This window comes from Chelonoidis abingdonii, chromosome 1 (genome assembly GCF_003597395.2).
Source record: "Chelonoidis abingdonii isolate Lonesome George chromosome 1, CheloAbing_2.0, whole genome shotgun sequence".
NCBI lineage: Eukaryota > Metazoa > Chordata > Testudines > Testudinidae > Chelonoidis > Chelonoidis abingdonii.
The window spans coordinates 350,363,265-350,501,115 of NC_133769.1; the positions used below are offsets into that span (position 1 = coordinate 350,363,265).

The 137,851-nt window shown below is 42.4% G+C and overlaps 1 protein-coding gene across 1 annotated transcript; it reads right to left on the reverse strand.

Annotated features, from left to right (window-relative positions):
• Positions 1-41,115: 41,115 nt before the first annotated feature.
• TYR (tyrosinase) lies at positions 41,116-111,480 on the reverse strand. Its single transcript, XM_032768735.1, has 6 exons — positions 110,662-111,480; positions 93,636-93,852; positions 77,693-77,840; positions 54,313-54,494; positions 52,047-52,049; positions 41,116-41,339 (listed from the first exon to the last, which is right to left on the reverse strand). The coding sequence occupies exons 1-6, from the start codon at positions 111,478-111,480 to the stop codon at positions 41,116-41,118; spliced, it is 1,593 nt and encodes a 530-aa protein (XP_032624626.1).
• Positions 111,481-137,851: the final 26,371 nt, after the last annotated feature.

Genomic DNA, 137,851 nt, shown 5'->3' on the forward strand with positions numbered 1-137,851 from the left:
ATTTCCACTACCTGCGTCTGACGAAGTGGGTATTCACCCACGAAAGCTCACGCTCCAAAACGTCTGTTAGTCTATAAGGTGCCACAGGATTCTCTGCTGCTATATTGTGTAGTTTGACACAGCTCAAATATAAGTGATGCTTTATAATTAAAAGAATAATGAGCTATCCTCTTAATGATAGGAGGAGCTGGTACTGTCCTTATGAAATTTTGAAAATTAGTATGTAGCTTGGGAGGGTTGTCAGAACTGGGGATAAATAGTGAGAACCTTTGGGTTCAGCTTCTATCTAAGGCATTGGCTTTTCTGATTCTGGGGGGCATCATTTTGCCTTCCTGTATCTCAGTTTGCCCATCTATAAAATGGGATTAATACCATCTACCTCAAAGGGGGTTTGTGAGGCTTACTTGATGTTTTTTAAGCACTTTGGCAGTGCTACAACAAAAGGTGCTTTTGTCTTTATTTGCATTATTATTTATTGTGGTGCTCTGAATCCTGGATCTTTCAGCATTGCTCAGGCCTGAGTACTCTCTCCACAATGTGAATTGAAGAAGAGGCTCAATGCCTGAATGTCTTTGCTTTCCTTGAGGCATGCTTTTTACAGCAGCAAAAAGATTAAGGGGTGGGAATTGAGACACTCAAATCTTACCTTGTTGACTTCAGTAGCAGCAAATGTTATTGACAAATAGACCTTTCTGGAGGCTGCACTAGGCACCATGCTTTTGAGTGTACAGACTGGCAAAAAACAGTGCTGTGCCTTTCTACTACACAGCATTTTCACCCCTAGGCCAAGAAGATATAGAAAAAATAATAATAATAAATACCAGGAAAGTAAGTAGATGCTGGCAGTTCTTCATTCCACGTTTACAGATCAACTGGATTTACATAACTGAATGTCTCTTCGTACTTTGAAACATGCCATATAAGTCAAGCTGTCAGGAGCTCCCTACTGTTAGGGAGAATCCCTCTGGGTATTGTACCATTTTTTGCTTGATACTTAACAAAGCTGCAGCCCCACCAGCATTTTCACAGCAGGAGCCTTTCTCTGTCTGCCTTGTGTGTCACCAACCTTTCAGTGCTTTTATTTTTGTGCATTGAAAATGGCATGAACTCCTCTCATCCCCTGATTGAAGCCACCCCCACTGTCTTGTGCGACATTCTGCTCCCTCTTGCAACCCCTGAAGAGCTGGGCTTGGTGCAGGAGACTAGCGCAGCATTTACATTGGCGGGTGCTGACTCTCTCAAGCAGTCACAGTAAAGTCACTGGGGCTACTCATGTGAATAAGTGCTCACCATTGTGACTAAGGGTTGCATAATTGAGCCTGAATGGGGACAACGGGGGACCGAGTAGGGTTGGCAAAGGTTGCACTGCCACACCTCTGGGACCATTATTTCAGTCCCCGTATGCTGGTAGTAAATGCTGCTTCTCCTACAGGGGAATTAGGGTCGCGGGATCTGGATTGTCAATGTCCTACGGCCTCTTTCTTGTTCTATCCATAAATCTCCCTTTGCAGCAGCCTATATGGGGCCAGTGTGGAGACCTCTTCCATAGGACACAGGGTGTGCAGTCACATACGCAGTCTCCACCACAGTACCACTACATACGTTTTGTAGAGATCCTTGTGTGTGGTCTGCCTGCAGCATGGCTGAGTTTCAGCGCTCAAGCTCAGTGGGGTAAACATCAGGAAGGGAGAAGCACTAAAAGTCAACATTGGCATAAGAACAAAGTGCTGTCAACTCGCCATGAGTACATTCAGGCTGGAAATTAGAAGAAGGCTTCTAACCATCAAAGGAATGAGGTTCTGGAATGACCTCTCAATAGGAGGAGTTGGGGCAAGAAGCCTAACTGGCTTTAAGATGGAAGTTGCTAAATTTATGAATGTGATTATAGGATGGGGTTTTCTGCTGTAGCAGGGGACTGGACTGGATGACCTGGGAGGTCCCTTCCAGTCCTGTGGTGTTAGGTTGATGATTTTCATGTCTCATGTTAATAGATATGCCATACCATGGACCAATTCTGATCTCATCCTGACATAACCCATACCTCTAGATTCACATCCATCACAAGCAAGAACAGATTTCATCCCAGGGCTTTAAATCCTGCTAGCATATGAATGGGGTGAGAATGGCTGAGTAGGAGTTGGCTGGGAAGGTGTAAATAGTGAGGATGACAGGCTGACTGCTTCAAAGGCTGTAATTCTAGTCCCGCTTTAAATAAAAAAAATCACAGGAGTAACGGTTTAGCAAGAGGTTTGTTCTCCGAGCTGCAGCACAAGCGAAAACCCTAAATTCAGAGAGAGCCAGCCCGCCAGGTTATTGTTTTAAACAGTAAGACTTTACTTGAAGAATCCTGCAGGAGGCTAACAAGTTGTTGCTAGTAGCAGCCAAGGAGCAAGAAGACACAGTTATTAAAAAGCAAGGTTTACGTGTAACAAAATAACTGGTAGGAGGATTAATTTCTACTTCAGCTGAGCAGTTATTTCGTATGCATGTCAGCATGATTTAAGAAAAAGCTGGATCTGCTCCTCTGTAGATTATACATCCCATTTTACTACCATTTTTTTTCACAAAGGCAATATTTTTAAAAGAGTTCAACACTAAAGTCTGGAAGCTAATAAAAATATCTCTGACTGCAAGTTGAACTGACCTTTACTGTAATGGACATGCCTCTTGCATGGGTATGTATATTCCAAAGAGAGAGTTTCCACCATGCTCTGAATTTTAATGTCAAGCATGAGTCTCCTCTTCTGCTGGTGGAAATCAAGAGTAATAACGTGCATTGAGGCTACTGTGAAGTTGCACTGGTGTAAGAGCATGTCACTAAGATGATACTCTTTGGTCCCCAATATGAGCCTGATTTGTCAAGGAGCTGAGCTGAGCAAATCCTGGAGGTTTTAAGGATTCTCCAGTAAAGCTGAGGGTGCTCAGTGCCATGAGTTGGTCAGAGTCAGGCCCCGTGACACCTTTCACTGGCTCAGCATGTGCAATGCATTGTCATACCCAAAGGATTCAAGCAACAAATGCCATTTCTTCAAGTGCTTATATTAATGTATGTTGATTAATAATGAATCACTACTAATCATATTACCTATCTTGTAGCACTGAGGGGAGCAGTTACAGTATCACGAAAATCCATCACATAATGTGCCAAGTACATTATGGGCCCACTTCTAAACCTCCTCAGGGCTGGCTTATACTTGCTGGGGCCTGGGGCCAAAGTCCAGTGGCATCAGCCCTGGACAGCAGGGCTTAGGTTACAGGCCCACTGCCTGGGTGGATCCCTTGAGCTTTGACCCCTGGGGCTTTGGGGCTCAGTGGTCTCAGGCTTCCATCCCCCCCTCCTAGGGTCTTGTAGTAATTTTTATTGTCAGAAAGGAGTCTCGGTACAATGAAGTTTGAGAACCCTGCTCTAGATACATACCACTATAATGGGGGAAGTGCGGAAAGCAACAAATCAAATGACAGCCTGGCTTTTAGCAGAGACCTTGAAAGTCTGACCACAAATGAACCGCACACATCATAAGTGCATTCCTCTATGCCGCCTGTCAAAATCTCCATCCCCCAACCCTAGATGTACACCTGTTGCCTGGTGATTTGTAATATTCTTACCCGGAGGGGAAGGGGGAAGCCATGTGAAGATCCTGAAGCTGCAGGTTAATGATCTCATAATATATTTATCAAATGATCCTTCAAGAAAAAGCTCTGTAGCTAGAGAGGAGGGAGAACAATATTTTCCTCAGATGGGGTAGATAGGAAATATTTAGAGCCAGGGAGCAGCCATGATGGAAAAGGGATTTTCCCTTGTTTACCAGACCCCATAGGAATCATTCCCATTGTCAAATAAGGTGCAGATATATTATCCCAAGGATTGTGAACTAATGCTTGCAAAGAAAACCCTTCCTATGCAAAAATCAAAGTTAAAATACCAGCACTCAGAGGAAATCTGGAATAATTTGGTAAATGCCTTAGAAGTATGTAGTGCCTTTTGAAATACAAATACCACTGGCTATTTCTAATTTACCATTTTTAAACGGCTGTATCAGCTTCTGTCTTTACTGCATTTTATTTTTCTGAGTGCTATGCCTTTTTAACTCCTTCACTGCCACTCTGTTTGCAAGCACAGTCCTTCAGCCCAAGCGGCACTGACAGTTCGATAAATACATCTTGGGTTAGTTGCTGTTGACCTTAGGTAAGGACAAACTTGAAAATGAGAAGCAGAGTTACATAAATGTCTACTGTACATAGCAACACTGAGGGGAGAGAAGCTGCTGCATTACTTCTAGTGCACCAGTAGCACATTAAAATTCTGTCATTGCAAGGTCACATTGTTAGTCTGATATTCCTTCACCCCTGGGGAAGAGTGAGAACCTTCTTTTCACACTGTAGTAATGTAGCCAAGAATATATTCATCTAGATCAGAGCATTTATTTCAGTTTTGAAATACCGCATCATTTCTTTCAGTGATGAAGAATCCTCTCCTGGTTCAGAGTAGAGTTGTTGGCATGTTAGAAATGTAACACTTGCTTTGGACAGAATAAATAAAGCATCCAGCATTGCCTTCTCCCATTAATAATCCCAGAGAAAGGCAAAAGACCAGATAGCACATGCAGTGAATGGAATGTGTCCTGAGTTGCACTCAATGCAGTGTGATTAGGAATGCTGCACAGCATTCTCTGTAAACTCCCAGGAAGAGGCAAGCTATAGACAGTGGAAAACAGCAGTTTGGAAGAGGAATACAGCACCTCTGTGAGTAAAGCTGGTCGGGAATTTCTCCAAAAAAATGTTTTTCTTTGGAAAATGTTGATTTATCAAAACTAAAACTGTGAACGGAAGTATTTGGGTTTTGACAACACTTTCCTCAGGACCAGGCTGGAAATTGACATAAGGTGGAGAGAGAGACCACCCTAGAATAGCCAAGAGCCCATTGGTTAGTCACTACCTCTTCCCTGTAACAACACAGGGTTCCATTATTTCTCCCCCTCTTAAAGTACATTTTATTCAAACTGACCCATGGCAACACCATTTCATCTCCAAGTTTACATACATTCCCAGCCGAAACACTGGGTTAAAAAAGTAGGCATTTCCAAAGGAGTGTAAGGAGCCTATAGTGGGATTATCGAAAGCACCTAGGCACCTAACTGCCATTGAAAGCCAGTAGGAGTTGGATGCTTAACTCCCTCTAGTCTTCTTCGAAAATCCCAGGCTTCAGGGCCATGGTTCTTAACCTATTTATCATTGTGGACCATATATACAGCTCTCTATGTATTACGTGGGCCGCATCCACACAATATGTATACTACCTGTATGGCCCTGAGGATGTCACATGGGCCACAGCTGTGTGCTGATTGGGCCACAGGTTGAGAACCACTGTTTAGGGTGTGTTTCAGTGTCCCATGAGCAACCGAAAATATGCATCTTTAACAACAGCTAAAAAGGGTCACTCCCATCTGGCAGGGATTCCCCTGCTCTCTGCTTCCATTGGTGCAGGGAAATTCTGCTTCCCAGGATATGGAGATGCTCAGCTTCAACCATACCCATGCCTCCATGTAGCTCTCTCCCCTGCCAGGCCTGCCCCTTCTTTATATGCCCGATCCCGGGCACATCGAAATCAGTGGGAGTTTTCCCATTCACTTTAGTAGGCATTGGCTCGGTCCGTGTGTACAGGTCCCTGAAGAGTGCCTTCTGTGTGGCTCAGTGACAGGAGGGGCAGTACCAGAGGTAGCTGTGCAGAGAGGGGGAGATCCATGGGCACAGGCTGTCTGTGTGTGCCAGCTGGGGGGAGGGGATCCAATCCTGTTAAGCCCTCTCCCTTCCTTGGTCAGTGCCAAAATTCAGCATGATTAAAGGGCTGTGCTTTCACCCCAGGCATCAGGCCCTGCACAACACTTGGTACTGAATGACAAGCTTGCTTGTTTCCATTATGCACCCTGTTTCCATATAGCTCCTGTTTATCTGCTAATACTTCCCTCCTTTTACCATTTAAACACTTCCTCTAGCTTCACTTCAGGAAACCTGGGGACATGTAGTCTACAAAGAGAAAAAAAGAGGGTTGTGCTGTCGAAGAGCCCTACTCTCAGCCTGTATGCTCTGCTCTGTGTTCTTGAGAAGAAGCACTAGAAAAAGGCAGTGTTTTCACTGATGCGGCTGCTTCAGCCAGGAGGCTTTTCCAGGCAAATGGATGAATGTATTGATGGAACTCTAGAATCAATTACTTTTTTCTTTGGCAAGAAACACTGGTCTCTCTGGGCCAGCTTGTGAGACCCTTAATCTCACTGCATTGTACAAGCAGCCTCATTGGTTTTAAAGGCCTTGACTTGTGGTGTAAAGTACTATTTGAAGTGAACAAAGTGGTCACAATCTGGCCTTCTGATCACGAACAGCTTCCTTTTAAAATGAAGGAACTATCAGATATCCTCTAATGGTTTCTGCAGGTGCTGTGGGATTAGAATGGGACCCACCTGAAAAGAAGGAAGGGAGGGGACCTGATTCTTCCCTATTTTACACCAGTGTAACTGCATTGTTTTGGGCAGAGTTATTCCTGATTTACAGGTGATGGGAGAATCAGAGTAAGTTCTGCTACCCAGCATGAAACGAGGAGATGAGGAACGATATCACACATTGTTATCGACACCAAAGCAATGTAAGGGCCTATGTTTCCTCTGGAGAAGGAGCCTTCTGTAGCCAGTGCTGCTGCTGACTTGTGCTTCTCTAAGGACAAAAATAATGCATCAGAATGATTAAGGGGGATAAGTCCCAGGCAAACCTATCACTACAACTAATGCTGAGATAAGGGGGTTGGATTTGGCTCATCTTCCTCTATGCAATTAGTCTCCCATTGTATGAATAATGCACGCCGTGGAAAAACAAAGACTACATGTTGAGACTTCCAAGGAACACATATGAGGTAGGAGGTATCAGAAGCATGGATGAATGCCTGTCTTTCCTGTATATTTTGATCTTGATTGTTATTCTAAAGGCTGAATTCTCTTGTTATTGTTTGGGGAGGGAGGGATTGTTTTGTTTTGTTTTTTGTACTCTCTTATTCCTAGGTCAGATGTAGGATTCTCTTTCCATGTCAGCTCTTTCTAAATTGTTTGGCGCTCATGGGAGGCAATGTAGCTTATTGATGTGGTTAGAGAAGGAAACAGTGGGTCAGGAATCTGCCACAGATTCACTATGTGGCCTGTTCTGCCACAGATTCACTATGTATCCGACAAAGTGGGTATTCACCCACAAACGCTTATGCTCCAATACATCTGTTAGTCTTTAAGGTGCCACAGGATTCTTTGTTGCTTTTTACAGATCCAGACTAACACAGCTACCCCCTCTGATACTTGACAGACTCACTATGTGACATTGGTCAAACTGTACAACCTAGGCTTTTGAGCAGGAGTGTAAGGAAATTCAGGAATTTCAATGAGAATTTAACATATAATTGCATTAGATTCCACTTTTAAAATCACAGGCTACATATCTCAGTCCCTGAGCCTGCGCATCTGTAAAATGGGGGGGGATAGTAATGTATACTCCACAGGGCTGTTGTGACAATCAGTTATTGTAAAGCACTTTAAGTTCCTCAGATGAGAAGTGCTATGGATTTGCCAAGGATTATTATATCTATTGTTATATCATAGGGCCATGAGTCACTGAATCTTCCCACATTACTAATTTATATAGATAAATTGCAAGATTCTTTTTCACTAGAGCAAGAATGCCCTTTTTCTAACATTACTGAATTACCGTTTTATCTCGATGACCATCTTGACAAGCAAACCGTTCATCTGGGTTCTTTTGCTGTTCTCGTGTCATTGAGCAACATTGTGTTCCATTACATTACCAGGAGGTACTAACTTGGGTTCTTGCCTTATATTGTATTTGACAAAGCACTGTAAATTTACTCGTAATTACTGCACTGTATTCTCAAGGTATCCACTTTACCGAAAACATCATGACTTTGGAGTAAATAACGCATTCCACCACTATCAAAACATGGTAGAGCAGCTGAGTTAAGAACTGTTTTTAATTCATGACATACTGCTTTAATTAACATAGAAGCACTGTGTATATATATTTGTTAATACTGTAAGTAAACTTGAAGCATTTTGCATGACATATTTTGGAAACACACTCATTTCATTTGCCACCTATTGGGATCTCAAACAAATAAACAGTGGAAACAGGAAACTGGGCCAAAAATGTTCCTGTTGTAACACCAATAATGAGATCAAATCAAACACAGGATGGATTTGTCCCATTTGAACATAGGAACACCATTTCACAAACACTAGCTTCAGAAACAATGCCAGTCATCTAAGCTCTGAACATCTCTTGTAGAATGTAAGGACAGAAGAAAACTATAGGCAGGGTTGACATAGGCTGATTCTGCACCTACTGAAGTCAATGGCAATCTTCTGCTGATTCCAAGTGTGACCTTAAAAAAACTTCTTCTGATATTAGCAATGGTAAGGATATCAGAAAGATCCCATATCCTTACAGTTGGGAATACTATTAGTGGTCCCTGTTGAGCAAGGCATTTAAGCTCATACTTAACTCCTGGCATTGCTTAAAGTCCATCCTTGTTCGATTAAAGTATTACAGGATGTGCTTCCCTTTAAGCATGTACTTAAGTCCCACTGAAGTCGTTGGGGTTTAATGATGTGTTTAAGGTTATGTATGACTTTTTCTGAGTCAGGACCAGAACCAGTAATCTCTGTCTCAAAAAAAAAAAAAAGTGCTCGATCCAGCCTCCACTAACTTTGGTGAGGCTTTCCATTGACTTCAGTGAGAGCTAGGTCGAGGCTCCAGTACACCCACTGTCTTGTAAAGTCTAAATCCTGCAAAGAGCTGAGAGCTACCGAGAGGTGCCTGGTGTCCCTAATTCTGACCAACCTCCACCCTTCAACACATTGCAGTATCAGGGCCTGACGTGAAAATGATATGATGAAAATTCGTTTTGCCATAAAAAAAAAATGGAAAGCAATTTGTGTGCAAACTACTTTGACGATTTCAGAATTGTTGTCAAAAACAATACTTTTTTGTGAGAAACCAAAAAGAAATAATTTAAAATATATAAGTATAAATAGAAATGGTGCCGTGTTACTTTTTGACACCAGTGTGTGGTGGTGGCTAGGTTGGTTATTTTAACAATAACAAGATGAAACAAAAGATGTTAAATTGTAACAATTAGGCAGGCCAAGAAAAAGTTTTAAGAGCAACTAGCAAAAGACTCAAAAACTAGCAGCAATAACATTTTTAAGAACATGAGAATCAGGAAGCCTGCTGAACAATCAGTGGGGCCACTGCACAATTGAGGTGCTAAAGGAGCACTCAAGGAAGATAAGGTCATTACAGATAAGCTAAATGAAATCTTTGCATTGGTCTTCACTGCAGAGAATGTGAGGGAGATTCCCACGCCTGAGCCATTTTGTTTTTTCAGATGACAAATCTGAGGAACAATCCCAGCTTGAGGTTTTTGGAGCAAATTGATAAACATTAATAAATCACCAGGACCAAATGATATTCCTCCAAAAGTTCAGAAGGAACTCAAATATGAAATTGCAAAACTACTAACTGTGGTATGTAACCTGTCACTTAAATCAGTTTCTGTACCAGATTACTGGAGGATAGCTAAATTGACACTCATTTTTTAAAAAGGCTCCAGAGGCAATCCAGACAATTACAGCCCGCTAAGCCTGACTTCAGTACCAGGCAAATTGGTTGAAACTATAATAAAGAACTGAATTATCAAATACATATGTAACACTGACAGATTCCAGTCGTTGCTGGGCAGGATTGAACTGGGGACCAACTGACTGTTAGCTAAGGCTGTAGAGCAAACTCATTAATCTCTCTCTCTCTAAGTAGTCTCGGTGTCACCAGACGGGACAGAACACCACACTCAGGAGGGGAGTAGGGTACACCTAGATGAACCCAACTTGTTAGAAATGAGTCAAAATGATTTTTGTAGAGGGAAATCATGTCTTGCCAATCTATTAGAATTCTTTGAGGGGGGTCAATAAACATGTGGACAAAAGGGATCCAGCGGATATAATGTACTGTACTTGAACTTTCAGAAAACTTTTGACAAGGTCCCTCACCAAAGGCTCTTAAACAAAGTAAGCAGTCATGGGATAAGAGGGAAGGTCCTCTCATGGATCAGTAACTGACTAAAGATAAGAAACAAAAGGTAGAAATAAATGGTTTTCAGAATGGAGAGGGTAAATAGCAGGTTCCCCCATGGGTTTGTAGTTGGACCAATCCTTTTCAACATATTCATAAATGATCTGGAAAAAAGGGTAAACAGTGAGGTGTCAAAATTTGCAGATGATACAAAACTACTCAAGATAGTTGACTCCAAAGCAGACTGCAAAGAGTTACAAAGGAATCTCACAAAACTGGGTGACTAGGCAACAAAATGGCAGATGAAATTCAATGTTGGTAAGTACAAAGTAATGCACGTTGGAAAACTACGCATACAAAATGATGGAGTCTAAATTAGCTGTTACTGGTCAAAAAAAATCTTGGAGTCTTTGCGGATAGTTCTCTGAAAACATCTGCTCAATGAGCAGCAGAAGCAATCAAAAAAGCTAACAATGTTAGTCACCATTAGGAAAGGGATTGATAACAAGACAGAAAGTATCATAATGCCACTACATAAATCCATGGTGCACCCACACCTTGAATACCACATGAAGTTCTAGTTGCCCCATTTCGAAAAAGACATATTCGAATTAGAAAAGGTACAGAGAAGGGCAACCAAAATTATTAGAGATATGGAATAGCTTCCGTATCAGGAGAGATTTAAAAGACTGGGATATTTGTCAGTTTAAAAAAGAGACGACTAAGGAGAGATATGGTAGAGATCTATAAAATCAAGAAAGGTGTAGAGAAAGAGAATAAGGAAGTATTATTTACTCCTTCTCATAACACAAGAATCAAGTGTCACCCAATGAAATTAATAGCCAATTTAAAACAAACAAAAGGAAGTACTTCATCATACAGCGCACAGTCTGTGGAACTTGTGGCCAGGGAATGTTGTGAAAACCAAAATTATAACTGGGTTCAAACAAGATTTAGAAATGTTCATGGAGATTAGGTCCGTCAATGGCTGTTAGCCAAGATGATCAGGGATATACCTTCATGCTCTGGATGTCCTGAACCGCTGACTGCCAGAAGCTGGGAGTGGATGACAGGATATAGATAGCTTGATATTGCCCTGTTCTGTTCATTCCCTCTGGGGCACCTGGCTTTGGCTACTGTTGGAAGACAGGATATTGGGCTAGATGGGCCTTTGGGCTGACTCAGTATGGCCACTCTTATGTTCTAAATTCCTTTTCAGGGATTTTTTTATTGTTGGAGAAGAAACACATGGAAAGAGCAAATATCCCAGCTTGTACAGCAGAGGTGGGCAAACTATGGAGCTCAAAAGCAGCCCCCAGGTGGGGGGGCAGAGGGCTCCGTGTGCTTTGCCTTTAGCTCCAGGCACCATCCCCTGCAGCTCCCATTGGCCGGGAATGGGGAACCGCGGCCAATGGGAGCTTTGGGGGAGGTACTGGAGGCGTGGCAAGGGCAGCGCATGCAGAACCCTCCTACCCCTTTCCCACAGGGGCTGCAGCACTTCCTGGAGCAGCTTATGGCGGGGGACAGGGAAGGTAGGCAGGGAGCTGCCACCCCAGAGGCGCTTTAGGTAAACGGTGCCAGGCCGGAGCTCGAACCTGTCCTGTACCCTACCCCGCAACTCCCTAAGCCCCCTCCTGTATGCTGCACCCCTCCTGCACTCCAACCCCCTTCCCAGAGCCCCCTCATATACCCCACACCTCTCCTCTGCCCCAATCCCTTGTCCTGAGCCCTTTGCTGTACACCGCAACCCCTCCCACATTCCCTCCCACCTTCCAACCCTCGCCCCAGCCCTGCATACAATTTCCCCACCCAGATGTTGCCCTCGGCCCAAAAAGTTTGCCCACACCTGTTCTACAGTATGCGTTCTTTAGAAATAAAAGTTGATCGGTCAAGACTTGTTCTTGCCCGACAGTGATGAAATGATTAAAACTAAAGTGGGTCAGAAAATGAGGGTGGGGCGTGGAGGGAGTTTTTTGATTTTGTCAAAATACTATTTTATTTTTTGTTTTACAGCTGAAAAATTTTGCCACAAAAATGGTAGTGGTTTTTCAAACAAAGTTTACTATGGGAAGGGGTTCAGTTTTCTGACCAAAAAAGCTACATTTTTTTCGAGAACACTGCTCCTGTTTGCAAAAATATTTATTTTAAGTGAAAACCCCAATTTTTCCTTAGGGGAGCGGGGGGGATTTTAGATGGAAATTTTTTGACCAGCTCTAGTTAAAACAAACTGAAACAGCAGGGGGAGCTCCTACTGCAACAGCCAGTGAGTCTGGGGGAGCTTGGTCTCTTTTTAGCACAGGGGTCAGAGCTGTGTTCTTCCATTGGCTCCTTAATTTAATCTCTGCATACGAGCACAGTGTGGCATATAAATACTAGGTAAAATGTGATGAGCTCTGTACCTCAGGGGAATACCCTGCACTCCCATGTTCATCTTTATAATATGATTGTGTGGTATCCAATGCAAAGTTTGTCATGTTGGATGTCTTTGGAAGGCTCACGATGCACTGAGCATTGTTATAGTAATGTTATAGGTTGTAATTTCATGTATATAGTTATGAGGCTGAAAATGTGTCCACATGGCTTAAAACAAGCCCAGGCAAAAACTTTCCAGGAGCAGAGGCCCATGCAAAACGCTCCAGGAGCAGAGAGGCAGTTCATATCTTATCAGGGCATGTATGGGACAAACCCAGCCTAACTTCACAGGAACAAAGGACACTGGCCTAGGCAGCAACAGAGGATCTGTTGGACTCTTGAGTGAGTCACCCTTCCTTGGTCAGTTTGGGACTATGATGAGGTAATGCCCACCTGACTCTGAAGGGGTGGAGCAAAGCCAAGAGGGAAGAAAGAACATGATAACAGGGAGAGACATTTGCCATGCTCTCTCTCTCTCCCACCTCCATCTACAGACACCACCACCAAGCGACTGAAGGGCTAATCAAAGGGGAGACCTTGGCTGAAGGGCAACCAGCCAGCCTGTGGTGAGAAGCATCTAAGTTTGTAAGGGCACTGAAAGTGTTAAGATCAGCTTATAATGTGTTTTGCTTTATTTCATTTGACCAAATCTGACTTCTTGGGCTTTGATTTGTCTTTTGTAGTTAATAAATGTGTTTGTTTATTCTACCTGAAGCAATGTGTTTGGTTTGAACTGTGTCAGAGACTCCCCTTGGGATAACAGGCCTGGTACATATCAATTTCTTTGTTAAATTGACGAGCTCATATAAGCTTGCAGTGTCCAGCAGGCATAACTGGACACTGCAAGATGGAGGTTCCTAGCGTTGTGTCTGGGACCGGAGATATTGGCTAGTGTCATTCAGTTGCACAATCCAAGCAGTTTACATGCTAGAGGCTGTGTGTAAACAGCCCGGGAGTGGGGGTCCTCACAGAGGAGCAGGGTAGGGATGGCTCCCAGAGTCAAGGATTGGAGTGACCTAGCAGATCGCTGGTCCAGATAACACTGGGGAACATCACAGCAAGATAATGGCAAGCAGGCTGATCCTGCATAACAAGAGCACTGTGCCACAAGCCACACTTATGCCTGTGTCTCCTCACACACAGCCCTAGACATCCCATGCTCAGAGATCAGATGTGCAAGAGGGTTAATACTTATTCCTGCTCAGTCTGGAAAATGGCACTGAATGCTTAACCACAAGTGCATCCATCCATAACCTGCCTTCATACTTGCCTTAGAACACGGCAACCTTCCACTGCCTGTTGTGCATATTGCACTGAGTTGCAGGATCAGGGTACTGGAATAATTTGCGTAATCAACACATCTGTGATTGTGTCTCCAGAATTTCTGCCATCTCTCTGTTTTGTTTTCATAAGCAAAAAGTAATTAAATGTCATGTCTGTGGTTTGTGTTCTTTTCACCTCCCCCAAATTTTGTTCTGATGACTTTCATAGTCATATGATTTACACACAGTCTTATTAATATCATGGCTAACATATGAGTGTACTTAATTACTGTATCTAGTAATGCTGAAGTGGATATTCTAGTGCTGTGAGGCAGTAGCCAAGGGCTTGTTCCAGCTCCAAAAAACAGACTTTAGTTTTCCTGAACATTTAGAGATTTTAGATCCAGGCATCTGACCTTTTTAAGAGTTAATGTTCCAAAGGAAGCTTTCTCTGCCTCCTACTCAGAGCATGGCATTTCCATCAGGGACACTGTTCTGACTCCCATATCAACCGTCTTCAAGAAAACACCACAACTCCCCCAAACACAATTCTGAACATGACAGCTCCCAATGATATCAGTGAACAATCCTCTATAGGACCATGAGTTGGTAAAGCACAGGCTGAAGTTTTCAAACCTGGGCATCTAAATTTAGGCTACCAAATACATGTTTAGACACTCAGGCCAGGATTGTCAGAAGTACCAAAGGCCCAGATCATCAAAGGTATTTAGATGCCTAATTCCCATTGAAATCAATGGGAGTTAGTCACCTAACAGTACCTTTGAGAATCTGGTCCATGAGTGATTTAAGAGTACAAGTCCCATGGAAAGTAAAATTTTGCACCTAAATTGAAATGACCCAATTCTGAGAAGCACCAAAGACTTCCTGCTTCCAGTGCAGTCAGTGGGAGCTGCAAATGTTCACCATTGTTAAAATCAGACCATTTCCATTTGGGTGCCCAAATGTGGATTTAGGAGTCTAAATTCAGGCACTTATGGGGTGATTTTCAAAGGTACAAATGGCAGTTAAGTGTCCCTCTTAACTACCCCTAGGTTTGAAAATTTTGTGGCGCAGACGATAAAATTAGACAAGTGCAACAGATACAACATAGTATCTGAATTCCCTGATGGGTCTAAAATAAGAGCTGATTTTCCACTGCCCTGCACCCTGTGTGGTCATTCACAGCAGTGCTGAGTGAATTCAAATTGGATGTAGATCATCATCATTCTGTTTTGATTATCTCTCTTCCCCACACTTTGCACTGACTACATAAGGCTCAGCACAATGACAAGCCAGGTCTGTTAGGCTTTGTCTGCACACGCAAGTTGTACTGCTTTAACTGTACCAGTAGAGTTTGAGCCGCACAACCCCCGCTATTGTGGTTGTAGTTATACTGGTATAAAGGTGCATTTACTACTATTTGTATACTCATAGCACCGAGGCATCCTAGTTCATGGACTATGGCTCCATTGTGCAAGGTGCTCTGCAAACACGGGACAGAAAGACTGTCCCTGCCCAAAGAATTTATAATCTAAATACAAACATAGCTTACACACAGGAAGGGGACTAAACAGATCAGAAGTGACTACAGGGCTCTGGAAGTAAGAGTGAAGGAGTTTAGTGCACAAGTGGTGTTCTCTTCGATTCTTCTGGTCAAGGGTAGGGGCCCAGGCAGAGACAGATGCATCCTGGAGGTGAATGCCTGGCTGAGAAGATGGTGTTACCAGGAGGGCTTTGATTTCCTTGCCCATAGGATGCTGTTCCAGGAAGAAAGACTGCTAAGCAGAGATGGGGTCTACCTGTCTAGGAAGGGAAGAGCATATTTGTATACTGACTGTATAACTGACTGAGGAGGGCTTTAAACTAAGTTCGAAGGGGGCAGGTGACCAAAGCCCACAGGTAAGTCAAAAACATGGAGACCTGGGAGAAGGGTCAGATTTTGGGGGGAGCATGGCCTGTTATAGCAGGGATAAAGGAAAGACAAGACAGAACTGGGAAGGGAGGGGGTCAAATCAGTATATTAGACGTCTGTATACTAATGCAAGAAGTATGGGGAATAAGCAGGAAGAACTTAAAATGCTAGTAAATAAACACAATTATGACATAGTTGCCATCACAGAGACTTGGTGGGATAATATGCATAACTAGTATATTGGTATGGAAGGGTACAGCTTGCTCAGGAAGGACAGGCAGGGAAAAAAGGGATGAGGTGTTGCCTTATATATTAAAAATGTATACACTCGAACTGAGGTTGAGATGGAAATAGGAGGCAGGTTTGTTGAAAGTCTCTGGGTAAGGATAAAAAGGGTGAAAAACAAAGGTGATGTCATGGTAGAGGTCTGCTATAGGCCACCTAACCAAGAAGATGTGTATGAGGCTTTTTTTAAACAACTAGCAAAATCATCCAAAGCACAGGACTTGGTGGTGATGGGGGACTTCAGTGACTCAGACATCAGTTGGGAAAATAACATAGCATTGTACAGATTATCCAACAAGTTCTTGGAATGTATTGGAGACCATTTTTTATTTCAGAAGATGGAGAAGGCTATTAGGGGAGAGGCTAGTTTAGATTTGATTTTGACAAATAGGGAAGAACTGGTTGAGAATTTGAAAGTGGAAGGCAGCTTGGGTGAAAGTGATCACAAAAAGATAGTGTTCATAATTCTAAGGAATGGTAGGAGGGAGAACAGCAAAATAAAGAAAATGGATTTACAGAAGGCAGACTTTAGCAAACTCAAGGAGTTGGTAGGTAAGATCCCATAGGAAACAAGTGTAAGGGGAAAACAATTGAAGACAGTTGGCAATTTTTCTAAGAGACGTTATTAAGAGCACAAGAGCAAACTATCCCACTGCATAGGAAAGATAGGAAATATGGCAAGAGACCACCCTGGCTTAACCAAGAGATTTTAAATGATTTAAAAATAAAAAAAGAGTCCTACAAAAAGTGGAAACTAGGTCAACTTACAAAGGATGAATATAAAATAACAAGTATGTAGGGACAAAATTAGAAAAGCCAAGACACAAAATGAGCTCAAACTAGCTAGAGACATAAAGGGTAACAAGAAAACATTCTACAAATACATTAGAATCAAGAGGAAGACCAAGGACAGGGTAGTCCCATTACTCAATGAGGGGGGGAAAACAATAAAAAATTGGAGAGATCTATGAGAAGGCGTTCGACAGCGTAGAGACTAATGCCATTCTTGAAGCTCTTTCAGAACAGGGCATCAGCGCAAAATATATCACATTACTAAAGGAAGAGAACTGTGGCTGCAGCACGGACATATCGCTGTTTGATACTCCCCTCCAAATCCCCATTGAGAAAGGTGTAAAAGAAGCAGATACAGTTTCACCAAAATTTTTCACAGCCTGTCTTAATTGGTCTTTCAACAAGCAGACTTGAAAGGTGGGATTAATATCAATGGTGAGCAGTTAAACCATTTCAGGTTCACAGATGATATAGTGCTGATAGCCGAAAATACAGCCCAGCCTGAGAGAATGCTTAAAGAACTGAACGCAAAAGTAGTCAAGTCGGATTAAAAATGAATCAGTCAAAAACTAAATACATGAGATCAGATGTTCTGCCAAGAACCCAAATAACTCTTGGAGGAGAGCAGATCCAAGAGGTTGCTAAATATGTTTATTTGGGCCAGGAAATCAACATGCGTCATGATCAGAAAAGCTGGAGATGCGCATTCAGTGACATCAAGGATATCTTCCAATGAAAGATCAGCAAAACAACTCATGCAAATCTTTTCAACTTGACCATGCTTCCAGCGATGTTATATGGCAGGGAAACATGGTCACTGACAAAGATTGAAGAACATCAACTGTCTGTCACACAGAGGGCAATGGAACAAACATTTTTGGGCATCTCGCTCCTTGATCACATCCCCAATGAAATAATTAGGCAGCAGTCTGGAGTGCAAGACGTTGTTGAAAGCAGGCTCAGCAAAATGCAGTGGATGGGACATGTGGCCCAATTCAGCGACAACAGATGGACTGCAGCTGTATCTGAGTGATATCCACAAGAACAGAAATGGCCACACAGTCAACCTCCAAAGAGGTGAGATGATTTCCTTAAAAGGAGATAGGGACCAGCATAGCGTAGGATGGCCAGAGCAAGAGAAAATTGGAAGATGTGTTGTGATTGGCTCAGTCTCAACTGATGAAGGACTGACAGTCTACACAGAAAATGTGGAAATGGCAGATGTGCTTAATGACTTCTTTGTTTTGGTTTTCACCAAAAAGGTTGGTGGTGATTGGACATTTAACATAGTGAATGCCAGTGAAAATCAGGTAGGATTAGAGGCTAAAATAGGAAAAGAGCAAGTTAAAAATTACTTAGACAAATTAGATATCTTCAAGTCACCAGGGCTTGATGAAATACATCCTAGAATACTCTAGGAGCTGACTGAGGAGATATCTGAGCCATTAGTGATTATCTCTGAAAAGTCATGGAAGATGGGAGAGATTTCAGCAGACTGGAAAAGGGCAAATATAGTGCCCATCTATAAAAAGTGAAATAAGGACAACCTGGGGAATACAGACCAGTCAGTTAACTTCTCTACCCAGAAAGATAATAGAACAAATATAAAGCAATCAGTTTGCAGACATCTAAAACATAATACAGTGATAAGTAAGTTAGCATGGATTTGTCAGGAAGAAATCATGTCAGACCAACCTGATAGCTTTATTTGACAGGGTAACAAGCCTTATGGATAGGGGAGAAGCAGCAGACATGGTGTATCTTGACTCAAGTAAAGCTTTTGATACTGTCTTGCATGACCTTCCCATAAACAAACTAGGGAAATGTAACCTAGATGGAGCTACTATAAGGTGGGTGCATAACTGGTTGGAAAACCATTCCTAGAATGTAGTTATCAGTGGTTCACAGTCATGCTGGAAGGGCATAATGAGTGGGGTCCCACAGGGATCAATTCTGGGTCTGGTTCTGTTCAATATCTGCAGAAATGACTTAGATAATGTCATACAGAGTACGCTTATAAAGTTTGCGGACAATATTAAGCTGGGAGGGGTTGCAAGTGCTTTGGAGAATAGGATTATAATTCAAAATGATCTGGACAAACGGTCTGAAGTAAATAGGATGAAATTTGATAAGGACAAATTCAAAGTATTCCACTTAGGAAGAAACAATCAGTTGCACACATACAAAATGGGAAATGACCGCCTAGGAAGAAGTACTGCTGAAAGGGATTTGGGGGTCATAGTGGACCACAAGCTAAATATGAGTCAACAGTGTAACACCGTTGCACAAAAAGCGAACATCATTCTGGGATGCATTAGCAGGCGTGTTGTAAGGAAGACACGAGAAGTAATTCTTCTGCTCTACTCCACGTTGATTAGGCCTCAACTGGAGTATTGTGTCCAGTTCTAGGAGCCACATTTAGGGAAGATTTGGACAAATTGGAGACAATCCAGAGAACAGCAACAAAAATGATTAAAGATCTAGAAAACATGACCCCCAAGGGAAGATTGAAAAAAATGGGTTTATTTAGAGAAGACTGACAGGGGACATAACAGTTTTCAAATACATAAAAGGTTGTTACAAGGAGGAGGAAGAAAAATTGTTCTTCTTAACCTCTGAGGAGAGGACAAGAAGCAATGGGCTTAAATTGCAGCAAGGTAGGTTTAGGTTGGACATTAGGAAAAACTTCCTAACTTGAGTATGGTTAAGCATTGGAATAAATTATTTAGGGATGTTGTGGAATCTCCGTGATTGGAGATTTTTAAGAGCAGATTAGACCAACACCTGTCAGGAATGTTCTAGATAAGACTGGACTAGATGGCCTCGCAAGGTCCTTTCGAGTTCTATGATTCTGATTCTATAAATTCTCTTTAAAGCAGTATAGCTGTTTCTACACTAGGAGTTATATAGCTATTTTGGTAAAGATCACATTCTGAACTGAAATGATACCAGTACAAAAACTGTGTCTACACCAGGCCTGTAAGGGTGGGAACCATGTCAATAATATTAAAAGATATAGGGTGCTATCATAGTCTAGGTATTTAAGTAACTGTATAAAAAAATACTGTATTTGAGTTAATTATGGACAGTGGAGGTCATCTGAAAGTCAAATCATCTCACACTAAATGTAATGCAGTCGCACTAATGGAGTAGCTTTTTCCACCTTGCAATCCCAGAGTAGATTTACCACAGGAAAGTTAGATTTTCAAGTCAAACCCTTCCACTGTCCTTATTAGCAGATATTTCTGAATCTTTCTACTGGATGAAAAAATAGTACAGTAGAGTTTGCATCTTGTAAGAAAGAGTCCCATACAAAGAGGTCTTTTAATAGCTAGGTTTGCAGAAGGTTATATTCTTAAATTCTGCATATCTGTTATTTATCTGAAATGGCTTGACGTTGGAGACCATCTGATTGAGTCTCTGGACTCCGCCAGGCTCACTCAGTGGAAGGAGAAGCTTAACTTCAGTTATTCCAACCAGAATTGCTGGAACCTGATCTGCTGGCTGGGAGCTGCCCAAAATCTCCCTCTGGTTAAGCCCAGTGAGATTGCAAGCCATTTGTTGCTGGTAGCAAAGGTTCAGCTGGAGAAGTGATTTAAATGCAAAATATATGACAAATGGTGTCAACATCAACATTAGAATTGGGCAGTAGTCAACCAAAGCCATTCACGGCTGACAAGCTAGATAAGGCACTTAACTCCATCAAGCCAAGCACAGTGGCAGGATATAATATCTTGCCAGAAGTCCTTACGCACCTGGGACCAAAGACATCATAGTGGCTCACTAATTTCTATATATGGGTCATTAATGAGAAGAAGCTGCCATGCACTTGGCATCAAGCAAAAATTATCACCATTCTCAAGCTGGACAACGACCCCCACAAGTTATCACCCAATATTCTTGCTGTCAGTGTGTTTTAAGGTGTTTGAGCACTTGATCCTCCAACAAATCACTCTGGAGTTGGACGATGTCTTGAAGGTTGAGCAGGCAGGGTTCAGGACAGGACCCTGTGATCAAGTCTTGGCCTTGACTACCTTTATCAAAAATGCTTTTCAACAAAATTTAAAGACAGGAGCTGCCTTCCTGTATTTGGTCGCCGCTTATGACATAGTTTGGCACAGAGGCCTTTTGTGTAAACTCTCTCAAGTTGCCCCATGTTGTGGGGTTGAAGTAGTAGAACTCTCCAAAATAATTGGTGCAGAGTACACGTGGGTGATTGTTGCAGTTCCTGGAAATGACAGATTAACGGTCTTCATCAAGTTTCAGTTCTTTCACCAGTGCTGTTCAATGTGTACATCAATGACTTTCCAGCAATACTCTCACACAAGTTTATCTATGCTGATAACATCTGCTGCAGCTATCAAGCTCACTCCTCAGAAGTGAGGAGCCAGGGAATGACTCTAGGAAGGCACCTCCACATCTCCCCCACACCAGCGGTGTTGGCAGATTTTACCAGCCACCAAATGGGAGGTGGCCACTCAACACTAGATCCTCCTCAATAACACCTTGGGAGCATTAGACATTCCGATGCCCCTGACACGTTTTCAGGTCCCATCCTTCCTTCCCAATTGTGCCAGGGGGGCCACCCTCCAACTTTTCCTCCTTGCACAGACATTGTCCTTGTCCACTCTGAAAAAGGTGGAACTTAGTAAGCTCCTTGTGGGATGGGACCAATTCGGCAGCTAGTATTTGGAATATTCAGCAAGGGACCATGAGAGACAAACAGTTGGGACAAGTGGAAAAGGTCATGGGGCTGATCACAAGTGCGGATCTCACCCCCATTGCAGTGGCCACCTCCTCCCTCAAACACACTAATGAATTGGCCCTCCACACATGGGATATCTTGTGGGGACTGATTGAGACCATAATTGAGGCCAGGTACCAATTAGCGTGGGATTCAGGGAGCTCTCAGCTCCAACAATATTTGTACCAACAAGTCTGTAGCATCCAGAAAGATATGCTCCAATGAGCCTGGCCTGGGGAAATCTATTCCCACTCAGGGATTCCCTGGGAGCAATGGCCATTTTGCTATGCTTGGAGGCTCACAAATTGGAAGTGCACAGGCATAGCCTGCTTGTTCATGGCCTTTGGCCCCATGAAAGAAATGTGGGCCACTGCTATAAAGCTCCAACCAAGCCTTTGGGAAGGCTGCCTCTGGGACAGAGTGGGTCATTGTGATGTGTAGGAGGTGGCTCCCCCAAACGACAAGGTTAAGTGGTATGTGCTGACTGCCTCATCTGACTATCAGCACATATGGGAAGAAGGGCTAGCTCAGTGGTTTGAGCATTGGTCTGCTTAAACCCAGAGTTGTGAGTTCAATCCTTGAAGGAGCCATTTAGGGATCTGGGGCAAAAATCTGTTTGGGGATTGGTCCTGCTTTGAGCATGGGGTTGGATTAGACCTCCTGAGGTCCCTTCCAACTATGACATTCCATAATATGGATTGCAGAGGGCAACACCTTGCAACTATGGCCTGTGGAACCCCCAGAAATGCTGTGTAAAGAAAGGGCAATGCCAGGCTGCTTTTACAAGGTGGGTCAACACATATGCTGGGAAGGGGAGGCATCAAGATATGCCCCAACTAAGGCACATCTGTTTACCAATACCTCAGCATGTGTTTGGAGAACCACTGACCCCAGAATGCCTCTCAACTTGTTGTTATGATCTAAAACACAAAATTTTTCAATGCATTGGCTTGCTGTTATTCAAAGTATTGTTAATGTTTCTAACTATGTAGTGCTTAATTTTTCATGGATCACACCCAATGTTTCACCCTGGAACAACTGACCATATTCCAAACAGATGCCTCCTCCTTTCAAGTGTTGCAGTACACATTTAATCTGGAAAAAGCTGCCTTTGCCACAGCCATCCAGATGAGGCATCTATGCCAACAGAGGGATGTGTTATGCTAAGTTACTAATGAAGCCAGAAGCCGCTACTAGCTAGTGTATGCAATTGTTGCTGCCCTAATAATTTTATTTGTGCTATCTATATTGCTGTTTATGTAGGAGGCCAGTGGTGACCCTAGACACTGTGTCAGAGGGACGGTGGAAACCTAAGTGGTGACCCCTCATGACAAAATATTGATTCGGGTTCAAGGGCTGGAATGTCACAACCCAATGGCTCCCTCCCTCAGAGGGTCCCCTGGGGAGGCAAATCAGCACTGTATGTTGCTAACGCTGTTGCAGGCATTGCAAGGTATTTCAGGAAGGGTTAAAAGTGTGAGTGTGGAGTGAAAGGTTCCTTTTCACATTGCAAGAGGCCAAAGACCGAGGGAAGGAGAAGAGAACAGGTTAACTTGACGTCTCAGTTCAGTCCGAAGATAAGATGCTGGCTCCAGTCAAAGGTCGCTGTTCTCAAAGTCTGCAGCCGTATCTGTATCTTACCCAACCCCAGCCAACTGTGAGAAAAGAGAAGTAAGCTGAACAAGACTGCAGGGGATTGCAAAAACTAGTGAAATGGTGAAGGCCAGTGAGAGGGAAAACAAGTTTTGCATCCCTGAAGCCAGTATGTTGTGGGAAAGCTGAGGAAGCCACAGAAAGCCGGTTTGGACTGGTACAAAGAGCACGGGGGACAGAGGTCCCTGAATGAAATGCCCTCATAAGACCCCAGGACTTAAAACCCTCCTGAGAGCTGAAGCAAATCGAAGATTAACAGTGGAACCTGGATGGCCTGTGCACAGGACAGAACTCTCGTCTACCCTTCCCTCTCTTCTTCTTACTTTACACTCAGGCTTGGCCAGCCTTGGATTGTGCATTTATGAGTATGAAAGTGGATTAGTGCTCAGACACTAACGCTTTTTTCCTTCCTCTGAGTGACAAGGGGGCAGACCCATCACTCATCACTGTAATTTTATTAATAAACCTTTAAAATTTAGTCACTTGATGTGCTCCTTCATCTCCTCCCCTAACAATCCTGTGGCCTGAGTCTGATCATCTGATGCCTCAAGCAGATTGGTAACATAAATCTGTCACAGCTCACCACTGCTGTTATGAGCATTGTAAACACCTCACGCATTATACTGCAGCATGTGCAGAACCTGGCTAAGAGACAACAGCACGAGGATGATTGTGTGGACACAGATATTCCTGAAAGCATGGGATGTGGCAATTGGGACATCATGGTGGCAGTGGGGCTGGTTGATACTGGTTGATACTGAGGAATGCCGATTCTGGGCCCGGCAGACTGGTGGGACTGCATAGTGTTGCAGGTATGGGATGATTCCCAGTGGCTGCGAAACTTTTGCATGTGTAAGCCACTTTCCTGGAACTCTGTGAGTTGCTTTCCCCCACCCTGAAGCACAGGACTACCAAGTTGAGCGCTGCCCTGACAGTTGAGAAGCAAGTGGCGATAGCCCTGTGGAAACTTGCAATGCCTGACTGCTACCGGTGAGTCAGGAGTCAATTTGGAGTGGGCAAATCTACTGTGGGGACTGCTGTGATTCAAGTAGCCAGTACAATCACTGACATTCTGCTATCAAGGGCAGTGACTCGGGAAATGTACAGGTCATAGTGGATGGCTTTGCTTCAATGGGGTTCCCTAACTGTGGTGCGGCAATAGATGGAATGCACATCCCTATCTGGCACTGGACCACCTTGCCAACCAATACGTAAACAACAAGGGGTACTTCTCAATGGTGCTGCTAGCACTGGCAGATCACAAGGGACGTTTCACCGACATCAACATGGGTTGGCCAGGAAAGGTGCATGGCACTCCTATCCTTAGGAACTCTGGGCTGTTTGAACAGCTGCAAGAAGGGACTTACTTCCCAGACCAGAAAATTACTGTGGGGGATGTTGAAATGCCAATAGTTATCCTGGGAGACCCAGCCTACCCCTTGCTCCCATGGCTCATGAAGCCATACACAGACAGTCTGGACAGTAGTAAGGAGCAGTTCAACTATAGGCTGAGCACGTGCAGAATGGTGGAAAAATGTGCCTTTGGAGGATTAAAAGCTCACTGGTGCTGTTTGCTGACTAGGTTAGACCTCAGTGCAACCAATATCCCCATTGTTATTGCTGCTTGCTGTGTCCTCCATAATATCTGTGAGAGTAAGGGGGAGACATTTATGGTGGGGTGGGAGGTCGAGGCAAATTGCATGGTGGCCAATTCTGAGCAGCCAGACACCAGGGCGATTAGGCCAGACTCTATGCATCAGAGAGGCTTTGAAAACCAGTTTCATGACTGGTCAGGCTACTGTGTGAGAGTTGTGTGTGTTTCTCCTTGATGCAAACACACCCCCTTTTTTTATTTTAATTCCCTGTAAGTCAATCCCCCCTCTCCCCTTCTATCACAGCTGGCAACGGAAGTAAAGTCACTATTGTTTTGAAACCATGCAATCTTTCTTCATTAATTAAAAAAAAAGTGAGATAACTGACAAGGTAGCCTGGGTGGGGTGGGGTGGGGGAGGAGGGGAGGACAAGGCCACATTGCTTATTGTAGCCACACTACAAATCAGAACTTTTTGAATGACAGTCTTTTGTTGCTTGGGCCATCCTCTGGAGTGGAGTGGCTGGGTGCCCGGAGCCTCCCTCCCACGTTGTTGGGCGTCTGGGTGAGGAGGATATGGAACTTGGGGAGGACGGCAAGAGGTTATACAGTGGATGTAGTGGTAGTTTGTGCTCTTGTTACTTTCCTGCAGCTCCACCAGACACTTGAGCATGTCCGTTTGCTCCCCCATTAGCCTCAGCATCGCATCCTGCCTCTTCTCATTGCACTCACTTAATGCTTTCCTGGCCTCTGCCACTGAATGCCTCCATGCATTAAGCTGGGAAAACATGTCATCGTGAGTGCGTTTTTTTTTTTTTTTGCCTTCTAATCTGCAAGCAATGCTGGTCGGGTTTGCCATTTAAAAGGAGGGGCTGCAGTTTTCGGGTGGATTTGCAGCGCACACTTCCCCCCACCCCACCGCGTTGCTATTCTCGGGGATGATCCATTCACCCCTTCCCCCGCTGCATGGCTATTCTCAGGGATGTTCCCTTTTAGCCAAGCGCAAACAGCCCAGCATGACCAGGGTCCTTTTACTGTTCCCTTACAAAAATTCCCCTATTTCAACCAGGTGAGCATGAATGATATCACTCTTCTGAGGCTAACACAGAAAGATATAGACCAAATGTTGCTTGAATGCGACCAAAATCCAGGACCATTCACTGCTAGGATTTGAGCTGCAATGATTCCAGACCACTTGCTACTGGCTTGGCATGGTAACGTGTCCTACCGTGGAGGATGAAATAAGGCAGCCCTCCCCAGAAACCTTCTGCAAAGGCTTTCAGAGTACCTCCAGGAGAGCTTCATGGAGATGTCCCTGGAGGATTCCTGTGCCATCCCCAGACACGTTAACAGACTTTTCCAGTAGCTGCACTGGCCACGTATGCATCCCACTTCTTCAGGGTAAATCAAACATTAAACACTATTGCTTTTAAAACCTGTAGTGTAGTTACAAATGTGCACTCACGAGAGGTGCCTTCTCTGGCTTCAGGGTTGGGGATCCCGCGTTGGGAGGGTATTGGCTCCAGGGTGATGAAAAGGTCCTGGCTGCTGGGGAGAACGGATTCACCATTTGCCTGTTACACATTCTCCTCCCCCTTCTCCTCCTCTTCCTCATCCTCAAAATCCTCCTCCCTGTTGAGTGAGAATCCCCCCTTGCTGGTGTCGATGGACAGTGGTCAGGTAGTGGTAGCTCACCCCCAGAATGTCATGCAGCTTATCATAGAAGCAGCATGTATGGGGCTCTGACCTGGAATAACCGTTTGTCTCCTTTGCCTTTTGGTAGGCTTGCCTGAGCACCTTAACTTTCATGTCAAGTATCAAAGGGGTAGCCGTGTTAGTCTGGATCTGTAAAAGCAACACGTATCTGACGAAGTGGGTATTCACCCACGGAAGCTCATGGTCCAAAATGTCTGTTAGTCTATAAGGTGCCACAGGACTCTTTGCTGCTTTAACTTTCACGTGGCACTGCTGTGTGTCCCTATTGTAGCCTCTGTCCATCATGCCTTGTGTGATTTTGGCATATATATTAGCATTTCTTCTTTTTAATCAGAGTTCTGCCTGCACAGATTCTTCTCCCCATACAGCAATCAGATCCAGTGTCTCCCGTTCACTCCTGCTGGAGCTCGTTTGCGATTCTGGGGGGGCTGCATGGTCACCTGTGCTGCTGAGCTCACCATGCTGACCAAACAGGAAATGAAATTCAAAATTTCCTGGGGCTTTTCCTGTGTATCTGGCTAGTGCATTGGAGTTGAAAGTGCTGCCCGGAGTGGTCACATTGGAGCACTCTGGGATAGCTCCCAGAGGCCAATAACGTCGAATTGCATCTGCACTACCCAAAATTCGACCCAGCAAGGTCAATTTTAGCACTACTCCCCTCACCAGGGAGGAGCACAGAAGTCAATTTTAAGAACTCTTTAGGTCAGCAGAATTGGACTGGTTGTGTAGACGTATTCGTTACAAAATTGACCTAATGCGGCTAAATTTGACCTAACCCTGTAGGTCCTAGTTGCAGTATTTACTCCCTTGCCCCCCACGAGAAAAAAGGGAATGTACAGCCACAAAGGGGACATCCTATTTATAAACCAGGCACAAAAAAACCCCTCAAGAATGAGTGAGCAAGGATAAATTTGTTTTCAGTAATTACAAAAGCAACTGAATCTGTAAATCCAAAGAAAGAAAGAATGAAAGAGAAATTTTTAACAACCCAGCATTGTTAGTTTTCAGCTCGCTGTGGAGACCGGTTCAAAGTGACTTGCACTCCACTCATACTTGTACACACAGATGGTGAATTGCTTGTTTGCCTTTTTGGTGAGGGCAGGCGCTAAAAATATGAGTTTCAGCAAAATACAGGCAGAGGAACAACAAGAGTGACAGCTGTTCATTTTCCTTCCCTTTCAAACAAGGTTCATAACGATGCTGCTAGAAAGCACTCAGCTTCGAAAATTAAAGAATTTCACAGAGACAACACTTTTCAACAAAAACCAGAGCCATATAATGCTGATTACATTATAATCAAGCTGCCAGGTATCCTGACTTCTGAATGACAGTTATTTCTTTTTGCTTTAATAATGCCTGGGTGAATTCTGTGCCACTGCACAAGTGCAGAACTAATGTCCCCTGCAGATTATCCCTCCCGCAGATTCTGATAGGGAGGCAAAGAGAAACTGAATTTACACCTTTTGCCCACAAGGGGCTGAAATAGCAGCAGAAAATAGGGCAGCTGGCTCTCCAGCCAGAGCAGCTAGCTGCAGACAAGGAGGGGCAGAGGCTGCCTTCCTGACAGTTCCCTGCTGGTGGGGCCAGGTGAGGAGGCATGGGATATGAGGAGGACAGACAGAGTGGGGGCAGGAGGCTGCTGGGGGGGTCACACAGACTGGGGTTCAGAAAGGCTAGTGGAGGGACAGACTGGGATGGAGGCACAGGAGCTAGTGGGGTGATCACATTGAACCAGGGGCTGAATGGGAGTTGGGATGAAGGGCCACATGGGGATGAGGGGAGTCGAAGTGGCTGAGTGGGGCTGCAGGGGCATACTGGGATAAGGTCAGCTATGCCTGGCTGAATAGGGCATGGGGGTGCAGGGACACATGGGAATGGGACAGGAGGGTGCAGGAACACATGGGGACATGTGGAGATATGTCTGGCTGAGCTAGGATTCAGAGAGACATAGGGATGGCGGGAGTGGAGGTGCAGAGGCACATGGGGACAGGGGCAGATATGCCTGACTGTATGAGAGAGGCAAGGGCCAGCCAGGGGATGCATGGGGGAGGCTCCCCAACTCCCTAACAATCCTTCCACTCCCAAAAAACCCCTATTCCCTACTTTTCCCCCCTACACCCAACAGCCATCCAGGGTCACTCCCAGGCTTTTTTCCTAGCAATTCCTTACCTTTTAGCTCCTCTGTTACCCCTGACTCCCCCAAGCCTTTGCACTGCTTCTGAGGGTGTGGGAAATATGTTTCTGTATTGTAGTTTAAATGAATTATTACTCAAAGGTTAAGGTCCACTATTATTAGAATGACTGTTCAGTTGGAAACTCTGACCTGCATGGCTGCAACACTCACATCTAGGAAAATGCTTCTACATTTGTAATAGTTTTATTAACACAGTTAACAAAGTTACAAACAATTGAACCCAGCAAACTAGAGATACTACAGAATGAGCATCTGAGCATTTATATAGTCACACTATCCCTTGCAGAACAACCTGAAGTGTTACTCACTATCGTCCTCCTCCTCATCTTCCTCATCACCATCACCTGTTGCTGTCATCCTGGCATCTCCCAAGAGCTACATCTCTCAAGGCACATAGGCTGGGATACAACTTTTGTAATGTGTTACGCTGATGCCTATGCATAATGCATATTCAGCATGGGTTCATCTCCTTTTCCGTATTTGTTTTCTCACTTTATACTGACTAATATATGTAGGGTAGTGCATAAATATATATCATAACAACATGTATTATCCACACCATGTATATATTTGTATCCATTAATCACCAATGTCATTAAGCACAAATATTGTAATAGTGATATAGCCTAAACTGGCCTATATTATAATCCTGTTCACTTATGCTAAGTATCCCGTAACTCCTTGTATTTGCTGAAGTAAGCATTTGGCATAAGCAGATAGGCCACTTGTCAAATCAAGACACTTCTGTTCCATGTCTTAGTGTAAGCTAGGGAAGTATCTTGATGGATCAATGCCTGGAAAGCTGGTATTAAAACAAAAATAAGGAAGGAACAGAACAAGAAGTTAGGGAACTGGGACAAACTGGTGGGTTGAATTTCAGTGCTGTGTAAAGAAATGTGTAACTTGTAAAATCATATAAATAATACTAGCTGAAATGTGCAACTTTGGGAGCATACCTGCAGTGTAAGGTGAATGCAACAGGATTGGCTGCTCTTCGGAGACTGGTATTGTATAGAACCTTTTTCCTATATCATATTAATAAACCTGACTGATATTGGTTATTTGGGCTCTTGAATGTATTTCATAACAAACCAAAGTGTAGTCAAGCAATTGACTATACGATTTATCAACACACTACTAACGTTGGGGTGCCCTTCTCCCATTGGTTACTAATTCTTTTACCTCAAATTTATTAGCATAGCAATCCATTAGTTACTATGGAATCCATATGGATGGACATCTGCTGATATTCCTAACATTAAAATATTGAAAACTGGTATAAACTAACATCTTGTGGTTTTCTGTCAGCCGTTTAGTCATACTTGTGTATTGCAGCATTCTATCTTGTGATACCTTATGATCTAGGGTTACTCTTGGTTAGCTGCTTATGCTAAGGTTTTTGGGAGCCATATGCCTTGATTAGTTTAGCTAAACTATTGTCTTACAGGCCTTGAGGCTTGTAAACTCACTGCATTACTACCTTAACTTATACTAAAGCCTTACCTATAAGCTACAATATAACCCTTGCAAGGATTTTTCCAGCACAATGATTATCTACAGATAAAGCTACAGTGATTATCACAGTTTGTCCTATCACTCTTATGTTTACGAAGATGAACAATTTTGGCATCCTTTAAGTCCTGCGGCACTGACGACTCCTCCCAGATAATGTGGAAGACCCTAGTAAGATGTAGTCTCCAGTTCATCAGTATGAGGGAATCTGGGAGGGAATGAGAGCCATTCTGTGGTCTCCCTGCTAAGAGAGCACGTGGAGGTGTAGGTTGTCAGTCATTCTGTTGAGTGGAAAAGGGTCAGGAGCTCTGGGTCTCTTTGCTATGAAGGCCAAAGAAAAAACCAACATGGGTTTTGGAAGAAGCTGTGAAAGGACCTGGATAGAGGCAGCTGGCAGAATGGGAACCCTGGGGGGGGGGGGGAACTTGATATGGACTTTCAGGATAGAACAGGAGGGTTGGCAATAAAGAGTTTTCCTGAATTACCATGTGCAGAGGGGTTCTGAGGTTAGAGAGCCTAACATAGTCAAGTCCTGTAAAGGAAGTCAATGGACTGTAGCAGAATGGAATAAGAGATCTTTGGTAAGGGAGCAGAGGTTTGGAATGTGAAATGGTCACTAGCTTCCTGTTTTAGGACCAAAAGCTGGGACTTCTGAGGCAGAGTGGTCAGAAATTCCAATTCTGTCTTCCCACCCAGCAAAGAAGATCACACAAATGTAGAAAACTTGTGAACAAGGATGGATTGGTTCAGACCCTTTCTGGAGAGCCAGTGACATTACCTAGGGTGAGTTTTGGTTTAGCTGCAGAGCTAAACTACCTTATTAGTGAAGGAGGCTGATGCAGTAGTCACTTGGGAAATAAGAGACCTTACCACATTCTCCTATTAGGCTTACCATAGATAATGGTGCAAATTATGAGGTAACCTTCCTTAGTTACCTATGACAATTGGTAAGTTTTTAAGGGTGATCATCGAAGCCCTAGTTTGTTAGAGATACACATGGCAGGATTCAGGGGCAGGGAGAGGAATTATCATCTGTTTTAATTATTTGAAATGACAGATTAATTAAAAGTCACAACTTGTACATTTTGAGTAGGGCCTTGCAGAAGCTGGAGCTAACTCTACTCAGAGATCCTGTGTGTCCTGTAATATGGATAAACCAGGTAAGGAATCAACGAATGCTGTGGTCTTCTGGCTAAAAAATAAATCTTGAAATTTTGGATAAACAAAATCAAAGAAACAATCTCTCTTCTGTTAAGAGCTGAAGTTAAAAGTTAAAAATTCTTTCCAAAGCCTTTTAGAGTAGGCAGTCTAACCCCCACCACATCTGCTGTAACACAACATAACTAAAGCTTAGAGCTGGTTGAATTTTTTTTGGAAATTACATCAATTTGTTTTCCATTGAATTAGAAAAAAAAAAAGAGAAAGAAAAAATCCCCTCAAAATTCATCACTTTTTTCAATCAGCTTTGCTAGAGATAGAACATTTAGCCTAGATACATTCACATACACAATTTGAGAAGCATTTGGAATTATAAAAACTGTTTAGATGGAATGTTTAGTCTACTTGCAAAATCAGTTTAGACCAGAGACTGCAAATTTCACATGGAGCCCACACTAAACATTGTGTTCATCTGATTTTAATACAAACCCATAAATGTATAAAATTCAAATGTATTTCTTTTCCACAGTCACCTAAGAGAAGTCAAGTGTTTTGGATTGTATGAACTGTTGGGGTACCATTAAAATCAACTAAATATGAAGGCCCTGAAATTGAGACACCCCTCAAAATGCATTCACAGGAAAATTTCTAATGAAGTTTCTCTGTCATGATTCACCACTGGGTCGGCGGGGGTCCTTCTGCAACACACTGACCAAATAGATTCACTGTACTGTGCAGTTCTGTCCCTGGGCTCCTTTCTACCTGGTCCCTTGAGCGAGCCCCTCCAGTCCTTCCAGCTCATCTGGATATTCGGCTGCTGGCAGCTCCAGCTCCCCCTCCATTTCCTCCAGCTCCTCCAGGTACTCGGCTGCTGGCAGCTCCAGCTCTCCCTCCGCCTCAGGCTCCTCCAGGTACTCAGCAGCAGGCAGCCCTGGCAGCCCCTGTTCTTCCTCCAGGTCAGGTTTCTCCTGGTCCAGGGCCTCCCCTGGACCAGCAGCAGGGTCTGAAGGGAGCAGTCAGCGTTCTGCATCTGCCTCCCTCCCTGGTGCTGCTCTGACTGGGCTAAGGGCCCCGCCCTTTATACTTCTTGTTCCACACCTCCCCTTCTGGCTGAGAGAGTGGCTTTTTACCCACAGGTTCGGAAAGAAGCCACCCTGGCTACCTACAGAAGATAAAACACAGTAATATGTCCAAGAATATGAAATACAATCAACCTATAGAGAATTTAAGGAAATGTAAGGGTACTGGCACTATTGTGGACTTGCCCCATCCATACCTTTAGGGAAAGGATAATAGCTAGCCTGATTTTGTACTCCCTTCCATAAACTCTCTTGCTCAAATGCTGGTCGCTGATAATTTTAATGATTATAGATTTCTTGAATTGTTTGTTAAAAGGGAAGTATTAAGACATAAAAGGTCCTGGAGGCCACTCATGACCTGGATCCGTGAAATTATGTTTGTTAATTTTTTTTTTAGCTAAAAAAAAAGAGAAAAAGATTGAGTAAAACTGCAGTTTGGCAATGTGAACAGTTTAAATGTGTCATTGGCTCACAATCTGAAAAATAGAGAGGAAAAATTCCAGGAGTGTCAAACTCCAATTAAAGAGGAAGGTATGTGTAAAAAAAATGAATTGACTTTTAAAAGATTTTCACTAAAAATCCATTTACCTTAATATTTAAATCTTTGATGATTTTAAATATGTAATTACAAAGGTAAAGTAAAGGTCTAAATTAGCTATAACCACTCAAGAAAGAGATCTTAGAGTCGTGGATAGTTCTCTGAAAACATCCACTCAATGTGCAGTGGCAGTCAAAAAAGCAAACTGAATGTTGGGAATAATTAGGAAAGGGATAGATAATATGACAGAAAATACCATATTGCCTCTATATAAATCCATAGTATGCCCACATCTTGAATACTGTGTGCAGATGTGGTTGTCCCATCCCAAATAAGATATACTGGAATTGGATAAAGTTCATAAAAAGGCAACCAAATTAATTATGGGTATGGAATGGTTTCCGTATGAGGAGAGATTAATAAGACTGGGACTTTTCATCTTGGAAAAGAGATGACCAAGGTGGGATATGATTGAGCTTTATAAAATCATGACTGACGTGGAGAAAGTAAATAAGGATGTGTTATTTACTCCTTCTCATAACACAAGAACTAGGGGCCACCAAAGGCAATCAATAGGCAGCAGCTTTAAAACAAACAAAAGGAAGTATTTTTTCACACAATGCATAGTCAGTCTGTGCCAGATGATGTTGTGAAGGCCAAGACTATAACAAGGTTCAAAAAAGAGGTAGATAATTTCATGGAGGATAGGTCCCTCAATGGCTGTTAGCCAGGATGGGCAGGGGTACAAAACCATGTTGGCTAGATTGGTATAGGAATCAGGGCTGGCCATACCATGAGGCGAACTGAGGCAGCTGCCTCAGGTGCAAGACTGTGTAGGGGGGCACCACTAGGACCCAGAGTGTAGAAAATTGGGTCGGCTGCTGGTGCATATGTATTCTCTCTGCTCTAGCTGCACAGAGATGGTGGGGTGCTGTGCTGGAGGAAGGAGGGCACAAGAGACATAACAGGCAGGCAGAAGAAAAGGTGAGAGGGAAAAACAGAAAACAGCAGAGCTGCAGGGAGAAAGAGGCGGAGGGGCCTCTCATGTACCTCTCTAGCATCCCGAGGAGCCTGGACTGATTAACACGAACTTCTCAGGGAGCTTCCTTTTTCCTGCTGCTTCCCTGAACCCACTTGAGGAGAACAGTCAGTCAACTGAAGTAATAGGAGCCAGTTAGGCCTTAAGATGTTGATATCTTCCCTCACTCAGGCCCTGCTACCAGCCTGCTTATTTTTCCCCTTCAACTCAGTGTTGAGAGCCACTACAGCTGGCACAGAACAGCAGTCATGAGTGAAAGAAGAAAACATCCCTCTGGGGCAGTATACAGAAAAAGAAAGAAAGCAAAAGAAGTTTTTCTAGCTAAGCAGGAAGGAGCTCTCCTGAGATACATAGAAACAAATGTTCATGGTGAGCCTTTCTCGGTGAGCCTTGTGGGACTAGTGAGGATGTGAGTGGTGAAGAGATGCCTGATCTTCAGTTAGTCAGAGTGAAGGTGACCTGACAGCTACTGCAGCATCCATATCTCCATCTCAAATGGATGTAACCATGCACATTTCTGAAGAAAAGTATAGATCAGAGAAGAGTGTGATGGAGGCGCAAGAAACAGCTGCTGCTGAGTTTAGTTCCTTAAGTCTAGATGGTCCAGGACTGTGGGCTCACCTGAGCAGTAGCCTGAGGGACTTCCTTGTGCTGCATTGGCCACAGCAAATGAAAAACTTCATGTTCCCCAAAGACAATGAAAATAGAAGTTTCCATCCAACACATTACTGGTGTGAAATCCCCAATGGTGACTAAGTGGAGAGGCCATGGCTTATGTACTCAGAAACCCAGGATGCTGCTTACTGTTTCTGTTGCAAACTCTTCTAGTCTAATGTTCCAGCCACATTGGGTTCTACAGGAACAAAGGACTGGAAAAATCTGGCTAGAAACCTGGCATGCCATGAAAAGGCAGCAAATCACCAGAGAGCATTCCATAGGTGGAAGGAGCTTGAGATGAGACTAAGATTAAAGGCCACCATAGATGATCAGCATCAAGAGAAGATTGCATCAGAGTCAGAGGTGAAAGTAAGCCTGTATGGTCTGGTACGGTATACCGGCAAGAGCTGGTACACCGTGCTAGACTGGATCGGCTTCCCTGGCGGTGATTGAAAGGGCTCCAGCCGCTGCGGGGAGCCAGCCCTGAGCCCTTTAAATCACTGCCGGAGTCCGGCAGCCAGGCTTGGGTGGGGATTTAAAGGGACCGGAGCTCCAGCTGCTGTGGGAAGCCCCAGGCCTTTTAAAGCGCCACTGCTGGAGCTCAGGCAGCGAGACTTGGGCAGCGCTTTAAAGGGCCTAGGGCTCTCCACAGCAGCCGCAGCCTCTGGCCCTTTAAATCCCCACTGGAGCCCAGCAGCCGGGCTCGGGCAGGGATTTAAAAGCCCCAGGGCTCCTGCCGCTGCAGGGAGCCCCAGACCCTTTAAATCACTGCTGGAGCTCCAGCAGCAGGGCTTGAGCGGGCATTTAAAGGACCTAGGGCTCCACTGCAGCCAGAGTCCCAGGCCCTCTATTTTCCCCCATAACCCCAGAGATCCTAGCCACCTCTGCAGCTGGTAGTTCCGGGGTGATTTAAAGGCCCATGGACTCCCAGCCACAGCCGGAGCCCCAGGGCCTTTAAATCTTTAAAGACCCCGCCTCTTCTGGTTGAGGCCATGCCTCTTCCAGTTGAGGTCATGCCCCCACTCAGGATTCCGGCGTACGGGTATGTCCTTTCAGTTACTTTCACCCCTGATCAGCGTCTCTTTACTGGCAAAATGTTCTGAAAAGGCTCATTTTGCCATAGTGAAAATGCTTGCTACCCAAAACCTGGCACTGCATGGCACTTCAAATCAGCTGTATGTGCCAAACTATGGAATCGTCCTTAAAATTGTGGAGTTGATGGCTGAGTTTGAGGCTGTATTCCAGGAGCATTTATGAAGAGTCACCACCCAAGAAATGTACACAAACCACTACCTTGGAAAAACAATTCAAAATGAGATCATACAGTTACTGGCAACAAAACTCAAACAGAAGATTGTGGCAGATCTGAAGTCAGCAAAATATTACTCTGTTATTCTGGACTGCACAGCTGACATCAACCATACGGAACAAATGACTTGAGTGGTGCATTTTGTAACAACAACAGAATCTAGTGAAAATGTCCCTGCAATGGTGACTGTCAGAGAGCATTTTCTAGAAATTATTGACATTGATGATACTACAGAAGCTGGTATGACAAATGTGCTTCTTAAAAAGCTGGAAGATACGGGAATTGCAATAGCTGACATGAGAGGTCACGGCTACGATAATGGTGCCAACATGAGAGGAAAGAACAGAAGAGTGCAGACATGGATCCGAGAGTTAAACCCTCAAGCTTTTTTTGTTCCATGCAGTTCTCATTCATTGAACTTGATGGTCAGTGATGCAGCATCAGCTTCTAGTGAGTCTGCTGAATTTTTTACTGTAATTCAAAGCATCTATGTATTTTTCTCTGCATCAACTCATCGATGGAAAATTTTGAAGCAACATCTGGGAACATCCTCTCTGACAATGAAACCACTGAGTGCCACACAATAGGAAAGTCAAGTGGAGGTGATAAAGCCTATCAAGCACCACATTGGGAAGATAGATGATACCATAGTTGCCATTATGAAGGAACTGTTCATGGGAGAACAGTGGCAGAGGGAAATGGAATCACCAGAAACATACATAACTTCAAATTTCTGTGTGGCTTAGTATTGTGACATGACATACTGTTTGAAATAAATGCTGTAAGCAAAAGACAAGGTGTTGACCTTGATATATCTGGAGCAATGGAACAGCTGGACAAAGCAAAGTCATACGTACAGTCTTACTGGTCTGATGAGGGATTTCAAAATGTTCTGAGGAGTGCACAGAAGTTGGCAGGGGAACTTCACACTGAAGCTATTTTCCCACCCATTCAAGAATATAAGAGTCACTGAAGAAGAAGACATTTTGATAACAAGGCATGGGATAATCCCATAAGAGATCCCAAACAACAATTCAAAGTTGAATTCTTTAACCAAGTGCTAGATTGTACAATACAGTCAGCTGAAGAATGTTTCATGCAGCTCAGGAAACACAGCAGTATATTTGGGATGTTGTATGATATTCCAGAACTCCTCACTATACCTGAAGAACACCTACACCAGAAATACAGGGCACTAGAGTCAGTGTTGAGACATGATGACATGCTTGATATTGATACGAGTGTTTTAGGTGATGAACTGAAAGCCCTTTCAAGATGCATTTCAGCAGGATCAACTCCAAAGGCTGTTCTGGAATATATGTGCACAAATAAGATGACCACCCTCTTTCCAAATGCTTTTGTTGCTCTGTGCATACTTCTAACACTTCCTGTAACAGTTGCCAGTGGAGAACGCAGCTTCTCCAAGCTGAAGTTAATAAAAACACATCTACGCTCCACAATGACACAGGAGAGGCTGGTTGGCCTTGCAACCATCTCAACAGAGCAAGAGCTGGACCAGACTATGGACCTTCAGGAAGCAGTTCAAATCTTTGCAACCAAGAAGGCACGGAAAGCACCACTTTGATTATTCAAACAGATAAAAATGCCAGTGTTTATCATGCAGATAAGACAAGTTACATTTGCTGTTCAGGCATTTGAAAGTTAAGTGTTACTTAAAATTTTTGAACAAGGCATTTTAAGTTATTAGTTCTCCTTCATCGGGATAGGTAGCAGAGGAGTATGATGAGAGGAGTAGAACAGGAAGAAGGCAGAATTGAGATCTTTCAAAGTTCTGGCCCAAGCGAAGGGGTATGGGGCATCATTTGAGCTCTCCGCCTCAGGTGTCAAAATGTTGTGGGCCAGCCCTGATAGGAATGAAACACAGCTAGTCACAGAGGCTGATATCCTCTGAAATCTAGCTGGGTAACAGTGTCACCTCTTGATTACAGTTGCTATTACAGAAAACTTACAAATTTATTTCTCACTTTCCCTGCCACAAATTAAAAAAAGAATGTGTATAAGACAATAGTACATACGTAGACGTTCTCAAAGACTCCATTTCCAAGGAATATGTACAGGGTACCTCAGATACTGGTGAGACATTTGCATGAATGGTGACTGGCACCTCTTCTGGACTGCTGCACAGAAGTGCAAGACAAATAGATCTGCCGATGTGATGCCCTAAGAGCTATGCAACCCATCTGTGGTATAAATCATAGTAATGAGATGGAAACCCAAGAAAGAAATCATCTTGACTGCACAGTACAGCTGAATACCTGGAATGGACATCAAATATGTGCCACGTATATGGGAAATGGAGAACACTGTGTGGTCACACAATTGTTAAAATACAATTATGAAGGGAAATGATGGCTAATCAATCAGTTCAATTGGGGTTTTATTCCTAAATTTGGAATTATCGTTGGTCAGTCAAAATCAGACTTGTGCCCACATTTGTTGAATGAGTAGTGATAAAAAGTCAACCAAGTTTTCATTCAAGGCTATGGAATTATGCCCTAATTTTACAATACTTACTGCTCTATTGAATCTACATTTAAAATTTTTGCTAAAACAAAATACAAAATATTTAATTCACATGCAAGAAAATAAAATATAGTATAATCAAATAGAACAAATGTTGAAACCCATTAACTAGTGAAATCAAATAATTACAATTAGGAAACATCCAGCTAAGTCATTTAGTTTTAAGACAGTGTTATTGATACAAGTCTTGATAATTGTAGTAATGTTTCTAATGTACTGTAAAATAAAGTGTATGTTAAAGAATTGGCTAAAAAAAAAGGAAAGAAGCGTTGGAGTATACCATTTTACACCATCATGTAAATTGAGCGACACACTTGAAAAACATTATATTTCAAAATGTGTTGAGGGAGGAGACTATTGGGACACCATTAAAAGGAGTTGAATATCAAGGGCCTAAAATTGAGAAATCCCGCAAAATGCATTTACAGAGAAATTTCTAATTAAGTTTCTTTGTAACGATTCACAAATAAAACTGGACTCTGAATGAAAAAAAAATGAATTTAAAGAAGATAAGAAATAACATATAGTGATTTAGAACATTGAAATCTAAAATTAAGAACCGTTAATGGTAAGATTAAGAGCTTTGATAGTTGCATTTTTAATAATTTGTAATTATGAATAGTGAATGGGTAAAGATGAGGTAACACTTAGGTCTAAATGTGGTTTTGCCAATTCTTCTTTTACGCAGAATTATAAAAGATACACAAACATGTAATGATAAATACTTCCTCCACCCCTTTTTCTGGGCAGACCCAGGCCAGAGTGGCACAAAACAACGTAACCCAGAAACTGAAAACCCAGCAGGAAAAATACAGTAGTTGGGTAATTGAAGCTTGAGCATACGTAATATATGGGTTACCTAAAACTCAAAGGGCAGATGTACAAAAAAACAATTGGATAAAATTTAAGTAATTGGTAATGTAGAAACATATAAAAATCCTAAGTGAACATGGCCCAAACTGGAGAAACATGGGACCAGAAACTGAAGAACAGGACTGAGAGACAAGAACAAAGGATCAGTGAACATGATGACTGTCATGGAAGGGCTAAGGCTTTCCCAGTGCTACAGAATGTGGTAACTTGGCCCACTTATCATTTCTGTCTTGTCTGTTCTTATTTGTCCGGCATAAATGTATGTCTAGACACTCTAAGTGACAAGAATTCTATCTGAAATTGTATAAATAATGGTATCTGTAACAAAACATGTCTGCATAAATACTACGCATAGTTATCAGTGGAGCTCAAACCTGGGACCACCACCTATGCATCCCTTCTCTACGAGAGAGACAGGAAAACTGTTAACTTCTAAGACCATGTCTATACTACCCCATATGTCAGAAAAACTCATGTCGCTCAGGCCAGGGGTATGAGCAACATAAGTTTTGCTGGCATAAGCACTTGTGTTCACAGAGCTATGTTAGCAGGAGACTCTCACTGACATAGTTATCGCTGCTCATTTAGGTGGCTTTATTATGGTGACAGGAGAGCTCTCTCCCACCTGCACAGGGTGGCTAGATGAGCAATCTTACAGCAGTGCAGCTGTATTGCTACAGCTGTTCCACTCTAAGCTTGCTAGTGTAGACATAGCCTGAAGTAGCAGACTTTCTTAGTCACTGGAGCCAGCCACAATGTGATGCTATTCTCTAAAACCAATGTATGATAATAGGATGAATGAGCAGAGATATGTGAGTTGATGCTGCTGGGGAGAGATGTGAAATGGGATTACTAACAGCCATTTAGAAGTCTTCACTCCTGAGGGTGAGGCATTTCTGTTGAGGTTATTCAGGTAAATACATCTCATTCTGTGATGCACTGGTCATTTGTAAAGAGCATGAACCCGTCTTTCTTTACAAGCAATTGCAAGCTAAAAACTGTCCACAGCTGGCAAACAGCTAGAATGAGGCTTCCACCCTAGCTTTAGAACAAAAGCAACTCTAAGAAAAGACTAATTGAAACTTTTTAAACAAATGAGGAGCACTTTTTGAGAGGCTACAGCTTGATGCTGATGGCACTTAATCAAGGACAAAACTGGAGGTGGAAGGGAAATAATTCTCCCTTAAAAGAAAAAATCTGTCTCCAGATTACTCACTCTAATCAGAAGCACAAGTATTATTCTTCCCTTAAATTAAAAGCAACTGAACAACAGAGTATAATATCCTCCGTCTCGCAATCAGATACAGACATGTGACAGCAGTCCCTGTCTGAAACCTGCTCATATGGCTCTGGGTGCAGGATTGGGGCCTAAATTCAGAACAATGTTGGAAAGTGCAAATAAAATAGCAGATGGCCAAAAGCAGGAGCCATCAACCTGGGAAACGGCTTGGTTCCATGAGAGTTCTGTTTAATTGAGAATAGGCAATACCTAGTATAGTCACAGGAAGCAAAGTAACATACATTAGTTTTTATTAGGAAATGTTCTGTGGGGAGATTTTGATAATACACTACAGTACAGTATTGCATGTTACATGAGCAATGATATTCAGGACATTCCACACCCCTTGTGCAGTGCATCGCAGCAAGATATTCTGTAAGCATGCACCAAACAATGCATGCTTGATTTAGTGTTAGCACCTTAACATCATTGCTGGATTACAGGTGGCTTTTATAAATTTGACTGATAAGACACATTGTGATCATCTTCACTTTCCATGAGTAAGGGCTGTGTTTCTGCAGTGCTTCCCCTTCTCTTCTTCCTACACCCCAGAACAATAAGTCCTGTGATCAGAGCAGTAATTATGCCACCAACCACAGCTGCTCCGACCAACCACTGCCAGATCTGACGGGCTTGCTCCAGGTAGGGCATCAAAAAGTTCTGGGATGAGTCAACTGCAAAACAAATGACAGAATTCATTTTATGTTATGTAATGCACTGTCAGTTTGTGGAAGCTAGCAGTTATATGATAGCTCATGCTGGAAGACTTTGAATAATGATAATAATGCTTTGTATTGCTGTAGTGCCTTTTATCTCAGGGTCACACCGTATTTAAAAATCTTTAATAAATCAAGTCTCTTCTCATTCAATGAGGTAGATATGTATTATCCATAACTTACAAATGGGAAAACTGAGGCACAAAGCCTACCAGCCTTTAAGTGACTTCACCAATGTCACACAGGAAATGCTAGATGAAATTACGAATAAAAGTAGTGAAGAAAGTAAATAAGGATGTGTTATTTACTCCTTCTTATAACACAAGAACTAGGGGCCACTGAAGGAAATCAATAGGCAGCAGGTTTAAAACAAATAAAAAGAAGTTTTTCTTCACACAATGCACAGTCAACCTGTGGAACTCCCTGCCAGAGGCTGCTGTGAAGGCCAAGACTATAACAAGGTTCAAAAAAGAGGTAGATAACTTCATGGAGGATAGGTCCATCAATGGCTGTTAGCCAGGATGGGGATGGATACAAAACCCTGCTTCTACTTTGCAGTAAAGCTGTGGTTCTCAAATGCAAACAGGCTTATTCTGTCCTAGTTAGGAATCAACTCAGTCTGATTTCTCTTCAGTGATTATTTCAGTCCATTATCCCAAGGGTGCCACGAGAGTCAAAGCTCTCAGTTTAGTTCTTCATTATGTAGCACTATAAATATACACAAGACTCTGGAGTAGGAGACCAAACGTGATACTGCTCACCCAGTGGGGTTTATATTCCATGGGGTTGATTTTCCATTACCCTGGCTGTTTTGCAGGCTTTTACATCTGAGGAAAGTGAGTGCACAGGACTACCAAACTGGTTTTGTAATGTTTTCCACCTATTTTATACTCCATTTGCACAGGTGTAAATGTTTACTCAGGGTGCCAGGTAGTGGAAAATGCATCCCTCAAGGTAAAGAATGGGGTGGAGTCTCTAAAGTCTGAGTTAGTTGCATTATCAGAGTGGACAAAGAGGCATTCTTTCTGAAACACGATGAACCTGAGTCTGGTCTTGGTTATACTGGTAAAAATCTAGAGTAACTCATTGACTTCACTGATGTTGCACTCTGGATTTACACTGGTTTAATTGATGTCAGAATCTGGTCACCCAAAGAGCTAAACTGAGAGCTTTGACTCTCGTGGCACCCTGGGATCCATTTAAAGTAGACCAAAGATGGTTTGTGGTCTGGGAAAGCATGAATTTCTGCAGTCTCGACTGACTTGTTTTGATGAAACCAAAATGTCAAAACCAAACTCTGTGGGAAAGGGCAGAAAAAGCCACATGAATCAATACTGGCATTAATGCTGGTGTGACTCCTTAGTGAAGCACAACTGGTAATTTACTCACAGAACCAGTTATAACCACTTATAAGTTATGGATGAGGAAAACATAAACTGCTGGATGACTATGAACCCGTGCAGTCAGAAATTTGCTCAGATGTTTAGAAGTAAGGGTGTTGATAGTAAAAAGGCAAGGGAGTTAGTGCTGTTGGATATTAAATATGGAATACCCTAAGGATTCCATTTTAAGTCCAAATTGGACCTCACCCCAGCCCTTAGCTATTTTCATTTTAAGCTTTGCATGTGTAGAATATGGCCATCAGATTTTTAAAGATAATATCTGAGGTGACTTAGACAAGCTGTTCTGGAGAAATGGGGCTCAAAAAGTATAAATGTTAATTATGCTTTGAATGTCTTTGTAACATTCTTGCTGCTTTTGTCCCAAAATCACTTGTCCTAGAAACTTCAGCTGAGGTTCACTCAAAGCACCCTTCTTTAGAAGGGAAAAGCAGTGCTGGGAAGCTGTATACTGATGTATTCCAAATGGTCTGTTGGTCTCTAGAGGAATTTCAAACAGCACTCAATGATTAGTGGGGACCAACACATTCATATGAGAAAAAAATAACAAGTCTCTCTAGCCCTTTTCTTATGAAGACAGCCTCCAAATGAAAACCAAATCAATCTCTAACATATCTATCCTCAAACCACCCCTGTGATATAGTTCCCATTTTACAGATGGGGAAACTCAAGCAGTGAAAGAGTAAGTGACTTGTCCAAAGCCATGTAAGAAGTCAGTGGTAGAACAAGGAGTTAAACCCAGGTTTCTTGGATCTCCAGAGAGCACCTTAACCACTAGACCACATTCTATTGCAAGAAAGAGTTTTCCCTGTGATGATCACATCAAAATTAACCCTCTCCCCTACCACTGTTCTCTCTCTAGTGCAGGGTTGCCCTTTTGTAGGAACATTTTCTCCCAGCTTGCCTTTCTGGGACTGGCCCTTACACTCAACAGAGCCAAGCAGCTACAACTCTAAAGGAGCCATTTTGGAGCTGGTTGTATTTTCTTCTCTTTTAGCTGGCAAGTACATGTTTTATTTTCCCTTTCTTATTGTTGAGTCACAGCTATTTTCCATAAAATACAGGGTTTGTTGCCTTTTTTTTTTTTTTTAAACTATCCTATCCATTCTATATCTGCCAATGTATGGGTTTATTTTAGTTCTAACTCTAATTCTGAATTTCCTGGCTTCCCAATGGCTGTTTTCTGTCTGTTTGTTTGTTTGTTAACTTTGGAATAACAGCATTTTCTTTTTACTCTTAAGTTTCTAACAATGGCTATCAGAGAGGTAAGATGGGTGAGGTAATATCTTTTATTGGGGCAGCTTCTGTTGGTGAGAGAGACAAGCTTTTGAGCTACACAGAGAACATCAGGTCTGGCAGAGGTACTCAGAGTGTCACAGCTAAATACAAGGTGGAACAGATTGTTTAGCATAAATAGTTAATACATATTATAAGAGACTTTTCGAGGCGAAGCAGCCAGTTAACACCTCGACAGTCATAGGACAAAAAAGGGAGGTTAGTGGGTTACAAATTGTTGTAATAAACCATAAATCCAGTACCTTTATTAAGTGAATGATTTTTAGTGTCTAGCAAAGTTATAAACTTAAGCTCCCAGGCAATGGATGTGCTCTTTATTGTTCCAATTGCTTCTCTATGACCTTGTCTTGCTCACGTTTTTTTCCACCTGTTGGCCACAGCATATCTGCACTGAAAATTTCTGGCCCATTGTCTCTCATATGTTTAGACAGCTAGCTATGTAGAGCAGAGGCTGACTTGTTGTTATACCACAATGGGGCCCTTATCCCAGTTTGGTGCATCTAAGAGTTACAGCAGTGCAGACAATAACTGGTATCAATACATTCTCTGGTCCTTGACTCTAGTTCAATGATTTTTGTCGGGGAATAGGGAGAGAAGAAAACTCTAAAAGGGGTGATAAAATAGATGCTTTGTGGAAGGGTAACAGGAAGGAGCATAGTTCTTGAGCATTTTAACATACCTAAGAACTTATTTAAGTATAAGAAGCTACTTATGTCATTGTCCTTATGAGTCTGGCTGATATGTAGAAAGAGTGTGAGTGGCTTGCTAGGAAGTATAAAAATATGAACCTAATTTTTGAGAAAAAATGTGAGATATTGAGGTCTTAGTTGCAACTTATTCTAGGATGAATCCCTGCTTCTCTCATTTTTTATTGGACTCTTTCAATCCCTTTCCCATTTGTGTTAGGCCTTTTGCTATAAGATTGTGAGTATAAAGAGAACTGTGTTGTGTACATATATTGTCTTGGGTTTTTAGGTCTGTGTGCACTTGTGTGTTTGCACACACATCGCAGAATCAGGAAATATTTTAGCTCCTTAAGTAAAGCGGAGCCGGAAACTTACCATGGAAATCTTGATACTGCCAAAATGATACTGAAAATGAGCCTTGTTGTGTAGTCCTCCTTCCTGCAGAGTTTGGCTGGAACAAAATATGTTCCTCTGTGGCTTCTTAAAACCTTACACTGTTCTGCAGCCATCTTTTGACTCCATCATTATTAATCTGGAGGACAAGGGCTCCTCATTTGTCAGCCTTATCCTTGGTAAAATGTAATGTGGCACGGGGCCAGATGGGGCTGCTGCATGATCTAACAGAGGGGAACTACTACTGTCTTCCATTTTACCACTGACTTAAATGCAGTTAAGCATGTCTTTGCCCTGTTTTAACCTCAACCTGCACACGATTTCTCTAACAAGCTAGAGGCCAGCAGCCACCTCCAGGCATCTACTGCCTGTTTTCAGTTTCCTTTGCCACAGAAAAGATCCATGCAATCACTACCTTGAAAGTTACCATGGCAACTCGGATGCCAGAGCACGGAGTGTCCCCAGAGGCAGTGTTAGCCAACTGGGGGCCCTAAACAGGAATATTTTGCCCCCCCTACACACAACACATACTACTAATTAATAGGGGGTCCCTTTGAGCTGTTCAAGGACTTAAGCAATTGCTTAGTCTGCTTATGCCTACTAGTGGTTCTGGCCCAGTGATCTGTAATGCACACCAGTAAAAATCCATTTGTTCCTGTACATGTATGTCTGCCGATTAGAACCCCTCAGAATTCCAAAGACCCGGTTACCACAGTTAACTTTAATCCATAATACTGCCAGGTCAGAGAGCACGGCAAAAATGGCCCCTCTGAAACACTCAGAGTAAAACTGGGTGATTAGGAAATGCCAGTGAACTGAAAAATCCATTAAATAAATAAATGAATGCATAAATAGTTTGGGGTCCAACAGAACATTTTTTTGACCCCAAATGAAACACTTCATTTCAGTTTTGAGCATTTTTTTTAACATTTAAAAATCTTTAAAATAAAATTAAGGGAATTTTCTGAATGCAAAGTCACTTTGAATTGAAAAAATCAAAATGTTTTGTTTAGAAAATGTCAAAATAAAACATTTAGGTTTTGGATTTTTTTTTTTTCCGGGTGGAGAAGGCTCCAACACAGACAATTCAATGAAATCAACATAAATTCACAGAACATTTTGGTGTCGCTGAATCTGCATTTTTCAACAAAAAAAGTTTTGAGTGAAAAATTTAACCCAGCTCTACTTGAGAGACACTTTGGTGAGTCAAATTCAGTTCAACTTATTTGTTTGTGTTTTAATTTAATAAACTTAAAAGAATGCTCATCCTAAATGCTAGGTGCCATTGTCATTGATTAAAAATGAACTCTTAATTAAGCTATTGCAAAACCAAATAGCAGCCAATCCCGCCTCCTGACATCTGACCATCAGTTAGTAACAATTACCAGCAAAATCTCCTAATCCCTCAGTTTTCCAGAGACAAATACAAATAATAACCGCAGCACAGTCCCCACATTCAATTTCTTAACTGCCTATTTTTAAAAACAAACAACCCTGCAATCATTCATTGTATCTCTGTTGCATTCATGGAACTATATGGACTCTCTCTGGTGGCTGCTAGGAGTGGTATCAAAAAACACTCCTATTCCCAAAAACAACAAGGAGTACTTGTGACACCTAGGAGGCTCCTCGTTGCTTTTGCTGATACAGACTAACCTGGCTACCACTCTGACTCCTGTTCCCAGTGGCTGGTCTAGCACAGTGCTTCCTGGAGATTTTGCCAGGGTGAAGTTTTCCTGAAAAATAGGGCAGTGCACTATTGGTACAATAGAACACTAATAAAGAACAAATCCACCTTCAAATTTAGAAGTCCCTTTAGTGGTACACAGCTGTAACAAATCTGCTGGGACTTGGAGGATGGAGCACAGGTTGCAGGAGAGAAGAGTTTGGAGGAAGCACCAGAAAGTTAGTCAGTGTGCACATGATTAGGATGCTAGTTTAACTGCAGCATCTCTGAAAATAGTTCTCTTAATAAAGACTGTGTTTAGTTCGAGAAGAATAGTCATTTTGTGTTGTTCCTTGATATGTGATACATTAAACAGCATCCTTTTGAACATTTCTTCTATCCAATCTGGGTCTAGGATAAGACCATTTCAGGGTTAACTTTGGGCACATCAAAAACAAAATTCAGCTGGCTAGCAAAAGGGAAAAAACAAAAGCCATTGAATCATTTATTCATTCACATACACCCCAGAATATGTTGGCAATGACTTGCTGCTTCCTGTCACATGCATTTCTATTGCCTTATCCAGTTAGCTATTTAACACCATGCTTAAAAGTAATATTTGAGACCACAAAGAAATTGTATGCATCTAGCTCAGCCTTGCAAAATTCTGCTTCCCCAGGGTGAGTAATTGTGTGTGTGTGTGTGTGTGTGTTTTTCTTGATAGACAAAGAAAATGTCAGTCAGATTTTAATTGCCATTAGTTACGAGGGGGGGAAAGCCAGGAAAGATTTTTTTTTTAATTTATTTATTCAGCCAGATTCTTGTTTGCTTAGTTTTTGCACTATGTAATCATGGCTGTAGAGATGGTCAGTGGAGAATTCCTGCTGTGCAAGGGACAATTTGGGGGCAGGGCATTGCTGAGAGGGTAGAGCATCATGGTGCTTGATCGTCCATTGTGGAAATTAGAGTGGCTCCCTTGAAGTTCTAACTTGTGTTAAAACTGGGCAGAGCAGGGAGCCGTGACTAGGTCCCTGGCAGGCCTTCTCTCACTCTGCTTGGCAGCAGTTGAGAATCAGTTCGTGTGTGTGTAGGCTGGTGAAAAGTTTTATGATCGTTTTTAAAGGCTGGGCCTTCTACCTCTCACTGCAAAATCACATTGCAGTAGGTTCCAACACACACACCTACCACTGACGACACACACATATAAAATGGTTACTGACAAAAATGGGTTACTTTTGTATCTTTAAGTGATATCAATCAAATGTTCCGTGATGTATCTCTAGCACAATAGAGCGTGTTTTCTTCTGATTTACCCAAAGTTAACAATTACATTGACAAAGCTGCTCTTTAACAGCTTGCTCATCTTTATTCCAAGAATGAAGGCTGGCCACAGCTATACAATATCCAGTGTTCTCCAGTTACATCTTTTCTTAATTTGTTCCTGGCTTCCCAAATAACAGTTGCCTGCTACAAAAGGACATGCAAGTAAGGAGAGAAGTTGACTTTTTAAAATCCGTATTTCCTGTTATCAAATAAACAACTTTAGCTAATATCCAAACTTTCCACTCCCATTCCCTCCTCTTTGGCCACATCTAGACTACGCGCCGTATCGGCGCATTAAAATCGATTGCTCGGGGATCGATATAGCGCATCTAATCTAGACGGGATATATCGATCCCTGAGCGCGCTTATATCGATTCCAGAACTCCACCAACCCCAACGGAGTTCTGGAACCGACACGGCGAGCCGCGGACATCGATCCCGCGCAGTGAGGACGGGTGAGTAAATCGATTTTAGATATTCAACTTCAGCTACGTTATTCACGTAGCTGAAATTGCGTATCTAAAATCGATTTTACCCCGTAGTGTTGACCAGCCCTCTAAGGCTCATTTTTTAACATTGGTTTTCTCCTCCTTTTCCAATTAACCTTATTTTTCACTTTCCAGAGCCTGAGGAGATTCCCATGATTGAAACACAGTCTCATCTTTTCTTTTTCTTTTCTGACTTGATAGTCTAATTCTTTTTTCAGTCATGCAGTTTAGGGATTTAAACTGCATCCCAAGAGAACAATTAACACGCACTGTTGATTTTAATTACATCCTATCATCAGGCATCTGCATTTTATCTCACCTAGCTGTTGCCATTTTATTGTCAGCTCTTCAGTTCCAAATGGAGCCCTTTTCTATTCTAGCCATAGCATATGCTGCTGAATACCTCAAAGATGAAAAGAGTCAAGGTCTCTTGAAGCTGGCATGGGTCTGTCTGTGTGCTACTATGCTGTTGGTCAATTTGCCACAACAGGATACGTTTGAGTGGAGATGACAAAGTTCGATTCTGGAGATGGACTTCCCCAAAGTCATGGTTGTTGATAGTCTTTTGTCTCTGAGAACACCTCAGACTAGGCCTTCAGGAGCACACCCAATATCCACCAAACTGCAGAGCTGCACTGCAGGCCTATTAAGCATCTGTGATGCTGGTAGGCCAGATGCCAGGTCTTGCCAAGAGCTAACAAACTCGTAGCTGGAAACCAGACCAATTCTCCTCTGTGTTAGTTTTGCTCAGAATAGGCATTAGTCTTATGGGAATGTATTTAGTGTTTAGACTCTGTGGAATGCTTGTAAATTGCTGCATGTGTTAATCTCACTTGTAACATCTGTATTCCATGCCACAAGACAACATGTAAGTTTTGCTTTATAACTTTGAATATGTTTTCTCTGAACATCTGAACCCAGGCACTGGAATCACAAAGGATTGGTTAATGGCCCTATTGCACCTGGGAAATACTACATTTAAGGAAGCTCATCCTGTGGACTTGGAAGCTGAATGAACAAAATAAAATAAAATCACGGGAAAGATTTTTCATCTTTTTGGCTGTTTAAACTCTGACAGGGCCAGAGACTCTAAACTGAAGCCAGAGATCACCAGGAGCTGCCTCCTGGGTCCTCGCTGAAAGAGGTTTTAAACTGACAAATCACTACAACTCTGTCACTCTTAGGATTTAGATGGTAACTCATTTCTGTGTATATGTTTGCTTGCTTTTCCCTTTTCCTTGTTAATAAACTTTTAGATGGTTTATTACAACATTGGCTACTGGTGTTGTCTTTGTTGTAAATCTAAGGTACCAAGTGATCTGGGGTAAGTGACTGGTCTCTTGGAACTGGAAGCAACTTGAATGTGGTGCGATTTTTGGTGTGAACGACCATTTATCACTAAGTCAGGTTTGCGTGGGTGGCAAGATAGACTGGAGAGTCTAAGGGGACTGTCTGTGAGTCCATGGTAAGACTCTTATAATGATCCAGGAGTTCACATTTGTTACTGGCTTGGTGAAATCTAATTATCGACCACACCACCAGTTTTGGGTGTCTGCCCTGTTTGTGGCAGTCTGCCCTGAGGTAGGGCAGCTGTGAGCCACTCCAGACAGTATCCGTACACCATTTTAATCACACTGCCATTACCTTTTACTCTGCCTGCAACCCAGCATCACCTGCACTTCTCTTCACCTGTATCTGTTGAAGTTACAGCATCAAACACCTTAGTTAAGTATTTCAAAAATGAAAACTTGTATTTAGGCTCCTAGGTTAATATTTAAGTATCTGCCTGACTCCTCGAAAGTGTGACTCGGCCATCAATACCTAGTGAGGTCACCAAATATCTCCCATTGAGATTAAGGGGAGCTGTTGGGTGAAAGTTTGGTATGTGTCTAAAAATGGATTCAGGAGTTAGCTCTAAGGAATTATTTCTGGAAATAACTTGGCCTAGGCTTCAAACACTAGTACTCAGCATCCTGTTTGTACTATAATAATACATATTATGGCAGGCAGCACCAGGTGGTGCTGTTACAGTCTTCCAAGTCTTTTATTAGCATGCAAGCAAATGTTCAGTCTTGGGAAGATAAGCTGTGTGGTGGCATTAATTTTCTTATGCAAGGTGAGTGGGATAGTGGGCTCCTTGCCTCAGCCTGAGTTAATTCTTGGGGCAGAGTTGGTTCCTGGGATTGGGCTATGCATATTTGCATTGTAATTCATGAAAGAAGGGATTACTCTTTGTGATCACCTCTGTTCCAGCAAGCATGTGTCTAAATAAGACACTCTGAATATATCCAGACTCCACCTTACTGATTTTTTCTCCACTGGGAGGCTAGCTTGCAAGACTCCAGACATCTGCTACTACTCAGCAGAAGTGGAACAATATAATTCCTGTCCTTGACTGACCCTTTCTCACTGGGTCTCTTTCCATCTTTATATGTCTCCTACCTCCCTGCTCATGTTCTATCTATAATCACAATTAGTCACTTCATTTCAACATCTCGACTGAATCTCTGCTATTGTCACATCACTCCTTTCCTCCATCTGCTTTGAAATAAAACTTTTATTTGACCATTCCTCGCTTTCCTTACTCTTGTCCCATTACCCATCCTCCTACTCATCAGCAAGGTTCTGCATAAGCTTCTATCTCTTCTCAGACCATGATCTATGAGAAAATCATCGCTGCTAATTTTTTTTTGGCATTGTACTTTTTCACTGTACCTACCATGCAAATCAACTGTAGCTCCTTGCCTTTGATCACAGAGTCATCTTTTCTAGTCCTTCTTGATCACGTTGCAGCATTTTGGTGTCTTGTAGCATATGAGCTCAAACAAGAAGCCAGCACTTGTCTCTCTGAGGCCATGTCTACTCTTCAAGTTGGAGATTCAAATAGACATACCTGCACTAGCTCTGATTGAGCTAGTGTGCTAAAAATAGAAGTGCTGCTGTGGCAGGAGGGCCTAGCCATCCTCAGTAAAATTCCATCCAAGTCACTAGGTACGTACTTGGGCAGCTGGCATCTCCTGTCACTTGTGCCACTGTGGCTCTGTTTCTATCTTTAGCACACGAGCTCAATCAGAGCTAGCGTGGGTATGTCACCTCAAGCTTGACATTATTCCTCCAGTTCAAAGTGTAGCTGTATCCTTACTGTGAATCCAACGCTTCTGACTAAGGAAAAGCCCAACTCCAAACACTCAAACCCACCTGAATCTTTGGATATCCAGAATCTGAATGTTATCGCTCTGGCCCATTTTTAATTTTGAACCAATTATTTCTTTCTAATAGAGAATGACAACTTAGGTTCCAGCCTTGAAACTGGGACTGAAGAGGGACTTGGGTGGCACATAGACCTTGTGCAGGTTCTCTGTACAGGGATGAATTTCACCCTTACTACTGATCTTTCAGCAGAAATAAAGAACCATCTTAACTCACCCTCCTGAAAAGCAACTAGAAAGGACAGACTTGATTTTGTCTGCAGTGTAGTTGTAGCTGTGTCAGTCCCAGGATATTAGAGAGCCAAGATCACTGCGGCGGTAATATCTTTTATTGGACCAACTTCTGTTGGTGAAAGAGACAAGCTTTCTAGCCACACAGAGCTCTTGAAAAAGAGGCCTCTCACCAACAGAAGTCAGACCAATAAAAGATATTATCTCACCCAGCTTGCCTCTCTAATATTGCACTTAATCACTTTTAGTTCTTTTTTATACTAGATTCCTCCTGTGTCTGATTTCTGATATACTTCTGCAATGCTAATGTATTTTGCAGTGTTTTGAACTTCCTCAACATTTGGCATTTTTGCTTAAAGCCCCGGTTCCTGGAATTAAGTGATTGATGTGAAAATCACAGTTTTCATTTAAATATAAATGAAAGGTTCTAGTTCAAGAGAAAAGCTTGAAATCATGAACCCTAAAGATTCAGAAACTAGAATACAAAATAAGCCCCAAATGTATCACTTTAAAACCACTCTTGAGATTTTTTTTTTTTTAATCATAGGAGAAATACTGATTCCTGCTTATGCTGTAGTTCTAAAATGGGCATCGGATTAGCTAGGACAACGATACTTGAAATAATCAGCCATAAAAATAAGCTTTTGGAATAGCAGTGAATCACAAGCTGCTAGACTGTGTTTAACAAAAGAATTGAATGAGCAGACTGAACACTATTTTGGAGCAGTTTACTAAGCATGCAGAAGTCAGACCCTGTCATTAGGAAGCAAAATCTTTCGGAGGGCCAGAGCTGCCTGAAAGTACTGTAGTATTGTTCAGACAGAGTGAAAAAGGCTATTCGGGTAAATGTTAGTCTTGCTAAAATGTCTCTGCTGCCTTTGATATATGATTACTGGACTCTTGGCTGCCGATTGCGTTTGCAACTGAACAGACACATTCACAAAAGATTGCACAGTTCCTTGATCTCATTCATTTCTTGATACTTTATAAAAGTCTTGATCTTCTAGCTGTACTTTGTGTCCCAGGTTTGAATCTCTGATCCAAATGCCCCTCAACACTGGTCTAATCATCCCAGTGGCCTATCTTGGTAATTGCTGAACTTAAGTCCAAGATCTGAATGCTCCTCAGCTCTGGGGAAAGGTGAGGTCTTGAACAAAATTTGTCCTTTATCTTAGTGCATGCAGACCTTATTGAAGCCTACACTGCTAAATGGCCCCATCCTACATATCAATACTGTTTCTAAATCATGTGCATTTAATCTATTTTAAGTGATAATAAAGACCCTCATGCAGCCCTTTAGTTGCATTCTGTAAAAATCAGAAGGGTAGCCATGCTAGTCTGGATCTGTAAAAGCAGCAAAGAATCCTGTGGCACCTTATAGGCTAACAGATGTTTTGGAGCATGAGCTTTTGTGGGTATTCTGATGAAGTGGGTATTCACCCACGAAAGCTCATGCTCCAAAACGTCTGTTAGCCTTAAGGTGCCACAGGATCTTTGCTGCTTTTACATTCTGTAAAAATGACGCTGCATATCTCATGGTGAAATTCATCACTGTGCAAAGAGCCCATACAAAGCTCATGAATCACTTAAGTCCTACTTAAGCTTTATTTTGAGGACTTAAATAGTTCATTGGCCATTTTCTGGGGTGAAGTTAATCCTCAGTAATTAAGATAACAGATTTATTAATTTTCCAAGTATAAAAGGTGGTTTTCCAGCTGCTGGTCCTGAAACCTGAGCCTGGGATCTGAAACTCCAGTCGGGTTCAGTGTGTCTTGCACTAATAAAGAATCTGCAGGACAGATTCTGCCCTCAGTTATGCCTCTCAGTTATGCAGTTACATGGGGCCAGATCTTTGGCTTTTTAAAATCGGCATTGATTTAAGGAGCAGTGCTAATTTACAACAGGCCTGTGGCCTTTGTATTAGGCCCTCAGTGAAATCTGACTTAGTCTTGCTGTACTCATTGGGTTTGCACTAGTATAATTGAAAGCAAAACATGGCCCTGCCTTTGGAATTTTTTTAATAATTCTGTTGATAATTACAGTCTCCCATAGCTGCCTCTGTTGGCTGTGCAGTACTGACAGATGACAAACTTCCTTTGGTCACTAAACCAATCAGATATAACTGCGAATATTCTCACTGAATATCTGGTTAAGACGGCACCTTTTAAACTTAGTCTTTTTACAGATATATGCTAGATAAAGGTGGTAGATCCAGAATTTGCCTATCACTAAACGTTACCTGGGTCTGCTAGATATTCATAATCATATCCCAGCTCCCTTGATGGGGTAAAAAATTCTCCATTTCTGTAGAGAGGAATAAATGGGACCATGTAATATTCACGATTGTGTCCAATGGGTGCATTGGCTGCTGGGTAAACTTCTCGCAGAGGTCTGTGTCTTCTAAGCCATTGTTCAAAAATACTGTAGAAGAAAGAGAATGTGGATTAATAACAACAATGCTCCTCTTTACAACAACAGAGAAACTCAGTGGGCCTGATTCGCTACCTTGATCCCTGAGGAGTGATTAATACCTGTCCAAAGTGAATTTGAGGGTATGTGTAAAATGCTATCAAATCAGCATGGTAGCAATTTACGCCTACCAGGTTCTCAGTTAGCACAGCTGTAAGTTCCTGCACAAAGTGCAAGCCAGTGAAGGCTCAAGCCTGGTATCTGCAATGCTGTGCAGATACTGGTTATGTTTTATAATTCAGTGACTGTAATTTATGCAGCAATTATAGTGTAATTACACTGTGGTTGTGCTTTCGCATAGTTAATTACTACTAATTCACATAACCAGAATGTTAACTATGGGACTGAATTAAGTATATTACTGCCCCTTTGATTTCATACTTAATATGAATCTAGAATCTAGGCACATTATCTGCATTGCATTCACATTGTAATCAGTCTAAGCATTCATTTATTATAGCAGGGTGGTAGCATTATAGTTAAGGTTGAGACTAGCTTCAACTGATTTCTCCAAGTGGTCTAAAATCCACATGCTTACTTAGATTGTCTTGAAAACTGCTGGGCGTCATGATGGTTTGGGGCAGTGTTAGTGGTCCAAATTGGAGGTGGTTTGAACAGGATGATTTGACATACAGCCCCTCCTCCCTCAAAATCAGGTGACATCAAAATGTCGTGGTTCTTACAGCTCAAGGTGACATGCTGTGGCCACTGAACCCGAACAGCACCACTGTACTGTGAGTTGGAGTCCTGGTAGCTTTCTGAGAATGTGTTGTGCATATTTATTGCTCGGCTATGTCGGAGCTCCTTCTGGAGATTATGCTCAGGGAACAAAGTTTATGACTTATGAGCTACTTTTTCAAAGCACTCTGATATTCACATGAATGCTCAGATTTTACTTAAGAAGTATCATCTGGGAAAATGACATTAAATAGAGGGAGGACAAAGTTTGTGGTAAGCAGCAGCATTGGGGTAATGAAATCATGTGGCAGAGTCCTCATCCATTTCCTGAACAGTGGGACTGACTGAAGAAAAGTAAGTAGCTGTGACTCTCATCAATGTCAGCATGACCAAAAGGGGTTGCTGAGAATCAGGAAAAGTTCTAGTCTAAGGACTGGGGTAAGGTTGACATTGGCTGATATAGTGTCAGGATACAGACACAGAGCAGTAACTTAAGTTTATCATGAAAAATAAACACAGACATCATTACTCATCTAAACTACACAAATCAAAGGATCACCCATAGAGTTCTTGGGGAAAGGGATGTGAAGGAAATGTCAGACACTAGAAAAATGTAGTCACATGGGCCATGGTCCTTTTAAAAACAATCATAGCAAACTTCCAGTGATATTTTTTACCCCACAAACTGCTGTATAAAATTAAGCAGTGGAAAAGCTACAATAAACTTTTACAAATGATACTCTAACCCAAAGGGCAGAATGTTTGGCCATCTTTCTCACCTCCTGTTAAGGTGGCACCAGATTTTCATTTCAACTGTGATACTATCACTCCATCATAATATTGCTGTGACATATTAGGAGTAGTGGTATGAGCTGCGGTCATTTGGTCAATGGTGTCCTCAGATAACCCCATCCCCCTCTCCCTCAATAAGGAGTTGATTTTAATAGTCAGAATGCTCTAAAATCCACAAGCATAACTGATAGCCTTGAAAACTCATATGCCACAACAGAGGCTAGTATACAGTTTGTGATGCAAATCTGGGGTAATTTGACCAAGGGGTTCCCAAGAATACAGACCCCCACCCTCGTAACAGGAGCATCTTTTAATTTTTAAAATACTCTAGAATCATTGTGCATAGTGAGATTCTCAGAATGGGTATACTACTTGGTACAAATTTGGAGTCATTTGGTCAAGAGATTCCTAATATAGAGCCCCTCCAGCCCCCATTAAGGAGCTTATTTTATTAAATCCACATGCATAGAGAGATTGTCTTGATAATTCATATTTAACAGGGGTTGGGTTGACAGTATGGGGCAGGGGCAGAGAGGAAGAACATCCATTGAGATGAATGAGTTAGTTCACACTTAGAACTATTGTCAGGCGACATTCATCTCCATGGGCCATTGTGATTTGTCTGAGAAGAATGGGTCCCTTTACACCTCTTCAATCCTCCTATGCCATTGAAGCTTATACAGAGCCCCCTTCTCCCTATATTAGCTCCCTTGCTGGTATGGGGCTCTCCTCCATTTTCCTTGCTCCTCAGAGACCATCAGTTACCACCTGCCTTCCACCCTATAGCCCTGCAGTGATAGTGGGGGCATGGATGGGCCAGGAGGAGGGGAAAGGTCATAGCTGAGTAACAATGGGTGTTCCCTGGAAGCCTCTCTCTGCCCCCTAAAAGATGATCCCCAGTCATGACCTCCTCATTCCCACCACTTCCTCAAAATAAAAAAAAGAGGAGAAATACTCTGTTTAAAACTTTGTCAATGCAGAATTAAGGTCAACCAGCAGTGCCTTGTACTGTTCCAGAACAGCGAGTGTACCTATGCTTAACCTCCTAGAAACCAGGAAAGTAAGAGTTAATGTAAGACAAACTTAAACCTCTGAAAACTAGGAAATGTGGCATTAAGGTACACACTGGCTCCCCCCCCCCCCCCCCCCCAAAAAAAAAAACCCTCAGCATGAGAACCTGCAAGTTAATTCTGCTAAAATCTGATGCAGGTTTCTGCTCAGAAATTCACAAGGTGCTGAGTGGTATGGGGAGAAGATGTTCTATGGCTCCAATCCCTCCCATTCACACCAAAGTCTTAGGGTGTCAAGGAGGAGGTCATGCAGTCTTTTGAGGTAGGTCAGTAAGGTACAGAACCATGGCTTGGGCCTTTTGGCCTGAGTTTGATTCCCTCTGTGCTACCCAGCTGTTAATTTCATAGAATCATAGAACTGGAAGGGACCTCAAGAGATCCTCTAGTCCAGTCCCCTGCACTCATGGCAGGACTAATTATCTAGACCGTTCCTGACAGGTGTTTGTCTGACCTGCTCTTAAAAATCTACAATGATAGAGATTCCACAACTTCCCTAGGCAATTTATTCCAGTGCTTAACCACCCTGACAGTTAGAAAGTTTTTTCCTAATGTCCAACCTAAATCTCCTTTGCTGCAATTTAAGCTTCTTGTCCTATCCTGAGAGGTTAAGAAAAACTATTTTTCTTCCTCCTCCTTGTAACAATCTTTTACATACTTGAAAACTGTTATCATGTTCCCTCTCAGTCTTCTCTTTTCCAGACTAAACAAACCAAATTTCAATCTTCCTCATAGGCCATGTTTTCTAGATCTTTAATCATTTTTGTTGCTCTTCTCTGGACTCTTTCCAATTTGTCCACATCCTTCCAGAAATGTGGTGGCCAGAACTGGACACAATACTCCAGCTGAGGCCTAATCAGCGTAGAGTACAGCAGAAGAATTACTTCTCGTGTCTTACAACACTCCTGCTAATATAGCCCAAAAGAATGTTCATTTTTTTTGCAACAGCATTACACTATTAACTCATATTTAGCTTGTGGTCCACTATGACCCCCAGATCTCTTTCCACAATACTCCTTCCTAGGCAGTCATTTCCCATTTTGTATGTGTGCAACTGATTGTTCCTTCCTAAATGGAGTACTTTGAATTTCATCCTAGTTCTCTAGTTTGTCCAGATCATTTTGAATTTTAATCCTATCTTCCAAAGCACTTGCAAACCCTCTCAGCTTGGTATCATCTGCAAACTTTATAAGTGTACTCTCTATGCCATTGTCTAAATCACCCACGAAAGCTCATGCTCCAAAACTTCTGTTAGTCTATAAGGTGCCACAGGACTCTTTGCTGCTTTTACAGTCTCTGGGAATGGTTTTCTAATCACTTTTGCATCCACCTTATAGTAGCTCCATCTGAGTTGCATTCCCTACTTTATTTATGAGACAGTCATGCAGAGCAATATCAACAGCTTTAATAAAATCAAGATATACCTCATCTACCACTTCCCCTCATCCACAAGGCTTGTTACCATGTGAAAGAAGGCTAACGTTCATTTGACATGATTTGTTTTTGACAAATCCATGCTGACTGTTACTTATCACCTTATTATCTTCTAGATATTTGCAAATTAATTGATTGCTTAATTATTTGCTCCATTATCTTTCTGGATACAGAAGTTAAGCTGACTGGTTTGTAATTCCCTGGATTGTCCTTATTTCACTTTTTATAGATGGACACTATATTTGCCATGACTTTTGGAAGATAATCACTAATGGCTCAGAGATCTTCTCAGTCAGCTCCTTGAGTATTCTAAGATGCATTTCATCAGGCCCTGGTGACTGGAAGACATCTAATTTGTCCAAGTAATTTTTAACTTGTTCTTTTTCTACTTTAGCCTCTTCCGATCCTACCTCATTTTCACTAGCATTCACTATGTTAGACATCCAATCACTACCAACCTTCTTGGTGAAAAGCAAAACAAAAGTCATTAAGCACCTCTGCCATTTCCACATTTTCTATTGTTGTTCCCCACCCCCACTTGAGTAATGTGCTCACCGTGTCCTTGGTCTTCCTCTTCCAATGTATTTGTAGAATGTTTTCTTGTTACCCTTTGTCACTAGCTAGTTTGATCTCGTTTTGTGCCTTGGCATTTCTAATTTTGTCCCTACATATATTCAATATGTTAGGTTTTGTGTCTGAAATCCCTGTCCTGATCTCCAGGTGCCTACACTGCAATAATCTAACCACACAAGGGGAAATTCACATATTAGCAGCATGCTCATGGACAGCTCAGGAATATCCTTGAATGGGGAAGGGAGTGATCAGATATAAGGGATATCCTGTCCACCCACTACATATGGGAGAGGAGGGCTCCATGCTGGCTTAGAAACTGTTGTTGCAGAGGCAAACTTTGGGAGCAAGCTAAGGGCGGGATCAATGAATCTATGCTTAGATGGATTCAGGGGTTGGAACTACCAGGAAGGTGCAAGACAGAGCTGTGAGTCACACTTCAATCCAGCTACAGTGACTGGTGAGGGGCTGTGGAGAATGCTCAATGCCCTGGCCATGAGTTGGGGATGTGTATTTCAACCATAGGTAATTTAATCTTTATCAGTTCAGGGAAAGGGTTTCTCCAGACTATCCCAACAGCTGAACTTGGCACTAACATGTCTGTAAGCTACACAAGGATTCTACATGCAAGTTTCACCTTTTGTCATCGGAGAAAAATGGCTGACTGTAATTCAGAAACATTCTGCTTATGCTGTCAAATTAAAGCTCTCTCCCAACCAGGCGGAACTAGGACCAGAACCTCAGTTCTTTTTTAGGACCAAACGATGTAATAGATGAAAGAGTTGCTGTGTGCATCCACCTTGTCAACCCCCCCAAAATGAAGGTATTAATCTTGATTACATTCTTCATTCATGGTTCTCATCTTTAGCTAATTTCATCAGCCCTGTCTAGAAGAACTCTCTTGTCAGAATAATAGTGCTCAGCTGAGGCAATCAGATTGACAAAACTGAACAATTATTTCAAAACTTTAACTTCTATTTAAACAAAAAAAGGAAGTTGAAATAGAAACTCTCGGATCAGCTTAAACTTCCAGAAAACAGTTTGCAACATAAAAAGGTTCAGTGACCATTAAATAAATGTGCAAAACCATACAGGATGGATGGTTCTGTGGTTAGAACACTAGACTAGGGCTTGGGAGACCTTGGTACATCACTTAGTCTTGTATCAGTTCTCCATGTGTGAAATGGGATAATAGTACTTCTCTGTCTCATAGGGGTGTTGTGAGGTGCTCATATACATATGGTACTGGAAACTATAGCAGTATCTTTAGACAGAAGTAGGAACTAAAACCAGAATTTTTGAAGGTGGGTGTTGCTGTGGCTGTCTCAACTTATGGGTGCCTCAGTTTTTGAATGCTCAGCCTAGGATGCCTAATGGGTTTCTGAGCTCCTTGGTTCTGAACATCCAGCCTTTGTAAGGTGTCTTGAGTTCAGAACTTAAATTGCGAGTCACTGGAAAACCTGGCTCTAACCAATATGCAGTTTCACAAACTAAAAGGGAGATTTTCAAAGGCACAACAACTGGCCCACCAATGCTTATGCCTTTGAATATTATTTGTATTATGGTAGCACCTAGGAGCCCCAGTCATGGACTCCATTGTGTTAGGCACAGAACAAAAAGGTGGTCCCTGCCCCAAGGAGAGCTCCTTCACCAAATCAATACACCACATGTGAATTTTGCTTTTGTTGACAGAATCTGGTCTCTTATATAGTGTAACTAGAGACAATGTGGGCTAGTAGGTAGAGCAGGGAACTGAGAGTCAGGAGACCCGACTTCTGTTTCCTGGCTATGCTAATGACTTGCTGCATGACCTTGAGGAAATCACCACACCATGTCACCGTGCCTCATTAAAATGATTTAATGTTCTCCAATGACTGTTGCTATATATATGCAATGTGTTATTACTGTAGCAAAATAACTGAATTCATAAATAGACATTTAGTACCATTTTAATAATATTAGGAAAAACTTTCTAATTATAAGAGTAAATAAGTTCTGGCATAGGCTTCCTAGGGAGGTTGTGAAATCCCCATCACTGGAGGTGTTAAGAACATGTTGCACAAACACTTGTCAGGGATGGTCCAAGTTTATTTGGTCCTGCCTCAGTGCAGTGGGCTGGACTTGAAAACCTCTCAAGGTCCCTTCTAGCTTTACATTTCTAAGATCCTATTCTGAACTTTGCCACAGACCTGCTCTGTGAATTTCAGCAAGGTCACTTAACATCCAAGTGCCTCAACATCACCAGGTGAAAAGGGATGGCAAATGATTCCCCAAGGTGAAAGGTAATGAAGACTCCCACTACATTGACACTTCAATTGTTTGAATTTTCATGCATGATTGTGTTCTGTTGAAATGTACTTTCCTTTTGTGCAGAGCTTTTATATGGTGAGTTGTAAGGGGCAGACCTTTCCCATACAAAGAAAATTAAACCCATCCATAAAAAGCAGGAATATAAATTTTTCCTGTGATTACATATTAGATGGATTTGAATCTTTTCCTTGTAGCACTGTCCAGTACATACCAGATTATAGAAAATTAACTGAAATGAGCCTTAGTGGAAAATTAATTTTAAGAAGTTTGGTTTAGGGGTTCGGGGGTGGGGGGAGGAGGAAGATGAGTCACTTGATGGTGATTTTTTTAAAAAAAAAGCCACCAAAAAATGCTGGAAATGTATTGTTCCATGAATAATATATGCAGCACAGATTATGGCTAATGAAGCAGTGATTCAAGAAAATGAATAAGCGTATGATAAAAATAATCACATTTGCTGCCAGTTAGAAAGATAAAGGATAGCATAAACTGCATTGCTCCATGTAATTCCATTATGGCGTTAAATAATGTGCTCTCCTAGAACATGTTGTGCACAAGAACATATTGTGTACAAGGAGAGAATCTTAAAACCTGGAACAAGAGATGTAGAATAACTGGAGGAGTTATTTCCGTTGTAAGTCCTCTGGATTCTCTGTTACTGGACATTTTAAAATCATGGTTAGATGATGAAGTTATTGGACTTGAAGCAGGAAGTCATTCAAGGAAGTCCTATGGCCTGTGTTATGCAGGAGGTGATACTTGATCAATAATTTTCAACCTTTTTTCATTTGTGGACCCCTAAAAATTTTTGAACTGAGGTGCAAACACCTCTGGAAATTCCACCTGTGGTTTGTGGACCCCTACTATAGAAATCTTAGAGCTTGTCTTCACTACCTGGGTAAGTCAACCTAAGTTAGGCTATGTGAATAATGTAGCTGGAGTCGATGTAGCTTAGGATGACTTATCTGGGTGTCTTTACTGTGCAGCATCGACAAGAGACATTCTCCAGTTGACTTACTCTTCTCGGAGACGTGTAGTACTGGGGTTGATTGAAGAGTGCTCTCTCATCGATTTAGTGGATCTTCACTAGACCTTCTGAATCGACCCCTGCAGCATTGATTGCAGCAGTGTCGATCTCCCCATAGTGAAGACCAGCCCTTAGACTGAAAACTGGCTGAACAGAATTAAACCATAAATGTTGCATGTGCTCGGCACAGTATTTAATGCAGCAGTATAACACCTTAAAATGGATTTTAACTGAAGGATGAGAGAATGAACCCTACATGACAGGTGTCACTTAATGCACTACTGGAAGGCTCTCAGACACTGCAGTGTTGTGTATCCTATAAGACCGTATATGGAATAGAATACTATTCTAAGCTACATCAGGGCCATCTGATGAACTAGCAGGAACCTACTACTTAATTCGTTACATTCAAGCTAAAGATTACCCTGCATCTGTATTAGGAAAAGGTTGAGTTTGTCCGGCTTAGAGAACATTAGCTAGGTTTGAACTAAACTATTCAAGGCAGTCTGTTTATTAAATGAGTCCAAGTCAGCAGTATCTCCACAGAAGTGTAGGAGGAGATTCTGTTCCTTGATATAGATACAACTGTGGGCCTCTTTCTCTTCTCATTTTCAAAATGTTGTCGCCCTGTTTGCTTAGGTAGCTATTCCTAATTCACACCAGTGTCACTGGGTATGTCTACACAGCAACTAGACACCTGTGACTGGCCTATGCTAGCTGGCTTGGGCTCACAGGGCTTGGATTGAGGGGCTGTTTTATTCCTGTGTAGACTTCCGGGTTAAGGCTGGAATCTGGGCTTTAGGACAGTGTAGGGAGGGACAGAGGGGCCCACAGCTCAGGCTCCAGCTCGAGCCCAGAAGTCCACACAGCATTGAAACAGCCCTCTAGCCTGTGTCCCACAAGCCTGAGTCAGTTGGTATGGGACAGTCACAGGTTTTTCTTTGCTGTGTAGACCTACCCAGTAGGATCAGAATTGTGTCCTTCTATTGTGTGTAAAACAGAGCCGGCTCCAGGCACCAGCATTGCACGCTGGTGCTTGGGGTGGCATTCTGCAAGGGGAGGCAGTCCCTGTTGTTTTGCCCCTAGCAGTGTGCCGAATTGCCGCCCTGGACAGCAGGGGTAGTCCGTGTGCCCTTAGGGCGGCAGGCACATTTCCGCGGTGGTGGCAATTCGGCCGCAGCTTCTCTATTTAGCTGTCTGGGGTGGCTTCAGCTAAACATAGAAGCTGCCGCCGAATTGCCGCCGCCATGGAAATGTGCCTATCCGCCCTCAGGGCACAGGGACTGCCCCCGCCGCTGGCGGCTGCAATTTGGTGTGCTGCTTGAGTTGGTGAAAACTGTCGAGCTGGTCCTGGTGTAAAAGACAAACTACATATAAGGGGGACTATGATATCCCCAGCTTTCCAAAAGAGGAGGAATAAGGATTTATAAATGCAATCTGTGTTGCATGAATAAATTGTTAAGTTAAGAATCATCCTCTGAAAGGTCTTATTTCTATTTGGTTCACCAAAGCCACATTTTGCATCTAGGGGGGATAGAGAGAAGGGAATGGGAAATCACTTCAAATAAGAGATGGTACAAATGCCAGCTGCTCCAAAGTTTAGTAACTTGTTTCCCCTGAAGAAAAAGATAACAACATAGTGTCCAAGTAGATTAAAATGGATGGCCACAGAGGTTGCTGGATTGCCTATATGGAACGTACTTTTGTGCTCTGTAATTTATTTCTTCTGAGCTTGTCATTATTAAGGTGCACAAGGGCTGTAAGCACATAGATCACAACCATAGATCATTTCTTTTTGATGAATAGATGCTGCCTGCATGTGGGTGAGAAAAATACCATGTTTTCCTGTGATTTTTACAGTATGATCAATTATGGCAGCTATGACTGCAAAGCTGCGGTGGGAAGGAAATTCAGGGTCACATTCTTTGTCTGTATCAAAGTTTATCTGGATCAATTGTACTGTGGATAGAGCTCTCTTCTCTCACAATGAGATTTCTCTCAGCAGTGCCTGATGGCAAAGTAACCTTCTTTTTTTAAAAAATCACTAACTGTTTGCATAATATGTAGTCCAGGCAGTAATCCATTCTATAACTGCCCCAGGTGGGATATGGAGATGCTTGGGTGGGAATGTTATGGGACCTTTGCTTACACTGACGATACTTACTTGAGGAAGTGCACACCAGTTGACAGATTGTTAAGGCCAGAAGGGCTAGTCTGACCTCCTGCATAATACAGACCAGAGGACCTCACCTTGCCTTTAGCCAAGGGGTTAGGGTGCTAGTCTGTGACTTGGGAGGTCTGGGTGCAACTCCCTGCTCTGCGTGACCATGGGCAAGTTGCTAAATTTCTTTGTGCTTTGGTTCCCCATTTGTGAAAAGGCGGTACTAGCTCTGCCCTACCTCCCAGGGGTGTTGTGAGGATAAATACATTAAGTATTGTGAGTTGCTCAGATACTGTGATAATGGAGGCCATAGAAGTACTGTATCTCAATAGATGTAATGGTTCCAAAAATCACTACCTAGGTATATGATTCACCTCTCAAACTAGACTGGGGGATTTTGTGAGAGATCCTGAGGCAAGATGCCCTCTCTTAGCTCCTCTGGGACAGCACAGCCAGCCCCCACGTCAGAGCTGTGCCATAAAAGCCACAACCCCATTTGGTTCAGCATTGATAGTGCACTCAGCACTGTATGAAAAACTAAAAGGAGACTATCCCTTCCCAAAGAGTTTTCATCCTCAGAAACAGACACAGAGAGGAGAGGTTACACTGTGAGACCCACAGGAGGGAGGGAAACCTTAAACGTAAATGAAGTGATTCTGATAATGAAGATAGACTGGCTTGCTCTGCTTTAGATGTGCTTAATCAACACCTCAGAGCAAGTGGGGGTGTAGATTTTTCCTTTAGCTACTGTAGTTTTAAGATGAAAACCATATTTTCCAAAAATTGCTATCCTACCAGCCTCTAGGAACTTTGAAAGTCCCTAACCAAGCCCTCCTCTGGCCCACCCACTCTGCTCACTTTGGTTCCTGTGATGTCCCATCTGTGACATGGTGGCTTTCAGCACAGCTATGGCTGCTAATAAAACAATTTTGTTATTCTTTTGGGATGTGCATTGCTGCCTCCCCACTGTCCAACACATTTCCATGCTGCAGAGCAGCCTGCTAGATGTGCATGCTTGCCCTGGCACACTGCTCAGCATGGGTTTTGTAATGTATGCAAGGGGGGAGAGAGGCAGAAAATCTGACAAGCAGCTGCCAACATGGAAGCATTGTGAAAAATGTAATTACTTTGCGTGTGAGCTTTGAGAATAGGGAAATATCCTGAGACTGCTTGACAGCCTAGGACATCTTTGAGCATAGAATCATATTTTTCTAATATTCTTTTAGAGTGAGGCTAAGGGAGTTAGGTACCAAAAATCACTGATGTCTAACTCCTTTAGGCATATTTGGAAATCACAGCCTTAATGCATTTTCATATTGGCAATTAGTGTATTGTTATTCGTATTACAATAGTGCCCCAAACGAGATCTGTACAGAACATGGCAAGAGATAGCTCCTGCCTAAAGAGCTCAAAATCTAAACAGGCAAGGGTGGGAGGGGAAACAGAGGCACAGAGAGATTAAGTGACTTGCCCAGGTCGCCCAGTGACTGAACTGGGAATAGAACTTAGGTCTGCTGACTCCCAGTCCACTATGGCTCAGTTCAACTAGCTTTACGTAAAAGGAAAGTGTTATGTACATATTAACCAAACGCAAGGTCATGCTGGGGCTGTGAAAGGAAACTGTGTGATCTCTAATGACACCCAGAAAAAAAAGTATAATTGATACTCTTGAGGGAATTCTGCACCACTGCAGAATGCAGAATTTTGCAGAATTTACTGTGTTTTGCCCAGAATTTCCTCTTCCCCACAGAAATGGGCTGCAGTGCTGCTGGCTGCCACTAGGGGATGCTGGACCCAGCAGAGCCCTGTTTGCACATTGAAGACACTGACTGAGGATGGGGAAGGGCGCTAAAGGGTTCCCGGCAGCTGCAGTTCCCAGCGTGCCCTGAGGGAAGGAGACCATGGCAGGCAGGAAACTCCACACAAACCTGGGACCCAGCATCAGGCTGCTTCTCCCCCTGGGTTTCTGAGGAGTGGAGTGGGGGTGGTAGTGGTCAGGGCTGAGGGCCCCCATGGCTGGGTCTGAGGAGGAGGGTGCAGATATCTGAGCTAGGGGAGCCCATGGATGCATTCTGGGTGTGTGTGTCTGGGCTAGGAGGGGCCCATGGCTGGGCTGTGGGCGGGGGTGGATGCGTTCTGGGTGTGGAGGGATGATAGGTGTCTGGCCCCCGGCTGGGCTCTGCAGGAGGGAAGGGGCAGAGAAACAGGAACTGGGTTGTCATAGGGGTTTCTTTAATACTCTACTCCTGAGGGAATTTTTGTGTGTCTGTATTGTTACAGACATACTTGCCGATAGGTATTTTGAAATAAATTACAAAAATAATTGAAACTGGCATGATTATGTACTGTTATTTTGACAAAATTTGCAGAATTTTAAAATATTGTGTGCAGAATTTTTAACTTTTTTGGCCCAGAATTCCCCCAGGAGTATTGCTACCCCTTTTGACCCAAGCAGTTAGCTACTGTCCTTGGTCTTGGTGATTGTTTCCATTATTAGGAGAAGTTGATGAATCAGTCAGGTATGTCTCTGTTAGGATCTGTTTATTGAAAAATTCTCCCTGAGCTTTTCTCAAGGTCATGCTTCAGGTGTTAATCTGGCTGTCCTTGGTTTTCTGCTGCCTTCTCTGCTTTTATAGTGTTTCTTGACTGCTTCTCTCTCTGTCTCTCAGGGCTGCCTGGGAGGGGGGGCAAATGGGACAATTTGTCCCAGGCCCCGAGCACTGCAGGGGCCCCGACGAGAGTTTTTTGGGGCCCCTGGAGCGGGGTCCTTCACTTGCTCCGGGCGCCTCGGAAAACTCTCGCGGGGCACTGGCCCCCGGAGCTTCTTCCACTCCGGGTCTTCGGTGGCAATTTGGCAGCGGGGGTCCTTCCACTCTGGGACCTGCTGCCGAAGTGCCCTGAAGACCCAAGGTGGGGGGGGGGGTCCTTCCGCCCCAGAACCTGCCACCGAAGTGCCGGTTCTTCGGCAGCAATTCAGCATTGGGGCCCCCCACCGCTGAAGACCCCAGGCCCCCTGAATCCTCTGGGCAGCCCTGATCTCTCTTGCTCTCTTTCTCTCTCTCACGCGCACACACACACATTTGCCACCAAAACAATATCCATCTCCCTGTATTTGTGTTCAGTCCTCACTGAAACCCATCCACCCACAGAACTCAGTTTCTGATGGACCTTACACAGACATATGTTTTGAGTTTTGGCTCCTATGATTTGAGCTATCTCACTCCAAACAGGGCTTAACTTCTTACAATTTATCCTGAATGAAGGGCAGCTTTTACGTTCATGAGCTTCAGAGAGATTTCACCCAACTCCCAGCATGATGATACTGTATATCATCATCATGCTGAAAACTGTTATGGAATGAACCAGCAGTTGGAAACACTAGGGGCTATATTGTTGCAGAACATCACAGCCCTGCCCTGGGAGCAGCACAGAACAGCCCCAGAGGCAGTTACTGTACCGCTCTTGAAAGCATTGCAGAGTCTAGCACTCAGAGTAGTCCTGTGTAGTCCCCCCTGTCCTTGAGTGCAAAGATTTTAATTGTGCCTGGCCCTTCTGCTGGGTTCAAGTCAGGGAGAGACTTCTCTTATGAATGAGCTGGGAACAGACTAGTGCTAACCCTCCCAGACACAGACAGATCAGGACCATGAGTTGACAAATCTTTGACATGAAATGTTACGGGTTTACTGTGACTTGGATGGTGGTGCATTATTAATGGCTGCCTCTTGAACTGCCTTTGTCTAGTAGATCTAATATGACTCCAAGCCACAGTTCATGCAGTTCCAGAGAATATGATTTGTCACGTCATCATTTCTGCCAATATATCTGACAAAGCAACATGAGACTCCCTGAGCCCCTATTGAGTGAAAAATGCAATAAAACTTAGCATTTATTCAGTGCTTTTAATCTTTGCAGTGGTTTATAAAGATTAACCAGTTAATCCATGTACTAATGTCATACAGTCCCTGTTTAACCACTGTGACTAAGGTACTGGATTCAGGTGATCCTGATTCAGTTGCCAGCTCTGCTACACGCTTCCTGTGTGACCCTGGGCAATTCACTTAATCTCTCTCTCTCTCTGCCTGAAGTCTCCATGAGCAGATGGGGGATAATACTATCTTTCTCCCCACTCTGTCTTTTTTTCTATTTTGATTATAGTCTCTCAAGGGCAGGGACTCTAGCTCACTTTGTGTTTTAGAACAGGTTGGAAACCTGAAATGTTTCTCACAAGAAATTTCAAATGAAAAATCTGATAGTAATTTTTCAGCTGAAAAATTTCAGTTTTTCCTGTACACTCTTTTGAATTAATTTGAATAAAATGATCATTTTTTGTATCAGCATTTCAAAATAAGATAACATTTTCCTGCTGTTTTGTGGTTTAAAAAACCCCTCCAAATGATATTTTAAGATGAAATGAAAAAAAGTGTTGCATTTCAAAATGTTGTTTAGAAATGAAAGCTTTTATTTTGACATTTCCTGCGAGGAAAAGTGAATTTTTTTTCTTGGAATGGACATTTTTCCAGAAAAAAATTCTCAAAAAAGTTACTTTTTGGCAGGAAAAATACCTGCACAAAATATTTTAACTATATAAAGTACCTTGTACAACAGGTCACTAATTTAACTGGGGCCTCTAAATGTTATTTTAATACAAATAATAAAAATAAGCTGAAGATCACAATATTTGAACGAGATTGCACCAAGACATATAGCTCCAGCCTGCCACTTCGGCAGCCATCCAGGATGGGCTGTGAGAGCACCTGGGGAACGGGAAAGAGGAATAGGACAGCTGACATTGCTGTACAGCCTTGACCAGGCAGAACAGTGGAGTTCTCATGAGGCTCAGAGGATGATAGCTAGGGGAGTGCCAACTGTACCTATCTGGAAGAATATCAGTGGCCTTCACTTACAGTGTCTCCCTCTCTAGCACCCTTTGGGTGGTAGTATGCTTAATTTTGCATCCTTAGACGGTAGAATGATCACACATACACACGTGGACACATGTCACTGTGTAATGTTGCCTCCTAAAGTAAGAATCTAGCCCTAGATGGCAGCTAGCAAAAAGATCATCATACAGCCAACAGCAATGTCAAAATTTGGATGCCTACATGTTTATTGTGATGTGAAACTTTAAAGTCAGTAATGTTCCAGTTAGGCTCTGAGGCCATCATTGAGCTTAGTGAAATCCAAAAATGTATCCAATTACTAGGACCTCAGTTTAATTTGACTGTACTAAATTCTATTATTTGTGAGACTTGAGTCCTACTAATTATGGCTTGGTTGAATAGGTGTATCCAATCCAACAGTGCTGTAAATAGGCTGACAACAAATCCAAGAGAGTTGTGGATAGGGCTGGTCAAGCAATGATATTTTTATGATGAAAAATTTCAAATAACCCCCCTTTTTAGGAATCGTCAGTAATTTTTTGGGGGTGTCATTGAATTTTTTGCAGAGGGGGAAGGAGGCTGTTGAAAACCCAAACCCAGAAATTTGGGGGTTTTGGCAACCAATAAATTGAAAGTCTGGGGGTTTGGAATCTTCAGTTTTTTAACAAAAACCTGAAAGGTTTTGACAAAAATGGAAATTTTGTTGATGAAAATTTCTGTTTTGTCAAAAATCTGTTTTCTGTCAGGAGGAAAAAAAAAAACCCAAAGCAAAATGCGGCATTTCGATCAGTCCTAGTTGTGAACAAGAAGTTCCAGTGCCTTCTGCTCATTATCCACTAATATCACATGACAGCTTCTCCAAATGGGGTCCATCTTTTGAGTCCAGCCATTTCAAGAAAGGATGAAAGCCCTGATGAGTTATGTTCAGGCTTGCTTTGTGCTTGTGACTTATGCCGCTACTTAGGGGTCAGCAACAAAATCGTGTGGCCTGAGACCACTTCTGAAACTCCATTTCTAACACTGGATACTTTGTTTGAATCATCCACATAATACCAATTAATAATTGTTATGAATCACGTTTATTATGTAAACATGCCTAGGGATCAACTAGTAGTGCCTAGGGATCAACTAAGAGTGTAGTTTGTGATCCACCCTCAGATCCTTTTCTGCAGAACTCTTTCCTAGGCAGTCATTTCCCATTTTGTATTTGTGGAATTGATTATTCCTTTTTAAGTGGAGTACTTTGCATTAGTCCTTATTGAATTTCATTCTGTTGTTTGAGATCATTTCTCCAGTTTGTCAAGATCATTATGAACTCGATTTCTGTCCTCCAAAGCACTTGCAACCCCTGCTAGCTTGGTATCATTTTCAGACTTTATAAGTGTACTCTCTATGCCATCATCCAAATCATTTATGAATTTATTGAATAGAACCAGGCCCAGGACAGATTGCTCTGAAACCCCACTCAGCATGCCCTTCCAACTTGACTGTGAACCATTAATAACTACTCTCTAAGTACAGTTTTTCAACCAGTTGTACAACCACCTTATAGTAAGTTCATGCAGATCACCTGCTTTTAAAAATTAGATTCTGGGTTTGGTCCTTAGTTACCAACTAACGAGCAAATAATAGGTGAAGAACCCGATCCTGCATTGACAACAGAGCTGCTGTGTGGGCACCAAGTTACTCCAGTCTAGCTGTATAGGTGGGACTGAAGAAGGGACCGTATTGCTAAGTATCCCATTAGCATAAGGCTCATCTCAGACACATGATGTTCCACCTAAGTCTGCTGCCTTTCCCCTTTTTATATCCTGCACATTTGCAGGTAGGAGAGAATGTGACTAGGAGATCCGCTATCACTCAGTATGGAAGAGCATCCGTAGTGCTTATCAGAGAATTTCAGCCCTGCCTCCCAAGATCCCACCCACACTTGGGGTTGAACATCTCATAGCAGAAGACTGAGGTCCAGAACATCAGAGCTGGACCACCAGAATCCCCCAGTGCAAGTGTAGTCAAGTTCCATGGACAGAGTTCGTGAATTAATCTACCTAGGCTACAAGCAGAGTTCAAATGGTTTCAGCAAACCGGACTGTCTTTGAATAATGGGTCTCACCACTTTGTGAAGTCCATGTCTCACCTATGGGTGCAAAAACATCTTTCCACTGAGACAAAGTTCAGGATCTATCAAATTTGTATTGTTATATGAGTCAGAAATCTAGATCCTCTCCTACAAGCGGACTTGGAGTGTCTAGCCAGCACCAAATCCTGAAAATAAAGTGGTTTGGCTTTGATTGAAATGTCAATGTCACAGAGATCTGGCCTTCCTCAACCACTCATTATTTTCAAAAGTGGCATTGCTCTTTGACTGTCACCAGGATGGACAAAATCACCCCCAGCATATTGTGCTGTCAAACTTTATCAACAGATGAAGGGATGCATGTCGTAACATTACCTGATGCCATCTGCAGGGCCACGGCAGAGATTTGTGGAATCACAGGGTTGAGCCAGATCTGAGTACTTCACTACACAGTCCCTAGTGGAGCACCATCAACCCTGGTCACTCTGGCTGGTGCAATGGGTCTGCAGTAGATTATACATGTTTCATGATGCATAGTGCTTTGCTTGCACTTGTTGGTAGATTCCACTCTACACTTGTGCTTGAGCAGAGCAATCATGCATATCCTGCTGTGCATCATGTGCCTCTATGTAAAATCAATTAAAATCCATCTATTGCCCTACTTCTATGGCCCCCATAACCATAATAGTTGAGCACTTGATCATCGTTAACGTATGTGTCCACACAATAACCCTGTTAGACAGAGAGATATAAGATGCAGATCCTCAGAGTTATGCAGACACCTAACTTCCATGATCCAAATTAGGCACCTGAGTCACTTGTCCAAGTTCACACAGGGAATCTGGTGGAGTGGGAAGTTGGACCTGAATCTCCTGAGGCTATCATCAAGGCTGTCACCCAATGCACTGGACCATCCGTCCTCTCTGGAAAAAAGTTAAAGATATAGCACAGTTCTCTGCCTCTACGAGGGTCTGAAGGTTGACAGCAGTGGTTGGTATCACTGTCTGTATATACCTATTTTCACTATAGGCATTTTGTTTTTTAAATCTGCCTTCTATAGGCCATCACCTCACAGGTCTCCTAATGTTTACTAAGTACTCCAGTGGGTGGGGAACTCCTATTGAAGTCTTTAGGCAGAGAGGATTAGAAATAGAAACCCACAGACCCAACACTGTAATTACAATCGGAGTTCTAATGGATTCTGACAGAAGCATAAAAGTTGAGCTTGAGACAAAACTTTCCCCACAGCTGCAGTGATTATTGTTCTCTCTTTCTACACTATTCTTTGTATGTCCACCTGCCTCTCAGAAAAGGAATCCTCCACAGCCTTTAGACTATGTAGGAGAGGAACAGTTTATTAAATGTACTGTACTTACCTATCAGTCACCTACTTATTAATTACAACTAAAAGCATGATTCATCTGTCATGGATAAGGCTGCTAAGTAACTCTAATCATGCTAATGCATTTTTTGTCACTTATGCAAAAGGCAGCATTATTACCATTAGCTGCAAGTGGAGGTAACGTTTATTCTACCGCAGACAGTATGAGGCTGCACCATAGCTTTTGCATTGTCTTCACACTTGTGTGCGGTGATTTACTTTGTCAATACCAATAGGATCCCAGGATATTTTCTTTGCAAAGTTTATTTTAGAAAATTGATAATGATTACAGTTTTTGAAAGTGCTCTTAATAACTAGGAGTGAAATTCAGTATGCGGGCCTATGCAACATGTAAGCCTTGATTTCAGTGGGACTGAAGTGATGCATAGATCTTGTTCTGGTCCCACTGTGTGGGGTGAATTCCACCTGAGAGGACTCCGGCTCTAGGCATTTAATAAATTCTGAAATTATTGAAAGACTGGGCACTGGTCTTCTGCTCTGAGGGTTGTGGTCTCATGTCAACCATCCTGTTCAATCTGTCCTGGGGCAGTTAGGATGGTCAGTAAGGAAATATGGGTTGCAATGTGTGGAAGGCATCTCCTTCATCTTACTGAACCAAGCACTTCCCCCTCTCATGATGGTGGGCCTGGGATAAATTAGCCCCAGCCCACTCTGGCAGCATTCATCCTCCCCCTTTCTGTGCTCCTTTGGCCATATTCCCTGGGTAGGCCCCAGAGCAGGCCTAGAGAATGATCCTCCACCAAACAAAAGGGGAATAGTCTCATAAACACAAAACCAAAGGGTGATACCTTCCCCTGCCTCCTGGCTGGGGCTGGGTATTACCCTGGGGCAGACACTCGGGTTTGTCTGCTTCCCCCCCCGGGAGAAGCTTACTTCCCTGCTGCCAGTAGCCTGGTAGCAGATCATCTCTCTCTCCTGGTTTTAAAAGGTCTTAGGCAGCCCCTAACTGGATCTAGGTGCTCCTAATTGACCCCATCTCGGCTTATAAGGAAAAGGGCCTTTAACATTCTAGGGCTAACATATATCTGCCTTCCCACACCGTCTTGCAGCTGTCGGGCCTGACTTTTTGTCACAAGTGTCTTTAGTACACAAGTGATTCCCAGCTTTATATTTTCACCTCTTCCAGCCTAGCTAGCTGATTGATTTACTGAGCAGAATGATGTGTGGAAGAGGGCAGGGCTTGAGAAAACCACTCACCCTTGTCAGCAGGAATTTTTCTGTGGGGGAGTGAGATCAACTTTTGCAAAATTCATTTTAAAAGAAGAAAAATATATTTCTAGGGCCAGATCTTCATCTGGTGTAAATCTGGCCTGCTTCCATTGATGTCCATGAAGCTATTTTAATTTACAACAGCAGAGGAGCCCTCTGCTGCCTTCCCAAGTCTGCAGACAGACTATTCCAGTGTCTCTGCTGCTGCTCAGAGCTTCTACAAGTACAGCAAAAGGAGATCTGACCAGAATTCTGCCATTTTCTATTGCTGCTATTCAGAACCATGTGGGCAGCCACATAGTTGATAAGAATTTGGTAAATTTCAACCTATTTTAAAAGCATTGCTCATCAGATATTTATGATTTTGCAGTTTTCTTTTGATTAACTGTCCATGGTTCTTTCTTGCCTGCTTTCTGGTCTTTACAAATGAATAGCAATACTATAGTACAAATATTTGTAGACATGTATATAAAAATATTTTGGCAAACAAAATATTTTACATTTTTAATCTCAGCTTCAAATCTTGGAAAGTCACAGAAATCATAGAAGTGTAGAGCAGGAGGGGACCTTGAGAGGTCATCAAGTCCTTTACTTTGCGCTGAGGTAGAATCAAGTAAAACCATCCTGACAAGTGTTTGTCTAACCCAGGGATCGGCAACATTTGGCACGTGGCTTGCCAGGGTAAGCAGGTTTGTTTACTGGCTGTGTCTACAGGTTCGACTGATCGCGGCTCCCGCTGGCCCTGGTTCGCTATCCCAGGCCAGTGGGGACTGCAGGAAGTGTTGCAGGATGAGGGATGTGCTGGCTGCTGTTTCCCGCCGCCCCCATTGGCCTGGAGCGGCAAACCATGGCCAGTGGGAGCTGCGATCAGCCAAACCTGCGGGCGCAGCAGGTAAACAAACTGGCCCGGACCGCCAGGGGGCTTACCCTGGCAAACAGGGTGCCAGAAGTTGCCGATCCCTGGTCTAACCTGTTCTTAAAAACCTCTCATAACAGGGATTCTGTAACCTCCTTTGAAAACCTATTTCAGACCATAACTAGTTAGAAAGTTTTCCCTAATATCTAACCTAAATCTCCCTCCTGTGAAGTAAGCAGATTTCTTCTTGTCCTACCTTCAAGGGACACGAAGAACCATTGAGCACTGTCTTCTTTATAACAGTCCTTAACCTATTTGAGAACTTATCAGGTCCCTGCTCAGTCTTTTCTTTTTCTCAAGACTAAACTTGCCCAGTTTTTTAAGCTTTCCTCATAGGTCATGATTTCTAAACCTGTTCTCGTGTTTATTGCCATCCTCTGGACTCTCTCCAATTTGTCCACATTCTTCTTAAAGTGTGGTGCCCAAAACTGGACACAATACTCCATCTGAGTGCTGAGTAGAGCAGAACAATTACCTCCTGCTTCTTAAATACAACACTCCTGTTAATACAACCCAGAATGATATTAGCCTTTTTTGCAACTGCATGTTAGGGACCAGGACATAGGTGGTTAGCCTACTGGTCAGAGCAGGAGTCAGGTGTAGTGGGCAGAGCAGGCGTCCAGGTCAGGGAACTGAGTTGAGAGTCAGCAACTGAGTCAACTGCTGATTACCAGAGCCAAGGGTCAAGTCAGAGCTGGGGGTTAGAGCCAGGAAGTGAGGCAAGGATCAGGCATGGAGGAGGAGCATGGTGGGAACTAGGAGAGAAGGAAGGGCCAGGAGTGGAGCAGAAATCAGGAGCAGGATTGGGTGCAGAATCCAAGCATGAGCAGGGTCTGCTGTTGCTGCTGCTGTGGTAAATCACCTAGTTGCTCAGACAACTTCCTGTGCTTCCTTCTGGCTTAATTAGCATGGCTGGACTAATTGGTGGAGCTGGTGAATCCTCCAATCAGCGCTTTTGTGCATGGTGCCTTGGCTGAGGCTGTGGTCCTGCTAGCTCCTTGGCCCTTGGGGCTTCAGAAGACTTCAGGTGGCAGCCAGCATGTGATGGCTATCTGGCAACTCACAGGCCTGCACATCACATGTTGGCTCTTACATAATCTGTGATCCATTCTAACCCCCAGATCTTTTTCTGCAGTACTACCATCTAGCCAGTTATATTGTGTTTGTGCATTTGATTTTTCTTTCCAAAGTGTAGTACTTTGCATTTGTTTTTATTGAATTTCATCTGGCTGAATTTCATCAGTTTGACAGCAAACCATTGATGACTACTCTTTGAGAACAGTCTTTCAACCAGTTGTGCATCCACCTTACAGTAATTTCATCTAGACCATATTTCCCTAGTTTGCTTATGAGACTGTCATGCCAAAAGCCTTACTAAAATCAAGATACATTATGTCAACAACTTCCCTCCATCCACTAGGCCAGTAACATTGTCGAAGAAGGAAAATAATCCTTCCCTTAGCAAGCTTGTCCATTGTTTGCAGAACCGAGGTTCTTTTCCTGTTTTTAACAAACCCGGCTTCCTTCAGTTTGTTTTTCTTTTTGCCTGCACAGCTACACTCCTTTCTGTTCCAGCTGAAGGCGTTCACAGTTTTGCGCATCACACTGAAAAGTTGGAATTTGACATTTTTGTTTATGAACAATCGATATAATTTTTTTTCGTGTGAATGATCAGTTCAAACAAAATTAATATTTGGGTTGAGGGGAATTCCATCTGATCAGAGCGATGTTAAAGTAAATCACATTTTTGACTCACACTCCTTGACGCTGAATAAGTTTCTATTCACCACAAAATCACTGAATTATTATTAATACATTGTCTAGTTTTCAACACACTCTTTTAATACGCAAAAAGAACAGGAGTACTTGTAGCACCATAGCGACTAACACATTTATTTCAGCATGAGCTTTTGTAGGCTACAGCTCACTTCTTCGGATGCACAGAATGGAACACACAGACAGGAGATATTTATACATGCAGAGAACACGAAAAGGGGGAAGTACCCAGTTCTGTAAGAGTCCAATCAATTGAGATGAGCGATCATCAGCAGGAGGAAAAAAACCTTTGAAGTGATAATTGAGATGACCCATAGAAGATGTGAGGAGAACTTAACATGGGGAAATAGATTCAATTAGTGTAATGACCCAACCATTCCCAGTCTCTGTTTAAACCTAAATTAATTGTATCTAATTTGCATATTAATTCGAGTTCAGTAGTCTTTCTTTGGAGTCTGAAGTTTTTTTGTTGCAGAATTGCCACCTTCAAGTCTGTCTCCGAGTGGTTAGAGAGGTTGAAGTGTTCTCCCACTGATTTTTGAATGTTATGATTCCTGATGTCAGATTTGTGTCCATTTATTCTTTTGCGTAGAGACTGTCCAGTTTGGCCAATGTACATGGCAGAGGGGCATTGCTGGCATTGCTTTTAATGTGGGGAACATTCATACAAGTATGAAAATTACAACATGATTGCTGTCAATTAGACTAAATTAGTGAAGCGCTCAGTTATGTGTGTCTGAAAATATTGTAAGTTTAATAGCATCTAAATTATCTGAAGTTTGATACTAACGTAAAAAGCACATTTTAAATACACAAAACAGATCAGTTTTATGAAGAAAAGTCAAACTCACCTGTCAACAAAGGCATGGTGAAGGATAAAGATAGGATCATTAGCAGATCCTTGTACCTGGGACATTGAGCCATTCATATAGATGTGAAGTGCATTATGTAAACCACTTTGAGACATGTTCGCTATTCCAGTCTGTGGATTGGCAAAGCCTATATGTGAAAAGGAAATCATACACTGATATGAAGATGTGCTTAATTATTCTTTCAGTAAAACAGAAGCTCAAAGTACCTACTAATTAGATTTCATTTATGTACAGCTCTTTAGTATAATACTAAGATAAATATTTAAAGAAAGAACACTAGTATTCTTGGAAAGCACATCAGAGATGACATTAGAAGAAACTAAATTAAAACTACTGCCATAAAACTAAAGCATCATGCCACTACATGAATTGCTTAATTGATTTATATTTTTAATTCTTTCTCCAATATTTCTGGCTATTAAAAAGCATTATAAGATCCCAATCTTGCAAATATTTATGCATGTGAGTAACTTTATTCATATGAATATGAAATTTATTTGGGCCCAAACCTACTAAGGGAATTATTTAACTGACTTACTGTATCTCTGACAAATCACAGATAACTGGTGAAGCAGTAAAAGTCTGAGAAAGGAGATTGACCCTGGCAATTACTAGTCCATAAGCTGCTGTGTTTTGTGATACACTTAGACCGAAAGCTCTTTGGAGCAGGGATCATAGTTTTATTATGTGTACAGCGCTGAGCACTTTTCCCTGACTGGGGCCCTTAGGAACCACCATACTGCAAAACACAGTAGTAGTAAAATGATGGAACAAATAATTGGCGATGTTGTCCCCTTCCATAATCAAACATACAGGACAGGGCTCTGGAGAAAGAAGTCTCTTTGAGGATTTCCCTGAGGATTGGACTTTTAGAGGCCACAGGGCCCATCCCCAAACCCAGCAGACAATGGAGAATATGTGACACCTGGCCTCTACTCTGGGGCCATGTGTCCCCATACTGGTTCTGGTCCTAGTAGCCCCGGTGGTCCCTTCTGGCCTTAAACTCTGAGCCCTGGCCTAGCTTTCTGCTAGCACAGGTGATCCCTAGCCAGCAGGAGATCCATTAGAGTGTCAATACAGCACTATATTGTCTCTTTCTGGGAGCTCCATGGCTATGTCTACACTGCAGTTAAAATCCCATGACTGGCCCAGACCAGCTGACTTGGTCTTGTGGGGCTCAGTCTAAGCGGCTGTTTGACTGTGGTGTAGACATTCGAGCTTGGGCTGCAGCCAGAGCTCTGGGACCTTTCCACCTCACAGGGTCCTAGATCCCGGGCTCCAGCCTGAATCCAGGCATTTACACCACAATTAAAGAGCCCCTTAGCTCAAGCCCTGCGAGCCCGAGTCAGCTAGTACATGCCAGTCACAGCTTTTTAACTGCAATGTAGACATACCTTATAGTGTCAGGGTTAGGATAATCTGTATAGGTCCTCCTGGGTCCTGTCCTGCTCATAAGGTTGGAGTACTTTCTAATTGCACAAACCCAAACATCCTTGCCCTGCCCCCTTCCTCACCCCCTTCTGCACCCCCCCAGTTCAGTCCCCCCGCTGCCCGACCCTCACTCCTTTTCACTGGTCTGGGGCAGGGGGGTGGGGTGCAGGAGGGAGTGCGGGCTCTGGGATGGGGCTGGAGATGAGGGGCTTGGGGTGCAGGAGTGGGCTCTGGGCTGGGGCCAAGGGGTTTGGAGTGTGGGAACAGGCTCAGGACTGGGGCAGGGAGTTCAGGTGCAGGAGGGGGTGCAGGCTCTGGCTGGGGGTGTGCGCTCTGAGGTGGAGCCATGGATGAGAGGCTTGGGGTGCAGAAGGGAGCTCAGGGCTGGAGCAAGGGTTTTGAGTGGAGGAAAGGGTGTGGGAGGAGGTTTCTATCTTGGGCAGGGGGTTGCGGTGCGGGTGGAGGTGCAGGGTCTAGGAGGGACTTAGGGTATGGCGGGGTTCTGATGTGGGGAAGGAGGTTTGGGGTGTGGGCAGCGCTTACCTCAGGCAGTTCCCGGTTGGTGGTGCAGCAGAGCTAAGGCAGGCTCCCTGCCTGCCCTGGCTCCACACTGCTCCCAGAAGCAGCTGCCATGTCCAACCCCTAGGCCAGGTGGCTCTGAGCAGTGTGTGCTACCCATGCCTGCATGTGCCTCCCCCAATGGGAGCTGTGGACCTGGTGCTGGGGGCGGGGGCAGCACGTGGAACTTCCCTGATCACCCCTGCGTGCTGATCATTTCTGGGGATCTGCGCAGAGCCAGGGCAGGCAGGGAGGCTACTTTAGCCCCACTGTGCTGTCAACCAGACTTCTAACAGCCCGATCAGTGGCACTGACTGGAGCCGCTAGGGTCCGTTTTTGACCAGGCATTCCAGTCGAAAACCGGGTGTCTGGCAACCCTACCTACCCACTGATGCTATAGTGGGGTATTACTGAGGTTGGTGTTTGCTTCTTTAACCTAGCCTACTATGCTTCTACTCTCTCTTCTGAATCACTCCTTAAAGCACTCTGTCAGAACACACACAAATTCTAGGGCTCCCTGACACTGAAATATATCAGAACAGACAGAAAATCTTTTTAAAATAAAAACGTAACAAAAATAGTGGAACTAACAAGATGCCTTCAGCGCTAAACTTCAGTGCTCCATCACTTTGTCATATCTCATCCCCGTCCGTACATTTTACACTATACGCTGTAAATGTAGAAAGGCAGAAACCTTGTCTCTTTGTTTGTCCGGAAAGTGCCTTGCATGCTTTGAGAACAGCATAAATCATAATATCTCATAAGTGACCTGGGAGAGTATTTTATTATATCACAAAGCAGTAAAGTCATGGGGGAAGCAGAATGGTCTAGCACAGTGTTTCTCAACGACTGGTCCATGGACTGCTATCGGTTCCTGAGAACTTCCTGACACAGGTTGGGGAAGGCAGCAAGCTGGTTCCTGGAATCAAAAAGGCTGCAAAACACTAATCTAGTGTATAGGGCCCTAAATGGGGATTTTGGAGACCTGGGTTCTACTCCCAGCTTTGGAATTTGATCTTTTTGTGTGGCCACTTCACCCCATTTGTCTGTGCCTTGTTTGTTTAGATTATAAAATCTTTTTAGGGTCAAGGTCTGTTTCTTACTATGTGAATGCACAGTGTCTGGTATAAATGGGGCCTTATTCTCATCTGAGGCCTCTAGGTGTAAGTGCAGCGCTTCTCATAGAAGGAATAGTCCCTCTCCATATGACTAAAATTTTGAGCTCATTTCCAGTTGTTGTATTCTCACAATGATGTTGACAAATCCAAGAGTCTGGACACAGTAGGGGAGGAGTAGAATTACCTAAGACGGTAGATAGGGAAATAATTAGTGATTCTTCCTGATAGGAAATATTAAGCTGTGCAATAGTCTCTGGGGGGAAGTGATGAGAGCCACATCACTTAGAAGTTTTAAAACTAGATTGGACAAAACACTAGAAATGTGTTGTATGGAGCAATCTGGCATGGACAAAGAGGTATATTCTGCTTCAGCCAGAAGTTATTGGGTTTGCTGGAATTACTGGTGAAATTTTATGGCATTTTTTTTCAGGAGACCACACTAGATGATCCTAATAGTTCCTTTTGGTTTTAAAAGCTATTAATCAAGGTACTTAATAACATGGCAAGTTGCTTTCAGCTCCGACTTCTATGAAATGGTTCTATGAAAATCAGCTGAAAAAAATCTACTAATAGATAAGACTTCAGGCCTTTCACTTGTATCGTACTACAGCTCATTATGGAGGGCAAGGTTGAAGGAAGACTGGTAGAGTACTGTTTATATTGCTTCTAGAGTACGCTGGCCAGGAAAACTAGATGTTCTGCACTAGTCTTAAAGATGCTTTGACAAGTTTCAGCCCTAAAAATATTAGCACTTGAATTATTGTATGAAAAGGGTTATACAGAATATGTCTGTATACTAAGATGCACTAAATCAGGGCAGCCTCTTCAGAGAGACATCTCCCAAAGAGCCAGTTTTGCCTAATGTGACATTGTCATTCATACCAGCTATTGATTAACTGGTACAGTCTGAGCACTAAAGGCTTAGGTCATGTTTAATTCTAAACTGTGGGCTCTTAATGCGGAAGATTTCATATAAATATTAAAGAAGGAAGAAATAATAATTAAATGCAGCGAGTATCACTTTTACCAGTGTGCTTTTACGCAGTACGGCCTTTACTATGATTTCACTTGAATTCTTTTCAGACTTGTTTGAAAAGGTCTCAGGGCAACCGTTTACTCCGGGCAATGGGTGATGAACCAGGCTGAGCCAATTCAGAGGAATCTATAATACGAAAAGAATTTCGTAGCACTTTGGGAAAATTATATTTCCACGAGGAGGAGAGGGAGTGAATCTGTAATTCACCACGACGATAAATCTCAGAAGTTCTTGGAGGGAAGCCCCATTAGAACACGATGTGCTAGAACCAGTAGTTATGGCTGGATCGTATGTTATTGAGGTCAATAGGATCATTGCCAGTGATTTAAATTGGAGCCGAATAAAATTCTTAAAGACCATGTGCCTGGTTCTTCTCTTGCTCATAGCACTGTAAATCAGGAAATCAGTGGTTCAATGGGATTGAACTGACCTCAGCAGAGCTATGCCAATGTACACCAGTTGGAACTGTGGCCTAAAGTTTATTAGATTGAGCTGATAGTGCCACCTCAGTTGCCCAACACTTTCCATTATAATTATATATATGCAGTCTTCATAAAGCATTCAAGTGTATCAGGTGTCTGTCTTTTAATAGATGCCATTTAATTATACTAACAACAGTCTAGCAGCAGAGATCAGGAAACTCCATATATCATCAGTTAGGGACACAGCTATATAAATATAGTGCAAGTCAAGTAGTGTCTTCCTTCTCTACTCCTCATTTGCTGCTGAATTGACAGCAGTGAGTGCATTTGGTAGATTTCGGAGTGTATTCAGGGCTTTGATAGTATTATCAACATTAATTACTGCAGTGATGCAGCAAATGTCCCATATATCATATCACCTCCTGCATTCTTTTGGTCTGTTGTTTAACATCTGTGACACTCATTAAGCTATTTAACTATTTTCAGGGTTGTTGGATTTTATAAATGCACTTAAGTAAAATTCACTTTGCACTATTTCCAAGTCAAGTGCTAAGGACATCAATCACTTTGAAGGTGAAATTTCACTATGTAAGGTGCATGCCTGGGTCTCACTGGCTCTAGCACATCTGGGGATGTACATTTGGGGATGAATGTGACTGTAAGAAGAATTCCATGGTGCAGAAAAGCGCACCCTCAGACTGATGTATCTATTTTAAGTACATGAGAAGGGGAAAGTAAGGCTGCTATGGGCACTAATGTAGCATAGCTTCAAGGCTGTAGCTATGCCACTGTAACCCCATGGAGTAGATGCAGATTACTGCAACAGTGGGAGTTTTCCATCATATGTAGGAACCAAGCAAGCAGTAGCTAGGTCAAAAGAAGCATTCTTGTATCGATCTAGCTGTGTCTACAATCGGGGTTAGGCTGGCATAACTACAGTATTCATGGGGGTGGATTTTTCACACCTCTGAGTGCCATAGTTATGTAGACCTAAGTTTTAAATGTACATTAGGCCCAAGATAAATAACATGATTCTGAGGGTCGGCTCTTCAGCAGGTTATGAAAGATCCTGGCATTATACCAGTTTACGTCGGCTGAAGCTCTAGCCTTTAGTAATCTTTTTATACGAGACATTTCAGGGCTAAATTTAACAGTGCCTAATCCATCCTTTTTCAGCCAACACTCCTATTGGTTTCTGTTGGAATCTCGCTGGAGTGAGGAAGTCACAAGAACTGCAGAACTGCCCAAAGGAGCTATAGTCAACAAAAAGCTCAGAGCTGTCTGATTTGGACCATGTCATCCCCTCCACGGTGATGGTAAATGACTATCATGGAACTTCAGTGTGGGCCTGGACCCAACAGTCTCCCTGAAATGTGCCCTTGGTGATGACACTCCAGGGTTTGGCAACAGTCTCTGATTGCAGAGCACAAACTTATACCTCATTGTTCACAAGTTTGCCCCCCCTTTGTACTAAGCATATGCCAGGAGTGATGTTCATATAGGCTAGGGCTTAAAGTATGACAGCACTACTGACACCAAACCATAGACCGAAAAAAGTGCACATCTCTGCCTCAGACAGCTATAGTGATCCATTTTTGATTTTAGGTGATGCATGTTAACAGCTAGATTTATATTCCATACTCTACCTGTGTGCCCCATATAATCAGGCATGTTTCCCAGGAAGAGCTAGCATTCACAAAAGCTTTTAAAATGTTTGCCTCTCCTTTAAGGAGCATTGCACAACCTACCATTGACCTGTTATTTTTCAGTTCCGTTGGATGGCCATTTCACCATGTGAGTGAACAGCTTGTGCTCTAAGCTCCTTTGGGGGTTTTATTGGCTGATGTTGAACTTGTTTGTTTTCCATGTGTATTGTGGTTGGTACTCCAATGTAACATACATTCTGTCAGCCTAAATAGTCGTCTTTTTAAGTTAGCCATTGGATTGCCACTGAAGTTGGTAGCTACATGTAACAATAATAACATCTAGCGCTTACACAGAGCTTCTCATTAGTAGATCTCACTGTTTTACAAAGGAGGTCACTTGCATTATCCCTATTTTGCAAAAGGGGAAACTGAGGCACTGGGACTTACTCAAGGTCACTCAACAAAAGTGGGACTACAACCCTACTCCCCAGAGTTCTAGTTTACCAGTTTAATCACAAGATCACACCATAAACTTTATTCTAGCATATGATTACTCTGATACTTACCTCACACTGGTGTAAATTAGGAGTCATTCTGCTGAAGTCAATGGGTTTGATCCTGAACTCCAGTTCCACTCATGTAAAACTGGAGTAACTCCATTGAAGTAAATGGAGTTATTCTGGATTTACACTAACTGAAATAAGAATCTGACCCTACATGCAGTGAGTTTGTATTGGTATAAAAGCTGAAATAAGATCAGAACCAGACCCTAAGTATCTGGGCTCTAGAGTTCTTGTAAAGCTGTGAGGGTAGCAGGTATCTTGTAATGCAGTGGCAGAGATGACACTGTGTTGTCCTGTGAATTCATAAGCAGAAGAAACAGGCTGGACTCTTCAAAATAAGGCTTTAAATCAGAGCTACATAAGATAACAGAGACTGAAGCTGCTACTAGACTGCTTCCAACAGGTTCTCACTGGCACCAATCCAGTTCTCTCTAACATGTTTTGCTCTTAAAGGTACAGTGCATACTCCTAACATTTCCCCTTTCTAGCAAAAGCAATTCCAAATAATTTAGCATACATACCAACTGTTTCTCTACAGATAGCACAACATCTCAACTTTGTTAGCAGTTCTCAATGAGCCTTCCAGATGCCCTGCACAGTCTATCAGATCTGCGAGACTCCACTTTCGGTCCTTGCACTAGCCGGCTCAGCAAACTGCTCTGGTTTCTGGTCCAAAAGATCCTCAGTGGTTTCCTCAGTGCATTGTCCTGTAGCTGTCAGTGAATTATCTGCCTCGTTATCTCCCTCTTCTTCAGAAAGATGTTGCAGATGTCTCCTGCTCCTCTGAAAAGTATGTCTGTCATGAACCTATATCTGATCAGATCATGGGGTGACCTCATGAGTCACTACTGCCGTCTGTGCCCAGCAGGTACCATCATGAATCCGCACAGCATCTCTGAGCTTCAACAGCTCTAACGGACACTGTGACGGAGGCTCCAGCATCTTTATTTACACTTATGTTGCTTATACACATCTAAGTCAATATTGCCATTAAGAGTTGCTACTAAGTTAGGGAGTCTGGTTCTCAACTTCCTGCCAAACAATATCTCTGCAGGTGACAGTCCATGACTCACTGGTGCTGCTCAAAAGTTCAATATAGCCAAATATGAATCTGTACCTATGTCAGTGATCTTTTTCAAAAGTCATTTAACAATTTTCACACCATTGTCTCTAAGGCCGTTGGGTTGAGGATATTTGGGACTTGAAGGTACATGATTAAACCCATACTCTCTAGCTAATTTTTAAATTAATGTCTATCAAACTGTGGACCATTATTAGACATGATAACTTCAGGGATTCCATGCACATCATAACATGTTTTGATGTGATTTTTTTTTTAAGAAAACAACCTTGGGATAATGAGAATAATAATCCAAAATCAAAATAATCCAAAAGTTTTTACCTGCATATGCAAAGAAATCCGCACCAATTTTAGACCATGCCCTGAACTGTTCATTGTTTATCAGCATAGAGTGTTTTTCCTGTTCAGGTTGATATTTTCGACCTTCCACACATTTGAACAGTTTTCTTTATCTTCATTTGTGGCCAGCACAGTATCTCTCTGGCTCTGTGTTTACATTTCTCCATGTCCAAGTGTCCTTAATGTACGCTTGTGAGCATGTCAGCTTGTAACATCTTAGGCACTACTGTTCTATATACTAAACAACATGCCATCAATAACAGGCAGTTCTGCTTTGAACTGCATATGCCCCCCCCCCACATCGCCTATGACTTCCAGGGTTTAAGAAGATTGCTATTTTCTGCTGATCTTCTTTCACACTAAAGCCAGCTTGAATCTCTTCCAGGAGTCTGCTGCAGTACCTGAGAGTTTCAACTCCCTGGGGGTTTTTAGTTGTTCCATCTCTACCATGACTCCTTTTCTACTTCACCGCAGTGTTCACTCTGATACCATGTGCTCTCTTTCGAATTCATAAGAAGGAAAGACAGGCTGGACTCTAAGTAGTAAGGCTTGATTAGAACTTCCCAGTTTTCAGTCTGGTGAAGCTGCTGCTAGACTGCTTCCAACCACATCTCCCCACTAGCACCAGTCCAGCTCCCTCTAACACAATGGTTCCCAACCTTTTCTCTGCTGCGGCACACCTTGATACCTTTAATTATTTTGAGCCACACCACCATATTGTCTGCAAATGAATTTGCCTTTTTGTTGCCTCGGTTTACCGTCCTTGCCATTCACTGTCTGTAAAATAAAGTTAATGACGGTAACATTAGAATGTTAACATTTATTGTACAGACTGCGACAAGTACTCACACATTCACACCAACAAGATGCCAAATTAAAAATAAATTGTTTTAATATATGATGAACAAAAAATTACACAAAAGTTGTACCAATCAATAAACATCAGCTAAGGATATTATTATGTATCAAGACTTAACGGCATTACCTTTTCATCTTTGAGGCACTTCATCTTCTTTTGTATGACTTTGGAAGCGAACAACATCAAATGCAGAACTCCAAGTCAGAGATCCAAGCCAAGCACTGTCTGACATAGAATGGAACTCTGAATTCGATAAACAGAGAAGTGCTGCACTCTGTGATTCACAGTCTGTGATGGATGACTACAAATTATATACAAAATTGAAAATAAATAACAAAAACTTTTGAGACATCTGAGCTTGTCTTGATGTGCAGAGTCTTTTACCTTCTCAGAGGAAACGTGGACAGTGCCTCTCTGAGCTCTTGCTCCACCAACCACAGACATTCTTTGTTTCTTCCTGATGTAATTCAGTCTTGGAATATTTAACTCGCACAGGTATATTGTTGAAAAGGGCAACAGACTGGAGACAGCATGGTTGCAGATTACAGGATATTTGCCTCCCACCTTCCACCAAAAAGAGTCTAATGGTGTATCATCAAACTTTATTTTCAAAGTGTGGTCCATCTTTAATTTGTCACACTGACCCCAAGCCATTATTTTAACATTCTTAGTGCTTTGCGTTGCAGAGGAACTCCAAGGATTTTGGACCCAGTCTGTATTAAAGAAGGAAAATATGAACTGATTTTTTCTTCCAGACTTTTCAAATGCTCAGAAATGACATTGACCAAATTACTGCCAGCAGGATCTGCTGCATTTGTCAAGAGGAACATTTCTATTGTTCCTTTTGCTACTTTTTCACACCAGAAGGCTAACTTAGACCTAAACCCATGCTGTGCTGGAGAGAAGATGCTTGGTTTCATCTTGCATTTTCTGTTCAGTTCATTGAGACAGCAGAAACTATCAATAAGCTAGGCAAGCTTTGGGCAACATGTACATAGATTTGATTGCTGATGTGCCATTGATTTCTCCACAGTTAGGAAAATTTTGATCTCCTCTCTCAGCTCATACAAGTGTGAGAGAACTTTTCCATGGGAAAGCCAGCGTATTTCAGTGTGCAAAAGTAAACGTGGGCGCTCCACTCCTGTTTGCTTACACAGCAAGGCGAAATGGCGTGATTTTAAGGGCCGGGGTTTTATAAAGTTCACTATTTTTCGTGCTCCATCCAACACTAACAACAGTTCTTTTGGCAGTGTTTTGGTGATGAGAGCTTCACAGTGCAGGAAATAGTGGCTCACCAAGATGGGATTTTTGTTCCCTAACCTTGTTTACAAACTCTTTCACTTTGCCAGTCAGGGAGGCTGCTCCATCGGTGCAAACACTGATACAATTTTTCCAGTGAAGTTCTCCTTCCTCAAAGTAGACTGTTGTCACACTATTTCCCTTTTAGTCATGTGACCTGGCAGTTTTTTGCAAAACAAAACCTTTTCTTTGATGATATCTCCATCAACGTACCTTGCATTAGCCAAACATTGAGCATGGCCACAGATATCTGTCAATTCATCAAGCATTCTGCTTGATTTTAGTTTTTCTTGGACCACCATCTCAATATCACTGACGTGTCATCAGTGCAGTGACATATGTTATCTGAAAGCGGAACTTTTTCAATTTCCTTGGCTGCATATGCACCTAACGATTACTCTCATGATTTCTTTGCATTCTGGTAAAATTAATGTTTCTGCAATTGTATGTGGCTTTTTTTGCCTTTTCTACAAGCTCAGTGGCCACATATCTTGCTTCCAGCACTTTGCCAAAAACAGCTGCACAGTCGATCATCAGTCATGCTTGATTTTCATTCTCATCCCTCAAATGCATAGAAAAAATGTCCTTTTTGGCAAGGGATAAATGTTTGCTTGTAAGGCATTGTTTTAACTTACTTGGCACCATGGCATAGTTTGAGAGTTTCTCCTTGCACACAAGACATTGTGGAAGAGGGCAAGATGGTTCCCCTATAGACTAAAATCCTTATTGCAGATAGCTCTCACAGAAGTGTTGCTTCACTAATTCCCTACAAGTAGAGATGGAACAGCCAAAATCTTTTTCCTTCAAATATTTGTCCATTTTTGGGTCATAAATTTGAAATTCAATGCTGTAACTTTTGAGATTTGTAAGATCTGAAAAACACACTGACCACCATTTGATTCCCATAACATCAAGTTCATTTGAGTGTAGACTCAATGTTATACTATCATAGGCTATTCTTAATGAGCATTCATGACCCAAGCCAGAACAAGGCTAGTAGGGTTAAATCAAAACAACCATGGTGGCTAATGTTAGATCAAGATCTATCTTTTGTGTCAAAATTAACGTTTTCAACAGTGGAAACTAACATTAAAGCTAAATATAAGAACTCTGGACAAAAGCATGCTCAATGGAGAAAGTGACACGCACTTGAGAATAATATTTTGGCATGACAAGCAATTAATAATTAATCGTTTCTTCTCATTCCCAAAATATGAATAACTTTCTTTGCAGTTTTTAAATGCAATATAAATAATAGCAATGCTGTTCTGGCTCAGGCTCATTCTAGCTTTTAACCCCAGTCAAATGTAAATATAAAATTTAGGCTTGAGTAGTATATCTTTTTTTTTTTTATATGCATCATCGTCAAAGGCTCATTGCAGCACATTGCATTCGTTAGGGTGTGCCGTCTTTGCTTACTTTTTACCCCTCTTAACCTCACTTTGGGGACTGGAATGTTACACATGCATCATATTGAAAGGGACCTCTTTGTGGAGAGCAAAAGTACAGAATGTGATCTGGCTCTGACACTAATTAAAATATCAGGGAAGGTTTAGTTCTCACATGTAGTTTTTAAAAAAATTCCACAGCATGCCTCTTCCGGCCTGATGGCTGGGAAACACTGCTCTAACATGTGCTCTGCTCTTAAAGGCACCGTACATTCTCCTAACAACAGTGGCAGTGTTATGTAAGCTGGCAATTTGAAGCTTGCCATCTGAACACAACTAAAAATTAGATAGTCACAATGATACACTTTACTCATGGTCGTGAGCATAAACTTGTGGAGTGATCTTCTATGCCCATCAAACATATTTATTCAAGGAAGGAGCCTCTGCAAGAAGCATCCAGTCTCCCATTCTTCATGTAGCTTTGTGTCTGTTTTATAGGATGAGACATCATGATTCTGTCCCTTTCAAAAGTACAAATAGCTTCTTGAACCCCATGGTCACAAGGGTATTGGCTGGATTCTGTGTTCACTTACTCATGATTTACATTTTTGGGTGTAATTCCATTGAATTGACATCAATGTAAAACTATTGTAATAGGAGAATTAGATCTGGTGACTTAGAGGTGGAGGGGAATGCATAGATCACAATCTATTAGAGTCAAAGTCCCTTAAGGCATTCAGGGGACTTGCAGTGTGCAAAAGTCCTATGCAACAGCCTTATGCGCACATAAAGAGTGTGCATCATTTTTGCTGAACAGAACCTGTATATGCTGTTCTGAAAATCTGGTCTTATATTTTGCTATTATTTGTTTTTCTGTTTAACTCTATTATAAGAAGAGAGCTGAAAAACTTACTTGCAATTGACATTGTATTGGGTCTTGATTTGGGACTAGATGTCATGTGAATGCAATTATGGTTCTTGTACCAACCTAGTCCTGTGTCAGTACCCCTGCCCTTTCCAACACTCTCCACACCTGTTCCCTAGCAGCGTGGCTCCATTTAGACTTTGCTACAAGAGCTTCCAATAGCCATGACATCTCTTTTAAAGGGAGATCCCCAGAACAGACAGAGGGAGCCTGCAGAAGTGGACTGTGTTGCCTTCTTTGTGTAATCTCTGCAAAATGGACAAGGTGAGGAGGTTCATGCTCTTAGTGTCACCACAGACTCAACCTCTTCTCCCCAGGCCCATCTTTCCCTAAGGTGGATCCTGGAGCCTGTGAAGACCCCTCTGCACAGTTCCAGGAGCAGGGTAGTATCTGACCATCCTTCCCACCCCCTTAAAACCAATACAGGAATTATCCTATCATGGATCTCAATGGGCCATTTAGTCTCCCTTGGAGTGTAGTTGAGGCTCCTTCACTGGAACCATTTAAATCTGGACTAGCCAAAGCCCCAGTTAATATACTGCCAGCAGCCATCATGCACCATCTTTCTATGATTCTTTTAAATTAGCATGTGTGTGTGGTGGAAGAATAGGTGTTGGGTTAGAAGAAAGATATCAGCGTCGAACTTCTGTGGGGAAATTATAAAGAACAGCGGATTTGCCGTATATATTATAAAATATGCCTCAATGTCCTTTCAGCTGTAGCACAATCCAAATAAAAGCAATAACCCATTCACAGTGGTGTTGGGAGCACACGTTATGATATTAACAAGTCTCAGGACAAACTGCTGTCACTGTGCACAGCAGCCATGAAATTAAAGTGACGAAGAAACAGCATTGGAGAAAGGGTTCAATGGATTAATCAGACAAAACATTGATTGCTAGTTTAGCAGACTGCAAAATAAGAATGAAAATAGGTCTTCCCAACCTATTCAGGTACTGCAGGTTGTAAGTGTTCTCTTGATTATTGTGCAATTTTGTTGAACATCTGTACTACTGCCTTTTTATATATCTTTGAAATATTATATATATTCTGAGATAGCTCTTAACGTGTTTTGTGATGCATCTTGCATGAAGACACTATGCAAAAATAAATTCTAATTGTAATATGAATCATAATGTCAATACTCTAACAATCCCTGCCTGCCTTTCTGACATCCAGACACCAATTTTAGCTCAGCAGTGGAAAAAACTGAGCTCTTCAATTTTTTTTTCTCCAAAGCCCTTCGCACTCCTTCCATTCTCATGAAGCAGGGACAACACTTTCATCCTACCTGTCATTTGGGCCTACAGCCTGGGTGTCTTTTTTGACTCTTCTCTCTCTGTACACTCACACTTCCAGGCTGTGTCCAGGATTTGCTGCCTTTTCTTGTGCAACATCTCCAAGGTCCAGCCCTTCCTCTTTGTCCTTGCTGCTAAAACTCTGACTTAGGCCCTCATAATTTCATGTTTTGACTACTTTTATCTCCTCCTTTCTGGCCTTGACATCATCTCCCCCTGCCTCCCAATACTTAAATCCAGTCAAAAACACAGGAGCAAAAAAAAAAAAAATCCATTTTCCTGGTTCTCTGGCTTGTCTCTCCAGCCATATCACCTCCCTCTTTCCAAAAACTCCACTGCCTTCCCATTTTCCACTGCATCAAGCACTAACTATTTCCAGGGCTGGGGTCATTCAATGTCTGAAATCTCTTGTGGCTTCAATGGAGTTACTCCAAATTTTTCACCAGTGTGAGAGGAGACTTTGGCCCACAGTTCTGATATGAGAATATTTCATTGTCTGTTGTGCAGGAGGCAAAGTGTTTTATGCATAAATTTAAAGGCTTCAACTGCTGGTCTTTGCTGCAACTTCCAGAGTTGTGGTGGAATATGATCGTGGCCCTTTGTTGTTTCCATGTTCTGTGAGAAGGTTACATACCTGCCAACTGTATGAGGCATTAATGGAAACATGTCCTGCCCCATGCTCTGGGCATATGAGGCAGCACTGAAGCAGTTAATATACACATTTTAGAAATAGAAATAATCTTCCGGTATCATTAACAAGGTAGCAAGATTCAAAAAGGGACTGACATAGTTAATTGTGCCTTTTGCAACTTTTCGTGAAGGCAAAGTTGCAATAAAATATTAACATGCTACATCTTATATTTCTTATTACTTACTCAGGATAAGGTTAATATTTAAGGAACCTGGCTAAAAAGATTCTGGCTTGCTGGCTGAAGTGCTCTCCTCCTTTGAGTACGCTAAAAAGGGTGACCAGATTTCTAACTACCTATCCTCTTTTTGGTGCTTCTCTTGTTTACACCAAGTGTATGTACTTGGTGTAAACATTTGTCCTTATTTTACTATATCACTTCCACAGGAGGAGAAGTCACACTTTTCCAATAATGTGCATTTTTGGAAGAGATATTAAACCTCATGTCTCAAGGTTTAACCTAATCTCTAACTATGGGAATGTCCACACTGCAAAGAAAAACCCATGGCACTGAGTCTTAGTGCCCAGGTCAGTTGATTTGGGTTTGTGGGGCTTGGGCTGCAAGGCTAAAAATATCAGTGTAGACTTTCCTGCTTGGGTTGGAAACTGGGCTCCGAGCCCCTCACTAGATTTACAATCCTAGGCTCCAGCGCAAACAGAAACATCTATGCTGCTATTTTTTAGCTCCTCAGCCCAAACCCCACAAGTCTGAGTCAATTGACCTGGGCTCTGACAGTCGGCACCAGTGTAGACACTTGCAGTGTAGACATACCCTGTGTAAATATGTCTACGCAGCAGCTGGAAGGTGTGATTCCCAGTGTGGGTAAACATACATGTGCTAGCTGTGCTCAGGCTAGAAGACTAAGAATAGCAGGGTTGCCATAGGGGCTTGGGATTGCCATCTGAGCACATACCTAGGACCTTGGATGGGGTTGTACTCAAGCAGGTAGCCCGAGGCACCATGTGTGCTGTGCAATCACATTGCTATTTTTAGGCACTAACTTGAGCGGAGTTAGTGCATGTACATCTACTTGAGCTGGGAATCACATCTCCCAGTTGCTGTGTAGATGTACCCTTAGAGATTTCCAGGAGGAACTGTGACATCAGGTATATTATCAATTCCACCCCATGAAATCAGTCCAAGCTACCCCAGGTTTACGGGCTCTACTTATTTATAAGCTAAAACTTCCATCTTGAAACAGCATTATTCTATATCCCTGCAAAGGATCACTCTATGACTGGAAATGCGATAGTAGAATAAAATGTGTTACCTTCCAAAGTGTTTCTGAAGCTGAAATTGGCCAATTTATCCATGGACCCTGATTCGTATTGAGTCAACGTTAGACAAAATTCAACCTCTGCTGAAGATGGGAGCCTAGGTGTCCTTGCTTTATCATGGTTCCCAGGGTTTCGAAGTATAGGGCCTTCGTTGGTGGCATTGCATAAAGCCTGCCGGCTGTTGTACTCCTCAGATAGGCTGCAAATTACCTGTGTAAAATATCAGCACAGTTGTCTTGGTTACAAAAAGGATAAAAGCAAACATTGTTTTACTTTTGAGAATAAGTTGTGTGACCTACAAAAACCAGAGCAGAAAATGCAAATATGATAACCTCTGTATAGGAAATGATGTTTGCATTAATTACAAACTGCAAAAATGACTCTTATGTAAGTGGCTCCCTTTCATATGACAACCACGTGTAACATATTTAAAATTGACCCACACGTAACATTTTGAAATTATGTATTTTTCCCCATATGAAATACACATGCCCTTGCCACTTGGGCTAGGGGCAAATTCAGCCCTCATTTAGAACATAAGAACAGCCATATTGGGTCAGACCATTGGTCCATCTAACCCAGTATCCTGTCTTCTGACAGTGGCCAATGCCAGGTGTCTCAGAGGGAATGAACAGAGCAGGAAATCGTCAAGAGATCCATCCCCTGTCATCCACTCCCAGCTTCTGGCAAATAGAGGCTAGGGACACTCCGAGCATGGGGTTGCCATCGATGAGCCTAGCCTCTATGAACTTATTTAGTTCTTTTTTGAACCCTGTTATAGTTTTGGCCTTCACAAATCTCCTGGCAAAGAGTTCACAGATTAACAGTGCACTGTGTGATGAAATACTTCCTTTTGTTTGTTTTAAACCTTCTGCCTATTCATTTCATTGGGTGATCCCTAGTTCTTGTGTTATGTGAAGGAGTAAATAACATTTCTTTATTCATTTTCTCTACACTAGTCAAGATTTTAAAGACCTCTATTATATCCCTTCTTAGTCATCTTTTTTCATGCTTAAAAGGCCCAGTCTGTTTAATCTCTCCTTTCTATATATGTTGTTCCACGTCTAATAATTTTTGTTGGCTTTCTCTGTACCTTTCACAATTCTAATATACCATATATATACTTGATAAAAAGCCGGTTCGTTTATAAGCTGACCTTCCGCAAGATGGATAAGTAAAAATGGAAAATGTTTATGACCCGTTCATAAGTTGGTCAGCAAACTTTGGCTCCCGGGCCATCAGGATAAGCTGCTGGTGGGCCGAGATGATTTGTTTACCTCGAGCATCTGCAGGCATGGAGGTAAACCTAAGTAAACAAAGTGTCCTGGCATGCTAGCTTGTAGTGGGGCGGATTGCCCCACTCCTTGGGAGAGTGGGCTGGGGCAGGCCAGGGAGACTGTGCAGCCCAGGAGCCAATTAAAAGAGGACTTATAGGGAGCCAATCAGGGCCCAGATTGTAGACAGCCAATCAGGGCCAGGCTCAGAGGTATATAAAGGCTGCCCAGAGCAGGAGCAGTCAGTCTGTCCCAGGCCTTTGAAGGGAGAAGGTCAGTCTCCAGGGGGGAGACAGCACCGTGGACAGTGCAGTGCTGGGCAGGCTCAAGGAGGCTAGAAAGCTTAGCCCCTAGCCGCCAGGCTGCCGGCCTTGAGAGAAAGGGCCTAGCGGGTGCAAGGGGCCGTAGGGAAAGTGGCCAGGAAACAGACGGAGGAGGACAGCAAGGCTAACGCCAGAGGGTCCCTGGGCCGGACCGTAGAGAGCGGGCCTGTGTCCGCCCCCCCCCGCCTCCTTGCAGTACATCCAGCCACAAGCTGTAGAGACCATGCCAGATCCCTGCCAAGAGGGATTAGACTTGGAGGGCGGGTGGTTGCTTATAAAGGCTGGAATGTGGGACTGCTAACGATCGATCCCCGGAAGGGGTCGCAGATGGACTGAGGGGCACTGCCGGAGGGCAGTGTCCTCGAAGAGGACACCGCCGAGCAGGGAGCAACGCGGGTCCAGAGACACCGATAGAGGGCAGAATAACGGACAGGACACCACCAGGAGGGGCGCTCCACTGGAAACGAGCTAATTCCCATAAGCGACCAGCAGGAGGCGCCAGCTGGTGAGTCCCGACCCGTTACACAGCTGCTTACCCTGACAAGCTGGGACAGCAACTGGTGGGGAAATTTTTGGGGGGGGAGAAGCTGGGAGTCAGAGGAGTAACCCCTGTGATCACCCCCACATGACCCCACTTCTAGCTCAGGACCCTCACACTCTTCCCTTCCCTTCCCATCCCTTCCCACCTTATCTGGGGAGGGCCAGGGGAAGATGTCTCTGGCCTGGCTGAAGCTGCTCCGGCAGGCTGGGCAGTGCAGCCGCAGCCTGCTCTGAGGTGTGGGACCGAGCGGCACGGCTGCAGCCTGCCAGCCCCGGAGCTGCAGCTGCTTCAGAGGCTGGGGTGAGAGCAGCATGGCCAGAAGCAGAGAGACTCTGGTCTTGCCTCTTCCCTTCTGTCTCTGCTGGCTGTGCTGCCTCTCTTTGCCCCCTCTGTTGAGGGTAAGGACTCTGTCCCACCTCTCCCTCTCTATACCCGTTCATAAGCCGACCCCCTTCTCAGGTGCTTCCCTTTTTTACTAAAAAAATTCAGCTTATGAACAAGTATATATGGTATCTTTTTGAGATGGGCAAACCAGCTCTGCATGCAGTATTCAAGATGTGGGTGTACCATGGATTTATATAGAGGCATTATAATATTTCATGTTTTATCTATCCCTTTCCTAATGATTCCCAACATGGTTAGCCTTTTTGTCTGCCACTGCACATTGAGCAGATGTATTCAGAGAACTATTCATGACTCCAAGATCTCTTTCTAGAGATGTAACAGCTAATTTAGACCCTATCATTTTGTATGTATAGTTGGCATTATGTTTTCCAATGGGCATTACTTCGCATTTATCAACATTGAATTTTATCCATCGTTTTGTTGCCTAGTCACCCAGTTTGCAAGATCTCTTTGTAAATCTTCGCAGTCTGTCTTGGATTTAGCTATCTTGAGTAGTTTTGTATCATCAGCAAATTTTGCCACCTTATTGTTTACCCTTTTTCCCAGCTCATTTATGAACAGTACTGCTCCCAATACAGACCCCTGGGGGACATCCCTATTTAGCTCTCTCAATTCTGAAAACTGATAATTTATTCCTATCCTTTGTTTCCTACCTTCTAATCAGTTACCGATCCATGAGAGGATCATCCCTCTTATCCCATGATCACTTTACTTAGGAGCCTTTGGTTATGAACCTTGTCAAAGGCTTTCTGAAAGTCTAAGTATACTGTATCTACTGGATCCCCCTTGTCCACATGTTCATTGACCCCCTCAAAGAATTCTAATACATTGGTAAGGCATGATTTCCCTTTACAAAAGCCAGGTGTACTCTTCCCCAAAAAATCATGTTAATCTATGTGCTAGACAATTCTGTTCTTTACTATAATATCAACCAATTTGCCCGGTTCTGAAGTTAGGTTTATTGGCCTATAACTGCCAGGATCACCTCTGGAGCCTTTTAAAAAAATTAGTGTTATATTAGCTATCCTCCAGTCATCTGGTACAGAATCTTATTTAAATGATAGATTACTTTCCACAGTTAGTAGTTCTGCAATTTCATATCTGAGTTCCTTCAGAACTCTTGGTGAATCCCATCTGGTCCTGGTGACTTATTACTGTTTAATGTATCAATTTGTTCCAAAACCTGATTCTGTTACTCAATACACTGAATAGTACCTTAAACTGCAAGTTGTCCCATTGAGTAAGCACGGTTGGGCCTTAGTGCAAATAAGGAAAAGGGCATACTGGTCTGTCTTTTTAAATTGTCTCTGCTTTATGCTCTGACATAGCCTTCCTGCGTGAATGTGGGCAAGTTGCTTAGTGTCTGTGTGCTTTATTTCCACATCTGGTAAATAAGGATAACCCCACTTCCCTACCTTGCAGGGACATTGTGACGATAAATACTTTGAAGATTGAGATCCACTCATCCTGTGGCAATGGGGGCCATATAATGATCTTAGATGGGAATATACTGATTAATATACTATAGCATGATTTTCTTAAAAGATTACATTTCAGCTCTGGGTAATGCCATCTATAGTGCAGCCGCTTTGCGCCAATATCACAAGTGCTTTAAAGTTGTCCACCAATTATCCCCAAGAACAGAGTGATGTTCGGGTGATGTAAAATCATGGGTCTTGAAGAGACCTTGAGAGGTCATCTAGTCCAGTCCCCTGCACTCAAAGCAGGATTAAGTATTAGCTAGACCATCCCTGATGGGTTTGTCTAACCTGCTCTTAAAAATCTCCAATGACAGAGATTCCACAATCTCCCTAGGCAATTTATTCTAGTGCTTAACCACTCTGACAGTTAAGAAGTTTTTCCTAATATCCAACCTAAACCTCCCTTGCTGCAATTTAAGCCCATTGTGTCTTGTCCTCTCCTCAGAGGTTAAGAAGAACAATTCTCTCTCCTCATTGTAACAACCTTTTACATACTTGAAAACTGTTATCATGTCCCCTCTCAGTCTTCTCTTCTCCAGACTAAATAAACCCAGTTTTTTCAGTCTTCCCTCATAGGTCATGTTTTCTAGACCTTTAATAATTTTTGTTGCTCTTCTCTGGACTTTCTAATTTGTCCACATCTTTCCTGAAATGTGGTGCCCAGAACTGGACATAATACACCAGTTGAGGCCTAATTAGTGCAGAGTAGAATGGAAGAATGACTTCTCATGTCTTGCTCACAATACTTCTGCTAATACATCCCAGAATGAAGCTTGCTTTTTATTCAACAACATTACCCTGTTGACTCATATTTAGTTTGTGATTCACTATGACCCTCAGATCCCCTTCCGCAGTACTCCTTCCTAGGCAGTCATTTCCTGTTTTGTATGTGTGGAACTGATTGTTCCTTCTTAAATGGAGTACTTTGCATTTGTCCTCATTTAATTTCATCCTATTTACTTCAGACCATTTCTCCAGTTTGTCCAAATCATCTTGAATTTTAATCCTATCCTCTAAAGCACTTGCAACCTCTCCCACTCATTATGCCCTTCCAGCGTGACTGTGAACCACTGATAACTGGTATCTGGGGACAGATTTCCAACTAGTTATGCACCCACCATAGGGTAGCTCCATCTAGGTTGTATTTCCCTAGCTTGTTTATGAGAAGGTCATGCCAGACAGTATCAAAAGCCTTGTTAAATTCAAGATATACCACATATTTTGCTTCCTCCTTATTCGCAAGGCTTGTTACCCTGTCAAACAAAGCTATCAGGTTGGTTTGACATGATTCGTTCTTGACAAATCCATGCTGTCTGTTGTTTATCACCTTATTATTTTCTAGATGTTCACAAATTGATTGCTTAATTATTTGTTCCATTATCTTTCCAGGTACAGAAGTTAAGCTGACTGGTCTGTAATTCCCCGGGTTGTCCTTATTCCCCTTTTTATAGATTGGAACTATGTTTGCTCTTTTCTAGTCTTCTGGAATCTCTCCTGCCTTCCATGACTTTTCAAAGATAATCGCTATTGGCTCAGATATCTCCTTAGTCAGCTCCTTGATATGGTAGTAGTGCAGTCATAGCATCTTTTATGCATAGCAGCTCTTCCCTACCTCAACTGTTTGCATAAAATAAGTGACTTGGGGGAAAAAAAAGATGTGTCCAGGTTTCCCTGTATCTTGGCTTCCATGTTGGCCTTGTGAAGCCTCACACAACTAACACAAGTTAGAACAAACCTGAGACTACTCTAACTTATGCCAGGAACCTACCTGATACTCAGCCTGCCCAGGACTGGGGAGAATTTAATGGCCTTTGGTAGGCAGGAGATCAGTTTAGATGATCTAATGGTCCCTTCTGGCCTTAAGGTCTATGAAATCTATGAAAATGAAAAAGTAGAATAGTGGCTTAAAAGCTCCTGGAGTTGCACTGTGTGCTCCTCAGCTGTACCTGAGGATCTGGGCCAACAGCTGTATCTGTTTATCGATCCTCCCCCCTACAAAACAAACAAACAAAACAGAAAAACCTTTCTATCCCCACCAAAACACAAAACTCTGTGACCAGTTGTCTGCCTTGTCTGTGTGCTTGATCATGGCATGTGTGGAAAGTGGATGTGCAACAGAAGACAGGCCAGGGAGAAATTCCCAAAGAATTCTTTCATGCTGCCTATATATTTGTATTTAATGAAATAAAATACTGAGCAAGAAGGGCAAGAGGCATCCTGTTAGCATGAAGTGGAAGAAAATAGGATTGTTCATCCTTAAAGGCAGTGTCAAGACCAGATGTATCAGTATCCCCCAAAATCCAAATGGGATTTGATTTATTTTTTAATAATTAACCTTATATTTCCTCCCTTAAAGCCCCCTCTTATGTCTTTAGGATGTAAGTAGATGGGACATAGACTTTGTTACTCTCTCCCTATAGCAACAACTATGCAATTCTGTTGTCCTCATTATGGTCATATGAGTGTAACTGAGAGCAAACTCTGTCCCTCATGTTTGTCTGTAATATTTTACCTTTTCTGCAGCGAGCTGTACCTTTTCTACACATGCAGTGCTATACATTGTTACCTTTAACAACAAACAATATCCTTAAATTTGACTAGTGATGGGGCCCAAACCTCCCCCAAAGAATCCATGCTTTGCACATAAAAGTTCAAAATAGGGTGGGAAGATAATGGCTGACTGTTATCATGATAGTGCTCCAGAAGGTCAGAGTGGAAATGTGGAATGAGCAGCTTGGATAGGCCAGGGGTAGCCAACCTGAGTTTGGGAAGGAGCCAGGATTTACCAATGTACATTGCCAAAGAGCCACAGTAATATGTCAGCAGCTCCCGATCAGCTTCCTGCTTCCTCCTGCACTCCAAGCACCTCCCACCCACCCGCAGCCCCGCTGATCAGCGCCTCCCCCTCCCTCCCCGGACCTCCAGATCAGTTGTTTCGTGGCATGCAGGAGGCTGGGGGTGGGGGAGGAGCAAGAACAGGCTCAGGAGAGGGGGCAGAAAGGGGTGGAGTGGGGGCAGGGCTTGTGGCAGAGCCAGGGGTTGAGCAGCGAGCACCCGCTGGCACATTGGAAAGTTGGTGCCTGTAGCTCCAGCCCTGCAGTCAGTGCCTAAACAAGGAGCCACATATTAACTTCTGAAGAGCCTCAAGTGGTTCCAGAGCTACAGGTTGGCCACCCCTGAGATAGGCTGTAGAGAATTCCCAGCACAAGCACTTCTAAAATCTGGGAGAAAAGCCGAAGGCTATTAAAATAAAAAATCAGAAGCCAAAGAGACAGTCATTTGCTTTGCAGAAGGTAAGATGTGGCTTTTGAACTTCAGGGTGGCAGAGAAAGGGAATCCTTACTCTTTTCAGTTTCATTTGTGTTTTTAGTCCTATGTACTATGTTGTTAAAGCTAATGTCACTAGTGGGCACAGCTTGTATATGCCAATATTAATATCTAGTATGACCAAGTAGGGTCAAGTATCAGAGGGGAGCTGTGTTAGTCTGTATGCACAAAAACAGTGAGGAGTCTGGTGGCACCTTTAAGACTAACAGATTTATTTCGGAATAAGCTTTTGTGGGTAACCCCCACACACACTTCTTCAGATGCAGCTTATGCCCAAATAAATCTGTTAGTCTTAAGGTGCCACTGGAGTCCTCGTTGTTCAAGTAGGGTCAGTGAATTATAAGAGGGAATCTTAAGAGAACATTTTCATGACAAACTGCCACAAAATATAAAATATACGCAAATAGTAATACTTAGTTCTTATGGAAGGAATTGAACAGGGCATATTCTATTTTATTAAATTTTTAAAAACCCTCTAAGTTAAAAGATTATTATTTAGGATGCAAAGTCAAGAATTTTAAAGTTAGGAAATGCCAGATTTACCATTGCCAGTTCAACCTTAATGATCCTAATGCACATGCCGCAAGGGGAGAGACCATTTTTAATTAGATGATCACATGCTATTTTTTTCCCATGGGACCCCTGCCTTATTCAGTGCAGAAGATGGATGCACAAGGGGTCAGAATGAAGGTTATGCAGGCAACAGTAAAATAGGTAAATCCTAACTTTTGACTTCTTGACTTTGCAACTAAATAAGTCCAGCACATACTGGCTACTCCACTGATTTACATCAGCTGAGTATCTAGCCATAGATTCATGGATCCAGCTTCTGCTCTCTGTTTAAAAAACAGGAGTAAATATAATGCAATAAAATATGAGGAAAAGAATAGAGATGAAACCAGTATCAGGCCTTCAGTGTTCAAGGTCAGGGCTGCATGTTCTGGGGGGAACAAAATCAAGGATGATCCAAGCTCAGGCACCACTTCTCAGAAAGAGACAGGCAGATCTAGAGGATCCCTAATAGTAAAGTGAACAGTTTTTACAGATTATTGTTAGTATTATAGTAATGCTTGGAGGTCCCAACCAAAATCAGGGCCCCGCTGTTTAAGGCCTGTAGAAACCTAGTAAGAGACAGTCCATGCTCCAAAGAGCTTCCTATCTAAATAGACAAGACAGCAAAAGATGGGGAAAAAGGAATTGTTGTATTCCCATTTTACTGAGCTGCAGAGAGATGACGTGACCTGCCAAAATTCCATGGGAAATCTGTGGCTGATCTGGGAATCCAACTCACAGTCCTCAAGTCCCAGTCAGGTCCTTTAACACACAAGACCATCCTTTCCCCCAGTCTTAGTTTTGAAATGTGTCAAACAAATTCATCTCTGATGTCACTTCATTAACTTCAGTTGGGCCTCGTGTGTTAAAACTCCTAGGGCTGCTGCTGTTGGAGATAAGAATGTGTTGCCCTGCAATGGGTTTCATCCCAACACCTGGATGGAACCGCATTGGAGTCCATGGGGCTCTGCAGAAGTCTGCCTGCACAGAGCAGCTTTTAAAATCACAACCTAGGAGGGTGAGAGAGAGACAGTCAAATCATAAATAAATGTAGGACACTCTTATGCACTGGGATTTTTATCATTATTCATTCTATAAATAGATAAAGTCCCAAATATTTCATCTGCCTCTCAACCTAGTCGTCATTACTTGGCTGGCTTCTTATAAGCATCCCCCCTCGCTGGAATGCTTATAAGAAATCAAGTCGCTCTGGGTCAAGAAATGTTGATTTAAGAAAAGGGGAGTGAAAATGACTGTCTGTCAGTTTTGAGCCACAAATCAGACAATCTGGCCTTAAAATTAGAGTGGTGTTTTTCTAGCAGTGGTATTCACTAGTTCAAACAAAAGTTACGGACCTAATGCAGAAATTTGTTGGTGAGGTTCTGTGGCCTACGATATGTAGGAAATCAGATAAGATGATCATAGTAGGCCTTTCTGGCCTCAAAATCTATGAAAAATAGGCCTTTTGTCTTCCCCCTTTCTCCTAATTCAAGATCAGGCCTCCCTTTTAAAAACTGCACTACTGACGTTTTTCTTTTTTGGAACAAATGCATAGATTCACACTGGACAATTCTCACTCTTGCAACCATTGCAAGGCCCGATCCTCAGCAAGCATAAATCAGTGCAGCTCCATTGAAGTTGTTATGAACATACACAATAGCTGCATTTATAGAAACAGTTAAAGATAGAGTGCCAGTAGATGGCACTCAAGAATATGTAGCGTAGTTCCTGGGTTTGATAAAACTTCTTGTTGTGCTCTGGAAATGGGTTCCTTTGTAGAGCTCTTCATGTCATTTCTTAGCACAACTCAGTGAACTTTGCTAATTTGCACCAGCAGAGGAGCTGACCCCAAGAAAAAGGGTCTGATTCTCCACACTTTCAAATGGAATATTAAGATTAGGAAATATTTGTAAAAGTTTGGTAGCATTTACTGTGACTTTCTTTAAAGTTGTTGGTTTTTTACCTTAACCCTTATGCTCTGATTCCGCAGTTGTCTCTCTGCAGACAGATCCCTACACCCATGTGGAACCAATTGTAGGACTGGAGCCTTAGACTTTCTTCAGTCTTGTTTTAAACTTTTATAAATAGCTTATTTTCTTAACTGCAAATATTTCATTTTTTAATGCCTGCATTATTTGTGATAATTCTTTAAGGTTAAGCCAATGAGAACAGTGACATGCACTGCTTACAAACATCAAGCCAAAGATCTTATGTTGATTGTGATAAATATTTTCTCAGATACATGGGAAGCTGTTCAAATATATACTGATCTACGCATTAAAGGGAGAATAAATGAAGGGCTAGATTGAGCCTGTGCTCATTGCCTTCATTAGATGGTGGTGTGTAACTCAGCCTCTCAAATCTTTCACTACTCCTGCCTGGCTTCCAGGGGATAATAATTCACACCACCTCTTTGGTAGGTATATATGACTGCACTTCCCTTCAGTTCCACTGGTCAACATATTCCCTGCTTGCGTGGGAGTGGGAATGGGACTGGGCATGCAGCCGCAGCTGTCACCTCACACCTGAAATAAAGATGCATGAAGGCTGCCCAGCGGTATGACTCTGCATGATTGCATTAGGGCCTGGCACAATCAGGCCTTCATTAGGTGCCATCCAAATGCAACTCACTCACCAAACGTAGGGAGATGCGAGAAGAATCCTGAGCTACTGTGAAACTGAACTTTGGCGATCCTATGACGATAACATCCTGTCTTTAAAACCAAGCAAGGAACTCTGATAGAGATTATGTATATTTATACCTGATTAAGAGCACATGAAGAGCTCTTTCAAACATTTGTGGGACTGAAAAGATAGATTAGCAAATGGACCGAATAATAGAAAAATGTAGAAGTAAAACTTCAAAGAGATTGTAAGAGACAACTCTACCAGGGCATAAGGTGACAAATTATCTTCAGTCTATGAATTTCTGACCTCTATGGCGTATGCATAAATTAAAGGCGCTACTGAAAGTGACAAGACTGACGCAAACCCAACCTCTATAAGATATATTCTCCATGTTCAGTGAACTCTGGTTGAAATTCATCCCTATGCAGAGGAGCAGCCCAGTGCCTGAGGACATCTTACCTCCCAAAAGAACTGGGGTTTGCTAGCATGGAGTGGATATTATTGCGAATCACTGCTGAAAGATTAGTTCACTCTTGCTGGTATTTCCCTTCTGGTTTGCCAGGGTATGACGTTGTGCTGCTTTTCTGGTGCCAGGCCATGCTTCTTTGGTGTGGCCAGCCCTGCACCCCAAATGCACACTGACCCTGTCTCCTACAGAACAGATCCCTTTTCACTGAATTATTAGTGTGCATTAGCATCGATAAAAAACCTCACCTGGGAATTTCTAAACTTCTGATCATTTCTGTCATTGAGGTTTGGTTTTTTTTAGTAGGTTTCTTTACAGCTACATATGTGGGGAACAAACTAGCAACTATGGGCGAAACTTTCCACCAAGATGTGAATCCAAAATAAATCCGGTGAATGAAATCAGTGGGATTACTTTGGGTTTACAGCAATATAACTGATGGGAAAACCTGGCCCATGCTTCTTGTTTGGGGGCTTTCTTTCTGTTCATTTCTCTGCAGAACATAGAGCCTAATCTCCATGGAACACAGCATGTAGATTCATTTCTGCTTGGCATGTAGATTCTAATCTCTCTGTAACACAGCATGTTTCAGATTTAAAATCCCTGTAAGTAGACAACAAGGAGACTAATCTTCATGATCACCTGACTGACAGCTACTTGCTCGCAAATAGCTGTCAGGGGTTTACTTTTTCCTTTCAAAAATGAACCTGTGCAGCAGATATGGTCTTAAACTTATTGTGTTGTGAGTTGCAGTCAGAGGCATAAGCAGTGTCTGAGATATGGGTACCTGTGGCTAGGAAGTAGGGTTGGCTTCAGGCCCTGAGCCGCAGCTTCAAAGTGCTATCTATACAGGCATTTTTAGAGCACTACTGTGAGCGCCGCTTGTCTAAGTTTGTCAAACCAGCCTGGGAATCTTAGCTTGCTTTTGCTGGCTCCAAACCGCTGTGTGGATATATCCCTTGGCTAGTGCCCTATGCTCTGGAGCATCCTTCCTGTCCTGGTTTGGTCACAATAGCCAAATAAGCAGACAGCCCTGTACAAATGAGAGAGGAGATGTGAGGGGTGGTTTGGTTTTTTTGTTTGCTAAGCAGATATCTTTAAAACAATGCTTGCAATTTTATTCAAAATTAAAAAAAAAATCTGCTTTAACCTAAGAACACTTACCCCCCAAAAAGGGCACAATAAATACTGGAGCAAAGGAGGATTGGCTCTTTTTTTGTTTAGTAACTGGAGGGTGGTGTGTTTTTGTTTTGTTTTTTTATTTACAAGTTTTGAATGTGGGTAAAAAAATAGTGCTTGGAATGATGCTCTGGTGGCCCCCTTAATTATGCAGCCATCAATCCATCTCTGCGATAAATAGACTGTGCCTAGTCCTTAATTAACGTGCCCAGGTATCCCACTTGCACACCCCGTACAGAAGTTGCTCACCATTGCCGTCCCCAGCCACATCCAGGGTGGAAAAATACTACTGTACTGATTCAGCAGCATTTTATACACATTTGCACAGGTGTAAATGTCTGCATACAGTGCCAGAGTAGTGGAGAATTGAGCCCAGGGTGAGGACCTTACATTTCTGTGACTGAAAGCAGAACTTAAACCAGTCTGGTCAATTACTTCCTCTAGGTCAGCCTATTTTTCAAGATGCCAGAGTACACCAGGCCCAATCCAATCTAGCTGCTTTCCTTACGGGAGTGGGACAAAGCAGCCAATACTAGCGACTCCAGCTAGAATTTATACTGTATTGTCTTATTTTGTCTGCAGTGTACCTGGCACCCAAACCCAATCGAATACAACATTCAATCTCAATAAACAGAGCCAAATTCTGCTTTTACTTTCACCAGAGCAAATCCTTGGTAACTCCATAGACTTTAATAGAGTGACTCTAAATTTACCCCAGTGCACCAGAGAGCAGAATGTGGACCAGAAACATTCAAACAGGGCACAGTGTTTATTTCTATTAGCCAATATATTATCTTGAAGAACTAAAAAAACCCCAAAATCACCTCTCCAACTTTCATGCAAAGAGTCTGCTTTCTTTCTCCCTTGGCCCAGATTTGCATGAGATTGTATAGCTCAGTACAGCATTAATGAGTGCATATGGGTTTTCTTTAAGACAAAGAAATCTAAAGGCCATAGTTCAGCCATTAGTTACAAACACCTGCAAGGATAAGGTATACTCTAGAGGGGAAAAAACACCATATTAGCTGTTCCTAACAGAAGCAGGAGTCAGAAGTCTTTCTTAGATGATAAACATGAGAAAAAAAACATGGACAGATAATTCACTCAACTAAGTGATAGCAGTCGCATGCTGAAGAAAAAAAGTGAGAAGGGGGAGCTGGAATTTCAGCATGCAGGCATGGGTATCCATGTTGCCATAGCAACTTTGCAATGGAATAAAGTATTTTGCTCCTTTCTTTAGAAAGAGATGCTGTGCTACAAATAGGCACTTTATGTTTTTTTAAACAAATCCATAACAACCCCTTGAGTGTGCCACCGTGTCTTAATTTTCCTAATGCTGCAGAATCCGCAGTCATTATTTTATTACATTTTGAAAGAGCATTGTGGATTTTAAAAGGACACTGTGATACTTCTTTATTTTAAAGTCATTTTTAGCTGTTTCTCTTCTCTTCTCTATCATTTAGATTACACTATTAAAAGCCTGAATTCCTACACATCTCTCAACCCTCCACCCCCTTATTAGTTTGTCCTTTGTTATTTGAGTGGCAGTGCTTTGGCAATCAGCATACACTGCACTAGATCTATGGCTGCCTTCTGGCTGAAGCTTAGACTGTTTGTTTCCTTTTAGTTTTATGGAATGAGATTCTGTTTCTAGTGTCAGACTAAGGCACTTCACTGACTTCAGAGTTACTCCATTGTAAGTAGAGCTGGTTGGGAATTTTCTGACAAACCTTTTTATGTCAGAAAATGGCAATTTATTGAAGCCAAAACTTTTCATGAGAATGTATCTGTTGTGATACAACTTTTGTTGGGAAAAAAATGTTCAGGTCCAGGAGGGAGGGAGTAAGTGACTCACCTGAGATTGGCCAAGTGGTTAAGGTGCTCACCTGGCATGGGGAAGACCTAGCTTCAAGTCCCTAGTCTATCTGATTGAAAGCAGGGACTGGAACTTGGGCATTTCACATCCTGGATGAGTGCCTAACCAGTGGGCTATGGAGTCAATATCATGTTTCTTTTCTTTCTTTTTGGTGGGTAAAAACCTTTAAAGATCTTGGTTTCATTCAAATGCAGACTGGAAAAAATGGTGGGGGCTGGAATACCATTTTCTACCTATCTCTAATTGTAAGCCAGAATAACATTTGGCCTCAGAGCTACTAAAGCAGTGGTCTCAAATGTATTTGATCATGCCCCCAACCCCTTCTGTCTATAGTCGCTTACGTCCTTCCACAAGTGCATATACCATCACCCAGCTCTGAAGCCAGCTCCACACCAGCAGCAGTGCAGAACTAAGGGTGGCAATGTGAAAAGTGATATTTGTCAATATCACTTTTCTCAGCAGAGTTAGTGCCCCATTGCCACCCTTACTTCTACACTGCTGCTGCCACCCTGGTGGCATCCTGCTGCCACCTTCCGGTGAGGGATTTGGGGGTGGGGGAAGGATAGACCAAGCCTGGGCTGCCTCTTGGTGAGGGTTTAAGGGGACAGAGAAGGAGAACTCTAGGGCGGCGGGGCTCCGGCTGTCAGCCCTGGGGTGGCGGGGCTCTGGCTGCTCCCTTTATCCCATCCCATCCCCTCCCCTCCTGGCTGTGCATGGCCCTTCTGCACGAGCCCCAGCCGCTCCAGGGCTGACAGCCAGAGTTCTTTTCAAAATAAAAAAAGGGAACACAGCTCACACCTCCCTCGACAGATTCCTGTGCCTCCCTTGGGAGCCTGCCCCATAGTTGGAGAACCACTGTACTAAAGGAACATCAGTCTAACTTGTATCTTGACCACATGTTTCCCATTTCAAAACATGATTCTACTATCTTGCCATTGTAGTTCAGGAGTAAATCCACTGACGTCAGTAAAGTTACACATGGGTGTTAGAGGAGAATCAGAGCCATTGACTGGTTTGAAAGTTTTAACAAATAGGCACTTTAAAAAATAGTACCAAGTGACTTACATACCAAAACTCCATTTTCAAAAGTGATTTACGAAATGTTGACAATGGGACTGAGGTGCTTTTGGAAGTTTTACCCCAAAACTAAACATTTTTTAAACATGCTGCATCCCCTCTTCCCCACAGCAATACTTTTGTGCTCAAGACATACAAAGACTTTACTTTGATGAGATTTGTCTTGTAAGAGAAGCTTTCTTCATTTATAGGATATCTGAATGACAGCCAGCCTGAAATGGTAAATTATACAGCACCGCTGGTTTTCAAATGTACTATAGCAAAGCTTTTATGTGCTCAGACACTACATTGAGAGGGAAGCTATACATATCTAGCTATATCAGCCAGACTTTTGAAAGGGTAAGCAAAGCACCGCTCTCTCACCCCTCCTGCTTCGTAGGAAACAGTATTGCGTACATGTGGAGACAGCTGGAAACTTGCTAATCCTGTAAGAATATCTGCACCCTGTTACTATTGACCTGTCATCCAGTGTGCTATATATGTCTTAATTAGACTTCATAGGGCAGGCACAATAGGCCTGATTCTAGTTTCACTTACACCAGTTTCACACTGGTGCAACTGTATTAACTTCATGTTATTCCTGGTTTAGAACTGGGAGAAATCAGACACGGGTCTGCTGTATTCTCTGGGTGAGATCCTGGCTCCACTGAAGTTAATGACAAAACGCCCACTGACTTCAGTGGAGCCAGGATTTCACCCCATGTGTTTAAGTGCCACATGCACATATGGGACTATATAAATAAAGTTCTGCAGGACTTCGCTAGTTGGAATGAGAGAACCACCCTCTGAGACAAATGACATCTTTCTATATATTGGACCAATTTCAGTACTTTTACGGTTCTGAACTGGTGTCAATCCAGAGGAATTCCACTTACATCAATACTCTGATTACACTGCTGTAACTGAAAGGAGCCATTGCATCAGTTCAAAATAAAAGGCCAGATTCATTGGTATATTCTGACTACTTTGTGCTACTCTGGTGATGCACAGCAGCCACAAATCCAGCTTACCAGGCTGGCGTTAGCCAAGTTTGTCTTTGTTTTGTGACACCAGAGCATCACAGAGCTGCTGGAGCATAGTGGTGAATTTGTCCGACAGTCTGTTAAATCACGAAAACAAAGGACCAGATCCTCAGCTGGTGTAAATTGGTGTATCTCCAAGTAATTCAAAAGAATAATGCCATTTTGCACCAACTCAGGACCTAGCCTTTTAAGTTTTTAACTCCAAAAGTGCATTGCACTAGGACACCACGATGTATATTGGATGCACATCAGCTAGATAAATAAGCAAGACTATATTATTTTATAGATTCAGCTGAACTGTGTTTGAAATGTAGGAAGACTCCAAGTGCTTAATTCTTAGCCCATTTTAACAGGGAGATTAGCTTTTATTTTTCTTTTGAATAAATCACCGGACTTTATTTGGAAATGACTGCTGTTAACAGCATCGCCAATCCTTTTGGATGCAATAAAGACTTTTCACTTTAAACTAGATAAGCTTAATTGGATAGTTTAAAAATCTTAGCTGGAAAAAGAGGTGTTGAGGGGGCAGGGAGTGGAAAGCCTTTCAGATTGCAAAGCACATTGATGACAACTCCGTGCCTTTGTTTCCATTGCCTGGACACTAACACTGCCATGAAAAGGCTATGTGCCAGCGACTTGCATACAAATGCCCTACTTTCTCTTAGCTGGATATCTGTATCCAGCACTGTTGCAATGTCATGTTATGCACCTTGCTTTAGGAGCAGTGATGCACCCAAAAGGTGATTTAGGATTTTTTTTTGGTGAACTAGATTTCCCTCTTGCCACAAGTCGATTAGCATGTAATATATCAGATCTCTTAGCATAAAGTCACTCTTCCAGCCCTCCCTCCCTGCCAGCCAGTCCTTACCTGCCACGAGGAGAAAAAGGATGCTGGGCTGAGTAACTGAGGATTAGTGGGGTGTCTGCCTCCCATCAGTTCGTCAGTGCAGACATCGCAGCCTTCGGCATCTCGCCAGTCCCAGTAAGGGATGGTGAAGTTCTCATCTCCTGTGATCTTCTGGATCTCGTGTTCCCACAGCAGCAAGAACAGTCGATGCCAAGGTAGAAAACCTGGGGCTTCATGGGCAAAATCAATATCCCTCCATATGTTTGACCCACCCAGCAAGGTGTCATGAGAGACGTAGTAATGCATCCATACAAAGAGGTCATAAACATTGATGTTCCTGAACATGGGGGTCGAGCCATTGTTCATCTGAGCATAGGTGCCACTGGCGATGACGTAGTCCTGGCTGGGGGTGTGCTTTGCCAAGTTGAGGTAGGCAAGGAACTTATTCTTCTCTCTGTTACTAAGCTGGAAGATGCTTCTTCTCATGAGCATCCTCCTATTGGCACAGTTGGGCCCTGAGAACCCAAACCTGCACTCCCCGCAGTTGAATCCCATAAAGTTGCTGTTGCATTGGCATGTTCTGTTATAAAACACAGCAGGCCAGTCCTCTCTGTCATCCACCCCCGTGAAGGGGAACTGCGGCCCGAGTGGGGCACGGGACAGAAGGATCTCCTGGCAGGAGCCCCTGCCTGAGAGTTCCCCACAAGGGGATCCGTCCCCAGCCCATAGTGGGCAACATTCCTTCCTCAGCAGGCTCTCTGAAGATGCACAGGCTCGAGGGAACTGCCCGGATGAAGGCTGCAGAATCCCCAGCAGGAAACCCAGAGCCAAGAGACACATCCTCACACAACAGCAGGCAACCTTCAGTGCTGTGGCTCAGTGCATGAATAGATCTAACCCCTGCCACAGCCCTGCAGATGAAAGAAATTTTTCCCCTCTGGTGGGAAAGTTTCACTCCTGACTTTTTTTTTTTTTTTAACCATGCACCTTTCAATCTCCTTCACCATCGACTACACGTACACACAATTCTCTGTTAAACTGATTATCACATGTTCTGGGTGAAATCCAAGTGACTTATTTTCTCCTGACCCTTTAGCATTCAACATACACAGACTTATTATATACAGTCATCTTCTGCCTGTCACATGATCCTTTTCCTCCGGCAACTGTAGACCAAGTAAAACTTGGATATAGAAATAGTGACAGCCGTTTTAATTCCTTGTTTGCATATGTGCATTAGAATAATGATTTGGTTTAAAAAAAAATAGATGAAGTCTGTTGAATTAAATAAGCACAGCAAATCTCTGGATTAAAATAAACTTTATTAATTTATTTTTAATCTATCCCCTTCAATCTGAGACTCATAAAATGACCTTATTAAAATGCTGCTAAAGAGAGTGTGAAAGTAGGATCCAGTGCAGAATTAAGGGTTTGGTTTTGGTGACGTGTTCAGACTGAAAACACTTCTCTTCCTCTTAGCGTGGTTCACTGCAGAATAACTTCACAGCATTCCTTCTCTGACAGAAGGTCCCATTATACATGTCCTCATCCAGTAGCTATATTGAGATCAGTTCAGCTATGATAGTTATTCTGCATGCTTCTTGGCTTCCTTCTTTAGTAAAACTTAGTAGTAGGGAAATTACAGGGAGAAAATTGCAGGGGAGAGAGTCAACCTGGGACAGCGCTGCAGCCATCCATATCCTGATCTGGAAAAGGGACCGTGATTTCCCCTGGGAGGGAGTCTGCAGACACTGGATCTACATGCTGTAACTGATGTTACATTGGCTGTGTTCCAGACTATCCACAACCCCTTTCTTCTTCTCCGCTGGCCGAAGCAGAGCCTAGCAGTGCTGCACGCAGGGTGTGGGAGTGTCCCCTATGCTTGCTTTGCAGCAGCACTGCAGTCATACCACTGTGTGTGGATGAGGGGAGCCTTCCACTACCCCTAAGCTGCTGGGTGAATCGCACATTTAGAAATTTCCCTCCATCTTGTCTTTTGTGAAACTGGGGTTTCTTGTTTATTGAGGGACATTTTTTTAAAAGCAGGGGGATGGGATTACCACTGACTGAGGACTGCTGAGAGTTTCCATGTGGCTGGAGCATCAGCCAGGCAGGGCAAGGGAGAACTTGGCTGGGGAATGTTGCCTTTTGCTGGAATCAGCAGGTCATCACATGACCCTGCTGAGGAGCACGAGGCGCCTTAATCCTATTGCCATCTATGCTCCAGCATGCAGACAGATTATCACAGGATCTCCGTGGGCTCGGGGCCTGCGGCTTGAGGTTGCTTTTTTAATTGCTTCTAACCCCACTGATGTTTATCGTGCTCTCTCATTATTCATCTTTCCTTTCTCATGCTAGGCTTGTTGTGCATTGCACGACAGAACTGCCACCCATTTAGTTTTCGGAATCAGGATGCTTAGGAAACGTGCAATTCCATGTCTTTAACTAGCTCGGCCAGGTTCACTGGTGTAGAGCCAGATAATTGAGAAGACACACAGAAAGCCAGGCAGGAGGGGGGCTGGGGAAGGCTCTGGGTGGACATTTCACATTGAAGTGCACAGAAGAGAGGTGCATACACACACGTGTGTGTACGCATGCTTACTTTATGCTGTTTTTCGTATTCTAATGGAGTTCCTTTTTCAATGGTCAGAAAAAAGGTGAATCTGAGGCTTTACCACTGTTCCCTGACACCATGTTTTGAAACAGCTGATTTGCAGGAGACTCTGTGCACAGAGTTTAGGCCCCAATGGGACAAGTTATAAGCTTGTCTCTCTCTCTCTCCAACAGAATCTGATCCAATAAAATATAGTACCTTGCCCAACTTATCTCACATTGAATCAATGGCAGGATCAGGACTAGAAGGTGGCTTTCTGGTCCCATGCTGTAACCTCTAAGCCATGCCACACCTATAGCTGTCATATGTTGCTCTCTGAATTAATTATGTGAGCCATACTGTTAGAAACCAAATTGCACAATCAAAATACAGAACTATAGAGATCGCACGAGAAGTCACACTGATGTGCAGAAATAGCTCTTGATGCCCACTGATTTTCAAATCTGTCCAGTATGCTTTCAACCCATTCTACTTCCTTTAAGGGAGAAAATGAAAATATATTTAGAAAGGGACATTTCTCATTTGGAAAAGGTCAGCGAAAATAATTTCAGCTCCAAACTGCTGACATTGCGGTAGTTCTTTTCTCAGTTTCATGTTTCTAGTAAAATTACTATCTGTTCTTAAAGCCTTTTAACCTGTGTGTCACTGTGCTGATGCTATCTCTTAAAAGCAACTTTTAAAAAGGTTTTTAGGCAATTCTGTTCCTTAAAGTTTTAATTGTCTCCTTGGGAGCTAAATAAGTCAATCTGGGATGGTGAAAAGGGTTTGGGAATCACTCTTGCAGTTGCAAAGGGTTTTATTACTGATGATAATTCAGTATAATGTTGGATAAAGGGATGTCAGAAGAACACAAATGCAGACCAGGTCAGTAGAAAGAAGAATCACATGGGGAAAGAGTTGAGGATGTGGCCCTTTGAGTGGCACATGTAAAAGGAATTCTTAGGTAATGTCTACACTACACAGCTTTTAGCGACATGGCTGTGTCGCCACAGCTGTGCTGCTAAAAGTCGTGTAGTGTAGCCTCTGTTTGTCAGCACTCCTGCCTACTAAAGACTTCCACTCCCAACGAGTGGCATCCACGTTTTCACAGGAGAGTGCTCCTGCTGGCAACGTGCAGTTCACACTGGCACTTGTCGTGGCAAAACTTTTGTCTTTTGGGGGGGAGGGGTTAACACCAATGAAAGACACAAGTTTTGTCGTTCAGTTGCCAGTGTAGACATAGCCTTAGGAAGGAGCAAAAGGAAGAGGGAAAGAGTGGGAAAGACAGCAAGAGATAACATAAATAGGTCCAAATGGTGCTGTCTGTTGCACAGGTGTTGTGCTACTTCCTATTGGCTAGATTCTGCACCCTTACTCACTTTTGGAGGACTCATAGGTGGGCCCTTCTGGCATTTTAGTCTGACCTCCTGCACATTGCAGGCCATAGAACCTTGCCCACCACTCCTGTAATAGACCTATAATCTCTGGCTGAGTTACTGAAGTCTTCAAATTATGATTTAAAAACTTCAAATCAGAGACTCCACCATTCACACTAATTTAAACATGCAAGTGACCTGTGCCCCATACTGCAGAGGAAACCAAAAAAACCCAGGGTCTCTGCCAGTTTAACTCAAGGGAAAATTCTTTCCCGACTCCAAATATGGCGATCAGTTAGACCCTGAGCATGTAGGCAAGACCCACCAGCCAGACACTTGGGAGAGAATTCTCTGTAGTAACTCAGAGTCCTCCCCATCTAGCATCCCATCACTGGCTAGTGGAGATACTGGCTGCTAGCAGTCGCAGATCAGCTATACGCATTATAGGCAATCTCATCAGATCATCCCCTCCATAAACTTATCAAGCTCAATCTTGAAGCCAGTTAAGTTTATTGGTCTCACTGCTCCTCTTGGTAGGCTGCTCCAGATCTTCACTCTTCTGATGGTTAGAAACCTTTGTCTAATTTCAAGTCTAAATGTCTTGATGGCCAGTTTATATCCATTTGTTCTTGTGTCACATTGGTACTTAACTTAAATAATTCCACTCCCTTCATGGTATTTGTCCCTCTGATGTGTTTGCAGAGAGAGCAATCATATCTCCCCTCAGCCTTCTTTTGGTTATACTAACCAAGCCAATATCTTTGAGTGTCCTCTCATAAGGTAGGTTTTCCATTCCTCTGATCATTCTAGTAGCCATTCTCTGCACCTGTTCCAGTTTGAGTTCATCTTTCTTAAATGTGGGAGACCAGCAACTGCACACAGTATTCCAGATGAGGTCTCACTAGTGCCTTGTATAATGGTACTAACACTTCCCTATCTCTACTGCAAATCCCTTACCTGATGCATTCAAAGATTGCATAGGCCTTTTTCATGGATGGATCACATTGGTGGCTTATAGTCATCCTGTGATCAACCAATACACCCAGATCTTACTCTTCCTCTGTCACTTCCAACTGATCAGTCCCCAGCTTATAGCAAAAATTCTACTTGTTAGTCCCTAAGTGCAGGACCTTTTGAAATGATGTTGTCACGTGCTGAGTGAGGGTGAGAGGAAGGGAACAAGATCTGTGTGATCAAGAGTGCAGTTTGAGCCCTAGGATGGAAAACAGAGACAAACTGGGATAATAACGTAAGTACAAAAGTTTGAATCCAGATTCTATTTCATCCAGAACTCCAGTAGGTGGGTAGGTGAAGAATGGAAGGGTACATAAGATTAAATAACATTTTGATTCTAATTTTTTAAAATAAGAGGTCCAAGCCATTACTGAGTGGCATATAGGTAGCCCAGTATGTTTACATTACACACAATTAGGACTAAAGTATTAAATTTCTACTTAAAATGTAATCTTAAGGTAATAAAAGAAATAATCTCTGGCTGTTCAGTAAGAGGACTTCACCAATTTCATTATCTTTACTAAGAAGCAGATGATAAATTACCATGATCCATCTTTTTAGCCTAAAACAAATACCTACAGACCTATAGGAATGATATTTAGGAGATGAGGCTTAAACACACTGGTTTAAATATATGAAAGGAGCCTGCTCCTGGCAAAGAAAAGATTCTAAATGTTAGAAGTAATCAAGTTTTACCTCCAGACGAGCATACTAATGTCCTGCAAGCACAGCTGATGACCTGATTCATGTGTACTCAATCAAGACTGGAGAGATGGTTCCCTGCTCTAAAATTCAAGGCTGACAGAATTCTGTTAAAACCTGGGTAGTGCAGTCATTCAAATAAATTGTCCCAAATAGGAAGAGAAGAATCCAAAATCTGGTTGATTACCAAGGAAGAACAAGCCATCACAGGCTAAATATTATAGGAGTCTTCTAGGATTAAAGGAGTTTTGATGAAAACAAGAGGTTTATTAGGAAGCACTTGTGTGATAGTCCGGGTGAAGTCAGGTCTAAAAAACTATGCAGAAAAGGAGCGGCCACAGTCAGAGAGTAACACAGCAATATATTGGTTCACATGGGGTTTTCCAGGGACCAACAGATGAAAAAAAGAAGGAATTATGATCTAAAAAGGCCAGGTTTAAATGGACTCAGGGCCATCTGTACAATGGGTGCCCCAACACTTGCAGAAGGGTTGGAAAGACTTTAGCTTACTAGTTTTCCGTAGACTAATGGGCAACTCCTGGTGTGTTTAGTGTGTATTTAAATCTGTTTGTTATTTTTGTTTTCTCTGTAATACTTTTACGTTAAGAATAAATGCACTTAGAAAGTGCTGTGTGGTAATTTGCAACTCCTGGTAAAAACACCGTCATTGTCCTCTGAGAGCATTGCACAAGGGCTGGCTTTCAGGGAGACGGAGGATGGCAGGGGACTGCATAGCCTTAAATCCCCCAGTCAGAAGGGTGTGGAATAAGGATCCCGGCCCATAGACAGGTGGTGGCTGGGGATCTGACTGGACACTCCTGGAGTGAGCCACAGAGAGGGAGGATACAGGTCCAGTTACTCTGAAACTGTGACAACAATCTCCAGTGACTAATACTCACCTTGCCTTCACACGCAATGGCCTAGTAAAATGTAGGAAGTATAGATGCAATAAACAGTAGATATGTACATTTCTCTGAGTGTGTTTAAATACCCTCCCAATTTACTCATCATCTGCCCAAAGTTTCTTATGACACCTGATGATGCTCATGAGAAGAATCTTAATAGTTCTTCTATGTGTGTGCATTTGTAGGGAATGCTGGAGCAAGAAGAATAACAACATTAAAAAGTTTGGGTCAGTTGATCCAAGTAGAAGTAAATTGAGCTGTTTGGGGGGGGAAGGGAAAATATTTTACTTTTTTTTTTAAACATTTTTTTCCAATTCTTGTTTTTCAAAATTCAAATGATTGATGTTGAAAAATATTTGGATTTTGAAATTTCCAAAAATGTTGTCCATCTTTAAAGTTGGTCAAAATAGGGTTGGGGGGAAGTGGGAGACAATTTGTGAAAATGTCATTGTAAGTTCATGGTGATAAATCAAATTTTGAAATTTAAAAATTCTGAAACTTTGAAAATATTAACAAGCTGTAGTCATAAAAATCTCAGAGTCAGAATTTTAGGGCAGAGGGGACAACTGGGTCACCTAGTCTGACCTCTGGTATATCACAGGCCACAAACACCACTCAGTACCTGCACACTAAACCCAACAATTGAAATTAGCTTAAGTATTACGGCCCACAGGAAACTAGACTATTATGCCACATAAAGAGAATAGGAGAGACTGAAGTGCACCACTGGCCCCAGGCCAACACAATGGCAGGAAAAGGATTAACTGAGCTATAACCAGATAATCCTGGAAAGTGACACATACACATGCTGCAGACATAAACTAGAACTGAGGCCCAGGGCTGCTGAGCCCTACCAGCATAAGCAATCCCATCATACAATCACATTCCTAAATGGTCCATCTCTCTCTGAAAACCATGTAAGTTGTTTGCCCCCACAACTCCTATTGGGTGGCTGTTCCAAAACCTTACTCCTCTCATGGTTAGAAATCTTCTGATTACCAGCCTGAATTTGTTCATGGCCAGTTTATATCTATTTGTTCTTGTGACATCATTGTCCTTTAGCTTAAATAGCTCTTTACCCTTGATATATTTATAGAAAGCAATCATATCCTCTCTCAGCCTTCTTTTCGCTAGACTAAGTAAACCAAGCTCTTCCAATCTCCTCCCATAAGATAGGCCCTCCATTCCCCTGTTCATCCTCGTAGATCTTCTATGCACTTGTTCCTGTTTGAATTCATCTTTCCTGAACATGTGTGACCAGAATTGTACATAGTATTCCAGCTGAGGTTTCACCAGTGCCTTGTACAACGACATTAATGTTTTTCTAGCTCTACTGGGAATGCTTCACCTGATACCTCCAATGATCACATTTACCTTTTTCTCAGCTGCATCACATTGGTGGCTCATAATCATGCTGTGATTAACCCACACCCAAGTCTCTCTCCTCATCCTGTCACTTCTTGCTGATCACCCTCAGTTTATAGCAAAAGTTCTTCTTCTTAGTTTCTGTTGTACTATGGAATTTCATCTTATTTCTGTCATTCCAGTCTTCAATCATTCAGATCTTCCCGTATAATGTTTTTGATATTCTCCTCCATATTGATGATGCCTCCCAATTTTGAATAATCAACCAGTTTAATTAGCACACTCTGACTTTCTGTGCCAAGGTCATTAATACAGATATTGAATAAGAATGCTCCCAAGACCGATCCTTGAAGAATTCCACTAATAACCTCCCTCCAGTCCAATAATTCTCCTTTCAGCATAACCTACTTCTTTCTTCCCTCTAACCAGTTCCTTACCCACCTTATAATGCTTGTACTGATCGCCATCTTCTCAAATTTAACTAATAATTTCCCATGTGGTACCATGTCAAATGCTTTATTGAAGTACAGGTATATTGAATCTATTGCATTTCCCCTATCTAAAAAAATTATTTTCTCAAAGCAGGAAATCAGGTTCAGCTGGGATGATGTAACCTTGGTAAACACAGGTTACATTATATCCCCTTTGCCACTACTCCATGAATTTAATTATTCTTTCCTTCACAATTTGTTCTAAAGCCTTACATTCTACTGAGGTCAAAATAACAGCCTGTAATTGTCTGGATCACTCTCTCCCCATCCCCCAAATATTGGTATGACATTAGCTATTCTCCATTCACATGGTACCCCCCCTGCATAAATAGATTTATTAAAAATCCTTGCTACCGGACTAATAATAATAATAATTGGAGATATACCAATCTCCTAGAACTGGAAGGGACCTTGACAGGTCATTAAGTCCAGCCCCCTGCCTTCGCTAGCAGGACCAATTTTTGCCCCAGATCCTTAAGTGGCCCCCTTAAGGGTTGAACTCACAACCCTGGGTTTAGAGGAGATCCTTAGAGGAGAGGAAATCTTGTGCATTCTCATTCAAGGTCTTTTCTTTAAATCATCTTATTCGATAAGGTTATGTTTTATTCCTCTGTAGAATAAGAAAGGGGTTTGGCCTGCAAGATCTGTGGCTGTTCCCAAGATCTGCACAAACTGAGATGCCTGTATTTGCAAACTGGATCTCGACCTTATGGCTAACCTCCTGCAGCTTCCTCTTGAAGCACCTGCCTTCCAGAGGTTCTAGTGAAAGGGGCAACTCAGATGAAAGAACTCTGACTGGGGCTGCATTACAAGGGCATTTCCCAGAGGCCAGTGGAGGAGAAGGAATGCTGCAAAGAGTGAATGTGCCCTGCATTCCCAGTTCACAGCCTCTGAACCTGCTGAACCCCATGCAATTCTTGTGTAGAGGCTGGGTCACCTTGCTTCAATGGCAAAAGTGTGGGAAGGTAGTTCATGGTTGGGGGTCTCTTACTTTATTTTGCTACCCTCTGTTCTGTATAACAGAGGGTATCATATGGCTGTTCATTCCTAGATCATAACCAGGGGAAAACGCATAGTAAAAAGCAGGCAATTTATAATAGCTTCACTCCTATTTCTATAAATTGAAACCTCTCTCTAGCATATGGGATGAGAAGAAAAAGGCATATATTATTCAGCATTCAAAAAACCTCATTAACCTTCCATAACTCTGTCTGACTGCTCCAAGGTCCAACTGCATTGAAGACTGAGAAATAGTAGATGTAATCTCTGATTATTTTTCCTCCTTCTTATGATCAGCCTAACAAAGAATCCAATTGCATCAAATTAGACTTTCTGTGTAAAAATTCACTAACTGGTCCTTAGCAAACTATATAAATAAGACCTTGAATGTTTCAGTGTTTCTCAAGTTTTCATGGAATGCCAAACAGAAGTCTCAGCTCTTCAGTTTGAAAAAGGCTCTGTGTGAAAGAAGAATTGATATGTAGCCTGCCTATGCCAGAAAAAGTTAAGGAAAATAAAGATGTTTTCACCCCAAAATAATATAGTTCTGCAATGATAAAGCCACAAAAACACAGGTGAAATCCTGCTCCTAATGAGGTGAAAGGGAGATTTGGAATTGATTTCCCTCGGGCCAAGAGATCACCCTGTCACTATTGTAGGACAGTGCATTACCAGATGCATATTCATTGAAATCTATTCCTAACCTGGGTCACCAGTGGAATCAGCAAGGGGAATCCAAAGCTTTGCTCTGGTTACTCAGGCTGGGACCTGGGTTTGTCTTTTGAAGATGAAGAAATTGAGAAATCAACAATTGATTTGTTCCCAATGAGTACTCAAGGGAGGATAAGTGTGCAAAGAAGCTGCATGCAGAGGATGTGATGCCAGATTTTGAGGGCTTCCATGAAGTGAACTAACACTATTATTGAATTTCACTAAATGTTTTTCACCAACTTCTTCCATTCCTTATAGAAGACAGTGTTATATTCTCCTGCAGATGTTGAGCTTTCCATTATTTATAGCACATACTGATTTTGAAGAAACAGTAGTGTTTTCTCTTCTTTAAAAACTTTCGGAGAAATATTTTTTGTCTAAGTGAAAAGGGTCAATGGGTCCCATACAGTGACATGCCTTAAGTGGAGATGACATTGATAATTGCTCTGGGTGGGTTTTAAACATTATTAACTTTACATATAAATATTAATTATGGTTTTATAAACTGGATAAGGTTAATAGCACCAGCTGAACTACACATTCTGCGGGAACTGTGCACTGCTAAAATGATATAATTGCAGCATCAAAATATGATGAGAAAAGTATATTCTTCATTAAAACAAATGTTGTTGAGGCTAAATTTTCTCCTCAGTTATCAGTCTGAGAATACCCAAGAAGGTTTGTGGGATGGAGGAGGAATGGAATAGTTCACTCTCAGACTGCAGATTGCCATGAGAATCCTCTCTTTCAGACTTAGGGCTCCAGTTGCATCTGCTGCATTCCCTGCCCCATCCCCATTGTGTCCCAACCTCTATCCCCCATATTGGGGCACAGGGAGCCCTTATGAAGCTGTTCTATATGTTTTACAGGAGGAATCATAGTATGTTTACTTGCAGTATGTTATTCAGCCACTGGATGGCTCTGTTGATTGGCCATTCAGAGTACCAGAAAGATTGTGGTAAACTGAGGGGATAAAACTGGGACTCAAGCAGTTTTTGAAGCCTTTTTGTTCATGTCTATTTTTTGTAGTTGTTTCCCTTAATTCATTCCTCCTGTTTAAGATGACTGTGATTTCAGCAGGAGGTAACATCCCACCATGGAACCCGCCTCCTAAATTCAACTCAGTCTCACTGGGTTGGTTGTGATCAGGATCTTCCACAGCCGCAGGGATCAGGATGGGGGATGATTTGCCCATTCCCCAGTAAATTGTGCACATAAATATGTTCCTGTTGAAATTTTATTAGGAAAATAACTGGTATATTTGCACAGTGAGTTATAGAAAAATCTCTTCAAGGTATGTGAATTATTAAAATGTTAAGGCCAGATTCATCAAAGGGAATCAGTAATTATCAGGGGCTGATATTTTGATATGAATTATGAATCCTTTCAAAAATAATTTGTCAAAAGTAAGTCAAAAAAAATTAATAGCACTGACTCAGTTTCACAACACTTCCATTGGCATTCTTTGGGAACTGATAAAATGTTCTGTGCTAGACTCGCTCTTTGATGCCAAAAGGAGCCTTGTGGGTGGACCTTCATAATTTTTTCTTGGGTAAATTAAAAACTATCCAAACTGCTCTCCTTATTTCGAGGTCTGACAGGTGCTGAGCACCCTCAACTCTCACTGCCATCAATTTCTGTATGTTAAAATATCACCATGATAAACTAAGCATATACATACATAGAAAGCAGATAGATGCACCACACTATATATGCATACACAGAGAACAGAAACGTGTATGTGTAATATATTTGTGTATATAACTATACACACACACACACACAAGATTGGGGAAGTGATCAGATCACTGAGTTTATTAATCTTTGGCTAATAGAAACTGTGATGGAGCATGGAAGGAACTTTTTAGGACTCAAAGTTTAGTGTGAACAGAGGCAAGACCTGCTTTTGGTTACACAGTAGTGTAGCCTATAGTCAGTTTAGCTGGCTAAGTTTATAATTAATAGTTTGGAAAGCTGGTGTATTGCTCATTGAAGAGTGATTTTTTTTTTCTCTGCTGACGTTGTAAGGTTTAGCAACTAATTACCACAGGCCATTTTTAAATAATGAAATATGCAGCATTTTTTTGGATTTTCAAATTGGTAAAAATTAATAACATTTCATACTCTGATCCCTGTTTTTGACCCCCTTGTTTTGGTGCTTGGACTCAGACGCTGGCCCTGACCACTAGGCCTGACTACCCAAGCCTCAATTGTGACACTGTAGCTCAGCTCTCCAGCCACAACTCAACTCATTTGCTCTTGTCCATTGCCAGTCCCTAACTGCTGGGCTTCCTCCCTTTCTGAAGCAGGTGTGGCAGTGTGGGGCAAAATTAAACAGGACAAGCTATCCCTTAAAGGGGCAGGCTATCCTATTACAGCCCACATTTTCTGGATTTGCTCAATGTTTCTGCATTTAACTGAAAGGTGTCAGCTTTTTTACAAACTAATAACAGGGCTCAATGAGTATAATTCATCTTTTGGGAAGAACAGACCTATCTCAGAAATAGGCCAAAATGTATAGGAAACTAGACAAATTTGTTCTTAAAATAGGTCTAATATTAAATGGCCATTGTCAACTTACATTAGACAGTAATGGGGGGAGGAGGGAAGTCTTGAAAATTCCTTTTTCCCCTTGCTTTCTTTCAAATATGTACCAGTCCATGGCTCTAAGTACATATACACGCTCGTTTAAGAAACAAATATATAGTGTGAATGGAAATAAATTCACCAGTCTTTCACATTTAAATAAAACAAGGTTTTTTAGTGGGACATTCCTTCGTGGTACATGGACACAAACACAACATTCTGCTAGTACATGAAACCCGGAAAGTGAAACTAACATGCATTGGATTAGTTCAGTTTCATTTTTTTCCAATCTGTGTGAAACACAAAAAGTACACAAAGATTCTAAATGAGATATTTGAAAGGCTTTTCCAGACTTTATAATCTGTCAGTAACACAGGTATGTACATTTCTGTAAATGTATTGGGCCAGAACCGGGCTGCATGGTAGAAAGCTTGGTGGAGCATGCATCAGGGGTTATAAAGGTGGCTTAAAGTCTTGAGTGCTTTCCCCCGAGCCTGAAAGGTGGTGATGTGTGGGTTTTTTTTGGTTTTTTTTAAGCATTGGGTCAGTCCCTAGCATTAACCAGAGCAGCCTTTAAGCCACTCTAATTATGCCAGCTCCCAATGGCCCCACGGGGCCATTCTGGAAGCTGTAACTCACCAGGCCATAAGGATGTCACATGCCTTTTCCCTGGCCTATTCCCTGTGCTGGTAGTGGGTGGGAGTGGCATAAGAGCAACTTGGGAAACTCTGTGCCAGCTGAGGAGTTCCCTGTACAAGGAGAATCTGAAAATGGTTGGAGCTGCTTGATTTAAATCCGTGTTGTGCCAGCAGAATTAACCCATTGCAGAGTTAGGGCCCTTGTTTTTTTCTTGACAATAAGCCTTTAAAACTGTTACTTATCCCATTAATTGGATTTAAGATTAATTATATTTTTCTGTTTTCCATAGAAAGCACAACGGTGTAGCTTTAAAGGCCAATAGCATAAATATCACATGGCGAGTAAAATGCTGTAGACAAACACACTTGCCATTTATAGACAGAATGTACGTGGAATGAACAATCTTCAAAGAAATAAATTCAATATCTCATTCTTCTAAATCTTTCTGACTCTGATAACCCTTTAATTATAACGTGACTGACACTTCCACTCTTAATGAGCCCTAGGCTGTGTAATGGATCATTTCAGTTACTAAATGTTGTAGTTTTTGATATTGTACAGCAGACATTTTACAATCCATCCCCCATACCAGTGTAGGAGGGCAACAATAACAAGAGATTTAATGTTACAAGAATAGAATTTGAGAAGAGATTTGGCCCAATCCTTCCCAATTGACTCAAGAAATGCAGGATTGCACCCAGAAGCCTCTTCCCTGCAAACAGCAAGGCACGTCTCTAACTTTGTTCAGATGAGAGGTCACACCGGACCAAAATGGGCCTCCTAGAGCCATATGCAGAGCTCCCTTTCTGACATAGATCTTGTCCCACTATGCAGAACTAGGGGTGAAGGAGTTGTATGCTTTCTTTATGGTAACTTCCTTGCATCTTCCCTTCCCAGTATTCCATGAAGGGCGCTCAGTGGGTACCTGTCAAGGCTGAATCCCCACTCTGTCACTCCAAGTGCAGGAAGTAGGGCCCACAAGGATTCTGAAAATTAATACTTGCTGCTCCAGGCTTCTATTAAACTCTCAAGGTTACAGCTTTTCTCTGAACTTGGCTTGGTAAATGCTGCCACCATCCAAATGTAAAACAACCCAACCTCTATAATTCCTTCCTCTGGGGTACCCTCAAGCCCTCCCCCCTCCCCTCCCCGGTGGCAGACGGTACAATATGACTGCTATCCATTGTCATCATCAGTCTGTGAGTGCTCCTGGCTGGCCTCAGGTGAGGTCGGCTGGGGGCGCCTGGGTAAANCAGCGTTTACCAAGCCACCCCCGCAGAAAAGCTGAGAAAGAAAACAAAGGAAATTAACTGTTGCCACCAGCTAATCAAACAGCATATGCACAAACCTCTTAGGACACCAAATATCCAATCCGGTTCTTAAGAGGTAAATTTTATTAAAATTGAAAAGGAAAACAATACATCCGGAACTTAGGCTTTGGCTAGATCTTAAAAGAAACACTTTTTGTAAACACCCAAAATAGCTTTCTTGGAGGTTCAGCTTAAAGGTTACAAGCAAACAAAAGCATTTGCGGTTAGCACAGAGGAGATCCACGAGCCAAAACAAAGAAATAAACCTAATCACATCTATTTAAACATGCCCTGTCCAGTGATTCCTTCTACGTATGGAAGATGAATTTTTATACTTAGTTAAAGCCTTACACAGCATTCCTGCTTATAGCATTGCTGCTCCCTGTCTCCTTCTCTGGAGAACAACAGACAAAGAGAAGGTTTCTTTCCCAATTTTAAAAGTTCTAGCCTTTTCACTTGCTCTATTGGTCAGATGCCAACTCCTTTTCTTTTACCTGTGGGCTTGTTAATCCTTTACAGGTAAAGCAAGCAGAGAACAGACACCAAAAGGGATTTTACAGCTAACTGGCTGGCTGGCTGGCTGTTCATAAAAGGGAGCTACCCTTCACACTTCATTTATCACAGGACTCAGTTGGCTATGCATGAGAAGTGGGTGGCTAAGTCTGGCGATTTTCAGCCTGAAAAATGATAGTTTCTGAAAGCTGCATAAAACTGAAAACATAACATTAATATGGACAGAGCGGTAGCTGCCACTCCCACTATGAGACTGTTGGCATCAGCTGTCCACGTAAGAACATGTGTAACCCACAGTCACAATAATGAAGGCTACTGAAGCAAGAGCAGATAACTCAGCTTTAGTTCATATGATTGGCTATTTTGCTACCCCCCAATCCATCTATAGATTTCTAGTATGGTCACCACTGCAGAATTTATATGGCAAGTACAAGAATTAAAAGACTTGCTGTTGTCCAAGTAAAGACCATCATCCTTGATCCTCCCTTTGTGATGTCGTCTTCCATATACCTCCCTATAAGGAAGGTGTGTAGTGGACAGGAAGAACACTGGGTAGCCATGTTGTCACTGTTTTTGTTGAGGGGAAAGCCTTTGGAGGACAGGATTAGAACTAAAAACAACCTTGACAAATTAGAGAATTGGTCTGAAATCAACAAGATGAAATTCAATAAAGACAAATGCAAAGTACTACACTAGGGAAGATAAAAATCAAATGCACAACTACAAAATGAGGAATAACTGGTTAGCTGGTAGTACTGGGGAAAAGGATTTGGCAGATATAGCTGATCACAAAGAGAATATGAGGCAACAGTGCAGGAGAAGACTAATATTCTGGGGTGTATCAATAGGAGTATTGTATGTAAGACAAGGAAGGTAATTTTCCCATTCTGTTGGTCTCTGATGAGGTCTCAGCTGGAGTGTAGTGCCCAATAGTGAGCACCACACTTGGTGGGTGTGGATAAATTGGAGAAAGTCAAGAGGAGAGCAACAAAAATAGTAAAAGTTTTAGAAAACCCGACCCATGAGAAAAAGTTTTAAAAAAAGGGGGACGTTTAGTTTGAGAAAATGACTGAGTAGGGATCTGATAATAGCCTTCAAATTTTATAAGGGCTGTTACAGAGAGGATGGGGATTAACCGTACTGCATGTTTAATGAAGGTAGGACAAGAAGTAATGGGCTTAATCTGAAGCAAGGGAGATTTAGATTAGATATTAGGAAAAGTTTTCTAACTGTGAGGGTAGTTAAGATCTGAAATAGTCTTCCAAGGGAGGTTGTGGAATCTCCATCACTGGAGATTTTTAAGAACTGGCTGAATAAACACCTATCAGATTTATTTGGTCCTGCCTCAGCTCAGGAGGCTGGATTTGATGACCTCTCAAGGTCAGGAGCACCAGAAGTTACCTAGAAGTGGGGGGGCCACCCACAACTGAATCATTGCCCTGCCCCCCTGCTCTGCCCTTCCCCCCAAGGCCCCACCCCTTCTCTGCCTCTCATCCTTGAGGCCCCACCCACGCTTGTTTCTTTCTGCCCCTGCCCCTGTCACTTGCCAGTAAAAAGTGGAAGGGTATAGCCCTCCCCGTGACCCTTCTGGACAGGTAAAAAGTTGGAGGGTATAGCCCTCCCCGTGGCCCTTCTGGACAGGTAAAAAGTGGGAGAGTATAGCATTCCCCGTGACCCCGCTGGACCCTCCTGTTTCGGCACCACTGCTCAAAGTCCCTTTCAGCCCTGCCTTTCTCTGATTCTGTCATTTGCAAAGAGGTGTGTCTTGCCTTAGGCTCTAAACATTTAGTTCATTTTGATTTCCTGAGATAGAGTGTTCCGCAATGTTGAGTCATCCCCCCAAAATTCCCTGCTCCCAGGAGCTTTGTCCTGGGCTCCCCCTGTTGCATTCTCCACCCTGATTACATCGTCCCTGTCAATAGCTTCAGGTTGCTAAATTCATTTGAGTAATTCGGGGATATTGATGTATGCAATTAACCCTAGTTTTTGTGCATCTGTTTTTATAAAGATGATAAAACATTTTGCGGAAGTCTCTGAATGTGGAATTTTTAGATGATCCTTTTGGTCTGGGTGCATACCACGGAGTAGTTTGCAAGCTATGTAATGTTATCACATTGGAATATAGCTATTCTTTGTTTTGTTTTTTAACTGATAAAATAAATGATTCTATCGATTGATTCTATTTGCATACATCTTGGTAAAAGTATTAACATTATGAGAGACAGAGTGAGCTTCAGAATTAAAGAGTAACTTAAAGGTATCCAGGCTCCACTTTAATTTATGTGTTTGATTTTTTTTGAAAACTTGTAAAAGTTGAAGGAAAGAATATATGCATCGTTGTGCCTTCGGCAAGCAGCATTGTATTTTATGTCCTTAGTGCTGGCCTTATTAAAGAATTTACCTCTTCTATCAATGAAATACAAGAGATTTTACTGACATAAATTCTGATCCTGAAGTTAGATCCATGTGGACAGATATTTATGCCCACATCAAATCACATTGAAGTCAATTGTTTGTTTGTTTGAACTCCAAACTCACAGAGCAAACAGATGGATCTTTGTATTGGCGGAAGGGTCAGCTGAATTCAGATCACATGGCAGGATCAGGGTCATAACTTTTAATAATAAGGGGCTAGATTTTTAGCAGGTGTAAATCAATATTGACCTACTGCAATCAATGAAGCTTAGCTGATTTATATCTTCTGAGGATCTAGCTCAATATTCTCTTGCTGTGCTTGCAAAGCTGCATTTCGTATAGTGGTCATTACATGCATTCATCTAGAAATGGACCAGCCCCATTCTCTTATTTACTCGGATGTAAATCAGGAGTAATCCCACTGAAGTTGATGAAGTTCCACCTGTGTAAATGATCACGAGGACCAATGTAACATTTTTCCAAAAGTTGTATATACCTAGCAAATATGAATGTTACTTTGGGACATTCCCTATGGTACAATCTGGACAGATGGAGAGCTGTATCCCCTCAAATCTCCACCCTTGGGTGTCTTTTATACTGCTTCTCCATGAGAGCAACCACTCCTAGTCTTGCTCTCGCACAGCTTCTAGCATGCAAAGTCACTGCCAGTTGAACTGGAAGAGTGTTATAGCTAACCAATCATAAATTATATTACAGGGTGACACTAGAAAATTCCCAGTCCCAGACTTGTTCCCAGAAATGTGCATCTTGTACTGCCCAGCTCTCTAACGGACAATGGAAACTCATTTCATCAATGGAAAATGATATGCACAAACCTTATTATCTCAAGTGGAGGTTCAATCCAAACACATTGGTTTAAAAATAAAACAAGTTTATTAACTATGGAAATATAGATTTTAAGTGATTACAAGCAATGAGGCATAAAAGTTAGAAATGGTCACAAAGAAAATAAATAAATACACAAACTAATACCTATTTTAGCAAGCTAAATGGATTCAAAGCAAAGGTTTTTCTCACCACCAGCTCTTTACAGTCTCTTACTGGCTGGAAGCCTCCAAGCCAGAACCCCTCTCCCAGTTCAGTGTTTCTTCAGTCGTTGCTGCCATGAGCAGACAGGAATGGTGAAGAAAGGCAATTTGTGTTGTCTGTGTTCTCTATTCTTACACCACTACCTTTTTTTGAGGATTATTTCCAGCTGGGGTTCAGGCAACGCTAGTTTGTTTACATGGGAACCTCTAGTTGTTCTATTATTAATATGTAAAGTTCTTGCTTACACCCCTCTTCTTTCCTTAATGGCCATTTAACTAGGTGATAGTCCACATGGCTTTGTTGACATCTGGTTAAGGTGTTGGTTTGTCTTTTGTTTTTGAGGAACGGGTTTGTGCCTGTTTTTCTAAACTTGGAGCATGTTACAGCAATGTTATGATGTAGAATCTTATAACTTTATGTACAATGTTGCTGAACGTATTTTATCATGACAATAATGTTCAGCAGATTATGAGTTTTCAAACGATACCTCACAAGGCTGTACAAAATGTATCATGGTCCTGTAAAAAGATGAATATAGGCGTACACTCTGTCATACTCAAATACATGGAATGATGCTGGTCTACAGATCAAAGATTAAGGGGGGTGCCTATGTTGCTTTTTACTTTATGCTGTCCCACAATAAAAAAAATTTATATATACTCTTCCAAGTAGTGTAGGTAAAAGAAGAGAGAAAGACAATGAGTATAGTTCCTTGGTGATGCTTTGGTGATTAGAAAAGTTGCACAATATTTCATGATCAAGATTTTTCCAGATATGTTTCAGTAACATCATTGGCGTTGGTATGGAAATCATGGTTGGAAACATGACAGGAATCTGAAGTTTCACATATTTAGATTAGCTATAAGGAGCAAATTTTTGACGGTGAGAGTAATTCACCATTGGAATGATTTACCCAGGGATGTGATGCATCACTTGAAGGCTTTCAAATGAGACTGGATGCCTTTCTGAAAGATATGCTGTAGCTCAACCAGAAGTTATAGGCTTGATGTAGAAAGTACTGGGTGAGTTTCTTTGGCCTGTGTATTATAGAGGTCAGACTAGATGAGTTTAATGGCTCCTTCCGGCCTTAAAATCTATGAAGCAACCTGCAGTTGCTGTGATGCAGAAGCAACTTGCATCAAGATTTGAAAGCACTCGAACAGATATCACTGAAACAACTAAATTGTTTCATTAAAATCCATTTGAGTGTCATTCCAAATCTTGATGTGAGTTGCTTCTGGGTGGTCATGGATTTTATTAATATTCACAGACTTTAAGGCCAGAAGGGACTATTATAATCATTTAGTCTGACCTCCTGCATTTCACAGATCATAGCACAGTGTTCTGAAGAATTTGGGCAGGGAGGAATCTTGTCATAATGGCTGGTGCTTGTGGGTGGCTCTCTAGTTGCCACAAGGTGGTGCTTCCCAGTGGCTGTGCTTGTTACTCTTGTTGGATCAGAACTGGTTTCTGTACTGTATGGGGGCTTATATCAGATCTTTCATACACCTACAGTTTTATGCCAAAAATAAGATGCAATCACTTGTTTCCTAGGTAACAAAAGCAACTGGCATGTGTATACTAACCATATAGGCATTGTCTCTAAAATGGTAAAGACTGTTATCTACCTTTCTTGTAATTTATTAGTGCTGACATATTGAATCTCCAATACTTTAGACTAAACGGCCTGTTTGTGTAGTTACAGAAAATGTTCTTATACTGATGTTTACATCTCAGAATCCATTCTGGGCAAAAGTGATTTTTGTAGGGGGAGGTTGATGGTCAAGTATATGGGCAGTTGATTTCCCTTGTAAAGTTGGGGTTCTGGAATATTCAAAAGATCTTTTTAGATGCTGTTTTTGAACAGCACAACTGATGCTGGAACTCTGTTCAGCAACAAGTTTCAAGTTCCTAACCCTTTCTTATTGCAAATATTGACAATTTCCCAATTGGGCAAATTACAATCAAATGGGCAAAGCATGCAATCTGGATACCTACCTGGGTACCTATGACTCCCATCTCTGCTGTATTTTTTTTCTTCTTTAAAATCATCATGTAGTAAAATCTGCTAAATTAAGCTTGGTAGGTAGTTTTTTGTCCCATTCAAACAGAACTCCTGGTTACAATGGCATTATTTTGTTTGAAAGTCTTCTTGCAAGGTCTCAAACAGCTTTACTTCATTTGCATTGCATTGTTCTCACTTGCTGAAGACTCAGCCACTGACACGACTTACAGTGGGCTCTTCCCAAGTTAAGTCAAAATGATAAAGAATGTACCACCCACATTCTGAGTAGCCCTAGTCCTCTGTCAACCTGATGGGATTTCATCTCAGACTTACCTATTCAGTCTTCCTTGGTGTAGAAGTGTTGCTTTGCTTCCACAACCCAGAAAATAATTGTTAGGTTCCTGAAACCCTGGATTCCCCAATATCAATCCACAAGCTTCCACTGGTTCTCAAGCACCCTGTTCTTCCAGGGTGTCCACCTATCACAGCTAAAGTGGAGGGAGAGAAAATCTGCACAAGTTAATATTATCCGGGCTTATGACTTAAAGATTGTCCAGATTACCTGTATGGGTTTGAAGGGTGGAGAGAATGAAGAGGAAGTGTCCAGTGGGCTACCCTGCTCCATCCAGTTCTGATCCACCCACTAGCTAACTGCCTTCCTGACATCACTGCAGAGGAGTCACTCTTCTCTGAGCATAGACATATGGGGATGAGGTCCGTTATTACTGTTGAGATTGTTATTCATTATTTATTATATATTTCCAATTAAATGAGATGACTGTTCTAATTGAACAGTGGTCATTGGCTTCAAACACAACATTTTCAAAAGCTGAGGCTGTTGCCAATTCTTATATTTTGTCTTTCCTTAAAATAACCAAACAAGGACATTCCCCGTTAAGGTTTATATAGAACACAATCTTGTGAGAAGATTGTGACACTCCTCTTGATCGGTCGTTTTTCTTGTTTTGATACTTCATGCAGTTCCTGTCATAGACATAAATTCTACTCTCATCTGTCTAACCCACTGGTCAGTGTGTGTTATGCCCTCCCCTCTATGCCCAATATACAGGGGATATTGCTCTGTTGTTCACTCAGCTTGAAAGCCTGTTCTTTTTAACTCAAGATGTACAGACTCGTGCTTTTCTCTCTGGAGATCTGCAGTTCAATCCAGAGGGTTCATTTCAGAAAAAATCGGGGTGGGGGGGCAAAGTTGTGTCAGCATCCCCACTTTTGCCTCCCACTAAGGCAGCAGGTGCTTGTGGGGGGAGTCCATCCTGGAGGAGGCAGGCCAATCATATTCTGTGGAATGCAGGGAGTGGTGGTCTGGGGCAGGGCATGTCTCACTAATGCCAGCATGGACAGGGCTCGGAGCCTGACTTTCCCCACATTTATATCTGGCCCAGGTCTCTGCTGCTGCTTCCTATTCAGCTGGTGAAGAGAGGGGGCAGCACCAGAGGCTACTCAAGACATCTGCAGCCCCCCTGCTCATAGCTCTAGGGCATCAGATTTGGCTTGGTTGCCCTCCTATCTTGATGGGAGGCAGCTGGGCAAAATTTGCGTAAGTGGCATTGTGACCTAGTGCCCAGGGTAGCAACACCATTCTGTTTTGGCCTAGCGACCCTTCTGTCATGATGAGGGGCGGCTGGGCCACATCTGCCATCATAAGCAACTGCCCAGACATCTTCTGTACTAGATAGCTGCCTAAAAGTCCATGAGGGGGAAACCAAGATCAGAGTGCGCAACTCCCCCATATCCTATAGAAAATGGTCCCCATAGCAATTCCAAGTGTGTCAGCCAAGAGGCGTCAGTCGGTGGGCTATTGTAACCATGTGTAACTGAATCAGAGTTTCATCCAAGGAGCCTAGTCCTGGTTCCATAATATGACATTAGGTGAAAATTTACAAATATTCCCTCCTTTTCAACAAACATTGAAATTATCATTGTCCATATGAGTCCAGCTCCTGTATCAAATTCATCATTCTGCCCAGTTCAGCTGCTGTGTCTGACACATGGGAGAGCTCTACTGAATCAGCTCCATGAGAACTTGTGCTGCAGCAGTGGCATCTTCTCATGCTGGCATCAGAAACAAACTAATTACTCCATCAAAAAGAAACCGGAATGGGCCAACTGCTCAAAAAAGAAAATGATGAGCAAATGATGCCTTCTAATAAATGGGTAACTGGCCCCCCCATAGATGCTTCTCTACCTGGGTTAGGATTTCAGACACATTCATTTTAACACAGTGTGGAGAAGACCCGTCACCAATCTTCAGTGACATAGGAGAACCCTTGGCCTGTAAAAGTTACTATGTATGCACTGTTGTGTTTTTAAAAATGCTAGAGAATTGCATCTTGGGAGATTGTAGCTGAGCCAGAGTCCATGACTTCTTGTAGACTTACATCTCATTAAAAAAGAACAATAGAAAATACTGTCTTATTGATTGAACCCTTGCAGCCTAAATGAGCTTGCCATCATTTCTGGACCTTCCAAGTAGCAGTGACTGGAATGCCTGCTTCCCACCTCTAGCAATGAGGTGGTTGGGAATGACGTAGGTGGGAAACACATCCCCTCAAATGTTCTCCTCCCTTGTAATGTCCACCCAACTCTGCTTGCCCTCTGCCTGGCAAATTACAAATTATGAGGCATCTCCATTCTCCCTCTTTCCCCTCCCCCTCCAGCCATGTCCCCTGGTTGCTACTCCTTTCCACTTGATTGAAATCACAAGGAAGTAAGGTAGGAGAGAGAAACAGGTAGATATACAGGGTAGGATTTCAAAACTACCTTGTCCTGGCCTGACTCTGCTCCCACTGAAGTCATTGGGAATTTTGCCATTGACTCCAATGAGAGGCCAAGACTGAAAATTCTTTCAGAAAGTGGCCATCTTTTTGTTCTGTGTTCATACAGTGCTGAGCCCCAGGGGACCCTGGCCCAGGACTGAGCACATATGTGTTACCACAGTACACACAATAAATACCAGTGATAATACTGAATGCTTTAGCAAAATTCTGGACACATTAGTCCTGACGTTCAGCAAGGAACAACAAGAAGCCAGAGACTCCTTGAAGTCAACTAGGGACTTTACTATGGCTGTTGGTTTACGTGGTAGACACTCAGATACTGTGGTCATGGGCAGAAGTGAAAAACCCTAAGATAGAGAGAGGTTTTGAACATGTGCCTTATTTAAGCACATGGTTTCAATAGAAATATGCAGGTGCTTAAAGTTAGGCCCATGATCATTGTTAGTCCTGTGGAGTGTTGTTGCTGCTGCAGCGTTGGTGAGGCTGGTAAGTGCTGCTGTTTTTGGAGCTCCAATCTCAGCTGCAATAGCAGAGAATGCAGCATAGCGATTCAGCAGACCTCAATGTTGTTCATAAAGACAGACTGTAGGCTCAGTTCAGTGGCAAAGGTGCTTGGCCAGGTTTATTGTTGACAAAGTGTAACCCTGGGTGTGGTGTTCTGTCCCATCTAATGGCACTGAGACCACTTAGAGAGAGAGAGTGTGATTAATGAGTCCACTCTACAGCAGTAGCTAAGGGCCATATGCCTTTTAGCTCATGCAGTAGAGGCTCATGCACGAAGCTCCAGCAGGCCCAGGTTCAATGCCATCCGGGGTCTGTCAGCATTACAAAAGCACTGTACCAGCACCCCATAAGAGTTACAGGTACCCTAACACATGTATGCCTGCAACAATGATATCAGGACCCCAGGATCCTGCCCCTCTTATGACATGTCCTTTTACACATTGATACAAACAAGTTCTGTATTACACTCCAGACATTGTTAGTTGTCACCCTTAGTTAGTTCGAACAAAACATCCTCATCCATTATCCTGCCATCCCATCCTTATTTTATGAGGGGTCAGTGTGTTCTTGTACCATCTTGTAGGAATGCATTTACATAGTTACTTGAGAGATCTGTGTGGTTTTGTACCATTTGTGACATTTTTCACATGTTTTTTAAACCTTTCTTATTTATTACAGAAACAATATTATTATAATATGCTTCTTGCTGGAATGATTTGCTTATGATCTGCACCATGGCAGTTTATTTGCTGCAAAGGACGTTTTGAATGTGATGACATAGAAGATGTGTCACTATACATTCTCTGGAGCGCTTCTCACTAAACAAATCTTTACTAAAGCGATCTTGCTAAACTTCATTGCTTCGAGATATATGTATGTGTGAGTGTATGTTTCATCTTATCTAATTTAAACTAATCTCTCTCTCTCTCATTATATATATATATAATACACATTATATATATGTATAATGAGAGAGAGAGAGAGAGAGATTAGTTTAAATATATATATAATGTGTATATATATGAAAGCTACATGAAACTTTATATAAAAAGTTTCATATAAAACTTTAGCTTTAGCCTTTTAGTTTATTTTTACAATACAATTTTTAACAGGTATTACTGACTGACAGAGAATTCAGAAGACTCCTCTTGCTCTTGGGGGGAAAAAAAGACTGTTGGGAGTGTCACTCTCAAAGGCAGACTGCAAATATATTTTTATATCCAAAGGTGAAGAAATTCTGGACTGATGTTTCCAAAAGTCTTGCTGTATCACTTGAATCTCTTCCCTTATCCTAGCAGCAAAGCTTTTATATCCCTCATCTCAAGGATCCTAACCTCCCTCTGCTTCTAAGTGGGTCTCTTCTGTTTTATTTGTAACCAAAAAGAGTTGTGTCAGGAAAGTGGAAAAGTACAGCTAGTCCTAAATACACAGAATAGCTAAAGCTTCCCTATTAGGAAGGTCTTGGTCCCTAGAAATAACACAAGAGAGAGAGATGCTTAAGTGTGGCCCTGACAAGCTAATTATAGATATTATGTGAGTGCACCCATTGTGATTAATTCACTATTGGTGTTTAATGAGAGGTTGTTGTCTTTCTGGTGCCTGTTTATAGATGGATTCATTTATACATAGTAACATGGTGAGTACAAGCTCTGTTTTGGGTTGCTGCTATTTTCTGTCTGTTTTGTCTCTATTTCTAATAATAATAATTTGTCTTTGTTTAAAAAGCTCCCCAATATATTGGGCTTACCTGTGACCCAGACTATACGTGTAACCTTTTGGTCAGTGTGTTTTATGTGTTCCCCACCTACAAAGTATATGACTCTGTTATAGCCGTACAAACTCATCTCTTTAGTGCTGAGGTTTCCTGGTTAAATCTTCAGTGTCAGCCAAGGTGCTGGTCATCGCACGTATATCTATAAAAGAGAAAGAGGGACTCTGAATCCTTCCCGCCAACCTCTGCTTACATCCCTGCAGGCCCTTGGATGTGCAGGACTATGCATTTGCAGAACAGCTGGGTGGGGATGGGCAGAGCCTTGGCTCCTTCATTCCTATTCATGGGCCAGCACAGCTTGCATAGGCCAGCAATAAATTACTACCCTTGAATGCAAAGGGGTGAAAAGCAGGGAATCTCAGTTACCTCATTGGGAATGCTTCTTGTGTGGTACAGCTATGCACCACCCCTTCTGTGGGTGGTGTCCCTGTGGCAAAGTCTACCCCATTTATTGCAACAAGCTGACATGAATGTTCCAAAGAAAGCTCACATTACAAAGCAGAGATGCTCTTGATTTTTTTTTTTAAATCCAAGTGAGATCACATCTGCAATTTGTGTTTACATTGGTACACCTCCTGGAAGTGGGTGGCCATGTTTGTAGGTCTGCCATGTCTACAGTTTTTCTTTTTGCCTTTTCAAGGTACAGCTAGTGTTTGGCCTCCTCCGCAAATCAGCTGGAAAACTGAAGCAAGCTATTATGTTGCAGTAAACAGGTAGCAGCTAACAATGGAGTTTTGGGGGGAGTTTGGCCTGAGAGGAGAGTGGTGATTTTGTGTTCTGAAGGTACGGTGATTTGTTCCAGGTGTGTGGGTTGATTTGGTGCTTGCTGATATTGCTTGATGAGGGTCCAGTGCTAACCATGTTTGGCTAGCTTTAAAGCCAGTCACTAGGGAACACAGAACAGCTAGCAGGAGAGATTCTGTGGGAGTTTGTAAGTGAGAGTTTGGTGGGGGGAGGGATTTTATCCCCCCTTAGTCTCCTCTTTTCCAAGCTGAAGAGGCCTAGCCTCTTTAATCTTTCCTCGTATGGGATCCTCTCCAAACCCCTAATCATTTTACTTAACCTTTTCTGAACCTTTTCTAGTGCTAGAATATCTTTTTTGAGGTGAGGAGACCACATCTGTACACAGTATTCCAGATGTGAGCGTACCGTGGATTTATATAAGGGCAATAATATATTCTCAGTCTTATTCTCTATCCCCTTTTTAATGATTGCTAACATCCTGTTTGCTTTTTTGACTGCCTCTGCACACTGTGTGGACATCTTCAGAAAACTATCCACGATGACGCCAAGATCTTTTTCCTGACTCTTTGTAGCTAAATTAGCTCCATCATATTGTATGTGTAGTTGGGGTTATTTTTTCCAGTGTGCTTTACTTTACATTTATCCACATTAAATTTCATTTGCCATTTTGTTGCCCAATCACTTAGTTTTGTGAGATCTTTTTGAAGTTCTTCACAATCT

Bases quoted from the DNA above. Each gene is read 5' to 3' on its own strand.
- TYR (XM_032768735.1), bottom strand. From the start codon at position 111,480: ATGTGTCTCTTGGCTCTGGGTTTCCTGCTGGGGATTCTGCAGCCTTCA. The intron at 93,853-110,661 runs GTAAGGACTGGC...TATTTTACACAG, and splicing joins CCTTTTTCTCCTCGTGGCAG to GTAATTTGCAGCCTATCTGA. The intron at 77,841-93,635 runs GTAACACATTTT...TTTCACATATAG, and splicing joins CTTCAGAAACACTTTGGAAG to GCTTTGCCAATCCACAGACT.